Source organism: Gopherus evgoodei, chromosome 9 (assembly GCF_007399415.2).
Source record: "Gopherus evgoodei ecotype Sinaloan lineage chromosome 9, rGopEvg1_v1.p, whole genome shotgun sequence".
Classification (NCBI taxonomy): Eukaryota; Metazoa; Chordata; order Testudines; family Testudinidae; genus Gopherus; species Gopherus evgoodei.
Window position 1 is genome coordinate 3,400,943 of NC_044330.1, and position 143,202 is coordinate 3,544,144.

General features: G+C 48.2%; 3 protein-coding genes across 4 annotated transcripts; 1 reads left to right on the plus strand and 2 right to left on the minus strand.

Moving 5' to 3' along the window:
• Positions 1–31,412: 31,412 nt before the first annotated feature.
• CCDC50 (coiled-coil domain containing 50) lies at positions 31,413–88,746 on the minus strand. Of its 2 annotated transcripts, XM_030575053.1 has the most exons (11): positions 88,433–88,728; positions 64,716–64,778; positions 63,550–63,679; positions 58,773–58,863; positions 52,539–52,656; positions 43,994–44,109; positions 42,636–42,680; positions 41,668–41,772; positions 39,727–39,806; positions 38,332–38,441; positions 31,413–37,202 (listed from the first exon to the last, which is right to left on the minus strand). In XM_030575053.1, the coding sequence occupies exons 1-11, from the start codon at positions 88,479–88,481 to the stop codon at positions 37,183–37,185; spliced, it is 927 nt and encodes a 308-aa protein (XP_030430913.1). In that variant the 5' UTR covers positions 88,482–88,728; the 3' UTR covers positions 31,413–37,182. The 2 variants fall into 2 exon arrangements, with proteins under 2 accessions (XP_030430913.1, XP_030430912.1); XM_030575052.1 differs by lacking the exons at positions 31,413–37,202; positions 38,332–38,441; positions 39,727–39,806; ... (1 more) ...; positions 42,636–42,680; positions 43,994–44,109 and adding an exon at positions 45,405–47,676 and having other exon boundaries at positions 88,433–88,746.
• An 11,028-nt stretch (positions 88,747–99,774) lies between these two features.
• On the plus strand, positions 99,775–111,118 carry UTS2B (urotensin 2B). Its single transcript, XM_030575629.1, has 5 exons — positions 99,775–99,877; positions 102,159–102,260; positions 106,017–106,054; positions 109,816–109,909; positions 110,756–111,118. The coding sequence occupies exons 1-5, from the start codon at positions 99,775–99,777 to the stop codon at positions 110,779–110,781; spliced, it is 363 nt and encodes a 120-aa protein (XP_030431489.1). The 3' UTR covers positions 110,782–111,118.
• Positions 111,119–114,368: 3,250 nt separating this feature from the next.
• Positions 114,369–138,384, minus strand: OSTN (osteocrin). Its single transcript, XM_030575553.1, has 5 exons — positions 138,338–138,384; positions 129,833–129,931; positions 124,802–125,019; positions 117,440–117,536; positions 114,369–116,766 (listed from the first exon to the last, which is right to left on the minus strand). Exons 2-4 carry the CDS (start codon positions 129,929–129,931, stop codon positions 117,452–117,454), a joined length of 402 nt encoding a protein of 133 aa, XP_030431413.1. The 5' UTR covers positions 138,338–138,384; the 3' UTR covers positions 114,369–116,766; positions 117,440–117,451.
• Positions 138,385–143,202: the final 4,818 nt, after the last annotated feature.

Here is a 143,202-nt window from a genome sequence, read left to right on the forward strand (position 1 = left end):
ATGGAGCTTCGCGACAGGTCTCGTGGGTAGAAACACGAGCCAGCAAGGCGGCGGATGAAGCCTGAGCCCTGGTAGAATGCACGGTGATGTGGCTTGGGGAAATATGAGCCAAATCATAACAAGTGGGGATGTCCGCCATCACCCAAGATGAGATCCTCTGAGAGGAAAACAAGCAAGCCCTCCCTTTGGCCCGCTACCGGGGCAGAGCTGGGGCACCTTAGGAAATGATTCTGTCAGCACAATATAATTCAGCACTCCACAGATGTCCAAGGAGTGCAACGGTTATGCCCATTGCGTTGAGCTGTGGGTAACATGAAAGGCCAAAACACCTTAGGGAGGAAAGCCGGGTGCGGTCATAACTGCACCTTGTCTTTGTGGAACCTTCGTAAGAGCTCTGATCTCAGAGACCCGTCTGGCCAAGACTAGGTTGAGGTCCCAGGGCGGGGCTGGGCGGCGCACCCGAGGGTGCAAGCGCTCCAAGCCCTTGAGGGACCTCGAACCCATAGAGCGTGGGAAACTGAACGTCCATCTTAGCCTGCTGGAAGGTAGGGATGGCCACTGAGAGTATCCTCAGCGATGATACCGCCAGATCCTGCCGCTGAAGGCCAGAGGCAGGCCAAATAGAGGGGATCGAGACCTCAGCAGGAGCAAGATCGAGCGTACTGCAGCTGTAAAGGAAACGCTTCCACCTGGCTCGGTACGTTGACCAGGTGGAAGGCTGCCTGTCACCCCGACTCAGGTACGCAGGAGCCACCGTGAGGCGAAGAGGCTGCAGGTCCGAGTGACGAAGCCTGTCATTGCCCTGAGTGATGAGGTCTGGGCTGACAGGCCGAGCAACGTGGTATGTCAGTGCTGCCTGGACCACTCTGAAGTGATCATGATGATGCACGCTCTGCCCCTGCGGAGTTTGAGCAGGACGTAACGAACCAGTGGGAACAGTGGGGAGGCATAATGCAGTTGGCCGTTCCACGGCATCAGGAATGCGTCCAAGATCGATTCCGAGGAGAGACCTTGGAAGGAGCAGAACACCTGGCATTTCCTGCTCTCGCGGTGAGCGAACAGGTCTGTGTGAGGAAACATCTCCACTTCCGGAAAGCGGGACGCCTCACATGGGGCAGAGTGATCACTCGTAAGACAGGAAAAACCTGCTGAGTCAAAGAGTTAAGACGTTCCGAACGCCTGGGAGAAAGGACGTCGCCAGCTCCATCGAGTGGGCCATGCAAAAGACCCGGAAATGGATGGCCTCCTGACAAAAAAGGGGGGAGGACTATGTCCCCCCGAATACTTATGAAGCACCTGGCCCTTGTGTTGGCTGTAAACACCGAGATACAACGGCCTCGCAGCTGCCGCTGGAACCCCTGGCATGCCAGGCGGACTACTCTCATTTTTGGGGCATTAACGAGGAATGCCAGCTTCTTAGAAGACCAAAGGCCTTAAGCTCGGAGGCGACCATGGGCACTCGAGCAGAGAGATGATGCGTCCGCCGTCAGGGGCAGTGAGGGCTGGGGCGGATGAAACCGCATCCCTGTCCACACCAAGGAGGGAGTTAGCCACCACTCTAGGGAGCCTAAGACGTTCGAGGGAACGGTGACTACCATGACCATTGGCTCCCTATCCAAGCGGTACGCCGAGGTGGGCCGGACTTGGAGAGGACGGAGGCGGAGCTTGGCGTGTTTGGTTACAAACTTGCGGGCAACCATGGACCCAGGAGACTGAGACAAGAGCGAGCTGAGGTCGTTGGGAAAGCCTTCAGACCTCAGATGATTGTTGCCCTCGCCTAAAACCGCAGTTGTGATAAGCAGGCTCCGGCTAGGTAGGAGACCAGGATAGCCCCTAGGAAGCCCAACCTCTGCGTGGGAACCAGAGTGGATTGCTCTATAGTAATCATCAGGCCTTGATCTGTGAATAAGACCGTGACGATGCCCACGGCTGAGCGGTTTGTGTCTCAGAGTCTCCTCGGATAAGCGAATCGTCCAGATACGGAAAAAACGCATATCCGACATCAGCGACGGAAGGCGGCGACTATGGCCGTAAACCGGGAGTATTCACCGCTGGCTATAAAGCGGAGGCATCTCCCGTGTGGAGGGAAGATGGCACTGCGAAAGTACGCGTCCTTCATATCCAGGGCGGCATAGTAGCCCCCAGGAGGCAAGGATGGAATAATGGTTCCCAGGGATACCATGTAGAACTTCAACCTTATCCTAAACCGGTTGAGTCCATGCAGGACCAGGGAGGTCTGAGACCTGTGTTCGAGTGGGGGACTAGGGCATAACGGGAGTAAAACCCCTTGCCCCTTTCGTCCGCTGAAGGGGGACAGAGCTGGAGCAAATTAAAGGTGGTACCTATGCTCCATCGTGCGCAGGACCCAGCGATCTGAAAGTAACTGGGGCCATGCCAGGAGAAAGCGGGATCGGGATCCCGTCCTGCGACTGGTACACCGCCCTCCGGCGAACCTTGGAAGGTCCGTCTTTGGTCCCAGTGGTAATTGCGAGGGACCTTGACTTTGGCTTTTTAGGGGGCCTGACGTTTGTCTGCAACCACCTTGGCCTTGCCGTTTTCCAGAGTTCTGCCTCTGGCTAGGCACAGAGTATGGCGGCTGGGGCCCTAAAGGCCTGCGTTTGGTCGCTGGCGTATACATGCTGAGACGCATTAGGACCCTATTGTCCAGCAGGCTTCGCAGTCTGGGGCTGTCTCTGCCGCGAAGATGCCTTTTCCAACAAAGGGTAAATTCTTTCCCCCGTCCTCCAAGACGGCAGCGAACTCCAGGTGGGAGGTTCGAGGGAGAAACTCCTCCACCCAGGTGCTATAATTATCGCAGCTAAGCAAGGCTTGTTGCTTTGCTACCCAGAGGTGCAGGGCCCCTGCAGAGTACACCTTGCATTCGCCAAGGCTCTTTCTGCTTCGGGGCTGGCGCCCGCTGGCCATCATATCAGGATCGTGGTCCTGAGCATAAAATCTGCGCATATGGGCTGACACGAATGCGTGTCCGGACGGCCATGGAGGTACTAAAAGAAGGCATGGGCCGAGTCTCTGACTCACTCGGACCTTGCCCAACTCGGCACCGGGGACCGGCATCGGGAGGCGTATCGGTACCTGGAACGAGATCCAGACCCGCAACCAGAACGGTGTTGGGAGGTCGACCGAGATCTCGAAGCTCGGAGAAGAGCTACAGGAGTCAAGGTACCTGCCCCGGTGCCAGATGTCGGAACGGTGCCGATAGCGGGTCGGCGAACGGGATACCGACCGGTGCAGCGAGTGTGACCAGTACCGAGGAAAACAGCACCGGGACTGCCAGTGGTGTCCGGCGTGCTGACAGGATTTGGAGTGTCTGCGGGACCGTGATCATGAACGGTGCCGCTCTGCTGTACTGACAGGGGACAGTCCCTTGAAGAGACTGTATTACCCGTACCGGCGGTGCCCGGGACAGGCAGCACTGACTCTGTCATGGCACTGAGAGCCCTCGCCGTTGGTAACATCTCCGGCGTGCAGGGAACAGCAGGCTCAACCACAGTGCGTACTGGGGAGCTGTCAGGCACCGGATTCGATGGCCCTCGTGGGGCCGGGATCCACGGTACCGAGGTCATCAGAGCTTCGGTAGGAGCCGGTGCCGGGCGAACCGAGTTAGATAAGCTGTCTGGCTGCGGTGCCGTCAGCACTGAAGCAGCGGGAGTAATACGCTCAACCACGGCGCGTGCCGGGGAGCCGTCGGGCACCGGATTCGATAGCCCTTGTGGGACTGGAATCGACGGTGCCGATGTTGTCGGTGCCTCAGAGGCTTCGGTTGGCATGGAAGCAGCCGGAGCAGGAGCTCAACCACGGCGCGTGCCGGGGAGCCGTCAGGCACCGGATTCTACGGCCCTTGCGGGACCGGGATCGACGGTGCCGACGTCATCGGTGCCGCAGCAGGTGTCGGTGCCGGGCGATCCGACTTAGACTAGCCCTCTGGCCGCGGTGCCGTTGGCACGGAAGCAGCCGGAGCATTAGCTCGACCACGGCGCGTGCCGGGGAGCCGTCAGGCACCGGATACTACGGCCCTTGCGGGACCGGGATCGACGGTGCCGACGTCATCGGTGCCGCAGCAGGTGTCGGTGCCGGGCGATCCGACGTAGACGAGCTCTCTGGCTGCGGTGCCGCTGGCACGGAAGCAGCAGGAGCAATACGCTCAACCACGGCGCGTGCCGGGGAGCCGTCAGGCACCGGATTCTACGGCCCTTGTGGGACCGGGATCGACGGTGCCGACGCCATCGGTGCCGCAGCAGGTGTCGGTGCCGGGCGATCCGAGGTAGACGAGCCCTCTGGCTGCGGTGCCGCTGGCACGGAAGCAGCAGGAGCAATACGCTCAACCACGGCGCGTGCCGGGGAGCCGTCAGGCACCGGATTCTACGGCCCTTGTGGGACCGGGATCGACGGTGTCGACGCCATCGGTGCCGCAGCAGGTGTCGGTGCCGGGCGATCCGAGGTAGACGAGCCCTCTGGCTGCGGTGCCGCTGGCACGGAAGCAGCAGGAGCAATACGCTCAACCACGGCGCGTGCCGGGGAGCCGTTAGGCACCGGATTCTACGGCCCTTGTGGGACCGGGATCGACGGTGACGACGTCATCGGTGTCGGCTCCGGGCGATCCGACTTAGACGAGCTCTCTGGCTGCGGTGCCGCTGGCACGGAAGCAGCAGGAGCAATACGCTCAACCACGGCGCGTGCCGGGGAGCCGTCAGGCACCGGATTCTACGGCCCTCGTGGGACCGGGATCGACGGTGTCGACGTCGGCGGTGCCGGGCGAGCCATCTTAGACGAGCTGTCTAGCTGTGGTGTAGCTGGCACAGAAGCAGCAGGAGCAGTAAGCTCTACCACGGCGCGAGCCGGGGAGCTGCCAGGCACCGGATTCCATGGTCCTGGGGGACTGGAATCGACGGAGCCGAAGTCATCGGTGCCTCTGCAGGTGACGGTGCCGGATAACGCAACTTAGGCGAGCTCTCTGGCTGCGATGCAGGTGGCACGGAAGTAGCGGGAGCAGGGGGCTCAACCACGGCGCGTGCCGGGGAGCCGCCAGGCACCAGCAGGAATCGTAGACTCTCTCGACCTCAGAAGAAGGGAGCGGTGCCGAGTCGACATCGGTGCCGGCGACGGTCGGTGCCGAAAGGCCTTGGTGGTACCGGCGGGGTCCGGTGCCGAGGAGGCGCTTCTGCCCGCCGCTTGAACATCGCTCGGCGCCCAAGGTGGAGGGATAAGTGAAAGTCCCGCACCTTTTTGTTCTCGGCTTAAAAGCCTTGCAAATGGGGCACTTATCTGTCAAGTGTGATTCCCTGAGGCACTTCAAACAGGAGTCATGTAGATCTCTCTTCGGCCGCGGCTTCTGGCAAGCCGGGCCCCTTTAAAAACCCCGTGAGCCATGCATGGCTCCGGCACTGGGCTCATGGAAGGGGCTACTTCCTGAACCCCGCTAACTAAACTAACCATGTTAGCAAAGAAAACACGTATAACCATACAAATATATATATAAAAGTGTTATAACTGCATAATTATATACGAGAAAACGAGTAGCTAGGGAAGTGGAGGTCAGCTAAGCCGCGCTCCACTGTTCCAACGACCGACACGGGCGGTAAGAAGGAACTGAGGAGCGGGTGGGCCGGCAGGAGTATATATGGAGCGCCATGGTGGCGCCACTCTAGGGGGCGACCTGCCGGCCCACTGAGTTGCTAGGGTAAAAGTTTTCCGACGAATGTGCACGCGCGGCGCGTACACCTAACTGGAATGGATATGAGCAATCACTCGAAGAAGAATGATTGTTATTAGGTGGGTCAGACAGCTACAGTTTAAGACTATGTAGTCCTAAGAATAACGTGTCTGCAGTTTGTGTGGCTACTATCTGCTGTAAAAGCAAAACAAGGTATTTTATTCTTTTGTAACTAGGCTGGGCCCGAGGCCCTATTTACTCTCAACAGCAGGCAGGCCAGTGCAGGCTAATAGATGCTAGGATGGTATTTCAGTCCATCTGCACACTGAGTGGCAGCAGTGCTGTTGCATCTGGCGAAAGAGAGAAGCAGTCATGGGGCAGTGAGCCACGGTCTTCAGGGGCCCGATCCGGCTCCACTAGTGCCTGGTTTTCAGAAAGGCAAGCAATACCGTGGAACACCTCACTTGTATGTGCATTTACTCTGATTGTGCATGTAACTTCGGCAACTGTGTTTGCAAACAGATTTCATGGGTTCTCTCAGGGATCACGACCTGCCTGCACACGAGTTGCACCCTGAACGTGGCTGACTCTGAAGCCCAGAGTTTCTGAAGAGAAAACTCAACCCCCCCCCCACAAAGCAACTCCCCTGGACACTGCTGGTTTGCAGCCGGCAAGAGGTGCACATCTCATCTGACGTTCCCCAGGTGCCCAATACATTAGACAGGATCCCACTTTGTAAAGGATCGCTCGATGTTTTACTAAGCAACTGCACCTTTCCGCTGAGTGTCTTCCTGCCCCCGCCGAGATACCCAATGAGTCGCAATGGAGGGCAACGTTCTCTTTGCTGATTAGAAAATGCTCATTTAGAGATGGGTGCTCCATCAATTCAGGCCTTTTGAACACATCACGCCAACGGGCACTATAAATACAGATATGGGGTATATTTTTCCTTGTGTGACAAACAAATTGGAGTGAACCAGTCTTGGCCAGTGGCCTGTGGGGATGAGGAGCAGTGGTGGTGTTTACTACTTCCCCTGGTTTCAGCTCAATGGACCAGCACGAGCAGCATATTCGGAATTTGCACAGGTCAGGCTGCTGGTCTGGGCTGTCAGTGTGTGATTTTATTGAACACAAATAAAAGCTGGATCCCTGTTCTGTTACCTGGCATCAGATGGCTAATAGTGATCACCACTGACAAAACATGGGCTAGATTGGTACCTTAAATGGCATCTTACTATTAAAGAGCTCAAACCACTTTACGCCCAATTAAAGCCTTACCACGAACCTGTAAGGGTCCATAGGTGAAAGCGCTGTAGTTCCCAACAGGGAAAGTGAGACACGACAATTCACTCTGCCGGATTTCTCAAATACGCTTCCTCCTCGGAGTCTGAGCGCATCGGCAGGTTGGCAAGAATTCAGTGCAAAAGAAATTCACCAACGAGGAAACTCAGCTTGCTGGGGCAGTTTAACTGGAAAGTCTGACAAAGCGCCTCTACCAGAGTCCTAGCCAAGGTCCCACAGCAGCCAGAGGCAGGAATAGGACCCAGGAGTCCTGTGCCCAAGACCCTTTCCTCCAGGGTCTGATCCAAAGCACAGTCACTTCAATGGGCTTTAAATCAGGCTCTTCCCCACCAGACCACACTCCCGATCGAGATAACAGTGAGTGCCGCACGCAGATTGCATTCCGTAAGATATTGTTATGAATGATTGCTCACTGCTCGCTCTGTAAGATTCCCAGCAAGACACTGTAGGTATCGTAACACAGGTCAGTCACACGGCACATCAGCTCTAAAGAGCAGGACCAAACTCCATAGAAATCTTTTATCTGTTCATTTCCTTGGAAATTATATTCCCTCCAAATGACGCAGATCATTTAGGTTGCTAAACCGAACAGCTTTTCTGACCCTCTGGGTTGGCCGATGTGACAAAGTGGGGATTTTCTGTAATACTTTGACCATTCCTGTGTGCGCTTCAGTTTTCCTCTTGCTTTGCATTGCTGCTCTGTCATAACATAATTCCAAGAATTGGACCTTAGCGTCCAAAATATGGGTGTTAGCATGAAAATCTCCAAGCTTAGTTACCAGCTTGGACCTGGTAAAGCTGCTGCCACCCAAAATATTAGAGTGTTTTGGGGCACTCTGGTCCCCCCAAAAACCTTCCCTGGGGACCCCAAGACCCAAATTCTTGAGTCTCACAACAAAGGGGAATAAACCATTTCCCTTCCCCCCTCCAGGTGTTCCCTCCCTGGGTTCCTGGAGAGATACACAGAAGCAAGCTCCGTGAATCTAAACAGAGGGACTCCACCCTCTCTATTTCCAGTCCTGGAAACACAAGGAGAAAGGGCCAATCTCTCCCCCACCCCCCACTTCACCCAGAGGGAATGCAAAGTCAGGCTAGTAAATCTAACACACACAGATTTCCTCCTGACTTCTTCCTCCCACCAATTCCCTGGTGAGCACAGACTCAGTTCCCTGGAGTTCCCCACTAAAGAAAAACTCCAACAGGTCTTAAAAAGAAAGCTTTATGTAAAAAGAAAGAAAAATACATAAAAATGATCTCTCTGTATTAAGGTGACAAATACAAGGTCAATTGCTTAAAAGAAATATGAATAAACAGCCTTATTCAAAAAGAATACAGTTCAAACACTCCAGCAACTACACACATGTAAATACAAAAGAAAAACACAATAACCCCTATTGTTTTATGATCTCTGTACTCACAACTTGGAAACAGAAGATTAGAAAGCAGGAAACAGAAAAATCCTTCCCATAGCCGAGAGGGACAGATTCAAGACCAGAACAAAGGACTCACACACAAACTTCCCTCCACCCAGATTTGAAAAAGTCTTGTTTCCTGATTGGTCCTCTGGTCAGGTGTTTCAGGTTACTCCTTTCCAGGTAAAAGAACATTAACCCTTAGCTATCTGTTTATGACATGCTCATGGAGTGTAAAGGGTTTAGAGTCGGTTCTTGAGGCAGAGACGGAGACAGGAGATGTTGGTCACAAAACTGTCTGGGGGGTGCTACGAATAGGTTGGTAAACCACCCCTATCCATGGCGGATCCAGAAAGGCAGGCAGAACATATGAACTCAGCATAACTCTGCAGAAGGAAGACAATGGATCAAGAGGTGACAGGAGGGTAGGATAAGCAGCTTGGCTGGGTGGAGCCTGACACTGGCTAGCTGTCTGAACCTTTGCTCCTCTCCACTAACCTGAAGGCTGTGGACGCTGGGTTCCCCTGAACTAATAGACCCTACTCACTATGGAAAGGCTGCCTGGTGTCCCAGCAAATACTCGCCAAGGTGCATTGATCCCTGAAGAGGGCAAAAAGTCTCTGACCAAGAGTCTGTCTCAGGTGGACTCACCAGCCAGAGCTCGAGCTTAGAAACAGGAAGACTGGAGCCTAGAGGTTGAGTCTTGGAGGCGTTGGGGCCTCATGATCTACCATTAAAGAAATGTGGGACTGCTTGGGGGTCTGACACACTGAAGGGGCTCCTCCCCGGGGCTGTTTAAAAGCTGGGACCTAACACCGATCTTGGGGATCTGTGATAGCTTCCATTCGCTGAGATCAGCCTCTTTGTATCAGACAGATCCCTTCATCGGAAATTGTTTCATGTGAGATGGGTATTGTTCAGGTCTGCAGGTGCTTTAAGAGGACAATAGCTGGCTTGGCTTTGAAAAGAGGCCACAAAGGTCAGAAGCACAGGCACAGTCTTGGAGGGAACTGCTATGTCCCAAGCCAGAGCGGAGATAATTTTCACAACAGATAATGTATTGAACTCATCCCACTGCTTTCTCTTGGAGAATTCTCCATGGATGGAGCATGATTCTCTCACACACATTTGTTATTCAGAATTATTTGCCAGATCATTTCTTCATGTAGTCCTTGGCCCCCTGGGCTCCTTTGCAAGCATTTCACGGCATACCTGAAAGGTTAGCAGGTTTGAGAAGATGCAGAGGTCACCTGGTATGGCTTCCATGTTCCTCGGCCGGTGTCAATCAGCATTGCTCTGTTGAAGTCAATGGAATTCCACCAATTTACACCATTGAGGATATAGCACCAGAGGTTTAGATGTAGGATTTTGCTCCAAGCCAATTACTACTTTCTGTCTGTGATGGGCTCCAAATGACTTGGAGGACGGGACAGGAGATATCTTTATCTTTAATAGAGTTTATTGGCTCCTCTGGGGAAATTGCAGGTACCCGGAAAGCTCAGCGTGAGCCTTTTGTCACAACAGCTCTTGCTCAAGTCGCCCTGGGGCTGTGCAGCACCTGTTCAATGGAACCGTTTTATTGCAGCCTCTGGCTTCCTGATTCACTGCATTCCTCGTTCCTGACTCATTCTCAGAGTTTCCGAGGCACTTGAATATTACACACGCTACAACCTTTAAAATATACATGCGTTAGAGGATCCAGATGGAAAGCCAATAACGAGGTAAGACAAACAGACTGCCTCCGATAAAATAAGAACCAAGAACCTGAGCCAAGACAGAACCTTTTATGAAATTAGAAAAAGGTTGCTCACTTGTTTTAAGAATTATTTTTCACTTCCAGGTGCCTCTGTGCGTTTTGACTAGGACACTAATAGATTTGCTGATGCACCACGATAAAGCCTTTTGCCTTGGTAACTGAGGCCCTGGAAGAAGCAAGATTTTAAGCTTTTCAGGACAGGGTCAGTCTTTTGTGTTCACCATGCCTAGCATGGTTAGTGGGGGTGTCTACGCACAACCGCAATACAGGCAGTAATAATGAGACTGGAAATTGCCTTTCCTGAGACATTTGCAGCCTGGTTTTGAAGACCCAGATGGCACCACTTCCATCTTATCTGGAATGAGCCACATTCGACCCAATCTATTTTCCAGCCCCTGCCAGGCACAGGGAGAGCACAGAAACACAGCATGTGGCTTCAGCAAAGAGGAGATGTGGAGCTGAATGTTATTGGCATATGGAACCCCTGTGGGAGAGGGCACAGCCCCTGCGGAGTCTCAGTGAGGGCATCTTTCTCCATCTACTCCCACCAGATCCTCAGGTGAGTCAACAAAGCCTTACAGCCAGTGGTATTGAAGATGGCTGACTGATGTAACCAGATGTTCAGGAGTAAATTATTAATCACACTCCATTTATGCCAGCACCAACTCTGTCCTCAACTCATGCCCCAAACCAAACCAGTAGGCAGAAGACACACATGTGCATAAGATGCGACTGGAGTTGTTTCAATAGCTCCTTCTTAATAACGTCCCCCTAAAATGATGTCACAGACTGGGAGGTAACCAACAAAGCTGTTCATATCAAGACTTTGGGTAACGTTGGTTTTGTGGCACCAGGACAATTGGTGGCTGGTGCCTCACTTACCTTCGGATACCCCTTCAGGAATACTAAGGGCACAGAAGTAGGCACTCTAGATCCCGCACGTTTCTAACAAAAATAACTTTGCATATTTTGCCTGTGCAATATTGTATGTGCATTTTTTTGGGGGACAACTGAAACCTTTCACAAATTTTTATAGAATTTACTGAATTGTTTTGGAGGGGAGAGGGGAATCACCAAAATATCAAAACATTTCATTTCATAATTTTCAAAACAAAATATTTCAATTTTTCAGTTTAAAATGACTTTTCCTTTCAAAACGTACTTCCATTTTATTTTAAAAAATTTAAAATCTTTCTAAAAGCTCAAAAGCAAAATAATACATGTTGTTTGGGGTTCAACACAAACAAACTCCATGGTTTTTTTTGTTTTTGTTTTTAACATTTTGATTCACTGAAAAATTCAAAAAAAATTATTGAGGGTCAACCAGAAACAATTTTTTCTCAGTATTGCCAACGAACCAAATAATCCGATATTCACATAGCTCAGAGGAGTTCCGATGACTTTACACTCCTGCTGTGAAAAGAGCGAGGGCTTTCCACACACACTGGCCTTGATCCTTCAATTGAGTCCATTACAACAAGCTTCTGCATCTTCTTGGGGCTCTGCACTAGTGCCATGACTACCTGCATGGATCCATTTGCAGGACCCAGGCTGTCGTATGGTTCATTCAAGGAAGATCTTACTTACCTAAAGAACTGACTGTATGACTTTGTTCCCTTGAATCTGTCCTCTTCTCTCCCTGCTCCTCCCTCCCCTAGGAAGTAAACCGGTTTTTCCTGAGCTCTTGCTACACTGTTATCAGTAACACAAAACAAATCAGAAGCAAACCCTAGAAAATATGAAAGTCATTTGCTATTGTTGCGATCTTGGGAAGAAGCCTCTTTTTCTTCTGGAAGTCTGAAGGCCTTTCTCAGCAAAGCTCTCGTCAGCAACTGCCCCTTCATGAGCTTCCAACTTCTAGCCATAGAGAAGTTCAGCTACAGACTTCAGAGGAAAAGCCATGGGATCAGTAGATGCTGGTAGGTCTGAACTCCGGTAGCCTGTGTGCTGAATGTGAGATCCTGGCAAGCAATGTACCGGTTGTGGGAGCCTCATATAGCTCTGTTGGACTCAGCTTACTAGAGCAAAACCTTGTATCTAATGAGCTGGCCCAGTGGGATTTTCAGCTTCACTGCGTAAAGCAAGGTTAGGATGTATGAGGCAATTGGCATGTGTGTGTGCAGAGCCTGGGGGTCAGGGCTAGGGCTTTTAAACTGTCTGACTCCAGCAGGTTCCATTTAATTCAATTAATGACGTTAAAATTAAAATATTGAACGTCTTGTCAGATTAAATATTAGAAGGAAGAAACACCAGGGCTCTGGCACATCTGTTTTCCAGACCTTAACGCCCTGGTGACTCTGGAATATTACTGTTATTGGATATTATTAATATAGCCCCCATGGTGCACCAGGCGCTTTACAGGCGGGTAGGAAGACCCGGTCCCTGGCCTGAAGAGCTAATTCTCTGAGCAGACATTGTGCCAATGGAGGCTAGGAAAAGGGATGAACCAAAACCAGCCTGAGCCAAATCTTCTTGGACTCTATTTCTTACTTGGCCATAATGGGTGAGATGTTCCCCGGCAAGCTACTGGGGCCAAGGGAGGGAGGTTTGGGCCTGCACTGCAGCTGGAGCGCCTGGGAGGATGTCCGCCACGTGTGGGGCACACACGTCCGAGCTGTCCTCTCCCACCCGAGAGGTGCAGTGTCTAGACAGCAATGTGGGCTGCCGCAAAAGGGTGGCGCTCGTGGCCCTGCTCTCCTGTCTGCTGCCCCCTTCTGGGCAGCTAGTGCTATGGGGGGCAGGGGGAGCGGGGACTGGGCTCTTGCAGGATTCTGACCCACCCAGGCCAAAGGAATGAGCAGACACGCCCCTCCTGTGTCCTGTACCCTTCGCACAGCTGCTGGCCAGAATCCGGCCCCATAGCTGCTACGTTTGATCAGTACCAAGTGAATTCAAAAGCAGCTTTCCCCTCTAACCCTAAAGAGGCAGAAGCCCAGAGTAATCGGACAGCAGGTAAGGCTTCCTCATGCCTGTGTGCCATGCAGAGGGTTGCCGTGTTCTGGGAAACGGTTTCCAAAGGAAAGGAAGGGACGTTAGAGAGCAAACAAAGCACCCGAACTGCAGGCTGACGACACCCATGTTAAAGGCAGAACTCGATGGCTCTGGATTTAGCTGCCTTCGCATGATCTGAGAAGTGCAGCGAAGGGGAAAAAGGGAGATTAACATCTTGAAATCTGATATGTCCCTAGGCGTTAGTTGCACACAGCTTCCTAGGGAGCGCAGCACTCAGAGCCCCACATGCATGGGGACCGGTGTCCCCTCTTAACCCCGACTGTCTCAAAAGAACAACCAGTGAGACAACAGAGCAGGGGCCCAAGACGGGCAGCCAGTGACTCTGACTGTACCGCAGAAGAAGGGGCATCAGAAGGGAGCTTGGGCCTGTGAAGGAGACAGCAGGGCAGGAATCAGGTCACCCGAGTTCTGTTCTCTGAACTCTCCTTTGCATCATTGGGTAAGTCATTTTAACCACTCCGAGCCTCGGTTTCCCCATGTGGAAAATGGGGATAATAATACTTGTACACCCTTCTGAAACACTGTACAAAGTATCTAGCTAACTATCTCGTACCTAACTATCTCAGCTTAGTTGGCTAATGAATTTATAAATCACTTTGCTCACCACTGATATGCAGCCACCTCTGAGGTGGAATATGGCAGCTGTAACAGCAACACTCCACAACAGGCTGCGGGTAGGGAGAAAGCTGAGATATGCCCCATCCAGCAGGACACAACACACTTCATGCAATCCACTCTGATGAAAACGAACATTGGCTCAGTCTATTCCCACTAGATCAATTAACCCAAGGAGCTCTTCTGAGGGTGAAGCCTGCACTCCCAGGGCTTGGCTGGTTCTGCAGCACCATCCGTCCCTCTTCGGGGCCCACAGAAAATGCCTGGTAGAGATAAATTCAGCTCAGAGTCTTCTCCCAAGGGCCCTATGGCAAACAGCTGACAAAACCTGGCAGACGCAGGGAGCAGCTTTCCCTTTGTGAGACAGTCCCATTAAACTCAAAGGGAAATTATGTATTTCCACTTGGAATAAAACTAAGTTATTGGGGACAATTAATCTTCAGGATCAATTTATTGTCATGAGGCTAAATTTCAGTTGTGTCAGAAATGATGGTGCTGTGCTGTTAAGTGTTGTCCGGCTAGGTGACCTCTGAATATGCCGCACCTGCTGTATTTTATGTTCACAGTTTTTGCTACTAACCGTGTGTCTTTTTATGTCTCATGTACCAATGGATCCAGCGTATTTACTGTGTCACATCCAAAATGCCCTTAATTAAGCCAAAGCCTCACTGAAGTCATTTGACAGGACAAGTATCATTGTCCCCAGTGTGTTGCTTGAAAGCAGAGGCAGGTGCACTAAGTGACTTGGTCAAGGTCACCCAGGAAGTCTGTGGCACAGCTGGGAGTTGAACCTGGTATATCTGAATCCCCAACCTAGGCACTGAACCACTGGACCATCCTGTCACTCTGCTGGTGCTATTTCCAGCAAGCTAAAGGAATCTCCTGAGCTGGACAGCTGTAAAGTCCCTGTAGGCTATTTATCTTCCAGTCAACCCAACTGATGCTCATCTGATTTCCACATAATCCAGTAAAACTAGGTTAATAAATTCCTCTTTGCATGGAATGGATTTTCCTTACTGCCTGGCACACTATAGACACCCAAGGTTCAAGCAGATGCTGAGACTTTTTAAAAACAGTTATAAGTAAGGGGATAAGTCTGTGAGCCAGCAGCTACTGATCTCAGTTACCCACTGCAACTCCACTGGGTTCCCTGGAGTTCTTCTGGATTAAGAGTCTGGCCCCAAACTCCTCATTTAAACAGGAAATCCCTGCGTGTGTTATTGTCCAACCCGAGGGTTTCACTAAGTGAGGTTATTTTGTATGTTAAAACACCATTGCAGTCATTGCTTTGAGAAGCAAATCCTCAGAATACTGTGGTTTCCCCTGTTCTCTAAATATCTTCAAGAACAGTCATTTCTTTTTTGTCCTGCTGGAATGAATTCTGAGCTGAATTGTGGTGTTGCAGCTTCAGGAAAAAGCTCTTACAAAAATTATGTTTTTGGTGGATGTTCCTTTTTCCTTCCTTCAACAAAAAGTGAAGAATAAACTTTTCCTGCATCTGAATAACTTTTCTTCTAATGACAGTGGCCGTAGCTATGGCCTCAGAAGAACGTGGGTGGCAATGCAGGCAGAACCAATGGACCCATTAAGTTCTCTCTCATTTAGTCACACTGGGTGAAATTCCTATGCAGCAGGCTAGACTGAGAATGTCTGTGTATCACTGAGTCTCTCTTACCTCCTCAAAGTAGGACTTACATGGGACTTAGGCAGTGCACGGGCCTTGTACTGACCTGCACTTGGGTGAATTTCATCCACTCTGAAAGAGTGTAGGGTCTGCTGGAAAAAAAAATCGGAACAATTATAAAATGTGTTTGAAAATCAGGGTATTAATGTCTGACATGCCCAATCTAGTTTTGTGGTTTTGCAATGTTTATGCCTTTATGTCACCACCCAGTGATTGTCCTGTGTAACTACACATACTATAGAGTAGCAAACAATTAAAGTTAGTTGACTAAAGTGCTCTGGCGCAGCAGCCAAATTTCTTCTATTACGTATTTCACCAAACGGATGCCAATGGTTTTAAGCTCTTTAGAGCTTCAACCACACGAGCAGCCCTTTACCCTATTCTGGTATATTTTACAGACATGGTGCGTATTTTACATGGACAAATGGAAACGAAGCAGATCTCGCGTGGGCTGGGAAGGTGTCTTGTGCATTGTGTTTAGTTCCCTGCACTGAGATGAAAATGTGACCCCAGTTATGTTCTCATGCACCTCAAGTTACACATAAGAAATATAAGTAGTAATCTGATGCATAATCAGTTTTGTTACAAGGAAATCCCTTTAGGCACATATGTTTGGGCTGCTATAAGCCACAGTGGGGTCCATGAAAAATTAAGGCTAACACAGACCACAAATGTGTCATGTGCTGAGAGACCTATTAGGTTGATGCATGTTTTATGTGCATTTAGGACATAATTCAATGCTCATTCATTTTAGATCACTGCCTCGGTGAAGTAACGGCACTGGACATAAATATTTCAACGAGACACTCCTCTGACCTTCTAAGCAGCAGGCAGCCTTCAGTAATACGATGCCCACATAATCCATACCAGGTAAATACACGTGCAAGAGGGAGAACTGGAAGTTCTGGTGCTCAGCAGCCCCGCAGTTCACAAAGAGCAGGGTAATTCTGAACCCTCACAGCAGCCTGCTCCTCCACCCATGGTGCATAGACAGGAGCAGAGCCCACTGGCCCCCCAGCTCTGTAACAGTCACTTACATATGCCTGGGTCTTGCCAGCTGTTAAGCAGAGAAACATGCAGCTCCAGTAGAAGTTCAGAAACGTGTGTTCTCTCTGATCTCGGACCAACTCAGCTCCCCACCCGGCTGTCTCATCTTAAATGGTTAAAAATTTGGGCCCATGAGCATTTTTCTGTCCTGTGTTTGTCCAGCACCTAGCACCTGAGCCGGGACTGGGGTGGCAAGGCACTACAGCAATGCAAGTAAACAATAAATAGCAAGAATGCTGCAGTCTGTCTTTAAAATAGTGAGAGTCGTTCCCAGGAGAAAGTTTAGTGGAAGGCTCATTTTAGAAATGCTGCCCATTTCTCATCGCCCTACAGCAGCAGGTTGTAGCTTTGCCATGGGACGTAGCCCGGGGAGGGTAAGAGGTAGGCTGTAGCTCACCAGGAGTGTTTGAGATGGTGATCTGCAATGCTCAGCAGCTGGAGGGCAGGGAGCGATCTCGGGAATGGTCCTTACTTCAGGCTGGATTAAGGGGGAAAGGGTGGAACTTAGTCTCAAAGCAACCACCGGCTGATCCCAGCACAGGGGCTGCCCTACAACCAGTGTAAACCAAAGCCAAATCGCTGGATACGGGGAAAGAGATGCGGCCCTTTGATAACAAGGCGGGGATGATTCTGAAATCCCCACCCAGGGCCCATTCTCCCAGTGTGGGAAGGAAACCCCGTCTGGAGGGGACAGCCAACCCGCTTCAGGCTTGTAGGAGCTGTGGGACCCTCCAGAGCAGATATGGGGCCAGGTGAGATGCAAGATCCTGTCACTGCCTGTTCCAGCCAGGCAGGCTCCTCCCCGGGCTCACCTGTGCAGGGGAGAACGGATCCCTGGGTTGAGTGGACATGGGGGCTGAATTCCCTTCCTCTCCCTCCAGGTCAGGAGTGAGGCATGCTCGGGTCGGGGCAGGGGGAAGGTTGCACTATCACTGCTCATGCTTTACCTGCTCTGTGGATCCACAGGGGACTTCACTCCCCAGGGTGGTAAGTCAGCACCTTTTCCCAGCTGCTTAATTATCATGGCGATAATTGGTTAAAGTGCATGTGCCACGCTGCCCTCTCCTGGGTGGAATGAGAACGGCTCAACTGTGCCCTGCTAAGCCCCATGCTGCTGACAGCATCTCCCTCAGCTCATCCGGGAACGGCGTGTGCATCTGGAGTAGGCGTGGCCGCGTTCTCTACCCAGCTGTCTCCGGGAGGTTCCAAGCGACCATGGCATGCAGCACATTCCCAGCCAGGCAGGACAGCAGTGCACTGCAGGAATCCATCAGGAGCCCTTATCTGCAACACTTCCAGCATGATTTTAACAGCGCTTTGTATTCTCAACACACTGTTCCTTTTGTGGGTGTAGCGTGTTTGCTGCACAGCACCCAAAGTGTCTGGAGACGAAACAGCAATGATGAGCCAAGATACAGACCCTGCCTCTTGGTGTGATAGACGCTACACGATTCTCTCTCTGGGATCTGAGGTTGTGCATCCACCTCACCTGAAACCGTGCCTGGAATGACATCAACCAATTTCAGTCACTGTTTTTGGTGGAGTGGGTAGTCCACTGCATCACCTACAACTTGCTGTGCCTGATGGCTCTCGTAACACATCCAAAGTGCACTCCTGCTCAGGAAACCTGCTTTCTTACCAGGTTACGAAGGACCAAGCCAATCATTAGAGTGTGAGCCAAACTATGCTGGCTTGAGATACTGCATGCTGCACTCCCCGAATTGCATAGTGAGTACTGGAGGCAGCCCACTGGAATGCGGCCCGGGTCAGAGGAATCTAAACACTATCAGCTGATGACTGGCTGGTGGTCCCTATGCAATATGTCTGGTGGACTCTGCCCATTTCCGGGTGGGTAAATATCCACACAACAAAACCCACCCTCACAACTGTCAGTGTCAGTTGTGGGGCCAAGAACTGAATGGTCACGGTAGCCAAGAGGTCGTTCTAAGTGAGGGTAGAGGCATATTGGCAGAGAACGCTGTGGAGGAAGCTTCTATTGCTGCACCTATTCCATGGTTAGAGGGCTTGAGTTTCCAGCACCATGAGGAGACTAAAGCAAATTGCCATGTCCCTGTCCAGCTGATTTTTCCTGTTCTCCACAGATTGCAAGCTCAGCAAGGGGACTCATTCCAGAACAGCTGAGCGAGGCTGCAGGACTGGCAGGTCGAGAGCAGGGACTGGGCCCTAACTCTGCTCTCAGGAGTAATTCAGGAAAGTCAATGGAGGGGCCTGGGTGTGAAGCTGGTGCCAGGGGAAACCAGGCCCATTAGGCCTGTAACTTGCTGGAAAGGTGGAAGGCAGAGAAAGAAGCAGTATGTGTAATGAGGCAGCAGCTTGATTGTTCCCTGACTGCACCGGATACCCAGAGAGAGGGAAATGCGACTATGTGAGCACTTGCAATTACTTCATAAATAACAATGCAAAGTGACAGACACGGGGAGAGCCAGCCCCATGGTTTTGGCTTGGCGTCCAACCTTGCAGCTGCCCCAGCTCAGGTAAATCTCTCATGGACTAGTGTTTTACTCAGGGCAAAGGTGCTGTGCCAGGCACTCTCCCACCATTCGGCAGCTGTTCATTTCCCTGATGTCTGTAGGTCCATGAGAGTTCTGAATAGGAAGCAATGGGCAGGAACAGGTGCTACTCAGGGTAGCCCATTCTTGGTGGGCCTTCAGGCATTACCATAATGAACATGTTGCATAATAATCCTGGATTCTCCACAGTCTTGCACCTTCTGTAGCCAGAGGGGCGTGCAGCATGGCTGTGAACTCCTCCCATTCCCATTCAGTGTCGGGCGTGGTCTACACTTCACAAGTCTTACTGCCATAAGTCTATCAGTAAAGGGGGTGGTTTCTTACCCACCCAGCTGTGCTGGGAAAAGTCCTGGGGTAGGCGCATTATACTGGGAGAAGATTCTTTAAACTGGTATCGCTTATTCTGCTTCAAAGTAGAGTGAACGATAGCAGCATAAGCATTTTTGTACTAGTACAGCTGCATCTACACTGGGAAAGTTTTGTTGTTCTAACTAAGCCAGCACCATGAAAGCAGCAACTCTTTTAAATGTAGACAAGACCTTGGTAGAGTTTTGCAGGCTTTTATATTCACTCTGCAAGGATGGGAATGGCTATGGAAGGGGCACAGAGTCCTTAATAGTCTCGGTAGGAATCTGGAGTGACAGTTCTCATCTTTCTAGGTACTGAGGTAGCTCCAGTTCCCTGAACACACCAGCACAAAACCCAGTTGAGAGAAAGCAGACAGTACAACTAGTACCGGATACGGTCATACACACTAATAATAAAGGTTAGAAATAATATAATAGTGAGCAGTTAATGCCAAATGTGGTGGACATCTTAGTGTAGAAAACAGCTGGAACAGACCAGCTCTCTGTATGAGACCGCTTGGGGCAGGAAGTTTGCCCATTCCATGCTCGGCGTGCCCTGAGCCCGCTTCCCCACTCATCAGCTAAAATACTCTTGCTCTAGTAATGTATCTGTCTCCACAGCCTGGGACAGAGCTTTTCCCTACAGGATATTCTCTAGCGCTTTTGAACGACAGGGCATCCGTCATCTCTCAAGCAGTGGTGACAAGACCAGACCGTTCCCCGGCTGAGTCAAACAAGGAACAAAGCACACCTTGCAATACAATGACTTGGTTTTACTGCTTCACGTGTAACAAACCCAACCAGATGAGAGCTGCAAACAGGTCCTCATGAGCACCCTCTCCCACTGCAAACCTATTTCGCTCCAGCAGAAGACGTTCCCCTTCTGTGACCATTTGGACCAGCACATTGTTCTCCTGGGAATATTCCCAGAGAGCAAAGTTGCCAAGTTTGCAGACTGTAAGTGGTACATTGTATCTAGGACAGGACATTGCTTGAGACTGCAGCAGAGCAGGCCAGGCCTCCCCGGAGCCCAGCCACGAAATAAGCCAGAGAAGCCCTTGGTCGCTCCCTTCCCAAGGTCGCAGCACCACAGGCAGATGCTCTGCATTAATGACTGTGGGGTTGATGACAGGCAATAACAGACTAGGAGATGTTCTGATGCTCTTGGCATCCACAAGCGTGTCACCTCCTAGGGAAAAGAGAAAAACTGAGCAACATACAAGAAGCAAAATACTCACATACTAGCTGAGAGAGAGGGAGTTGCAGCCTGTAGTAATCAGAGACCCAGCAGCCATCCTAGGGCTGGAGCCAGCCCACTCCCCCAGATTTAAAGGGCCAGCTGCCAGGAGAGCATGCTGGGAAGGCTCTTATAAGCCAGAAACCCAAAGTGTGGGACTCAGAAAGCAGGAAGCTCTTAGTGAAAGCGGCTGAGTTCCTGCCTGTGTGTTTTCAAGTACATAAAAGGTTGTTACAAGGAGGAGGAAGAAAAATTGTTCTTCTTAACGGCTGAGCATCAGACAAGAAGCAATGGGCTTAAATTGCAGCAAGGAAGGTTTAGGTTGGACATTAGAAAAACTTCCTAACTGTCAGGGTGATTAAGCACTGGAATAAATTGCCCAGGGAGGTTGTGGAATCTCCATCATTGGAGGGTTTTAAGAGCAGGTTGGACAAACACCTGTCAGGGATGGTCTAGGACTTTTTGGCCTGAGGACCACATCTGGAAATAGAAATGGTGTGGTGGACCATGAATGCTCACAAAATTGGGATTGGGGTGTGTGGGGGGGTGAGGGCTCCAGCTGGAGGTGCGGGCTCTGGGGTGGGGTTGGGGATGAGGGGTGCAGGAGGGTGCTCCAGGCTGGGATCGAGGGGTTCAGAAAGTGGGAGGGGGATCCGGGCTGGGGTAAGGGGTTGTGATGTGGAAGGGACTCAGGGGCGCAGACAAGATGTCACTTACCTCAAGCAGCTCCTGGAAACAGTGGCATGTCCCCCTCTTTAGCTCCTGTGCAGAGGCGTGGCCAGGCATCTCTACGCACTGCCCCGTCCAAAGGCATCACCCCTGCAGCTCCCATTGGCTGTGATTCCTGGCCAATTGGTATTGCGCGGGTGGCGCTTGGGGCCACTGGCTGCCCCTACATGTAGGAGCCAGAGAGGGGCCCATGCTGCTGCTTCCGGGAGCCACATGGTGCATCCCCCAACCCTGCATCCCAGCTGGAGCGCTGGAGAGGGTCAAGCCTCAGGCCCCACTTCCCTGTGGGAGCTCAAGGGCCAGATTAAAATGGCTGGTGGGCCAGATCCAGCCTGCAGGCTGTAGTTTGCCCACTCCTGGGCTAGATAATACTTAGTCCTGCTATGAGTGTGGAGGACTGGACTAGATGTCATCTCAAGGTCCCTTCCAGGTCTATGGTTCTATGATAGAGTATCTAGCATAGATTACTCTTGTTCAGTGGACAGAGGACTTTAGCTGTCAATCTAGCAACTTTCAATAGAACAAAAACTCTTTTCAAAGGAAAGATAAGAGTTGATTTTTCCATCTCACAGGGTTTGTTTTGAGTCAGTGATAGCCAATGCTGGTGAGTGTTTCTTGCATCTCAAAATCAGAGGTTTGGAAAAAGCTTCTGATTGAATCAGTCGCTAGTGGAATGATTTCCTCCTCGAGTGAGAAAGACGACGACGTACTGCAGGAGGCCCAGGCACAGCGAGTGAAATACTGTGATGCACATGCACACAGGTGCTGTGGAAGGGTAGGTAGTGAATAATCAATTGAACAGATTCAGGGCAAAGTTTTCAAAAGCACTTAAGTAACTTGACAGCCTAAATCCTTTTTTCAAAAGTGACTTAGGAACTTAGGCCCAGAGCCTCAATGGCAGGAAATTAAACACCTAATGACTTTGAGGCTCTGGACCTTTGGAGCTGGAGGCCACTGAAAATACGAGTTTATTACTCTCTTCATAAACAGCTCCCTAACAAATTTCTGCAAAAACTTCCTGTGCTGTGGCTTGTTTGTGCGCAGTTTTGTTGCTAGTATTCAGAGTTCCAGCTGTTTTGACTGGCTAGGTAGGTCACATTGGATTCCCTTCCCTGACTAGGTAAGGTAACTCTTCAACTCAGCTTTCTGGTGTCAATACTTGGGGGTTTTTTAATTTGAAATTCACTTCCTGTGGGTATTTGCAGTGTCTGGGAATGCAGCGAATTGCCAGAATGTTTACAAAGGGCAAAGGGGGTGAGCACAGCAAAAAAGCATCTTTCTTTTTAACCCTTTGCTGGGCTAGCCATTCAGAAAAAGCCCCAATGCACTCGCTTGCCCTGCTAAAATCCAGCTGAAGGGGCCAACACTGCATCTACACTGCTGCCAAACTGGATTTTCAACTGACTTATGCTACCTAGCTCCATTGATCTAAACTGAATTTAAAAAGTACCTTAGCGTGACTGATCTAAGTGTAATGAACAGAACAAGGAGCAATGGTCTCCAGTTGCACTGGGGGAGGTTTAGGTTGGATATTAGGAAAAACTTTTTCACTAGGAGAGTGGTGAAGCACTGGAATGGGTTACCTAGGGAGGTGGTGGAATCTCCTTCCTTAGAGGTTTTTAAGGTCAGGTTTGACAAAGCCCTGGCTGAGATGATTTAAAGTTGGGGTTGGTCCTGCTTTGAGCAGGGGGTTGGACTAGATCAGTGGTTCTGAACCACGGGTCTGGGGCCCACAGGGGAGCCGTGAACAGGTTTCAGGGGGTGCACCAAGCAGGGCCAGCACTAGACTCACTGGGGCTCAGGGCAGAAACCCACCGCTTCGGGCTGAAGCCAAAGCCGAAGCAGTGTAGCTTTGCGGGGGAGCCTGTGGCCTCAGGCAATTACCCGGCTTACTACCTCCTAATACTGGCTCTGGCTTTTATATGCAGAAAAGCACAGTTGTTGTGACGGGGGGAGAGGGGTGTAGAGTTTTTATGGCATATTGGAGGGGGCCTCAGAGAGAAAAAGGTTGAGAACCCTTGGACTAGATGACCTCCTAACCTCTCCTCCACCCCGATCTTCTGTGATTCTATGAGGCAAACCAAAGCGAAGAAAACATTTGCTTCATTTCTCTGTGTGTTGTCGATGGGAACAGTATTGTTTTCACCTGGAACTATTTGAATGCTGCTGCCTCCATCATTTAAAAGCCCAGCAGATGTTGCAGGGAGCTGCGTAAGGACAGGTCACCTTCCATCTGCTGCTTTTGTGCCTGTTCCTCTTGAATGCATTGAGCTGGATTCTGCACCGCATTGTAGAGCAATTCCACTGACGCCAGTGGAGTTAGTCCAGTTTTCTAGGGGTGTAAACGTCCTCAGAGTCTGGCCTCTAGCTTGCCAGGTGCATCACTATTGCCTTTGTCTGTCTGCTGGGTCCAGCTCACCCCCGGGACATTGCTGCCCTCTGACCCCCAGTCCCTGCCTCCCTCCCAGAGACCACCACCAGTCACTCTTCTGCCCTGTGCCCCAGGTGCTGTAATTATTCACCCTCTTCCCCCAGAGACACTTTCCCCTACCCCTGCCCCCATGGCACGAAGAGCAGTCTTGGTTCCTGGCCAGCACTCCTGTGCGTCAGACCCTTTCCGCAGGGCTGGTCCGACAGCTGTTGTGGCTGGTGCGAGCTTAGCAAGGAGATTTCTCCGAGTTACCTTTATCCACACAGCTCCTTCTCTTGGGCTTGGGAGAGGAAAAAGCAAGGTCCTTGCCAGGCCCCAGCCCAAACTAGAACATGCTGCGCGATTCTCCCCAGCCTGGGTTATCACTGACCTCTGTGCTAAGCAGGAGTTAGATGCTGCCAGATCAGAACTCTGCTCAGAACACTTGCTGCCTCCTAACTCGTGTGTAAAGGGCTATGCAGGGTGCAAGGCACGAGAGAATCAGGTCCTGTGAACTCCTCTAGCCAATGCACAATTTTCAAGACACACTTCAGCTGCCCCCTGTGTTTACACCTGAGCTGTGATGGAAGCAGTTTGTATTGTGCAGGTCTCGTGTTCCTCACTTGAGTGCCTCACATACAGTGAACCTGCCTGTTCTCCTCCCTGGAAAGATCTGCACGTCCCCCCACCACTGAGAACTGCTTGTCAACAACAACAAAATTCTCCCTCTGCATCCCTTTGAGGCTACCCCATCTTCTGGGCAGCCGCTGAACTGCCTGGCTAATGTAGAGTAGACACTGTGTGGCGCTCTCTGTGGTTGGGACAGCACTGAGCACATGGCTGGTTCTTGTACTCGAAGTGCCTTCCTTGAGGGGAACCGCCCTTGTGATGCACCACCTATGGGTCCAGCGATGGACATACCTTAACACTTCCCTCCCCGGAAAGCTATTCAGCATCTCTCCGCGATCTAGAAATCAGGCAGGAGTTTTCAGATGTTATGAGAGCCAGAGTCATGTCTCCCAAGCACCGTGGTGGGAGAGGATCTGAGCAGCTGGGGAGAAAATGTACAGGAGGCCTGGTGCAGGTAGAACACATCCATTGGCAACCTTCATGGATGAGGTCCACACCCAATACAAACTGCTGGCCACTTTCTTTCACAGAGCAATGCAACAGTCTTCATTCCTCGGCCTCCCCCACGCTGCCAGCACTCCCTTGTCAGCAGCCCGGCTCTCCTTCTCATGCCGATGGCCCAGCTGCTTTGTAAAGCTCAGAGTCTCACTAGCTGCAGTTGCCACTCAGGTAGGCCCGTAGCTAGGACTGTGTAGGGTAAGTGGGTCTCTTTTGGAAGAAGGTTGGGGTCTGACTGGGGTGGGAGTGTCTCTCTCTCTCAGGCGGGGGGTTTGGGAGCCTGCCTAGTCAGCTCCTGGGGGGAGCCTGGGGCTTTTCCTGAGCTCCATCAGCTTCTGTTCTCCGTAGCCATCTGGCCACCTACTTCCCACACCTCCTCAGCCTCTGGCTACCACTGCTGTGGCCATCACCCCTCAGATCCAACAGAGGAGCAGCCAGACGACTGTCAGACAGGCTGCCTGAAACCAGGATCTATCAAGCAGCCATGGGAGGAATGGCAGCTCCGCTTGTAGGCCAGCTAAATGCATGAGGATTGTGCAGGAATACGTTGCAGGGCAGCCAAATGCACGGCTGTCACGTGAGAGGGGGGACACCTGGCATCCCTAGGTGAGTGCCCTGCAGGAGTAGAGATGGATTGCAGATCTCTCGAACTCTCTTTTCAGCCGATTTCTCCAGCAAGCAGCTGCCATCTGCACTGGGTGTCTTCTGCCGCGGTGGTTCAGAAGGGGGGTGGGTAGGGACAGACAGGTGTCTGGCTGGGCTCCACCCAGGCATTGAGATTTGGGCTCAGTCTAATTGCAGTGGTCTGTACCTGGAGGCCATCGCTGATGATGCCCTGCCTCCAGCCGCCACTAAGAGAAACCTGGCTTCTGGCAGCTGCAACATCCCTTGCTGAATGTAGCAGATACAGTGCACGCAACATGGTCGCCTTCTGCTGCTCTGGCCATCCTAGCCGAGCTCTTGTCTGGCCTGGGGAGAGACTGTCCTGCTCAGACGCTGCCTCAGTAGCTGCTTGTAGTTGCTGGAGGAGCCGAACTTGCTTTTCATGTCACTTTACGAGCAATACAGGCCTGGCCTTGCCGTTAAAGTCAGAGGTTGGCTGGAAGGAAGCCATGGTCAAAGAGTCCCTCCGCTCACACTCAACATCTGCCCGGCCCTGCTTTCATCTGCTCTTTTCTTGGTTTGCAGACAAGATACCAAAAAAATTCTGCCCTCGTGTACTGCCACTGAAATCAGCTGAGCGACACCAGCAATTCAATTGGCCCAGTCTCCCTCAACAAGAAGCCCAGCTGAATCCAACGGTACTGCAGATCCGTGGGGTTTTTCTTCCTGCTTCTATTATTGCTTGGCATGGGGATGACGAAGCTTGGGCTGTGGTTAAATTTTTAAACCTCATCTTCTAATCTCTAATTATTTCAGAGCCGTAGGAAGCTTTCAGTTCCTATCTCATCCTGTCTAAGGGCTGGTCTACACTACGGGGGAAAATCGATCTTAGATACGCAACTTCAGCTACGTGAATAATGTAGCTGAAGTCGAATATCTAAGATCGGATTACTCACCGTCCTCACGGCGCGGGATCGATGTCCGCGGCTCCCCTGTTGATTCTGGAACTCCGTTCGGGTTGGTGGAGTTACGGAATCGATATAAACGCGTTCGGGGATCGATATATCGCGTCTAGATGAGACGCGATATATCGATCCCCGAGCAATCGATTGCTACCCGCCGATACGGCGGGTAATGAAGACGTACCCCAGATACTGTCCTCAAACAGGGTGGGGAAGAGGTAGCTGGCACTTGGTCTCTCTGTATATTGCAGTGACCTCTAGTGGCAGCAGAAGATCTAACCCTGGCAATCTTTGTTATCGTTGTCAGAGCAGAAAATAAGCAGCACTTTACACTCCACTTTACAACCACTTCAGCATGGCTGCAGTTACACAGTATAAAGTGGCTTACACTGGTATAGCTTATAGCTGCACAGGAGTAGGACTGAGCTATTCCGCCACATGGCATCTTTATACCAGCGTGGCTGCATCCAGACAAGGGGTTGGACGGGTACCAGCCATACAGGTTTGTTTTAAAAATCACAATTCTACACCTCCTAGTGATACCAGCTCATTCACTGGGTGGAAGCCAGGCCTCAGTAAAAACCAAAACTAAACCCAAACTATGCAGGAAAAATTGTCCAATGGGCGATCATCCTCCCCTCCCCTTTTCGGTTAGCTTCATTTCTTACTCTAGCGTTTCAGTCTTCACGGGCACGCTAGGAGGCAGGGAAGTATTCCCGAGCAGAGAATGGATACTGAAGTGTTATCGTGCTGATAGAGAAAATGAGACTGTTTTTCTGGGATGATTTGAACATAAACAATTTTAAGTTTATTCTAAACTTCACAGATTTTTCCAGTTTCTCAACAAAACAATTTGCATAGAGCCTTTTTCAGTGTAAAAAAGCCCCCAAAACACTGAAATATTTTCATTTAGGCTCCATTCAATAAAAAATATGAAAGTTTCATCACAAAAATTGTATTGCAAATCATTTCATCAAAAAAAAAAAAAAACCTGGAAAATTTCAACCAATAAGAATTTTTTTCCCCACAAAATGCTGGTACAGTTTAAAAATCCCTTTTTAAAATCAAATAATCTTTTCAGCCCTCGCTAGTACTATTTGTTTCTTTTTTTAAAGCTGAGAAATTTCACACTTTGGAGGAGAAAGAGCAGACATTTCTCAGACAGGTTAATAAAAAAAAAAAGTAAATAGCAGCTCTCTGACATCGTTCTAACATTCCAACAAATGGGCTGGTGGTCAAATAGGAGAGATTCATTTATTTATTACAGCTGTTGTGTTTTCTCATGTGGATCTCTCTCCTCCATAGTGCATTGAGCTGGAAGCCCATGCTGGTCCGCAGATATAGTTCATAAAGTCATGTGTGTGTAAAAGCCAAAATCAGGTGCTTGTTTCCATGCACTGCAGCGAGCAATGATGCGGTTTGAACATGTTCCCCAAAGTTTGTACACAAAGCTGACCCCTGGCTGGAGACAGAGACACCTCTTTGTTTCCACAGAGCTGTGACTCCATCCTTCTCTGAGCAGCTGTCACATTCCCACCACCTTTGGACTCCATCATCCCGTTTGGTTCTCATAAAGCCTGGAGATGTCTGAACCTGGGGATATTCTGAACCAAAGGAGCTCTCAGCTACACCTGTAGCTGTTTCCAGTGGTGAGCTGTAGCCAGTTCCCACTGGTTCGCGGGAACCAATTGTTAAATTTAGAAACCCTTTTAGAACTGGTTGTAAAGGGCTTTTAAATTTAACAAAAGCTCCAGCAGCTCCCTGCCCTGCCCTGCCCCCAGCCCCAGCTCACCTGGCTCCAGCTCTGCCTCTGCCTCCTCCTCTGAAGGTTCCCCCTTCCGGCTTCCTGCCAATCAGCTGTTAGCGCGGGAAGCCTGGGAGGGCTGAGAAGGAAGCAGCAGCTTCCTGCAGGTGAGCTGGGGTGGGCGGCATGAGGAGGGCTCTAGGCACCGCGCGTCTCCGGCCCTGGCCCCAACTCTGGCCGGGCGGTGTGGCTCCAGGCAGCGCGGTAAGGGGGGCAGGAAGGAAGGACCAGGGGTTGGATGGGGCGGTGGGAGGCAGTCAGGGGCAGGAGTTCCAGGGGCAGTCGGGACAGAGAGAAGGGCTGATTGGATGGGACAAGGGTCCTGGGGGGCCATCAGGAATAAGAGGAGGGGTTGGATGGGGTGACAGGGGGCAGTTAGGGAATAGGGAAGGGGGGTGGATGGGGCAGTGATTGTGTGCTGTGGTTGTGGTGTGGATTTTTAAAGAACTGTAGCAATTTAGCCAAGTAATCCAACATCTGTGCAGTCTCCCTCCTACAACCAATTCACTGCATCCAAATTAGCTGCAAAGCCAGGGTGGTGATCAGTTGAGTTACTTCTGGTATCCTAAAGATCTAGGACTCTTGACATAGCATAGATACATCCATGAAATGGCACAGCACGGCATGGCACTCGTGAAGTCAAAATGGCCAAGAATTTAAAAATTAGATGGTAACAGACCACGAATCTCAGTGATGACTCAACCTGCGGATATTCTGTGCAGAAAAAGCTCTCAGCCATGCTGGTAGCTGCCTCACACTGACAGTACGATGTGGAATCTTATTCTGTAGGAAATACAGCTGGGGAATTCTGCACACGTGTGTACAGCGAGAGACATGCCCCAGCTCTAACTGAGAGGGACTTCTAAAGCACAGAATGTGTTTGGCAAGATGGAAATTTGAAAAACTGGACATTTTCTACTAGAAGCCCATTACCAAACCAGTAGGAGACGTGGGTCTGAAAGGTTGCTAATACGACACAAACATAGCTCTGGGGACTGGGGAGTTATTTCCTCCTGTTTTTTTGCTTTCCATTGTAGCCCCTGCATCCCCCAGTGGCAGCTACCATCTCTCTCCCGTTTTCCTTCCACTCTCTCTTTATGATGTCCCAGAAGACCTTCCTGCTTCCCATACCTGATCTCAAGACAAGGCATGTGGCAGAATGCCTGATTGGAGCTGGTGGGACAAGCCAATTTTAAGATGTCTCATCCACTCAGTCTGGCCCACCTATACCTCCCCCACCACTTTTACATCTTTAGGGCTTTATCTTGCAAACGAGCATCATAATATCCGAGCACCTTCCACAGAAAAGTGGTAGCAATTGTGGAGGCCCAACTAGCCTCTCTCCCTTGGTTTCCATGTATAATCCTGTGGCATTACACCCCATATTCATATTAGTAAAATTATGATGTGAGTATGGCATAAATATGATGTATTTTGTGCATGAGAAGGCATGTCAGATGTCACTGGAAAGGATATGAGTTACTGAATGATTATCATATTTGTGTGCATGTATTATTTTTGTATCTGAAGTTCAGAAGACTGCCTATGCATCTATTACAAATGTGTTTACCCCTGGGGAACACTCACTAGACAGCATGCAATCAGTCTAGATGGCTGGCTGGAAAGGGCCATTAGGAAGAACAATAGGTCTTAGAAGATGCTAATCTCTCATTGGGGATCCTTCCTCGTAAAGCCTTCCTGGGGACAGTGCAAACAGCCTTGGAGGTATAGCTGCAGGGTCAGGTGATCAAGTCACCTGATACTGGCTCCATGCTATTCGTTTTTTCCACTGACTGGGGGTGGGAATCACACTGGAAGACAAAAGTTTTCCTGCCATATGTAAACCCTATTTAAGGCACAGGAGGGACATAATCATGGTTAGTTCTTCACTGAATCCCCACCCAAGGTAACTGCTGTAAACATCTAAGGGTATGGCTACATTTGGAATTTCAAAGCACTTGTAGTCAGAGCGGCAGCGCTGGGAGAGAGCTCTCCCAGCGCTGCATGTAAACCACATCCCTTACGGGTGTAGCATGCAGCGCTGGAAGCCGCGCTCCCAGCGCTGCTGCCCTGATTACACTGACGCTTTACAGCGCTGTATCTTGCAGCGCTCAGGGGGGTGTTTTTTCACACCCCTGTTGCAGTGCTGTAAAGTGTGAGTGTAGCCAAGCCCTAAGAAACAAAGACTGAAGGAGGGGAAGAGGACAGAGCCCAGCCTGGAAGGTTGTCTAGCCTGTGAATGAAGTATCTGAAGTTTTAAGCTGCAGGCAAGTACAGCTGGCCTTCAAAAATCTCTACAATCTGCCTAAAAACATTTAGGGTGAGAAATTACTACTTGTAACCAGATTCTTTAGTATTTTAAGCTTAGATTGCATGTTTGTTTCATTTGCTGAGTAGTCTGCTTTGATCCGTTTGCTATCCCTCATAATCACTTAAAATCCATCTTTTGTCGTTAATAAACTTGTCTTGTTTTGTCTAAAACCAGTGTGTGGGCAAATTATGACTTAGCACAGTTTGGACTCCAAATCTTGATGCTTTCTTTAGGAACCTCACATTATTTTAGTATCAGAGGAGTAGCCGTGTTAGTCTGGATCTGTAAAAGCAGCAAAGAATCCTGTGGCACCTTATAGACTAACAGACGTTTTGGAGCATGAGCTTTCGTGGGTGAATACCCACTTCCTCAGATGCATGTAGTGGAAATTTCCAGGGGCAGGTATATATATACTAGCAAGCAAGCTAGAGATAACAATTGATTGAACTGACCTCGTTATCTCTAGCTTGCTTGCTAGCATATATATACCTGCCCCTGGAAATGTCCACTACATGCATCTGAGGAAGTGGGTATTCACCCACGAAAGCTCATGCTCCAAAACGTCTGTTAGTCTATAAGGTGCCACAGGATTCTTTGCTGCTTTTACATTATTTTAGCTTGTTCAGCTACAAATCAAGTTGTGCCTCGGGAACAGCTTCGTGTCCAATTGTGTGTTTCAGTTGCACACATTTGGAATGTGGTCTTTGGTGCCTCTAAGGTGGTTGATCGAATGGCATGTCAGGTTTCCTCCTCTTTTCTGCTTCCCTAATCCCATTTTAGTCTTATTAGGTAGACTCGGGAAGTTTCAAATGGACTATTTGCAAATTATAAAACACACTTAAAAAAACCCCTTGCAAATAAATCCACTGCTTTATTTTTCTAGTATCACAGTCTCAATAAACGAAACAGACCAGATTCCTTCCAAGACATTACCCACCCCTTCTCAATCTCTCTGGACACAATACAATCGTATTAAAATATAAAGCAATATTTTGCTACTTCTATTAAGTTGGAAGAACATAATCATTGGTATTATAAGCGAAGCACCAAAAGAAGCCAAGGATGAAATGAACTGGAACGTGAAATCTCACACCTTCCAGCTCTTACAGAAGCAACAAAAAAGGGACACTAGACAAGGAAAATGTACTTCACAAGCCTTTTGACTCGCATCAAGAAAACTAAATTAAGTTCAATAGCCTTCTGAATCCATGGAGAAGAACACAGATGGATGCAGGTGGATAACAAGACTATGGTTTATTGAACAAGAAGGACAAGGTGATATTCTCTTTACATTCAATGAGTTCAGGAAAAAAAGAAGCAAAAAACATGCTAGACACACAAAGATGATACTTTGGTTAAATATCATTCAGAAGTTCTATGTTAAACCTGATAAAACCATAGGACGAACAGTCAAAAAATAACAGGGTTGCATAGATGGATTATTGTCAGTGTACAATTTACATTTACGGGTTAGCTGTTGGAACACAGAGTGCATCTGCAGCTCTGAGGGAGTTAGCCACTTGACTAATTAATTTTACTCTCTGGCTAATATTTCCTTGCCCCAGGCTGAACATTTACCCTGAAGAGCTACATTAGTTACTTCTGAGGTGGTTAGCTGTATTGCAGTGCATAAACACAGGTGGAGACACAGCAGAATCTACTTACAGAGAATACTGATACAGTGAAACTGTTTATTGGGACAAAGACAGTACTGTAGTTAAGGGGGCAGTGTGTGTCTCCACCACTGCCCTTTGCTGGATAGAGTCTGAACTCCGTCTCATTATAGGCCCTGTGCTGCTAGTTGGCAATGGAGAGACATGTCCAGCTCAAGAGGCAGGACCCTGTGCTTTCAGCACAGGAGGTGCTGAGTTCTAGGCCTGCTGTAGCCATTGTATGCAGCATAGTGAAATTATTAGAACCACAAAGTTTGTTACAGCAAACTGTGCAACTGCTACTGATAGTGATTAAAAATATCTTCTCAACAGAAGCAACCAGCTGTTGAGGGATATATACAGCTCCAAGCTGCACTGCTGAACCTCCCATCATAAATCAGTGCTGCCCCATAAATGTCTCCCAAACCAACAAAAGGAGGGGAAGTCAAGAGAGCTTTGGAACTTGGGAGATGAGGGGCCAAGGACTGTCCCCTGCACTAGTAGATGGGCAAAATTCAACTGCAGAATCTGGAAAATGATGGGGCAAATGCAAATTCAGATGTTGTTCCCTGGTGCTGCAGGATCCCTTCCCTAACAACTCTGCTTGGATTGAGCTTCCCAGGGGGCAAGGCCCGTGGGACAACCCAGATCCCACTTCCACCTACGCATAAGTATTGTGCCCATCCCAGTCGTATCTCAGCACAGCCACTCTTGCTCTGCAAGGCTCCCAGCACTGAGAACCTGCTTAGGGCGGCAGATGCCGAGAGGATATGCTGCACAAGAAGGCCACTTTTGATTATTGTACTGATTGGCCATGCTGGGTTACAAGAGCACAAGGTAGGCTGGGGATTCTGCAGCCTTAAAATAAAAGCATTGTATCTGCACTGCCTCCAAAATGTTCCCACTTGCAGAAATCATCAATCTGCAATCCACAGTTAGCTTGCACACAGGCTAATATTAATCAAAAATTAAATCCCGAATAAAAAACACATACGTACATACATCAATCCAGTGTGGTAAGTTGAATGAATACCCTATGCTGGAACAGCTGGCCTGATTTGGCACAAAATAAAAATCACAAAAGTTGACTATAAAACAATCCATTTTTTCCTGTATTAAAGATGAATTGTCTCAATTCCCATCTTTAAAGGCCTGCCTTGCTGCAATATAAAAATACTGTACATACAAGATCCCTTTGTAGATCTAAGCACATTTCAGCTGTTGTAGATTCTACCCTCCCTCCCCATGAGGGAAGTCAAATGATAAAAAATAACCTACCAGTTAAAAAACTTTTTTTCACAACAGTAACCAGAAAGTCCTTTAAAAGCCATGAGGTTAACTTGCTGCCTCTGTCTCCCATTGGCATCCTCCATTCTCCTCATTGTACGGTATATGTCTTAAAATGGCAGGCTGGATTTATTTTATAGCACACAGCCTCTGATCAGAATGGCTACGGTGTTGAGTACCCTGGGTTTAAGGCACGATCACTCAGCTGGCCTAATCTTGCTCCTCAAAGATCGCCACAACTCTTGTGCTTTGGACGGAAGACCAGATGGTGGCGAGAACATCAACCAAGACCAGGTATGGAAAATCCGTTTGCTTCCTGCTCTAATTGCACGAAGTGAGCTGCACACATCAAAGCTTCAGGCGGCATTAGTGATGTGTGCCTGCCAGCTAAGGAGACTCGGGAAGCAACTGCCATGGACCTTCTGTTGCTGGTCATAAAGCACACAGGCAGAAATGCAGCAGAGGTGGGAATGACACTGGCAGGTTTTTCCGGCCTTTTGCTGTATATGTTTTAATTTAGAGCAAGGTAATAGGCCAAGCTACTTAAACGGGGGCAACAGAAAGGTTGGTTCCCTGGCTTTCCATCAGGGAAAGAGCACATAGCCCTGGTTGGGTCTTATTAGAATCATCACTGACACCAACCAACCAGCCGGAGCTTTTGCTCTAAGGGCCAATGTTATGTCTGGCAAAAGCAGCGGCCACTCAGCTGATAGCAGCAGAGTCATTCATGGCTGCTTAGGCCTGTGCTGAATCAGGTCCTCGATCTTCCACCTACTGACGACCTGATCCTTGCTCAACAGATGCCTAGTGACTTCAACAGGAGCAGGGCTGGGTCCTTAGGGCCTGGTCCAGTTCTCAGTCAAGTCAACAGGAGCTTTGCCACCTAAGCATGTTACATCCCATTGAATTCAATGGGACCTGAGCACCCTTCTTGAATAGGGATGCTTTCCAGAATCAGGCCCAAAAACAGGAGCAGGATCAGGCCCTTAAAGACTTTCCTAATGGGGATAAGATGGAAATTGCAGCCTCCAGTTGGGGCCCAGGAGGGGAAAATCATAATTAGCTGCCAAACCCCAATAGTAGCTGAGCTCCAGGGGTCGGATTCTCCCCACCTTGTGACATCACTTATACTTGCACAAAGCCACTGTAAAATGCAACCATATTCTGACTTGGCAACTTTTTATACCTCCTGGATGACCCGAGGGGCAGGACATGGTCTTGGACCATTCGAGAATTGTCAGTACAGAAACCACCTCCAGCCCCTGTTCCATTTCACAATACATACAGGTTGGGGGAATGCAGGGAAAGACAGAAAAGAAGTGGCATTCTCGGCAGTAGAAACTTTGACTGTTCCATGAAATATAAAAATAAACATTTATAACAAAAACCTTGCAAATGGCACCAGTACATTTGCCAAAATTGTCAAATAAAAAATACACTGTGCATCTTGGGATTGTTTCCTTTAAAACTCTGTTAACACTTCTGACAAGATGGATGTGGGGCAACTGAAAGAGCAGGAGACAAGGGCAGTCAAATCTAGCCACAGGCTAGGCACTTTCCTGAGAAGAGGTAGAGAGAGCTTCCAAGACCCCTGGAGAGAGGCAAAGGGGAAAGCAGGCACACTCCTGTGCAGTCTGGAGACATCGCCCTGAGTCCATTCAACAGCAGGGGATACCAGCAATGCAGAAAACCCTCAAGTTACTTCTAACTCACCTAAGCCTTCTTTTCATTCAGAACACAAGGAGTGTGGCCTGATACATAGAGCACTGGACTGGGACTCAGGAGACTGGGTTCTAGTTCCCGCTCAGCCACAGGTTGATGGGTGACCTTAGGCAAGTCACCTCGCCTCTATTTGCCTCAGTTTTCCCATCTGTAAAATGATTTGTAAACTGCTTTGAGATCTACTGATGAAAGGTGCTGCATGGTGGCTATGGTTATAACACAGGGTAACTAATCGGAGGTAAAATTATCGTGAAGACCAGGCAATTTGTAGTTTGCACGTGAGTTAGAAGGTCAGGCTAAACTCGACCTGCTAGCTCATGGACAGCTACCAACTGCCCTGTCTTCGCTAGGACTTCCCTTAGCTGGAGTTAAAAACACACCTTTTTTCCCCTAGGAAAGACATGGCCTTGGGACCGGATTGGGGCCCATCCTGCAGACAGCTACAAAGGAGCAGAAGGGGCAGAAGCATTCCTTACTCCCTTGTACCAGCACAGCGCACCATCACTTCATGCAAGCAGGCTCTGGAGAGCCATTGTGTTCCCTACCTTTCCGTGCACCCAGCAGCACTGGGACCCTGGGAGGTCAGGGAACCAGGCGATGCACCCAGGACAGACTCGGTGCAGTTTATTGCCTTTCTGGAGTAGCAGCCATTCAGAGGATTTCCGCCCAGGCTGCTCATCAATGCACTGCCACTGACTTGTGGACTGGCCACCTAGCCCTTATTGGCTGGAGAGGCTAAAGAACTTACTGTATATCTATGGTCACCTTTGCAATTCAAATGTATTTGCACAGAGATTGACAAAAATGCTGAGGTTGAAAGAACTGGGAGGCAGCTTGGGAGGTCCTTGTCTCTCATGGGGTGGGGGCAGGGACAGGGACACAAGGATCAGTACAGGAGAGACTCTAGGCGGGTATCTTCGAGTGAGAGAGGATTCCTGCACTCTGGGAAGTGATTAAGTCATCCTCACATGGCATCTTAAACAAACAGAGACTGGGTGCTCTTCTAGAAAATACACTCTGGTTCAGCCACAAGTTATTGGGCTCAATGGAGAAAGAATACTAATGTCCTCCATTTTTACTGGGTGAGGTTCTCTGACCCGTGCCGTGCACAAAGTCACCCCAGATAATCATAATGGTCCCTTTTGGTCCTATGGTCCATGGATTTATATTCCCCTCCAGCTGCACCAAGAAATTGAAAACTTCTTTAAAACAATGCATACGAGATGTACAGCAAGAGCTGACGTTTTAGGCCTCTGAATAAGGGGTTATGACTCGGACATAGAAGCATGTTATGTGCATCACCCAAAGGGTGTTTCCTAAGAAGTGACCGCACAACAGAGACTTTGTAGACAGAACAGTTTTTTCTCCAAAGGGCGTGAAGTCCGAGCAGCCTGCTGGTAGATGGCATGAAGGTGAACCCGTCTTCATACAACTACTATGGAAAATCTCAGTTGCTCTGTGTTGATTTAGCTCCGTTTCCTCACTCAGGACTCGGGAAGATGTGCATTCCTGGTTACAACAGAAAGCTGTGTGTCATCTTAGTCACATGTTAATCTCCATCCTATTGCTTGATTTCTGCATTGCCATAATCCACCTCACATCTTGGACTTCCCCCCCAATTGTCTGTCTCTCTCTCTCTCTGAAAAAAGATCAAGCCACTAATTGTCAAAGATGCAGCTGTAGCTAAAAGGGATTCCGAGAGCTGTAAAGGTGTTGCCAGATCAGCTAGCTGGGTACAGCTGGCCAGCTACACCATGGCTAGATTTTACTGCACTACTAAAGTGATCACAACCAACCGGGAAACCAGGATGAACAGACACTACTTATTGACATGACATTGAAAGAGGAAGAAGTCCTGAGGATGGAACTCGAGTTGGGTAAAGGAAATGAGACGCTCTCCTGGGAATTCCAGTAACGTTTGCTACAGAAGAGAGTCAGTATCAATGCAAAGTCTAGCTTTTTACTGCTTGTAATGGAAACCTATAAAACAAAAAGGGAAAAATCAGTTAGCACAGCGCAGTTCTCAAACTGGGGCAGCCATGACCCCTCAGGGGGTCACAAATTATAACGTGAGGCTATCAGCCTCCACCCCCAAGCCCCGCTTCACCTCCAGCATTTATAATAGTGTTAAATATGAAAAAAAAAATTCACACTCCGAGGCTTGCTGTGTGAAAGGGGTCAGCAACAGAAACATTTGAAAACCACTGGCATATAGCACAGTGAGGATGACTGGATCTAAAGCTTTCTTCTAGTTCTTAGCAGCCCTGAGGCTGATTTAACTGTCTGAGTGTAGGTGCATTCAAAAAAAAAAAAAAAAATCGGACGTGGGGAAGGTGTACTATTAGAGCCAGTAAAGGTTCAGGAAACACCTGGATAGGTCCACGGAAAAGACAAACCCTTCAATTGCTCTCATTCTGTGAATGGCCCCTTATGGCCCACCAGTGAGACTGGCACTAGGGGCTGATTCAGCATCTAATAACCTATACAAAGTGCTCCCAACATCTCCCCTCCCTTCCACGTAAGCTAGCTCTACCCCTTCCTCTCCAGCTATGAAAGCTGGAGAATGAAGGGATCCCAGCCTGAAGTGACTGCAGAAAGCACCGTGCTTAGATGCGCTAGTGAGGAGGGCTATGGACAAACCACAGACAGGCCGATGCACGCAGCAAGTCTAGTGCTCTGCAGGAAAGCCTCAGCCTTGTCATCCATCAGCCAGACAGCTCTTTGAAGGTTTCCTAGCGTGTCGGACTGTTCTGTGTAGCAGGATGAGTCAACTGAAGCTCATTGCTTTGCTGCCTTCACACCATTCCTACTCATCCTGCGCCTTGAGCTAGTCACGCGTGAAAATGAAACTGTCAAACCCTCCTATTCTTATTCTTTTTTGTGTGTTCTCAAGAGGCATAATTTAGCTCTTAGACGTAAGCTCTTTGGGGCAGGGACTCAAGAACAGACAGTTTATGAGCAGGATCATGTGTCTGTAGGGTGTCATGTGATATCCTCTCTCTATCCACACACAGCAGTCACCAGAAAGTACTGTTTTTCAGGCTGATTATTTGAACTGAGTCACCGATGTGAACGAAGTGCTGAAGCCGTTATGCACCGCTCTTCTTACCTTTTGGAGAAGACTCAGGTTTAGAAAACTGACGCACGGTGCTAGGCTGGCTTGTAATACCACGACTGTGATAAAAGTCGTCCAGGTCTGTGACTGGAGGTGGCGGTGGCCTGCCAAGAACAGAAAGGAAACAAAGTCAGGAAAAGAATTACAATAACAATGAAGCACCCAAAATAATCCCCTGCAGCACATCCTGCATGTGGCAGCAAAGGTGTCTGTGCTGTTTGCTCTCCTGGGCTGAGCTTCTATTCACAGATTCCAAGGCCAGAAAGGACCATTGTGATCATCCAGTCTGAGCTTCTGCACAGTCCAAGCCAGAGACCTGCCCCAAGGCTTTTAGAAAAGCATCCAGTCCTGAGTAAAAAATTGCCAGTGATGGAGAATCCACCACAACCCTTGGTAACTTGTTTCCAATGGTTTATTACTCCAATTGTTAAGTTATGCATTATTTCCAGCCTTTAAGGCTTTTAAATAGTCTCCTTTTAATAGATGTGGTCAATTTATTGAATGAAAAATTGTGCCATCTTAAAAATAGGCCTTCTCACAAACATTTCTCAGTGTTCTCCAAATATGTTGCATTTATTTACTGAAAATTTTCACTGGATAATGGTTTTAATGTGTTTTCAGTAAGCAAAAAACATTTCAACTGGGAAATCTTGATAAAAACATACAGTGATAAATTCTGTAGTGAAAATAGGTACATTTTGAACCTTGCAAAGTGAGAACAGTTCTGAAATTCTAATATTTGTATTGATTCCTCCCCCCTAACCAGCTCTATCTTTTATTCATTAAAAAAAAAAAAAGATTTATTAGTCTCATCCCAGTAACTTGGCTTAAACCAAGTTTGACACCAATGTTTGGCCCCGCCTTGCAGGCGCTGTATCAGGGTGTGAGAAGGTTGTAATCTGGCCCCCAACCACTCAAGCGCAATGTGGCGAATCAGTAAGATTCACCCAGTTGCAGTGGATTCCCATACTCAGGTAGCTATCTGACTTCCGTGTGTCTGAGTGAGTAAGAGAGAGATGGGGGCAGTGCATGTGTCTCCATTTATTGACATTGCATAGAGACAACCATGGTGTCCATTTGATTTCAGACATTGAAAAGCAGCTGCTCAAACTCCTGGAGATATTTAACCCATTAAGTGCCGCTGCCCAAGCTCAGCTCTCTTTGCCACTGTAGGATGGGGACCCTTCAGTGGCTAAACGCCATGGAGCCATAACACCAAACCTCAAGGAGCACCTCACAGGCCCCTGCACCTTCCACCCCTGTTCAGTGTTCAAGCCCCTGCACTCCCCTGCCTCCAGTCATCTCCCAGAACTTGCTCATGGAGATTCAACCCTTTGCTTGTTTCCTCGGCCGATTTGCCTAGTTTTACAGAGTGGGCGTGCAGCTCACCGGGCAGGTTTGTCACTCTTGAGCCTCTGAGGTTCAAGCCTCTCTCTTGACCTTGGACGCGCGGATTCACTTGTGTCACGCTGAGGGGAGAAGAGAAGTAGGCAGGTCACTGGGGAGCCATACACTTTCCTTACAAAACATGGGCCAGATTGTCCAAAGTAGGCACCTGCGACTGCACAAAAGAAGCAGTGACCACATACACCCATTCAGCAGGGAGCAAGCCTGGGAACTCCCAAACCCGAACCACCGGCTTCTTGCGCCAAGCTCCTTTTGCTGTAAATACAAGGCAGGTTGTTACGTTGTTGGGGCCTGTTACTAGCAGTGGACACAACTATATGCATTAAGCCAGAGTATGACACACACTGATCCATTGTGCACAGTGGGCCAGAGATCCAGCTGACAGTTTGCATGTGTAAATACATGTCATTTGCACAGGCACATTGGGTCAGGCATATGCAAATGAGTGTCTGCAACAGTGCAAACCTAACTCTGGAAATCTGGCCAGACAGCTGACAGGCTGACCTAGCTCAGTGGCAGATGTGGGCAGAGGTAAACGCACCTAAGACTCACGCTACGCTATCTTTAGTCTCTACCGAACCTGGAGCTACACTACTTCCTATTACCTCCCAGCCTGCCCTTTCCAGAGGTACTTCAAAAGAGGGGTCAGTCCCCTGGTTATGCGACTGTTTCTTTAGAATGGAGACGCAGTTTTCTTCCCTCAGAATGGCTAAAAATGGAACAGGTCTATGTTGTGTCTCATCTCCTGTATCTGGCAGTGGCCAGGACTGACTGTTGCAGAAGGAGATGTCAAATGCCTGTGACTTTTCGAAGTGCAGGCCACATTTACAGCAACAGTTTCACAGCCACCTCCCCTCCACGTGAGTCATATTACCCATCCCCGTGGCAACTACAGCAAAGCATAGGTGGAGAAACAACACTAGGAAAAGTGCTTAATGACTTTTCCACTGTCTTTGAAAGCAATTTGGCAGCTGGAAATAAAGAGAAGCCAGCACCATGCAACTAGTTACCTCTCCACGAACTGCTGGTGGTTCACAGATCAGTGAGGAACCTCTGCCATAACACACACCTTGTCCAGTACTTGCACCAAAGGGGGAACTTCCCTTGGACTTCAGCAAAAGATCAGTTTTTGCCAGATAGCTTGGGAATTCACCAGTTATAATTCCTCTCCTGCCTAGTCTAACTGCAAATCCCCCTCCTGTTCATTGAAATGACCTCTTCTGAAACGCACGCAGGGAACATCTACGCTGCACTTTCAGACCCAAAGCAGCAAGTCTCAGAGCCCAGGTCTAGACTTGGGCTTGCGCTAAAAGCAGCAGTGTAGACGTTACAGCTCAGGTGCTGAAGCGTGGACCTACCCTAAGCTGTTTGTTCTTAAAGGGCTGCGCATGCTGGATGCCCGGCACTGCTACCGCATCTCCCCACCCAAAACCGAATCACAAATCTGAGCCAGCTGAACTCCATGTTGGGCATGCAATCGGCAGAGCATAAGGCCACGTAACTCCACTCTACTGCCAGCTTCCAGGAGGTTCACCGCAGGAGAGGACGGACTAATTCACGGACAGCAGTGCTTTGTTGCCCCTGTACATGCTAGTGGAAATCTGCAGGTTTCAGACACAATCTGCAGAATTTCTTCAGGGGCTTGGGTCCAAGATGAGATGCCGAAAACCCACAACGTGAGAGGGCTTAAACAGGTGCAGCGGGTCATGGTGTTCAGCACCTTTCAGGATCAAGCCCTTTAACATTTTCCACTGTAGTTACTCTCTTGTTTTAACCCTCCAAGTGCTGGCATCTACAGCCCCTCCTGCACTCTGGATTAACACCACTTCTATCTACCCTACTTCACCTATGCCTCAGCTACCCCATCTGGAAAATGGGAACAAAACCACTGGCTTTGTAGGGGTGTTCTGAGGCCAAGCGTACCTTCCAGTCCTGGTCCTGCCTTTTCTTTTCCAGAGAGGACTTCTCTCGGTCCTTCGTTTTCTTATAAGCCTTCTTTTCCTCCACCATCAACAGGCGAGCTATCTCCTAACAGAACAAATACAAGCCCCATGTAAGAGAGCTCTGGCTTTATTTTGATTTCAAGCAAACTGAATGCTTTCCCATTGCGTTTTACAATTACCGCTGCTATCAGAGGAGCTAGGGATGGTGCTTTTACCCCACTTGCCATCACAGGTGCTTTGATCCCCCATCTGGCTCACTGCAGAATGAGATAGCTGCAAAGCCCCTGGGTTTGCAATTCACCGTACATCTTACTAGCTGACCTCACCATGGCCGGATTGAGCAGGAAGCTGGACCAAACGGCCAAACCTGCTCTTTGATTCCATTGGCTTTATGGGCAAGCCAAGGTGCAAAGCGTCGGCAAAGTTAACAACAAGTTAAGGGTGAAATCCTGACCCCACTGATGTCAATGGCAAAGGTTCCACAGACTTCGAGGGGAGCCGGGACTTCACCCGAAGCCCTGGCCCAGAGAAGAGGTGACACTGTGATGATGGGGCAGATTATATACTGCATGCATCACCTGTCGCTATTTGCTTCTGATTTGGTGGCAGGCCAGTCTGGATCAGGACACCCCCTTCCTTCCCTTCCCCTCCCCAAAGGTGGGGCTTCTCTGACCGTCCCCCTCAGGGCTACTAGAGTCACTCGTATGCGGCCACCATCAGGAGCTGGCAATGGAAGAAAAGGCTGGGCTGCAATCAGGAAATGCAATTTACTGCCCTGAAATCTCAGGAAAGTGAAAGAAGTGACAGGCAGACAGAGCCCTGAAAGGATGGAGGACAGGGGGCAAGTGCCAGAGGGGAGACCTGAGGCACAGATAGACATTTCTCATGAACCACGATTCGCAGCCGTTTGGTTCAAATGATTAAACTCTTAAAGGGACAGGGGCTCACCTCATCCTGGGCTACTTGCGCTGCCCTCTTATCAACCTGGTTGGCCTAGAAAAAGAAAAAGCAGGACCTTTGAGACATTGAAACAATCTAACAATAACAAAAACATGCTGCTCGGGGCCTGCCCAGAGTCACACAGTTCTCTGCTCCCTAAGCAAGTCAACCCTCTCCGCGTTTGTCTCGCTAGCCAGGTTAAAGTAACAAGCTTGGTTTTTAAAATCCTCCAGAGGTTTTGCTCTAGTCCCCCCCTCAGTCACAACTCATCCTGCTCCCCGCCCCGTCCAATCCCAGTCCCCTGCACAGCTTTTCCCAGCATCAGCGAGAGAGACTCCTCCTCTGCACCTTCCATCTTTCCATGCTGCCCTTCTTGCATCTGTCTGTCTACCTCCTCAGCCCTGTTGCTGATCACCCCCTGGCAAGGCCAGTGCCAGGATGTTTCGCACGCTAGGTGAAAACTTCCACCTTGCGCCCTCCTCCCTGAGCCCCCCCCCAACGGCAGCTCCCCCCCCCCCGCCCTGAGGTGCCCCCCCGTGGCAGTTCCCCCCTTCACCCTGAGGCGCCACCTTTGTGGGCACCTCCTCACACCCCATCCTGAGGCGCCCCCCCCGACCAAGCTCACCCCTTCTCCGCACACAAACACAAGCATCCCGAGCACACCGTGGCTGCTTCTCTTCTGCCTCCCAGGCTTGCGGCACCTAAGCTGATGGACGCTGCAAGCCTGGGAGGCGGGAGAAGTGAAGCAGCCACGGCGTGCTCGGGAAGGAGGCGAGGCAGGGCAGGGGTGAGCTGGGGTGCGGAGTTCCCCTGTGTGCCGCTCCCCCTCCCTTACTTGCGGCAGGCAGCCCTCCCCGCACCCCCGTGCCCCAGCTCCCTTCGCCTAAGTGCCTGCGGCGACCGGGGCGGTCGAAGATCTGGCCACTGCGGTCGCTGCAGAAGAAAATGGCACCCCTCAAATGCTAGCGCCCTGGGTGACTGCCTAGGTTGCCTAAACGGTTGCACTGGCCCTGCCCCTTGGCTCTCCGCCCCGCCTGTGCCATCTAAGGTGTCTGCCTTGGTCATTCACAGACTCTGCCCAGTGCTCTGGGAAAGACTGAGGGTACGTGAAAGAAATGATACAAAGTCAAATTGCATTTACTGAAAACTGCATGAGGTCACTGTTCCAATGCATGGAACAGGACCCAAAGCATTTAGGGACAGGTTTTTAAAGGTATTTAAACACCTAACTCCCATCGCTCCTAAATACCTTTAAAAGTCTGGCCCCTTACATGACAGCTGCACATTAGCTCTCAACAGTGGCTGACACTGGCCAAGGGGTTAATTCCCCAGTCACTCGTTAGCTAATTGTTGCCATCTCTGCTCACCAGAAGCTCCTCCTCTTGCAGTTTCCTAGCGATCTCTGCATCATACAGCTCCAGGTCCCTACGGGCCACTCGGGGTTTGGCATAAACAGCTTCTTTTGTCCCCCTCGACTTCAATCCTGCAAAACCAGGAGGGAAATCAAATCCCTCAGCTCCCATGCAGCTCTGAATGGGACCAGCCCCACCCCCTCACCCACCCAACTGCAACAGGCTACTTTCCCAGCAGCCCAAATGGACTCTGCTCAGGAGGTCCAGAGATCCACTACTGGAGACAGTGATGTAGGAAAAGCCTCTCTGAAATGCTGGGCTCTCCAAAACCAGCCTGGGACAGGTTCTCGTGAGATTTCTGGCCATTACTGTCCCTCATTGGTTCACAAATGCAGCAAGGACAGCCCTTCTTTTGGAGAGAGAATAATTAAAGACTTCTGAAGCTCACACAAGGTTCAGTTCTTGTTCTGCACAGAAAGGGGGGTCAAACCACCCCTATTTTAGATGGTTTCCACAATGGGACATTTTTAGAGCCAGTCCAGACTCCCTTTGCACCAGGAGTTGGAGAGAGAGTCAGAGGAAGCTCAGGGACTCTCCTCATTCCTTTCGGACCGGATACAAGGATGCTGCACTTAATCAATGAGAGCCCTATCTAGCCTGCATCTTCAGACACTCAGCTACAATACTCTGATCTCAGGATCATCCAGCGAGTGCCTCTCTCTGCATCGGAGATCATCTCTCTACCCTCAATTCAGCAATTACGGTCTGCTCCAAAATTAATCATCTCTACCTACCACCATAGTGCAGGCTCTTCCTACAGGCTCTTTCTACATGGACGGAAGGGATTTTCCTTCCATGTAGGTAATCCACCTCTCCAGGTGACAGTAGCTAGGTCAATGGAAGGATTCTTACATTAACCCAGCCACATCTACCCCAGGCGTTAGGTCAGTGTAGTTACAGCACTCAGGGGTGTGAATTGTACAAACCCCTGAGCAATGGTGACCAATCAATCCAACTGTTAAACGCAGACCAGGGCTTAGCCAGTCTTCCCCCTCCTCAGAGTACAAAAAGAAATGTTTATTTCATGGCTTCCAAGGCCAGAAGCGACCACTGTGATCATCTAGTCTGATCTCCTCGATAACACCGATCAGAGACCTGCCCCACAATAATTTGTAGAGCAGAGCTTTTGGAAAAAACACCCAATCTTGATTTAAAAAATGGTCAATGATGGAGAATCTGCCACAACCCTTGTTAAGTTATTCAGCTGTTAATTACTTTGACTGTTAAAAATGTACACCTTGTTTTCAGTCTGAGGTTGTCTAGCTTTAACTTCTAGCCATTGGATGATGTTACCCCTCTCTCTGCTGGACTGAAGAGCTCATCATCAAATATTTGTTCCCCATGTAGATACTTACAGACTGTTACCAAGTTGCCCCTTAACCTTCTCTTTGTTAAGCTAAACAGACCGAATATAGCCAGACAGTAGTAATTTCCATATTACTCCTGCCCACATGAAGTAGGAACCTCCGGCACAAAGTGCCAGCTATAATTTGGGCCCACAGGAAGAGGAGATGAGCTGCTACTTGTATTGCTTGGCTATTTTAATCATTGTGCAGTCACTATACATCCAGTGGGATGCTTTGCCATGGTCTCCCAGAGGAATGACTGTGACCCTTATTGATACACACACCTTACTGCATTTCCAAAAACAAACTTCTGCAGGAGCTTCGCACAAGACTCACAACCCCCTGCAAGGTGGATACAGTGGATCATCTCCACCTTACGGAGAGGGAAGCTGTGGTGCAGATCAGTTAGGTGACTAGTGCAAGTGCCTATTAAGTCTGAAGCTAGACCTCAAGTCTCCAAACTCCTGGCTTTTTTCTTCAGCAACGAGACCATATAATGGCACATTTGGATTTTTAAAGTGCACTTAATTTGTGTGCTCTACATGCATGTACAGCAGCACACCACAAAAATGAACCAGGAAACACTTCTCTAGAAAAACAAACAGAGATTCTCTCTTTTTGGCAAAAAGCTAAGAGCTTACACAACAACGTCGTACCCCGTGGCTCCCATTCCAAAAGCAAGAGCTCTAACGGAGGTGGCCAGTAGCCACTGAGGACAGCGGTCACTGCTAGGTGTTGAGCGCTTTTGAAAAGCTGTCCCCAAAGAGAGAGTGCACCCCTCACTTGAGGGGGGCAGATTCTTCCCTCATTTACAACCCCAGTGAACGGAATAGGATGGCAAGTGTGGCTGAGGGCAGAATCTGGCTCATTCAGCTTAGAGTTTGCGCCCCTGGCCTCCACTGTTTTTGTTCTGGTGCCAGGAGACCGCGGAGCTGGTAATTATCATTATTAGTATAAGGCTGTTTGCACCAGACAGCGGGAGTTGAGTTCATAGCAATTCTGTTTCACCCACCCACTAGAGTATACCAGAAAGAGTTCGATATGAATAAGGAGGGTCTTATTAAGGAAGCGGGCCGTCCTGGTACAGAGAACAAGAGTCAAGACCATTTTCTGTCTCTCTAGGTATTTGGGCAGCTCCGATCACCGTTGTGCCCAGAGTCGACGCAGAACTCTCTTTATCACACTGGAGCAGTGGAGACCTGGAAACTTTCCATTGGCATTTCTAACACAAGCCTAGGAAACAAACTGGCCATCTAGACAGATGGGCCCAGACTCATATCCTAGACAGAGACCTTGAGAAGAACCAGGACAACCTGATAAATCAGATTCACACCCCGCATCCTTTGCCCAACCCCCTTTCTCGGTTACCTGGGTCTCGATGGCGGTCTCTGTCCTTTTCCCAGTTCTCAGCGTGGGGGGAGGGAGACGTTCTTGTCCTGGGTCCTGCTCTTTTATAATCGCTCTCCTCACCCCTCCTATCATACTGCCTGTGCAATTCCTCTGTGTCACGGAGCCTCACTTCACAAGACCCCTTGGGGGTCAGGCCGTCTTGGCGGTGGGACTTGTGGTTTTCCAGGTTTGATAACCAGCTGCTGCTGCTGTGGTCCTGAGCTGCCTCCAGATCAAGACTGGGAGATCGCCTCGCTCTCTCCTTGCTCAGTGGCTTCCTGTCTCTTTGCTGCTGGCTTCTGCTGTGGTCCCAGGCTGCCTGGTCAGTCTCCAGGTCCAGTTTAAGAGCAGGAGGCCTCCGAGGCCTTTCCTTGCTCAATGGCCTTCTTTCTTTTTGCTCCCAGGTGGCACGTCCTACCTCTGTGCCCAGATCAAGGCTGGGAGGCCTCAGAGGCCTCTCCCAGCTAGCTGGTTTCCTTTCCCGCCGCTCCCAGCTGCTGCTGTGGTCCCAGGCCTTGTATTCAACTGGTCTGTCCAGATCAAGGCTGGGAGCTCTGGAATTCTCACGGCTCAGTGGTTTCCTTTCCAAGCTGCTGCTGCGGTCCCAGGGTTCATAGTCAGCTGTCCTGTCCAGGTCAAGGCTGGGAGGTCTTGGAGGCCTCTCCCGGCTGGCTGGTTTCCGCCGCTCCCTGCTGCGTTGGTGGCCATCCCTGGTCTTGCTCAGCGGAGGAGAGCACCGAGACTCCTCGGCGGCGAGGTGCTCGCGTTCAGTGCCATTATCAGACAGAGCCAGGGAGGCTCTTTGGGGTTCTCTCCGCTCACGTACATGCCTGTCACCACTCTGGGCTCTGCGGGGCCTCGAGTACTCACAAACCTGCTCCCTGGAGCTACCTCTCAGGTGGTCTGAGCGATGAGGGATGGGACAAACAACGAAGCAGGTTAGTGACACACAAGTTAATGCCAGCGAATAGGGGCGAGCTCACGCAGCATGCAATGGCACAAGCATGACACGGGATTAGCAAAAAAGGCAGCTCCATATGGAAACAGGTAAGCTGGGCAGCGCAAACATGCAGGGTCAGAACAGGAGCCTAAGGTACAGGTGGGCAGCTGAGAGTTACACAACACAGTGGGGACCTAATTAAGCAGCTAAACCTGGAGGCGTAAGTGGTGGATGAGGGACTGATGTGTTGCAGGTTTTGTTTGCTAAGCACCCAGCTATCTGGATCCTTATCTAAAGCCTGAGTGCCTGAAAAACAAGGCTGGGTAACTCCAGAGATGGGGGGCAGGGGCTCTCGCTGCCACCTGGGCTCACAAAGAGCATGGGGCCAGTCCATTTCATCGTGTTTCCTCACTTCCGATTACTCCTGGACCCAACCAGAACCAGGTTCGCAAAGGGGAGCTTAATGGAGAGGGGTGGAAGGGTGCGGAAGAGGAGAAACTTACTCAGGCCTCCTGAAATGTTTTGGTGTCAGGTCTGACGAGAGGCTCAGATTGGGTCTCAGCTCTTTCAAAACCTGTTTGCCCAGCCCTAGTTTTAGCCATAAGATTTCAGTAAAGGGTGGGGGGAGGGGGAAGACCCCCACCATGTATTTTCCTGGGGGGAGGAAAAACGCTCCATGCTGTGAAATTAACGCAGCTTGGAGACAGGCCAATTTTATAAGCTCACCCATTTCCATGGTATCTGAGCACCCTGCTCGAAAAGTAAACCGAGGCGAACAACCCTCCCTTCGGTGAATCAGAAGGAAGGAGCTCTGAGGGCGTTTAGTTTCCTCATTAGAGAACTCAAGTCTAGACTAAGTGTCACTGTGGAAATTTAAGGGCCAGATGGTACTTGACAAAACTTACACACAGAGTTCAGAAAATGGTTTCTGACAGCAGTGTCGTTTAAAAAAACAAAACAAAACAAAACAAAACACATTCCCCTTGGCCGTTTAGCAGATTTCCTTCATCTGAGCTTTCCACGAAGCAGGTGGAAATCCTCTTTGGTTTTGCTTTCAAAGTGATAACTAGATACCAACGTTTAAGGGTGGGGGAGTTAGACGTGTGCCTGCCCACAATCTTTTGTTCGATTTAGTTTCTAAGAAAAGTAATGGGGCAGAGTGAAATGCTCCATGCAGCAGAACAGTGAAGCACTCAGAGTACACCCATGAAAATAATTCACACTAAGCTGAGATGACTGTAAGCGGGATTGCAGCACAATGAAACAGCGAGGGACTTTCCTTCTCCATTGTGGACACAGTTTCATAATAGCTAAGAGACAAGGTGGGTGAGGTAATCTCTTTTGATGGGCCAACTTCTGTTGGTGAGAGAGAGAAGCTAAGCAGAGCTCTTCTTCAGGTCTAGGAAATGTACTCAGAGGGTGTGTCTACACTGCAATGAAACACCTGTGGCTGGGCTGGGTCAGCTGACTTGGGCTCCCAGGGCTTGGGCTGTAGGGTGGTAAAATGGCTGTGTAGATGTTCGGGCTTGGCTCTGGGACCTGAAGCCTGGGTTCCGGCCACCTGCGCTGAATATCTACAAAGCAACTTTTAGCCCCACAGCCCAAACCACACTTGGACCAGCCATGGCCATGCCCTGGGTCTTTTATTCCAGTATAGACGTAACCAGTGTCTCACAGGTAAATACAAAGCCCAGGCTTGCCAGGGCTGACTAAGTCTGCTGTGAAAAGCGACGGCTGCATGTTTGTTAATATCACTTTTCACAACAGATGTGCTAACAAGCAATATATAAACTACAATGATTTGGATGTGTATATGTGCATATTTATTTGGTTTTCCTAAGGCTAAATTAAGTATTTCAGGAAAAAGCGTGAGAGGGGCCACCAGCAAGAGTTGGTGGTCGCACTCTGAGGCCATCAATTTTTTTTTTTTCCTGAGAACCCCTGCTTTAAGCCAATGGGAGAGCGCTCTCTTGGCTTAATAACTCCACCTCTGTGACAGGTAGTGCCTATGTCGGCAGCAGCAGCTCTACGGCTGACATAGCGCTGTCCATGCTGGTGATTAGGTCGTGTAACTCATGTCACTCAGGGGTGTGGATTATTCACACCCCTGAGTGTTGTAAACTATACCAAAGTAATCTGTAGTATAAACATAGCCTGAGTACCTTTCCCAGACCTGGCTGGAGCAGAGCTCAGTGTAAGCTAAAAAGCTCGTCTCTCTCATCAACAGCAGTTGGTCCAATAAAAAAAATACCACTTCATCCACCTTTTCTCTCTAATATCCTGCAGTCAACATAGCTACAACATTGCATACGATAGCAAAGCTCATTTTAAGGTGGTTCTATTGCACATTTTTTGTGTTCTGTCTTAAGGAAAGCACAATTAAAAATTGTTACTATTCTTTGAAACAAGCAGCCAGTCTTGGGGATCAAAACAACCGAGTCTCTTTAAATCATACTGCTTAGAGAAATCTCTTCCAAGCTGTAAGAAATGCAGCCTACTGCAAACCAATCTGGAAAGCAAATGTGTGTGTGTGCCTGCCCCTTCTTCCCCCCATATTTTTATTATATTATACATACACACACACACACTTTTGAAAACAACCACCAAAAAAAAACAACCAAGAGCTCAAAGGATAAATATGGCAGTGTCTGTTAAATGGTGGGTTTTCCTGGACAATTTCAAATGGCAAGTGTTATCTGCAGATGATGGATAGCGGTTTAAAATAAAATGATCTGAATGATTTACTGAACAGTGACTAGAAACGAAAGGGAAGTCAGAAAGCCAGGAGTCAGTTTCTGCATAACACTGACAAATGCCTACAACCCAGCATCACCTATGATTAGTTTCATCTTGTCTGCACAGCTCAGGAAAAGAGCAAAAAACAAGCCAACCAGCCATCTCTGAGAGGGAGAAGAAAGGGAAGGACAGCATGAAATGCTGAAGCTCGGTTGGAAAAGGATTGTTCCTGAGTGGGTAACTCCACCATGCCAGACAACCTGAGCAGGAGATTTGGTGTCCGTGAATCTCAGGACAGTCAGCTTCCATCCAAACTGCTGTTACTGTGGTGCCCTGCAGTAGATGCAACATAAGCACTCTTGGGGTTGGTGCCTCTTTATTAAAGAATAAGAGACAGGGTGAATAGGACAATATTTTCCAAGGCACAGAATCTCTCTTCTTTTGTATTTATTTTTCCTTTTAAAAATAGGGATGGTTCTGAACTAGACTCTCCGATCCACACCCACTCTGAACATGGGGGAAGCTTGGATCCAGATCACAACACTTTGCAGATAAAACCCACATCAAGTGAGGATAATACAAACCAGTAACACTGGGTCCTTATCACCTTGCGCTCAGGTACTTCACAGGTGCCAGAGCAACATGCTAGATGCTCTTGGTGCTTCTAGAGAATCCACTATGGTTAACTATCTAGTTGCTAAATGCAAGGAGAAAAAAGGCCACTACTACTGGCTGATTAAGGACCTTCGATCCTGCTCCTCCCATGGTTGGATCCTGTTTCCAGACTGTAGATCATGACAGGTGGAAGAAACTGGTGGGAGGGAAATGTCACCATGCTATTTTTCAGCCTCCCTTATGATATCCTGCTCTCCGGGTGCATCACGCATGGTGCTGTGTATCTTAGCATACAGGTTCAGAGAATCAGATATTTCCATCTCTAACTTCTGCTGTGAAATCTAGCCAATCATCCTACCCCAGCAAGAGCAAGATGATTCCCCTACAGCATGTCCCTCACTGACTTGACAAGTCGAATTCTAAAAGATTCCAGCAGATCTGTCACCACTTTCATTGGGAGAATATTCTGTGTATGGAGATCTCATCATTCTGATGTTTCCATCTAGTTGCTGCTACACAGTTTGTGGTATGAACTTTCTGGCCATTCTAAAGCTTATTTCTGACTGAACTTTAGTTGAACATTTTACTTGTGAGGGCAGATGAAATATTTAATAATCGGACACAGATCTTAAGGTCATAAATCAGACATCTGCTCTTCAACTATGCAATTCCTGAACCAAAAAATGGCAAATCCTTTCCCAACACACATTTTCAGGAGGAAGAACATCAGAAAGAACCGCCACCAGCAAATAGAGCAATTTTCACACTGTTCAATAATTAAACACCCCGATTCTCTCCTGACCTGGAGGGAGGTTGTGTTTGATCATAAAAGCAGGTCCCCAAGGAAAAACAGCCCTGCAGATTACATTCTTTCCATGATTAACAGACCAGAGTGATAATCTTGGTGAAGATGTTCTTTGGAGACCCTCCTGTCTTTCAGTGAGTCATATCAGCTGAATATACTGGTTCTAATGCTGGATACATACCTGATAGGAATTCTGTTGGAAAGGCCACTCCATAGACCAGTTCATTACACACTTTCACCACTGCGGGTATTTCAGATGACCACACAAATCAAATATGGAAACACTGTCCTTAAAATCATAGTGTCTAAATTACCTTAAGCTTTCTTGTTAGTACACTCCATGTTAATAAATTAGACACACACACTGTCTGCCACGTATCATCTTTAACCACAAGCGGATTTTACACACATACCGTTCCCACCCTACAACCCATTTTAATGGATCATTAAAGTAAAAATGGGGACAAGAGCTTTACCTAATCGCCTGGTTCTAGCCTAGGGCCCAATAAGTCAATGACAAAACCCCAACAGAGGTCACTGGGTTGTTAAGCAGAGCAGAAGAAATGAACTTAACCCAAAATCCCAGCTCTCTCAGCAGGTCAAACTGTCTAGCTCAGGATCACTGGTACTACAGAGCATGTGATCCTTGCGCTAGGCAGGAAAGGTTACCTCCGTTCTCTGGGTAGTAACTGTCCGCATGAGCGGCGTGTCCCTGGGGTTCTGAGTAGTGCTTTTTACTCTTCTTTTCTTCTTGCAGTTCCTTCTGCTGTAGGATGCGGGCAATGTCCTAGAGGTGGAGGAGAGACACAGTCAGGACACTTCCCGAGAGCACTGAGAATTCTCTCTCTTCTTCATTATCGCCAAGGAGATGCTAAGTTGTACCTGTACCAGCTGTGGACACTTCTCCTGCTATTAGGATGAACAGAATGCTGTAAGTAACAATCCTTCCCATTTCTGAAGGCCCCCATGTAAAGATCCCAATGAGTATCACAGACTTAATTCACCCTCGCAACATCCCAGGGATTTAGTTCATTACCCTCAGGTTTACACAAGGGAAGATGAAGGCATGAGATCAAGCGACAACCTGACCCACATGCTGGCTGGTACACCCACAGCTCTCTCTTACCAAAGGGAATGAGGGGACTACATGGCTTTGTCTTCCTGTCCTTTGCTTTGAGGATGAGGGATCCTGCAGGACACCCTCTTCTCCATCGTCCCCCCCCCCAATACACAAATATGCATGCAAGGAGCGAATCAGCATTGACCATGCTATGGTGTTCTACTCCCCGCTGTAGTGTGACTATCTGAATGGGTTAATTTTAGCGACTGCCAGCAGTAAGTATTGATTTTATTTTAAGTGAGGTCAGTTGTAGGTGCACTGGTGGAGTGGTGAAGGCATTCAGGTACAATCCTGGAGGCCGTGGCCCTGAGTCTCGCTCGTTCTGATACTGAAAGGCCACCTCCCATTACAAAATGGGCACCGGCTCCATGGGGTTAGGGCAAAGGCAGTTGGACATGACACTGGCCATGTCGCTCCCTTGTGGACAGTCAGCTGTGAAACTGATGTGCCTTAACCGGTCAGCCTGATGAGCCATTGGCCCAGGGAGCTTTGACTGTTGTAGCACTGGGCTGGCACCAGGAGCTCTCGAGTCCTATTTCCAGCTCTGATGCAAACTGCCTTGGTAGAGTCAGACAAGTCACTCGATTCTCACTTCTCCCATCCGTAAAAGGTAATCCCACCTCCCTCACATTCAAATCAGCAAGTCTCCAGCCGTAGTCACATACATATCTTGCAACTGCTCCTCAAATAGCCAATGGAAGCAGAGCTTGAAATGTCTATAGGTGGATTGGAACTGCCACACTGGACCAGAGCTGCGGTCCAGCAATTCCATTATGCTGCTTCAACAGTGGCCACTGCCTGATGCTTCAGGGGCAGGTGCAAGAAACTCTGAAATAGTCAATCGTGGAGTAACCAGCCCAGAGGTGAAGTTTCTTCCTAATCTGTTAGTTAGTGGATGCCTTATGCCTTGAAGCGGGAGGGTTTACAGATCCAATCAAAACACTTGTTTTTAAATCCTCATATCAAATGTCTGGAGATCTTCTCAAAAGCTTCTGAATGAACAATCCTTTTTTGAATCCTACACTAAGCTCTCGGCTCAATACCTTCTTGTGGCAGTGAGTTCCACAGGTAAATTACGAATCGTGTAAACTACTATTTCTTATATTGGGTTTAAATTTGGTGCCTTTCCTTTTCACTGAATCCCCTTTATTTTATATTATAAGAATGGCTCATTAGGAGCACCGGATTCACTTTCTCCATCTACTTTGGGTTGTATATATCTCCACCCATCGCCATGGTATCTGAGTGCCTTCCACCAAACAAACAACTATCAAGAGCAATACCAAAATTCCTATCTGACCCTTCCCCCTTTTCAGGGTCAAAACTCTGCTTGGGTAGCTAGTTGGGTTCCCCCCCCCCTTTTCTTTTTTTTCTTTTGTTTTTGTTTTTAGGAGGGGGGGTAGGGAATAGAAGGGGGAATATTCCCATCCCTACAGCCATCATCATTTTATAGCCATTTGTCATGCCCCCATCACTTTGGTTATGACCATGGCACCTCCCTCACTGGAGGTTTTTAAGAACAGCTTAGACAAACTCCTGTCAGGGATGGTTTAGATAATACTTAGTCCTGCCTCAGGGCAGGGACTGGACTAGATGAGCTACTGAGGTCTCTTCCAGTCCCACATTTCTATGATTGTATGCAGAAGGTGTGAGGTGCCCGTTCTGACATCTGAAGGTGATCACATGCATCGTCCAGCCCTGAAAGCCAGAATCTCCAAAGCAAGGAAGGCGAGACTGAATTTTCAAGCTTCAGGCTTTCTGGATCCAGAGCGAGGCTATTAAAAACAAAACCCTCTCTCATACCCACCCACACGGCAGTGCAAAGCACCTTCCTCTTTACCTCATTGCTTTTCCTCCCACTAGCATAGTTCTGGGTTGCGTCACTGCCAAATGCGAATTGTTTATTAGCACCGGGGTTTCCAGTTCCAGGTACGAACTTGCTTCAAACTGGGTGTTAAATACAGGGACTGCTGTACGTCAAGCACAGAAATGCATCAATAGAACGGCCAAAGGCTGGCGAGAAAGAAACAGGAAAGGGATCTTTATAAGAAAGGAACAGTGCCTGGTGCAGAAGTGTTGCAGCCAGCGCTGTCAATGAAGCTCAGTGGACAGGCATGAAGACAGCAGGGTTTGACATTTGCCTCATCAGTTTTCCTTCATGATTATTGGAAGGGCGAGCCTGTAGTGCTGCCAAGCAACCGGCTGCTTGGGGGCCTGTACTTTGGGGGACCCCATGTTCTGCAATTCCCAGGGCAGCCTGATTTGCGGCAGAGTGATTAGGGCTGGGAGAGGAAAAGGACAGAGGAACTCAACACTAGATTCTGGCAGCAGGACTGGTGGGAGAAGACGCTGTCTTGGGGCACTGTAAATTGAAGGCCAGGACATGGTGTGCCAAGGCTGATACAAAAAGAGAGGGAACAAACTCAGCTGTCACCAGCTAAACCATGCCTAGAGACAGAGAAAGCTAAAGAAAAACAACGTAAGGAATACGTCACAAGGTCCCACTAGAATCCAGAAAGGCTGAGAGTGACCATGGCCAGACAGGCAGTCCTTATGATGGGATCCAATGGGATCCCCCATTTTGGAACTGCACAGAGACATCCCAAAATCCCTGGCATGTGGGCCAAGGCTGCAGACAGTGAGCGGCCATTTGGGCTCCGTATCCCCAGGGTTTGAAGCCATGTTTAATGTGATTTGAAGACAGCTTCAGGTGAGTCTGCTTTGAACACAGCCACCCAACGGCACCTGGGACACACCATGATTTAGAGCCAGTGCAGACAAGAAGGGTTTCTCAGGAGAAAAGCACCAAGGTCCTACTCTCTCTCCATTCCACGTCCATGGGCAAAGACGTTGATACAGCACCGCAGACCACGGTCTCCCTTGCCTCGTCTCTAAATACCTTGCCCTCGTTAGGAGACACTCCCCCACCTGGAGTGAACCCGATGAGAGAGCTGAGGAGAGAATGTCAACCTATGGGCTTCTCTGCACGGCGGTCAGTCCACACCAGCGTATCATGCGCCAACTGGTCTGTGGACCCTGCTGGTGTGCAATAAAAGTTCCCTCGTACAAGTGAGCACAGGAGCTACATTAGCACTAAGTTAATCTAAACTCCCTAGGTTTTCTCCATGCACTAGACTGGAGCCATGAAGCAGCTGAAGGATTTTAGAAATGCCGGTCAGGGAGAGGCAATATGGATTGGTGGCTGAAGCAGACACGGTGAGTCAGAGGACCTGGCTGCTATTGACTCATTGAGACACCATGGCAAATCCCTTCTCTCTGTCCCCATTTTGCAGATGAAGAAACTGAGGACAACACTTTCTTCCCAAAGGTGCTGTGAAGATTTTGAAGTGCTAGCAGAAAAAGTGCTACAGAAATGCAAGAGTGCTGTTATGGTAAACATGCTGGAAACACTTCTATTTCTGCTGTGGCATTGAAGGACTTACTGCTGGGATTTAAATTCACACTTGGGATTTCCATTATTTCAGGGTTTAAATCAGCCCTTTACGGTAATCTGCACTGTAGGGAAGGTGGGGGCACCAAGTGGCATTTACAAAAACATCCTTTTGCCTGGTTGAGTTAACCACCGCCCCTCCTCTATTGAGTACAGCAAGTCTATAAACAGATCAATTTAAGCATACTACCTATTGGGCTGGGACAGTCCTGGACTTGTAAATCCATATAAGCTGGTTCTTAGAAAGTGGATTTTTGACCAGGCAGGTCAAGCGCTTCATTGCAAAACGCTGTGGGACAGACAGCGGCAATGCCCACAGCACAGAGCCACTGTGATCTGCAGTCACAGGATGCTATCAGTGTGACAGGAGTTACCAGATATACTCAGTCAACAACACACCCTTGTGTACAGTACGAGCACAAATAGTCTGGCACGGCTCCAGTGACTTTATACACGAAGTCATAGTACAGGCTGCAACAGAACGACTAACTAAAGCCCCATCCTGCAAGCTGATCTCCAGGAATGGATCCCTTTTACTTAGGGACATAGGTCACAGGATTTTAAAGGATCTCCTGGGTAACTGAGTCCTGTCTCTTGCTAATATGGGCAGCCCCATCATATAATCCTGTTCGTAAACATCACTGGGGTTCTACCCATGAAGGTCAGCTTTCAGGATCAGGACCCAGATCTGCACAGGCTAAAGAACTCCATTACGTGGTCTGTCTGTTCTTCCTCTGCACACGGGGTTATGCAGTCCAATCACAGAGGACCCAATTCTGCCACCTTGACTCCTGCCGAGAAGCACCTTTCTCCCCTGTGACCCCGATGGGATTCCAGCGGAGCCAAAATCCAGAGTGTGGAATTCTGAACTCCGCCCAATCCATGCCACGGGGACGTGTACCATAAATACACCAATACAAATACAAGCAAGGGCACAGCTTATCCAGAGCATCCAAGTAGGGCTTGGGTGTCTCTCAGTCCCTTTACCCGGAAGAAAGGCAAGAAACCCAGGCTCAAGGATAGGAGCGATCGACAGCCATACGTACAGGCTAATCCAGTGTTTAGTTAATTTCACTAACATTCAAGTACCTCCCCTGTGCCAGGAAGAGAGGTAGAGGGAAAAACGCCAGAATAGAATAAGACAATAATACTACCACCACCTAGTTCTCATCGAGCACTTTTCATCCATAAGACTTCAATATGCTGTACAAAGGAGGCCAATATTATTCTTCCACTTACGATCATTTCATAAGGTTGTTAACTGCTGCCCCGACTATGGCCCAGGAAGCACCTGCTGCTTTTAGCTTAGTTCTATTTGTAAAGCCGCTAGGAAGGATGTGGTCTCAGAGAGAGCAGACTACACTGCCCTGGCAAAGCAAAGTGAAGGCTCTGCAGTGCTCCACCCATTGTCCAGCTAGGTGAGTTTACGGCACAAACCCTTTGGTTTGTTAATAACACTTGCTTATTTCCTGAGGACATGTTCACACCCTCTTAGCTTTTAAGTGCGTGTCTGGTCAACTGCTGGTCACCCTGTTTAGTGTCCTGAGCAGAGATGATGCTTTGGAGTCCAATAAGGCAACAAAATCAGATTCCCAGCAAGCTGATAGTCTATGTAAAGGGAGAAATTCTGATCTCTGACGTTCTCCTAGAAACCATGCAGTGGTCAATGCCCTGTGCTTTATAACAACCCCTCAAAGAGCAAAAGCCGCTAGCTATCACTCGGCCTCTCATTAGAGTCTTAATTCCTATTTCCATTTCCCCGAGTTAGAGGAGAGACCACACACCTGTTACTCTGCAGAGGAGAAGTTGTGCCTCACAGAATCCTTCTAATAAATAAGGGCACTGCTCCCTGGTTGGCAAGGCAGCTTTTCCCTCACTCTCTGGCTTCCCTGGATATATGGCCTGGAAGTTGGGCTCAGCAAAACGATTTCAGTCCAAACCCTTTGGAGTACATGGACCCTTATGACCAGACTGTGTTCTCATCCATTGGCTGCACTGGAAGCAGTGCGTGGACACCACCCCAGCAGGGGCTCCTGAAGGGATTATGTATCAGGCAGGCACAGCACTTCCTAGAGTGCAAGGCGACTGACACGGCTCTTGCATGCCTTGAGCACAAAGACTGATTATGCCCCATTCTTGCACAGGGGCATAAGGAGCTGCATGAATTCCCCTTGCACGGCATCTCCCCTTCTGCACATCCACAAGTAGCTGGGCATAATCCAACCCCCACTGGGCCAACACGTGCTTCAGCATTCGTTTGGCCAATGGCTGGAATATGCCTGCACTGCTTTAATAAAAACAGCCCTGCTTCCCCCGCATCTTGAATGGTTACCTCATCTTTTTCCTCTTGTCTGCGCCGCTGCTCTGCTTCAATCACCAATTTCACCTGAATTTCCTGAGCTATCTCGCAGTCCTGCCGTTCTCTAGAAGGCAGAAGGAGGAAGAGGTTACATGCAACAAACACCATGGACATCAGCCAGACTGCAGAGCCAGAGGAGGAGAAAGGTACAGCGGACTCCAGGACCAGCATTATTACTATTTATTCTTTGTACTGGGGCTCCTATTGTGCAAGGAAACACAGAACAAAGATATAGGATGTTGGCTTTTTGGGCCAGGGACTAGGTACAAGACACAAGAAAGAGCCAGGGGAGTGCCAGGGAACAAGGGACAGCATTGGTCGGCATGAGAGGCAGTGGTTCCCAGCACACCAACCATCGTCAAGTTTTTTTGCAGGCATCATGGCGAAGGAGAGTTTTATGGGAGGAGGATGAAGCTGCTTTGTGCATGTTTTTTGGGGGGGCTCCTCCCAAGCAGGAGGGGCTGCACGGAAGAAAGCATGAAGGCATTTGAAAATGTAACAGGTGGTCAGTAGATTCAGGCAGCACAGGGCGCTCATGGGAAAGCATCGACTGCAAAAGAGAGAGGATAGGCAGGGCAGAGCCTTGAAAGTGACAAGCAGATTGTTTGCTGCCACACAGAATGGGGAACCAGCAGAGGGGTGACGACTGAGAGGTGCAGGTTAGGAAAACGAGCTTTGCAGCAGCAGCATTCTGAATGGATGCAAGCGAGACTAGAGTGCAATTGTCAAGGCCAGAGAAGGATCTTGCAGTAGCAGAGGTGTGAGATGACGAGAGCCTAGACAAGAGTTTTAGCTGAACAGATGGTTAGAAAAGGTCACATCTTAGAGACGTTCGTGCCGATTCTTTCTGTAGGATTTGGACAGAGCGAGGACGCGAGGACCTAGAGAGAGATCCGAATCGAAGAGGACATTGTGGGGTGGTGGTGCTGGCCATTGTGATGGAGAAAGGAGGCAGCAGAAAGGGTTTGGCAGAGGGGCACAGAGATTGGGGCTCGGTTTTAGCCATGTTCGACTTGAGCTGGCAGCTAGACATCCCCAAAAAGTCAGAGAAACAGGCTGAGATTTCAGTTTGCACTGAAGGAGACAAGTCTGCAGTAGACAGGTAGATCTGCAAGTTATCCGCTCAGAGATGGTAGTTGAGTTTGTGTTTGCAGATGAGGTCATCCAAAGATCTGGTGCAGAGGGAGAAGAGAAGAAGATGAAAGACATAACCTAAATCACTCACTAAGAAAGAATTTTAAAACCACTTGTCGATTTTCCATTGTTACTGAGGTTTGCATCTCTCTGCATTTCACACAGCTCAGGCAGTGATTTTGAAATGTCCATGCAAGAACATACTTTAAAATGTTCCCCCTTCTGAGGAAATCGGAGGGAATTCAGCATCTTTATTAGAATTTTGAACATGCACCTATTTTCTCCTAGCTTCCCTCCCCTTCCCTGCCTCTCGTGGTTGAAGCCAAGATCCTTCTAGCTAAAAGGATTGGGCAGGACTATCTCCAGGTCCCAACAATTCCACTTGCTAACTGGAGGTGCTGCTTCTTATACAATGTGAAGTCTTTAAATCATGATTTGAGGCCTTCAATACCTCGGCCAGAGGTTATGGGTCTATTGTAGGAGTGGGTAGGTACGATTCTGTGAGCTGCATTGGGCAGGAGGTCAGACTAGATGATCAGGGGCGGCTCTAGGTGTTTTGCCACCCCAAGCACGGCAGGCAGGCTGCCTTTGGCGGCTTGCCTGTGGGAGGTCGCCGGTCCCACAGATTCGGTGGTGTGCCTGCAGGAGGTCCGCCGAAGCCACAGGACCAGTGGACCCTCCGCAGGCATGCCACCAAAGGCAACCTGCCTGCTGCCCTCGCGGCGACTGGCAGAGCGCCCCCCGTGGCTTGCCACCCCAAGCACACGCTTGGCATGCTGGTGCCTGGAGCTGCCCCTGATCATGATGGTCCCTTCTGGCCTTAAAGTCTATGAGTGAGACTAGCCTGATACAATGCACTTGTGTGTCTGGTCACCTTCACTTTCCAGTTCTCCTGCACTAGCAACATCTGAATTCACAACTGAGTGGGTGTGAGACTTTCCTTCCGGAGCCCTCAAATGCAGGTGAACTCACCCTGCTCCAAGCATGGACCATGGTTTGGTCTAGGGCAAATCTGATCTAAGCAGGAATTTGCAGTGTCAAGTGAATCCCATGCAAATCTGCTGCCCAACAGACTACAACTGTAGTTAGGGGGTGGGTAGGTGAGGGGGGCGGAAGAGGAGAGTCAGTCTCACACACACACACACACACACACACACACACTCTGGGTCCTTTTGGACCAGAAACTCTGTGAAACCTCAGAAAAAACATGGCACAGATCCAGGAAGAGCAAATCTAAAGGGTCAGATCCTGAGAGGTACCAAGCGCCTGCAATCCCCCTTGACATCTGTGAGCAGAACTGAGGGGCTCTATTCACCAATGCCAGGCAATCTGTTAAATGTGAAAAACGCTCCTTCCCGCAGATGGCTAAGAGACTGCAGCACAGCTAATCTTTTCCCCCCCAAGCATGGGAGGCAAAGTCACTGCCTCTCTACTCACAGCACTGTCTAGTGTGCCTGGCTGTGTGGGAATGAAAAAAAAAAAATTACACAAAAGCCAGAATGTTTTCATGCTCCTGTTGAGAGTCTCTTGGAATGCAATAGACTAAGCTGTTTAACCACTCAATTGCACGGATGGGTTATACTTTCTCTTTCACAGTTTGGCTGGTAATAACTGGGAACTTGGTTTAATTGCTTAACGGAGGCATGTCTGTTAAAACTTTTAATGTAGTGAAGAGGTTTCTATTTTAATGTAAGTTAACTTCAGCCCCCTACAAGTCAAATGGAAGCAGCAGGTGCCAGCACCTCCAGACATCACTGTCCTTCATCCCCAGATAGCCAGACCCACTGGGCTTTGTTCTCAAAAATGCTTCATGGGTCTATGCTCCACTTTCACTGCATTACTTTTAAAAATCTGTTTAATGAAAATACTTTTGTTCATATTAGCTCTGGCAAATAACTGGAGCAGGGTAGTGTGGCACAAAGAGAAAGGGTAGGAAGAGATAATTAAATTTAAAATGGTCCCTTTAACAGATGCTTTGTGGGATTGGGAGCAATCCCATGAAAAGCAAAATTACATGCCAGCGCAGGTTGTTCACACACACGCATGCACGCCTATTAGTTTTGGTGCTATTAGGACAGGCAGGATGTGCAGGTTACTCAACCACATTTAGGAAGAGCTCTTAGAACTAATGTAGAAGACCTGATTCCTCATTAAAAACTCAAAAAAAAAAATCTATTTCCAAGTGTTTCCGTCCTTGCATTTATCTTGCCAAGTTCTTCCTAACTTTGGAAATCTAGGATTTGAAAAAGCCTCAGAAAAATAGGATATTAAGATATTAATTTCTTAAGAGACTGTCCGCTCCTGCTTCCTTACTCTCCAATCCCCTTTCAATAGGAAATCCTCCTGGTTTAGCTGTGGTGGTGAAGTCATTCTCTAGACAGGGCTTCATGCTCACAGGCAGGAAAGAGGCAGCAGGAGCTGACAGAGGATTAAGAACGTGAGATCCAGTTGCACATCCATAACATCCCCAGCCTTACACATCTCTTCTTGCAGAGAGGCTAGAGTACACAGGAGCGGAACTGCTGCTAATATGATGCTTTTCCAACCTTTAGCAGGAAGCTGCAGCCATTCTGCCAGCAGAGCAGCTTGCTGGGTTAGCAATTCCCATTGTTCAGGGTCCCAACAGCATCAAAAGCTGCTGAAAAGTGAGGCTAGTCGGCAAATAATGATATTCGCTGTAGACTGTAATGTGAACCTTGTGCACACACGCTCATGCAATTTACATGGTCAGAGTAGATAGCTGCTAGAAAAATAAGCATGTCTTTTATACACCTACATTCACTCTTCCTTCTCTATTCAGCCAAAGTGATTTAGGGACATCAAAACCGACAGGGTGAACAGGGAGTTAAACAATTAGGTCAGAGAGTGATTTATGTTTGTCCAGGCACAAAGTGAAACTCTTACTTTCCTCTAAGAGATTTTTATCTAAGATTAAGGAAAACAAGAGAAAAAAAATCAAGTCTCCATGGGAGAGGGCGAGTCTCCTCTGAAACATGCTGCATCACAAACGGTGTCTGCCTCCACAAACTCCTAAAAACCTGAAGGCATAGTACAGAGGGAGCAAAGTCAGAAGATACACAGCTACCTACACTACTCAGTAGCACAGACACTCACAATGGAAACAAGCTGATAGCTGCAAATCTTATAACAGGGGGATTCATCACAATACATGGCATTTTTGTAGCCCTTTATATGCTCGAAGCTATGCCAAACATTCACCAGCAGTGATGGGGGTGACTAAGCTTTCCCCACTTCACAGACAGGCCAAATGAGACAAAGGAAGATGACCTGCCCGAGACCAGGGGATGAATCAGTTGGCAGAGCCAAGATTAGAACCCACAACCAGAGCTGGGTGACATTTTTTAGCCGGAAAATGTTTTTCGACCATAAAAAGCAGATCCGAGTCGACTTCCCATGTTGCCTGCCGTAAGCTATGGATCCAGTTAGCGTTTACAGACATTGATTTGTATTCCGTACAGGGGAGAGAGAAACAGGAGCACAAGAAGAGCCCCTGGCATGGACTCTGTTTGCTAGCGATCAGCTGAAAGCACAGCAGCAGCTCGAAGGGCAGCGACCCAGTGAAACAAGCGCTCACGCGACTCCACCCCACACTCACATGTCTTTGTAACGCTTCTGGATTTGGGCTCGTGCTTTCAGATCCTCCTCCTCCTGCAGCTGCTTGGCCACCTGCAGGTCATGTTGCACCAGGCGGTTGCGCTGAACATTTGTTGCCAAGTGATGTTCAACTGGAAAGAAATGGAAGAGGAACGTCAGTATCAACGTCGGTATGTAAATAGGCCGGTGAGCTTCAAAGACGGTGCGCTTTGCATCAGGGAAATGCATCAGGCAGCACCTGTGGGCATAGCTTATTCACTCCTCAAGAGGTTGTAGCTAGGTCAACAGAAGAATCCCATCCGTCTATACCGAGGGTTCAGTTGGCTTAACTATGTCGCTCAGGTGTGTGGGTTGATGTAACTTGTTAGCATAGATCCAGCCTAAGTAAAGGGAAGCAGGTTTTGAACTGGGACAGTCTCAATTAGTTACAGTGACTTTTTACCATATTGAAGCTCAACACAATGCTTATTAGATTAACCTCTTCATTTTCACTACAGAAGAAATTGTAAATAGCCATAAAGTGATTGGATCTCTCAAGTCATTCCTGCCCCAAAGTCAGAGCTGCAGCGAGCGACTAAGTAACAGATACAGCAACTGGACAGTGTCAAAGTAAAAATAATGACCAAGGTTTTCACGCCCCAACCTGAGACATCTTAAAAAGGCCTGATTTTCAAAGGACAGGTGCTCAACACTTCTGAAAATCAGACTCCTTTAAGGTGCCTCAGGCTGGGCACCTACAACTTGAGGTTTCTGAAATTTTTAGGCACTTTTGAAAATCTGGGCCAATATTTTAAAAACAGAAACACACCACTGGCGTAAAGTTTTACCAGAACCACCTTAAAGAGATTTAGGCCCAAAGAGATCACTTCATCCACCACTCAAATGCAGCCATCGCTGGGGATTAGCATGCCAATTGTTTAACAGTGCGCAGCAACTGTTAAAGGTAGGAAGAATAATCTGATTCCAATTCACAGTAGAGTTTGTGTTAGCAACACTGCTATTGTAAGGGGATAGAACACCCAATAGCGAAAAATTTCAGTCCCTTATAGAAAACCCACCGTTGCTCCAGTGACTCTTCTGCCCTCTTTGCTTCCCTGTCTCTGCACTTCGGACCCTACTGGGACAGAGTCAATGCAAATCAAGCGCAAGCGACAGACAGACACTTACTCTCCTGCTCCTGCAGGCTGTGAGCGAGGGTGTGATCCTCCAGCACGGCGAAGTCTCGGCACACTGCATGGGGGAAGGAGAGTGGCAGAGGGTCAATGCCAGGAACACAAAAAGGTCCAGGAGCATGGGGAAGACAAACAGCTGCGCATCAGACAGAATCTACTCCCCGCCTTCTGCTGGGCTCTGGGGTGAGCTTTCCTTTCCCACTCAATGAGTAGTTCTAGCATGAACTTCCTTCTCTTGTCCTCACCTTCAGCCCCTACCAATTCCACTGCCTGCACCTCTGCTCACGTTTCTTAGGACGTCCTGCCCTGCCCATGCTTTCAACACAGCCAGCTCCAAGCATTCGAGAACCACGAGACAGATGCGAAAAAAGGGGAGATTCATCATGCTCTTTGTATTGGTCTTTTGGGGGTCATGTGCAAACTTGTTCTCTGCAACCATGGGCTAAAAACAGATTCTGTTGTGTTCACCTAACTTCAGCGCCCAAAGGTTTACGACAAACGAACACGCGAGACTCACCATAAAATCACGAGAGCTTTTGTTATGAGTCTCATGATAATTAGTGTTTTCTTTAAAGCCCCAACTCCTGGAGTCAAGTGGATAGGTCAGAGGTGGGCAAACCATGGCCCGGGATCATCTTGCCCGGCCCTTGGGCTTCCGGCCAGGGAAATTAGCCCCCAGCCTCTCCCCTGCTGTCCCTCCCCCTCGCAGCCTCAGCTTGCCGTGCCCAGCACTCTGGGTGACGGGGCAGCAAGCTCCTGCTGGGCAGCGCAGCTGCCAGTCCTGCTTCTCTGAGCAGGATGGTAAGGGGGTGGTGGGGCTGGATAAGGGATAGGGGGTCCCAGGGGACAGGGAACGGGAGGGTGGATAGGGAGTGGAGTCCCAGGGGGCGGTTAGCAGCAGGGGTGCCAGGAGGGGCGGTCAGGGGACAGGGGGATAGGATGGGTTAGGGGTTCTGAGGGGAGCAGTCAGGGGACAGGAAGTGGGAGGGGGCGGGGCCAGCCTGTTTGGGGAGGCACAGCCTTCCCTACCCAGCCCTCCATACAGTTTTGGAAGCCCAATGTGGCCCTCGGGCCAAAAAGTTTGCCCACTCCCGAGATAGGCGGAGAGTTCAGCCTTGTTTTTTTAAAGAAAAAGCAAGCTCCACAGCCACAAAGGCTAGAAAAAAAAGCTTCAGAATGTGCCCCCTGTGCACCCTAAAGGCTCAAAAAGCAGAAGGCAAATAAACATCAAATCTATTATTTTTACAGGATCTTGTGATTTTTAAAGCCAATCTCATGATTTTTGTGAGCCTCAGTTATAGTTTTTGAACATTTGGGGTTGGCACTATGGTCTCAGGCCCCTCCCTGCTTTGCCACCCTGGGCACCCTGAACTGGGGAGTCAGACCAAGCTGAGTAGGGTGGGACTTGATCAAGGGTTTGAATTTTTTCTCAATTCCCACCCAAACCAAGTTCTTGGGACTTTTTTTTTTTTGGGGGGGGGGGGAGGGGGGATAGCTTCAATCGATTTGATCTGAAAACTAAAAGGAAATTACTAGTACATTTTACTTTTTGTTTATGTCTCTCTCGGACAGGCTGATTTCAGCTCTCCTGTGTGTGGCATGTGCCTGATTTACTTTGAAATGTACAAGGAGTTAGGTCAGGCTACTGTCCACTGGTGGTGACTCCTTGGAACTGACTGGGTGGGGTCCAACCATGTGGCATTAATCGATTATTTTCGCTCAGTGCCCCAGAAGAGGGCAGTAAACAGTAATAATGAACAGCCCTCTCAAAGTCAATGAGAATATGCTCCTCATACACTCTCCGTGTCAACAGATATTTTCTATTGTAGCACGCAGTTGATCCCTCTGCCTGTGAGCAAGAATCTCCATAATTGGAGTATCTAATCCCCTTTGCACAGACATCTCAGACCACACCTGCACCTACGTGGTATGGCGGATTTATACTGAAAGTGTTGAAGCCAGGCAGTGCCGGCCTTGGGGTGTGTCACCTGGGTAACTGCCCGGGGCGCGGTGCGGCAGTGCAGAGGTGCACACTGCCAGTGCGGAATCAGAAATGGCTCCCGGCTGGCAGCAGAGTGCCGTGTGTGTGTGTGGGGGGGGGTCAGATTTCTCCCTGCTCCCTCCCAGCCGAGGAACATGGGGGGGTCGAGGGGGGAGTGATGCACAGATACTGCTCAACCCCCCCTCCGAGTTTCTCCATGTCTCCCAGGGGTTAGGGATGAAGGCTCGAGGACGCAGGGAACCAGGGGAGCCCACACGGGCTAGGAGCGCTAAAATACAAGTTCACCCAGGGTACCATTTTCCCCAAGGCCGGCCCTGCCTGGCTCCAACCCTCCAACCCTGTGAGGAGGTTTATTTACAAAATCTCAACATTTTCTGTGGAAAAAAACTGACAGAAAACGAGGGGGCAGGAGGAGAAGAGAGAATGAAGGGGTTGTGGGGGGGCTTTATAAGATTTCAGCAGGAAAAAAACCACAATCCATTTTACAACCAGCTGTACTCAGCACCTGAAAGATCAGGCCTAGGAGTGCAGGCTCCCATGGAAAACAGCAGCAAAAAACTTTCAGTAAGTGCAGGATCAGGTCCTTAGCACAAGAATAAGGGAGCTCTCAGTATAAAATTCTTAAAAAAGGAACTGAGAATGGCCCGGAGACAAACTAAACAGGAAGAGGTTCACCCTGCCTCCCTCCGGCTCCAGTCTGGGAGGAACATATTTTGCATGTCACAGTTTTGGAAATGCCTGACACTTTCACACTTCTAATTTCAAAAGGATGCTATTTCCACACCATGGGAAAACACTAGGGTTTATTTTTAACTTGTTATGCTAGCCAGCAGTAGTAACACACTCTCTCTCTCATACACACACACTTCAGTCTCTCCACAGTATGTATGTGCCAACATCTGTATGAACTGAAAATAAACTGTGACTTGTGCCCCAACCAGGCAAAACATGGGACCAATCCTGCAGCTCTTCCATGCACTGGGTTTCTATCCAGCCTAGTGGGAGTTACATGCAGGACATCTTGCAAAAATCAAGATTTAGAGAATTCTAGTACTTTGATTTTTCTGACAGGCCAATGCGATGGACAGTAAGACGCAGAAGAGGAATCTCTTGTATTTATATAATGTTACCATTCCAAAGAATCATAACTATAGCTGAGTAAAACATTTTCAGTGAAGACACATTTTTTCAGGCCACCGAAACTACACATGCATCTCACGAAGTGGGTATTCATCCACGAAAGCTCATGCTTCGAAACTACACAGACTTCTATCCAAATGTATGAGAAAGTTTCAGATGAAAAAAAACAGAAAAATATTTAAATAGTATGTTTCAGCCATTTAGATAGGAAACGTTTTGATTTTCATCTATTTTGAAACTTAGCTCAATTTAAAGGATGCAAAAACACCCAAACACAAAATGTAAGACTGAAAAGCAGTGTGTCATTTGGGATTGAACAAAAACATTGTTAGAACAAAAGGGTGAGGCACCCCCCCCAGAAAAAACAGTTTTGGTTTTAACCAAACTTTTTCATTTCATCCTCTGAACTGAAAAAATCAATTATTCACACAGCAATAAGCACAGTAAACTTTCTGAACTTTTATGTCTGAACTGCTTCACCTGACACTGAAATGCTGTCACTTCCCGGGTGGAAGTGGCCACTGCTTTACGGAGGATAGCAACAGTTCAGAATAGTTTTGAAGAGGAATTGGTACACACCTAATACCACAAGGGCACAGGAATAGCTTGGCTGGATGTTTCATCTGCAAGACAAATCCAGTCAGTGGTGCTAGAACTAAGGGTGCTTCTGCACCCCTGGTTTGAAGTAGTAACAACAAACATCAAATACAGAGTGGGCTTTGGATCCGGCCCTGAATGAGAGAGAGAGAGTCAGGTGGCGAGGACAAGAGTTACAGCAGTAAGATCCCACTGACTCACTTTAAATGTATTTCACTCTGGATGACTCAATTATGAATTTTTGTTACTGCTATAAAAAAGTCAAGGAAGATGATACAAAACACTGGCTAATGGTAACTGCCCACAGGAAACAAGGTCATGCCTAAACAAAAAATCTTTCTCTAGCTTCCCAGTTGGCCAGCTGACTACAAAAAGCACAGTACAATCTCGACTGGCAACGGATGTACAGGGGAGGCCCAGGACTGGAATATAGGCTGTGTGTGTAGGAGGAAGCGAACACAGCAGAAATCTGTCAGCTCAGTCCCTCATTTTCATATGCACTAAATATACATTAAATTCACAAACATCTGCAAAGCAGCGATCCTGCCCTGCATTTACTGCAGCACGGAACCATCTATCAGAGGATTTCCCAGCACTTCACAAACACTAGAGAAATGAGCCACGTCGCTCTAGTCTACTCATTACACAATTGGAGTAAATTATTTGGTCTGCAGAAGAGAAGAGTGGGGTGGGGGGGCGGAATTTGATAGTTGTACCTGAAGGGGGTTCCAAAGAGGATGGAGCTCGGCTGTTCTCAGTGGTGGCAGATGACAGAACAAGGAGCAATGGTCTCAAGTTGCAGTGGGTGAGGTCTAGGTTGGATATTAGGAAAAACAATTTCACTAGGCAGGTGGTGAAGCACTGGAATGGGTTACCTAGGGAGGTGGTGGAATCTCCTTCCCTAGAGGTTTTTAAGGTCAGTCTTGACAAAGCCCTGGCTGGGATGATTTAGTTGGGGATTGGTCCTGCTTTGAGCAGGGGGTGGGAGTAGATGACCTCCTGAGGTCCCTTCCAACCAAGATTCTATGAAATCAAGAGACAGAATAAACAACAGGCCTAAGTCTTTAGTCCTATGCTCTATAGATCCTTATACCACACTCCTCGCAATAAGCAGTGCTGCCAACTCTCATGATAATTAGTGTTTTCCTTAAAGCCCCAGCTCCTGGAGTCAAGTAGATATGTGATGATTTCAGCACTGTTTCTTACTTTTTCTGTAAGTTTCTTGCCCTCGTGGTTGTGGAGAAAGCTTCACAATGTGACCCTACTGCACCCTAAAGGATCAAAAAGCAGAAGGCAAATAACGAGAACACCAGATCTATTATTACATAATCTCACGATTTTAGGTGAGCCTGACTCCTGATTTTGGAACATTTGGGGCTTGCAACCCTGCCGTAGTAATGGAGTGTTTTCCCATAGCACAGCGAGCAATGCAACTCTCATCTATAATATGTTGTCTCAGCCTCTCCCCAGGGGAGTCTTTTGTTTTGGATTTTATTTTAAATCAATCTCTCATTCACACCACTATGTGCTTCTGTTAGAGAAGGTACGTTGAAGAAATGCACCTTGCACTGGGAGCTGAGGGTGGTGGGATTTGCGGGATGGCCGCTTTTTTTTGTTTGTTTGTTTTTTGGAGGGGGAGTTGGTCCACAGGCCAGGAGTGGCTCCTGAGAAATAACTCCCCCCTGCAAGGATGACTTTTATTCTTACTGTAGAACAAGGGTCGGCAATCTTTCAGACGTGATGTGCCGAGTCTTCATTTATTTACTCTGATTTAAGGTTTTGCGTGCCAGTGATACATTGTAATGTTTTTAAAAAGGTCTCTTTCTCTAGTTTAGTTATATAGTATAGACTTATTGTTGTATGTAAAGTAAATAAGGTTTTAAAAATGTTTAAGAAGCTTCATTTAAAAATTAAATTAAATTGCAGAGCCCCCCAGACCGGTGGTCAGGACCTGGGCAGTGTGAGTGCCACTGAAAATCAGCTGGTGTGCCACATTCAGCACATGTGCCATAGGTTGCTTACCCCTGCTGCAGAAAGTTTCATTGTGCTAGAGGAATGAAATTGTTGACCACGGCTTTAGTTGATCTTTTGTACACTCTGGGCCTAGGCCAGGGGCAACAGATTCTTCTTAAAAGTGGGGGGACCACAAGGCCCCATACCCTCTATGGCCCTGTCCCACCCTTCCTCTTCCCCCTACATGCCCTGACCTCAGCCAAGCCAGAAGCTGTAGCCCGGCCTGGGGAGGAGGGGCCTGAGAGCAGCCCCTGGCCCATGTCCCCAGACCCCCCACCCATTGCAGGCGGACGAGCCACAGCTCCCCATGCTGCTCTTACTCCAACCGGGTTCTGGTTCCGGCCTGGCGGTGAGGCCTCAGGAGCCAACAAGCCAGAGTTGGGTTGGGGTAAGAGCCACCCAGGGCAGCTGTGGGGAGACACGGACCCTTCACCTGCCCTGGGCAGGGACAAAGGCCAGGGACTGTTCTCAGACCCCCCCACCTTGGGCAGGTGTGGGGTTTGCGGCTCCCCACAGCTGTCTGGGCTCCCTGGCCAAGCTCCAGCTTCCAGCCTGGCTGGGGGGCAGGGCCGAGGGGGGCTGAGGAAAGGAAGAGGGCCAGCCCATTGCCTTTCACAAGACAGAGCGCCATGGCCCCCCGACCTAGGCCATGGAGTACTTTGAAGATAAAGACAAAGACCCTGAACTTGACTCGGTATTCTTGGAGAAGCCAGTGTGAAGAGCAGAAGTCAGGTGTGATGTGCTCATGGTAGCTTGTGTTGCTAGGGAGAAGCACTGCAGCCTTCTGTACCTCTTGGAGTACCTCCCAAGTGTTAATAGCCAGTCATTAAGTACAGCTTTCTGAAGTAAGCCATGCATGCCAGGAGGAGAGCGACAGACAGCCTTGTACAATAGCCTTGTATTTGCTCAAGCAAGCATTTGGACTCATTCTTGCAGCACTGAAGAATCCACTTGGCCATAGACGCAACGCGCTTATTTGCTCTGACCGCTCGAGTACAGCTCTCCCTGTAGGCAGCCAAAGCTGCTGGCTGCACCTGAGGAAGCCTTTTGCCATCATCAGACACCAGCCTGGGTTGGAGGCTGTTGTAACTTTATTGCCAAGGTCCCGTCGTTCTGAGAACGACGTTGAAAGTAAGACGGAAGGACGAGTACTACTGACGAGCCAGACACTGAACAGCTGCGACTCCCACTGAAGCTAGGAAGAATTGTGGGTGCACAGCACCCATCAGGATTTGGACCTGTGTTACAGGAAAGAAGTCAATATGACAGCAACGGTCAATAGGCTCAAGAAAACCCGCACAGCCTTCGCTATGGGAATGTGTCATGTTTTGGGGCAAATACAAGTGACTAGTTCCCTGCACTGTTCTCAGCCCACACCCGGCCCTTTGAAAGTAAGCCCCTCAACCTGTGCAACTAAATCTATATGCAAGATCCTCATGGCTACATTCGATTTGTGCTGCAACTGGGCACAGAGTTCTAGCTGAAATGGAGTGACCCAAAAGGGGAATGGAGAAGCTCACTCCTCCATCTCCGCAAACAAACCTAAATCAAAGAAATTCCACATCCTTAAGTTACATGCATTAAAAAAGAAAACAGATTAATGCATAGTCCATATCATGAATTAACTGGACTTCACCTCTTGAGGCCCACACTGGGGGCTATCAGACAGTCGTAGAAGCAGCAGGGACACAAGCAGAAATGCTCCAACTGGCAAGTTTGTGTTATGCTTTGTCAGACAACAGGTTTACTCTCCTGCAAATAAGCTGGCTTTGCCACGGCAGGGGGCTAGGCCATGCCAAACACTTCCCACCCAGCTGGGAGAGACAGAGATGCCAGTGTGGGACTCTCAGATGCTCCTTTTAGCTCCCGCAGCAGCAGGAAGTGTCTTCATGGGAAAGACCTCCAGAGGCGCTGCTGGAACAGGCAGCAGGATGCCACCACCACAAAGGAGGAAGCAAAGGTGTGAGGATGAATCCACCCTGCTGCAGGGGTCACACAATGGACTGATCGCCACCTAGGGCCAAGGACAGGTCTTCTGTAGCAGGGTGAATGAAACCCTAAATGCTGAGACCCTCCTGAAAATGGACAGCATTGCATAGCACCTGTGGTTTATTACCGTGTCCCTGGAGTCACTGCTGAGATCCCAACCTGCCAAAGGGCAGAGACAAACCAAAGGCATGAAACACATACCAATGTAAAGGACACTTCAGCATTTGTAGCTTTCCCCTATTGCCTCATCTTCTTAAGTCAGCATATCCAATGCCAATTGGCAGCAGAGAAAGAGAGAGAACCACAGAGTCAGCAGGGGCACCAGCAAATTGAGGTCTACCTATTATTTATTTGTACAAACAAAACAAAGAAAGAGCAAAAGTGAAGTGCAGGGGAGAGCACACTGTATTTGTCCCCACTGTACCATGCTGCACCAAACGGCAGCTGCCTTAATACACTGACAACAAGAGCAGCTCCCTGTTACACAGCTTCACATGCCACACACATGCCCTGAAGTCTCAAACCCTACAGCTACGTCCATCTGACAAAGTCCAGTAGCTTATGCGGCCTCTCTGCTGTGTTCCGAGTTATCGCCCATTTCTATAGCCAAGGGGCTGGTCAGCCTCCCCGGAGACGTTTCTTTTTGCATGTACCAAAATCTAGCTTTTTCCTACCATTTTCCCTCAGCTGTTCCATTCACAAAACAAACTCTGTTTACGAAACACGGGAGCTGCTAGCAAATCAGAGTTACAGTTGGTGTGGAACCTCTGCATTTCTACACTCTCAAAGCCTGAGCAGGGGTAGAGAAGAGACAAGGTAAAGCAGTTTAGTCAGCTAAAAACCCCAAAGAACTGTCGAATCGTTGACAAGTTAGGCTGAGAGCGGCAGGTGCACTCAGCTCCAGCCCAACGGGTTTGGAAGGATGCTGAGTTATTCAAAAACTCTCCTGAACATCTCTTTTCCAATTTAGGTAACTTCTCCGAAGGCTGCAAATTGCTTCCTTGAATCACGGAGTTAAATGTGACTCAGACGACACTGATCGGAGATAACTGAGAAAGAGCCAGAAGGCAGTTTCCAGAGGAAACATGCGACTCACTGACATTCACCCCCAAACAATGAGTGAAACTGCTCTGCAAGGCACTTGCACTGGTCTCACATCCTCCCTCCCTCCCCGTTGCACAGCTAAGGTCCTAGGGCTGGCATGCTAATGTATGGTACGAACAAGCACCTCTTTAGGTTTCCCATAACAACCCTAGACAGCTTGAACTTGGGTTCTACAGATGACGTTAAGACCTTTTTTGTTTCTTGCAGGCCACGCAGGGGCATGAAATCAGGAAACTGCTGCAGAGAGAAGAATTTGACTTTGGGAGGAGGCAGATACAGTGCGGAAAGCAGGGTTGTGCATGAGACCTTAATACTTTTCCTTCTTTGTCTTCCAGCCCAGGGTCATGGCATTTAAAGCCCTAGCTGCTCAGGTTTTCGAAAGTGACGAGTGATTTGGCGTACTTCTGGCTTGGGATGCCCAATCTGAGGCACCTTAAAAGGAGCCAGATTTTCAGCAAGCTCTTAGCACCCAGCCCTGGAGAATCTGTCCCCCATTAAGGACAGTCCAATTGGGCTGCCAAAGGCACTGGACTCTCTTGAAAATCCTGAATAGCGTCTTAGCGCTGAAGTGGGAAATGGTTCCAACCCCCAAGAGCTTACAACTTAACTTCACCCAAGATGCAATGGGGGGGGGGTACAAGAACACAGATGTGTAGGGGAGGAGGATATAGGAACAAGATTATAATTACTCAGGAAACACTGGTACGTCCTGCATGATGAGGTGGGAGACCTCAGCCAGCCCACCCACCCAAGAGAAAGTTTTTGAGGAGACATTTTGGATTATACCGGAAGAAAGCTGCCTCTGTCACTAACTGCAGCAGGCCTTTTGGATTTTTGGTATTATATTCTCACTAGGGCCTGATTCAGCCCACACAGAACTCAATGCCCAAACTCCCATTCACATCAGCAACTCAGGATCTGGCCCCCAATGCGTTATACTAAACCAATCAGTGATGCACAGACACGTTCTCCGAGGAGACCAGGTTATTGTTGCCTTGCGCTCCAGGGCACATCAAAATTGGTAACGTTTTACATCCCCTCTGCACTGCGCGAGGAGCAGGGAGGGGTGAATTGGGCACCCTGTGTGCTGATCCCAGCCCTAGGAAACTCAAGAGCCATGCAGTTCCTACGGAGAGCAACAGGGGCTCAGGATGCTGAACACCAAATAGCCTGTGGCTCATTACATGTACAAAACGGTCCTTCAAAACCATCACATGGAAAGGATTAAGCAGCCTTCTTTTCTTCAGTGGATTAGCTCTGCACTATTTGGTGCCCACTGCCCACCTTTCGACTTTCATTTAAACCGAGTGCAGAATCAGTCCCTTCACAAAGAATTCAGGCACTTCTGTATGCACCCCAGGCTACATTACACACAGCACTAGGAACAGCTGCACGCCCTGAAGATTTGACAGCCACAGAGCGAATATCTCACTAAATATTTGCACTCTTTGGGGGCATTTCTTTCCTGTTGTATTCTGGTGCATTTGCTTTCCTACATTAACTCACTTTCTCTTCAGCATTTCGAGTGACGTTGTGCCATGCTAGGGACATGCTGGATTTCCCTGACAGGCTGCGCGTCTCATTTCTGCTAAATCCAAAAATAAATTCCTCTTCAAATCTGCCAGTTTCCCGCAGTGGCTCCAGTGCAATGCTCAGCAGTGCTCTGAAGAGACAGGATCGTGCATCTTGGATGCTTCACTGGCATTTTTAAGCCCTCGACCGTTCCGCATGGTGAAGGGGCTCATATGGTCGCTCAGGAGATGCACGGACAGATGTAAAGGGGGCTGGTAAAGAGTTCACTGGATAATGTGAAATGTCACCACTGGCTCAATCCTTAGAGATAAGACTTAGAAAAAAATATAAGGAGGACAGCACTAAATGAATGAGATAGCTCTCTATGCTCCTCTGGGAAAGATTATGGACTCCATGCTGAGCACGTCACTGACTTCAGTAACGTCATTACAGATTATACAGACCCTGCTGTTGTGAGTACGGACGAGAGTTTTAGCTGTGTGGATGGATACGAAAGCCCATATGTTAGAGACATTATGCAGCCAGAATTGGCAAGATTTAGACATATCCTGGAGTGAGGGCCTAGCGTGAGCCCAGAGTCGAAGATGAAACCCAGGTTCTGGGACAGAGTGACAGGCAGAATGGTGTGACTGTCTACAGCAGAGGGGGGAAAACTATGGCCCACAAGACCATCCTGCCAGGCCCTTGAGCTCTCGGCTGGGGAGGCTAGCCCCTGGCCTCTCCCCTGCTGTCTCCCCTCCCCTGCAGCCTCAGCTTGCTATGCTGCCAGCACTCTGAGTGGCAGGGCAGTGAGATCCTGCTAGGCAGCACGGCAGCATGGCTGGCTCCGGCTGGGCAGCACAGAGTTGTGGCAGGCTCTGGCCAGGCAGTGCGGTTGCCGGCCCTGGTGCTCTGAGAGGCATGGTAAGGGGACAGGGAGCAGGGTGGGAGGTGGATACGGGGCAGGAGATCCCAGGGGGCAGTCAGGGGAAGGGGAATGGGGAGGGGTTGGATAGGCGTGGGAGTCCAGGTGGGCCCCATCAGGGGGCGGGGTGTGGATAGGGTCATGGCAGTCAGGGGACAGGGTGGCTGAATGGGGGGGGTAGGGTCCCAGGGGGGCAGTTAGGGTGGGTGTTCTGGGAGAGGGCGGTCGGGGACAAGGAGCAGGGGGATTGGATGGGTCGGGGGTTTTAAGGGGGGCAGTCAGGAGGCGGGAAGTGGAAGGAGGTGAATGAGGGCAGGGCCAGGCTGTTTCAGGAGGCACAACCTTCCCCATCCAGCCCTCCAGACAGTTTCGGAACTCCAATGTGGCCCTCAGACCAAAAATTTTGCCCACCCCCGGTCTATAGAGGTGGAGAAAGAACGTAGGAGGCAGGATTTGGGGCAAAGGGAGAATTAGGCGCTCGGGTTTAGCCACGCCGAGGTTGAGCTGACAGCTGGACAGTCACAAGAAAGAGGTGGCAGGGATGCAAGCAAAGATTTTACTTTGTAGAGAAGGAGACGGGTCTGGAGTAGAGAGGTAGAGACAGTAGCTGAATGTGTGTTTGCAGATGAGATGACCCAGAGATAAGATGTAGCAAGAGAGAAGAAGGGGACCAAGGACAGAGCACTAAGGAGCCCACACAGAAATCTGGAGGGGGAATGGTGAGATCTCCAGAGGACATGCCACAGGAGCAAAGAGAGAGGTAGGAAGAGAACCAGGAGAGGAGAGTGTCACAGAAGCCCAGACATGGTTACAGGAAGAAGAGCTCAGCTGATGACGTTGAAGGCAGCCGACAGGCCCAGGAGGACGAGGATGGAGTGCTGGTCCTGAGATCGGGCCAGGAAGAAGTCACTTGAGGCTTTGGCAAGAGCGGTTTCAGCTGAGTGCAAGGGGCAGCAGTCAGACCGCAGAGGGTCTAGGATGGGACTGGAGGAGAGAAACGCCAGACAATGACTAACCGGCATGTCCAATCAGCTCCGAGATAAAAGGGAGATGAGACAATAGGCAGAGAGCAAGCGGGGTCAAGGGTGCATGGGCTTTCTATGATGAGAGAGGCTATAGCATTCTTGTATTGTGAGGGGAAAGAGCCACAGTCTAGTGAAAGGGGTGGCCAACCTGTGGCTCCAGAACCACATACGGCTCCTCAGAAGTTAATATGCGGCTCCTTGTACAGGAACCGACTCCGGGGCTGGAGCTACAGGCATCAACTTTCCAGTGTGTGCGGTGGGGGGGAGGGCCCTCACTGCTCAACCCCTGGCTCTGCCACAGGCCCTGCCCCCCCTTCCCCTTCCCACTCCATCCCCGGAGCCTACCGTGCCCTCACTCCTCTCCCTCCCACCCAGAGCCTCCTGCAGGACACAAAACAGCTGACTGGGAGGGAGGGGGAGGCACTGATTGGAGGGATTGCCAGTGGGCAGGAGGCGCTGGGAGTGGGAGGTGGGGGGGGGGGCCTGCTGATGCATAACTGTGGCTCTTTGGCAATGTACATTGGTAAATTCTGGCTCCTCCTCAGGCTCAGGTTGGCCACCCCTGGGTTAATGGGAAATGGAGGAGCGTAGAAGAGGTTTCCATTCAAAGCAGTGGGAGAGGCTGCCGCAGAAGCATGGAGTGCTTCACAGAAGTCAGACGTCACCATCCCAGCCCATCTCTCTAGGAGCATTTCTGTCAGGGACATGCTCTGGTGTCTTGTCCAATCTAGCTGTGAAAGCAACATCTGCTGCGTCCTTTAGGAGCGGATTCTGCAGGAGACCACGTCTCACCATCAAGAAACTTCTTAATATTCAGTCCAAATGCTGCTTTTCTCAATTGTATCTCGTCAACGCTTGTTCTGGTCCCTTGAACACACTGAGTAATTCCCATCTCTCATCGGTGTGAATATGCCTCAAATATCTGCAGACTTATGTCCCCTTCCCCCTTAGTCATCGCTCAGCTGAACTCCACAAATTATCTCACAACAGTGTCTCATAAGCCAATCCCTCCCCCGACAGCATCAGTCCTGGTTCAAAGAGGTTGGTTAGTGGGGGGAAGAAGGAAATAAACACTCACCCACATACATGTGGGCTCCACACTTTACCACACGTTTTTGAAACAGACTTTAAAACGGAAGTTAATGGAAAGTGACTCACTCCTACCACACAGGAGCTTTGTCCCACACAGCGGCGACCACAGGGAAAGCTGTCAGCAGTGCACAGACTAAATCCACCACCAGCACCAGCTCAAGCCAAAAAAGTTCAAGTTCGACTATTTTATTTGGCCAGCAAAGAGTTATTGGGTTAATTGGTTGCATCGTGGGTTAGCGCACAAATAAAATAATCGTCAGGGCCTAATGCAAAGTCCACTGAGGTCAGTGGAACACCGCTGTGGGTCTTTGGATCAGGCTCCTTCGATACCTGCCTTCGGAGGATCTCAAAGCTCATTACAAACACTAACTAGTTAATCCCCATAATACTGCCTGAGGCATGGTGCATTTAAAAGGCAGAGTAACTGATTCACAGAGAGATCTGTGAGGTCAGACTCTGTGTGTGTGTGTGTGTGTGTGTGTGTGTGTGTGTGTGTGCGCGCGCGCGCGCGGTGGGTGGGAAACACAGATGCTGAGATCAGAATGTAAGTTATTACAACCATGATAACAGTACTGAGGACCCACTGTGACGCTCTATTGTGATCTAAACAGGCACACCAGATAAAAGGGATGACAGACATGGAGCTGACACAAAGAGATGAGCGATCAACCCAAGGGCACACAGGGAGTCTCTGAACCCCCATCTCCTAGATCCTAGTTCAGTGTTTTAAGCATAAGAGCTGCCTCCCTTCCCCCAGAGACTTTCATGTTTTGAGCTTAAGCTAAATGTAGATGAGGAAGCCAGTAGGCTGGTGTGACACTGGCCAGCTGCCTGGCACACAAATTGTCAAGTTCATGGGCTCGGGAGCACTGTGGGGAAGATGCAGCGTGAAGCTGTTCATCTGAGCATTGCTAGCCTCAGTGGGAGTGTCATGTGAGCTTCGCCGAGGATTTGACTTGGGCTAGAAACACCTGGTTCCTTACTCCAAATACTTTTCTCTGAACAAACAGGTTCAATTTGGAAGCCTCTGAGAAAACATGAGGCAAATCCTTGCAAAACAGGGCCATTTCCTCCAAAACTGAAAATATCACCATCGCCCGCCTCCACATAGGTCCCATGGGCCCCTGCTTTTCCTTAAGCAGCCTATTACTGTCCAGGAGGTGGAGGGCACCTGAGTTTTCCCTGCTCTCATTCAGGATCAGGGCAGGAGAGAGACTGCTTCCCTGAAGCCGAGGCCCCATGTACCTCATACTTAGGGCCCTTCGGTTTTGATTATTTTATTTTTCCCAGGAATTTACCAGTGTTCATTCCTGCAACAACAAAAATAGATGAAAATCGGTGGCAAAAAGCTATTGATAATTTGTCTAGGTAAATATCTGGGTTATTTTGGTGGAGGGAAGGATGGGGGGGGAAGTATTGATTAGATTAATGCTTTGATGAATGGAATTCAATGTGGCTTGCTGCAGAACTAAAACAGAACTCAAAACCACAATGCCACCTCTGAGTTTAAGAAAACAATATATTCCCAAATGAAAAGTTTTTTCAAAAAACAGTTTACTGTTGTAGACGTAGAACTATTAGGCTATAAATATTAACATTTGATAATTGGGCCATACCATTTGCAGCGCATACACTCAACTTCATCCTTTTCTCCCATTTGTTATTTTTAATTTTCTTCCCATTTTAGTATGTCAGATCTTTAAATCATTATCTGCTAACAGCTTGAAATGTGTATGTGGTGGGCGTGAGATTCATCAGTAGCTTCAGATGCTCACACACTTCAGAGCTTGAGCGCGTCCCTGTTTGTTTATTATGCATATCCCGAGTCTAGACTAATACATGGCATTATTCAACAGGCAGCTCTGCATATACACACACAGACTAACATGTTTTCATAATACAGCTCTCATGCAGTTTATTGTATTTTCATAATAAAACAAGTTATTTTTATATATTTGAATAATACAAAAGTAGGGTGAAAATTAGAAAAAAAAAAGAGTAATACTTTTTGTAAAACCCAGGATTTTTGGGGTAGAAATCAGTTTAAATGGAAAACGATGGGGCCTACCCCAACTCTACTATGCAGAAGCAAAGGAATCAACTGGCTGCCTGCAGAAAGCATTGGAGCCGGGGGGAGCATACGGACAGCCCTCAGCCAAACACTGTTCTTCCTAGGGCAACTCCCTGGCTAGCTACAGACACAATCCCTAGCAGTGTCAGGTTTGAAAAGGGGAATGGGAGAAGGCACTCAAGCCTGTTTGTTCAGGGGAAAGTTTTTGGAGTAAGGAACCAGGTGTTTCTAGCCCAGACCACTCTCTTTAAAAGGCTCACGTGAATCTCACACCAGGTCAGCAATGCTCAGATGAACAGCTTCACATGGCAACTTGCCCACAGCTCTAGTCACAAGCATGATGAGTCCCAGCCAAGCTCCTACTGAATTTGTGCACTTCAGAAAACCAATTACTGTTCACCAGGGCCGATTGTGAAACAGTGACCCAGATATAGAAGGCCCTATGTAACCCAGGACACATTCCCCCCCCCCCCCCCAAGACATCCAGTCCCCACACGCCGGCCTAGAGTGATTTCCAAGAAGCCACGAAGCAGAAAACCAGGACCCTGCACAGCACAAGGCTAGCAGTCAGTCACCCAGGCCCGAGCAGCACAGTGCCGGCGCTTTAGCAATGACCTCGCCGATCTTCAACCACTTGAACAACTGCTGTCCTGATGACACAAACTGACAGGCCAAAGCCTGCTTGCTCTGACCGACACCTTAACGAGCAAGGCGAGCCCTGTCTCCGCTTCCATACGCACCTCTGAGAAGTTCTAAGGCAATTCCCTGCTCCCCATACCAATGATCTACAATTTTGAACCTATTTCCAATCCGGAAAGACACCAAGTTGTTTTTCCTCTACCCTCACTTACTTGCACACACACAACACAGGCCAGAGGTAGTCACTGGAAAGCCTGACATAAACCAATAGCATCAGAAAATCTGGGCAGATTCCAAGAGAAATTGAGACACAGAACAGTGACCCAGCCATCTGCCCACTTCAGAGTCAGCAGCCACGTGGCTCTACTAGCGAGGGTCTCAGTGAGGGTCAGGGGAAGCTGCAGCGGTCAGACGGCAGGTAGAGGGGGAGGAGAAAGGGGAAGACAGAGGCTGATGCTTAGAACAAAGTTGTATTCAATCATATAAAAGAGCTGTACACAGGGAGCCAGGCAGCCTGCCTGCCCCGAGAAAACCCTTGCCAAGACAGAACATATCCATACAAGCCTTTCCTGTTCCCCCAAGGCAGCAGCTGTGCCTGCCACGGGCACGTGCAGAGAAGCCAGTCAAGCTGGCATCGGCACAAAGAGCGGCTTTTGAAACTACAGCTCAGTATTTGTAAAAAAGTCAAATTAGAGACTTCAATGAGAGTGGAATTCCTAAGGCAGCCATTGTCACAGCCACCCACCCACAGGGCCACACTGAAACAGTCAGGCCTTGTCTACACTGGGACTTCGCGACAGAGCACGATGTGCTACACTGGTGTGAAATGTCACGTGACCCAGTGAAGCTTAACCCAGCTCCAAACTGGGGGACACAGCTGGCAGCAAGCCCAGGGTCCGGAGAGGGTGGTTTGTGTCCACCCTTGTTGGAAACAGGAAGGGGAAACAAATGACCAGATCTGGTACAGGGGGCTGGAAATACGCGGCTACAGAGCTGTTCACCAGTTCAGATCCACTTGGCATCACAGACAGTGAATGAACATTTTAAACCAAGCTGGGAAGTTCTTCTAAAAGATCTGCTCTAGGCATTATTCCAGGGGAGTTCTGTGGCCTGTGTTGTACAGGGGGCCAGACCAGAGGATCACAGTAGTGCCTTCTGGCCTTTGAATCCATGCTATGTTCTCGTTGTGTCTCTGTCCCAGACGGCAGGTGTCTGCGTCACAAAGCAAGAGGTATAACTCTCAGCCTGGCAGAGGCAGCAGCAACCAAATGGACCATGGGGCCTCAACTATCCTGGAAAGAAAGGTGGGATCTGTGCTGGTCTGGGGGATCCCTGTGGGTCTGTCTACACTGTAAGGTAAGCCCAGGGTTACTAGAACTCAAGTTAGCAGACCCTGGATTTGTTAGCCTAGGGCTTGAGTGTCTATAGTCATCTGTAACCCCAGGTTAGGAATTGCCGAACCCTGGGTCCCAACCTGGGGCGCCAGCATCTGCACTGCATTATGCAGGCCTACGTCCAACCGCCCATACCCCCAGACTTTCTAGCGCCCTCCCAAAATGTGGTCATTCTAGCCCCGTGTTCGTGGTCAACCACCATGCTTGGCTGTTGAGAGGACAAAGAAAGTCAGCCCGTGGGATACTTTTGGCAGACTCCTAGAGCACAAGTCCAACAGAGCTGTGTCTACACTGCTTGAACTGTGTATCCCAGACTGACTCAGGGTCAGAGTCTCCATTCCCATAGGGTCCTGGGGCCCTTGGTCCAATCCCTGACCTAACTGGATTTGTGTGTAGACAGAAGGAAGGTTATGCTTGAGCCTGAGCTCAACCCTGGAGCTTACACTACAATGTAGATGTGCCCTAGAGATATTCGTTTGGATCCCCCAGTGACACCCTGACTAAAGCCCACCTGCCTCCCTTCGGATACACATGTGTGTACTGCATCCATGAGGTGATATGCAGTGGTAAAAGCAGATTGGAACAGGGCTGGGAGCTGTGGAGAAGGACTGGTTACTTAAGCCAGGGAGAAGAGGGAGAGCTGAGTTTTTCCCTCCACACAATTCCCTTGCTTTAACCTCTGGTGTTGTGCCAGGGGATGGGGATCAGCCTGGCATGCAACTACTTGCATCACAAGTCAGTTTCATAAGTAACTGATTAGGAATAATTGTCTATCGCCAGCATGTTTTTGTCCCAAAGGCTCTCCAAAAGGCCTCATGAAATAGGCATACGGATCTTTTCACTGCCCCCGTGCAGCCACCTCTGAGATGGAACACGACAGCAGTCAAACAGCACACAGTAACATTGCCCAGCAGCTCAGGGCTGGGAAGGAAAAAGACTGTTTCCTCTTAAAACTGCAAATATGAACCCAAGCAGGAAACAGCTCAAGACGAAACTTGGCCAGGCACCATATCTAACATGGCTACTTCTGATAAATATTAGTATGGTTTCCTTATTGACTACAATGGTCAGAAACTTCACTTTACATCTCGTCTCAAAGATGGCAATTCCAACAGCAAAGTGGCTTCTAATACTGGGCTGAAGCACTGCAGCCTAGGCTACACTGGAAAACGTTTGCCTAGATAGAGGCAGCTTCTACCGCCAAAGAGTTCTGGTGGAGCCTATACCAGCTCCCCAAAAGAAGTAAGTTATACTGCTACAAAAGTGCTTTTGCTGGTATTGCTGCATTTAGGGCTTTTACAGATATAAAAATATCAATTAAAAAAACAACCTTTAACTGATATTACTATTGATTCACAGATTCTAAGACCAGAAGGGACCATAGTCATCTAGCCCAGAAATCAGCAAACTATGGCCTGCGGGACCATCCTGCCCAGCTCTTGAGCTCCCGGCCAGGTAGGCTAGCCCCTAGCCCCTCCCCTGCTGTCCCCCCTGCCCCACAGCCTCAGCTCACTGTGCCGCCAGCGCTCTGGGCGGTGGGGCAGTGCACTCCTGACAGGCAGCGCGGCGGTGTGGCTGGCTCCAGCTGGGCAGCGCGTCTGCCAGTTCTGGTGCTCTGAGTGGCATGGTAAGGGGTCAAGGAGCAGGGGGCGGAGAGGGTGGATAAGGGGCAGGGAGTCCCAGGGGGCTGTCAGGGGACAGGGGGTAGTTGGATAGAGGGTGGGGTCTTGGGGGGAGCTGTCGGGGACAGGGGTGTGGATAGGGGTCAGGGCAGTCAGGGGATGGGGGGGCTGGATAGAGGGTGGGGTCTTGGGGGGGCAGTTAGGGGCAGGGGACCTCAGGAAGTGGTGGTCAGGGGACAAGGAGCCGAGGAGTTGAATGGGTCAGGGGTTCGGGGGGGGCAGTCAGGGGGTGCTAAGTGGGAGGGGTTGGATAGGGGCAGGGGCCAGGCTGTTAGGGGAGGCACAGCTTTCCCAACCTGGCACTCCATACAGTTTTGGAACCCTGATGTGGCCCTTAGGCCAAAAAGTTTGCCCACTCCTGATCTAGTCTGACCTCCTGCAGAGCACAGGCCAGATGGAACCCGCAACATTATTCCCAGAGTGGGGTCTTGTAGAAAAAACATTAAATCTTGATTTTAAAATTGCTAGTGATGGAGAATCCACCATGACCCTTGAACTGTTCCAGTGGTTAGTTACCATCACTGTTCAAAACGTACTCCTCATATCCTACCTTCAACTTCCAGCCATTGGATCTTGTTACACCTCTGTCTGCTAGACCAAAGAGCATGTTACTAAATACTCGTTCCCCATCTAGGTACTGCTAGACACAAGGAGCTCTATCTATTTAGCTTAACAAGGAGAAGGTTAAGGGTGCCTTGATCGCAGTCTGTCACTACAAGGCAGGTTCTCATTTCTTAATCATTCTCACGGCTTTTCTCTGAACTCTCTCTGATTTCGAGCATCCTTCTTGAACTGTGGGCACCAGAACTGGACACATGATTCCAGGGACAGGCTCACCAGTGCCATCTACTCCTACTCCAGATTCCCCAGTTTACATATCCCCAAGTTCACATTAGCCCTTTTGGCCACAACATCACACTGGGAGCTCACGTTCAGCTGATTATCCAGAACTCCCAAATCTTTTTCAGAGTTTCTGCTTCCCAGGAGAGCACCACCCATCCTGTAAGCATGGCCTACATTCTTTGTTCCCAGATGTACACATTTACTTTAAACTGTGTTAAAATGCATATTGTTTACTTGCTCCCAGCTTAAGGAGCAATCCAGATCACTCTGTATCAGCAACTTGTCCTCTTTGTTATTTGCCACTCATCCAATTTGTGTATCATTTGCAAACGTTATCAGTGATGATTTTGTTTTCTTTCAGGTCACTGATAAGCACCATGAACAGATCCTTGCGGGACCCCACTAGAAACACACCCACTCAATGATAATTCCCCATTTACAATTGCATTTTGACAGCGTTTTAATTCATTTAATTTGTGCCATATAGGTTTTATAAATCAAAATGTTGTGGCGTACCAAGTCAAAATGCCTTGCAGAAGTCCAAGGATATTGTACCAAGACTGTTACCTTCATCAACCAAATCTGTAGCTTCATTTAAAAAAAGAAAAGAAAAAAAAAGGGGGGGGCAGGGGGGATTCTGTCAAACTAGCTTCTTATTTTCCATCAACCAATGTTAACTGGTATTAATTATATTACCTTCCTTTATTCTGCCCTATCTTGCTCAGAATTGATGTCAGACAGACAAGCCTCTAATTACCCAGATCATCTCATTTACTCTAAGTGTCAGCAAAATACTGACAAAAGATTAAGTGTAGACCTGGCTTTAATAAGAAGTCATCTGTGGATCTGAATAACCAGCACCACTTCCTGCAGAATCTAGCTACACTCCTTAGATTATCCATCCAAGGACAGAATCAGCTTAACATTTCTTAGTTGAGATGAGATTTTATATGACCGCAGCACTAAAACAGCAACAAGAACCTTATTCTTCCAAGTAGTACCATGGCATCTTATTGTCACAAGGACTAGACCCTCAGCGATAGTTCTCATCCGAGGGAGAGTTAATAAGAAATAAAGAAACGGAAGCAAAGAGAGTAGTAAAATGATCTTCCAACCCATTAATGAATCACCAAACTGACCTTTGTCCCAAACAAACAGAGTGGACATTTCTCCAAAAGGACGGACAGTGATTTTCTGCATCTGGAACAAATATTTCCCTGGTTATGGGAGCTGCTCTGTTTCTTCCCTTTGTGTGGTGTCACAAGCAGATGCTAGAAACAGGGAGGTCAGTAATGAAGCGATCTATTCTAAACAAAGCACAATTGGGGTTCAACGCTTTCCATCAGAATAAAACCTGATGAATTATGTTCCCAGTAAATTAAAGGTACTGGACTGAGACTTTACAGAACACAAAGGGTCCACTTACCCTGCATGTTTTAGTCACATTGTAACACTCCTCTAGTCAAACTGTTATTTGGCACTAAGGGTGAAATCTTGGCTCCACTGAAATCAATGGGAGTTTTGCCATTAACTTAAGTGGACCAAGGTTTCACCCTAAATCCTCCGCACCTGAATGCTACCATTCTCCATTAGCAACAAACAGGAGCATTAACACAAAATTCTTAGGGTTTGGCCTGTTTCCCCTCTATCTACTCAAGTTTTTAAGACTAAACTGGATCTTCAAGTGTATGCTTGCTACTTCGTATTCACTATGAACAAAATACTATTGGCTACAGACTTGGAAACACGTCTAAGATGTTCTGAATGGATGTCCACAGTAATTCTAACATCCACCACTCTCAGTAACACTGGTGTAAATCCAGAGTAACTCCTTTGGCTGGTGAAGTTACAAAAGATTTACTCTGTTTAAGCAAGAATGGAATCTGTCCCCTAAATAATACTTTTCACCGGAAGACCTGAGAGCACTTTTCATACCCAACAGCACCCTTCTGAAGTAGGCAGGTATCGTTATCCCTGCTTTCCAGATGGAGAAATTGAGACACTGACAGGTTGAGCTGGGGACTGAACCCAGAACTCCCAGTTCCCAGGCCTCTGCTACAGTTACTAGATCACACCCGCTCTGAGTAGAAGTTAAACTGTAATTCAACAAGAAGAACCAAAAAAACATGGTTGTTTTCCTTCTAGAACAATGCAAACCCAAGAGAGCCCAGAGAGGTAAAATCCCAGCTACACTGCAGTCTAATTAGATATTTATCCTGCACTCATAACCATGACATCTGAGCACAGATAAGATCAGTGATGCTGAGGGACTAGGTTACCACATAGCTAGTCCAGACACAGTCAAAAACACATTTACAGGACTGACCCATGTTTCACCCATGTCTTTGAACTGTGACACATGGGACACCATTAAAGCGTGGTTAAATCTTACAGCATGTATGGGACCACAGTGTGGTTTAACCCAATCCTGGGCACCATTCATCTGACAACAGACATTGGCCCAAAAGATGAATTAACCTCTTCACCCTCCACAGTTCTGCCCTTCCCCTCTGTTCCCAAGGCTCAGCCCCTAACCTGCTAGGGGCAAGGGCTGTGAAGAGCAGATTTGCATATCAATGGCATGAATAGGCTCCTAGCTATTGCATAGCAAGGCGTATTGTCTGCCCTGCTTACAGATGTGCTGGAGCACACACACACACACACCCCGGACAATAATAAATCCTGAGCCACTCCACGGGATCGATACAAAGGCTCCAGCCCTCCCTCCCCAGCTCTGCGGCTGCTTTTGTCTCCAGCCAGGCAGTGGCCCTGGGGGCACATCCAGGACGGTGAAATTGCAAGTGACATGCGGCTCTCCAGGAAGCTGAAAGCGTCGCCTGATTTGCCTTTGCCGAATCCCAGGCCCCTTCCTCTCCAGTTGTAGGACCGGTAAAAAAACACCCGACATAAGTTTAAACCAATCCAGACTGAACAAAAAGCCGGATCGCCACACGGTCCCTCAATCTCCGGAGCGTCTAATCTGCCCCAGCCTGCAGCCCCCCACGTTACTGTCAGGTCAAAGCGGTTCCGCAAACCACATTGTAGCCCAGCCAGAGCTGGGGCTGGATTTCTGCCCCGAGCCAGAGACACGCCGGGCTTAGGGGAGAGGCGCTAACGGCCAGTGCCCCAGCAGGATCGGCGCCACAAGCTCGGGGAAGTGGTTCCCATCCCAGGCAGGGGTCACCGTGGGGTTCAGTGGCTCTCAGCATCCCGCACTGTAGGGAACGTCCCAGCCCCCCTGCAACAGCTCAGAAATCAGATCCCGTCCGTGGGGCCCAAGGGTCAGGGCCCCTCTGCCCAGCGCCTGGCCAGGTCTCAATGCTGGACGCCTGCCCTGGATGTGGCGGAGCTGGGGTTTTCCTCCTGACCAGCAGGCAGCTCCCAGGCCTGCCTGCCAACCCCCAGGAGGGACAGAGTCACACTTCACAACACAGACAGCACAAGACACACACTCTCCATTCATCCCTGACCACCACTCCTCTATTAGCATGCAGAAATATTAACACCCCTCCCCCCCGATCCTGTGTGTGTGTGTGTACACACAACTAGAGAGAAACTCCACCGCTTCCCAGGGACGTCCGACTCCCGGCACAGGGGGTGGGGGAAGCAAACCTCCCGCTGACCCCTAGGCGGGGAGCACCCAGCTGGCTCGGGGCGGGGGGCAGCGCCCCAGACGCGCCTTACCTTCCTTCACGCCAGGTAGCTTGGACTGATCGATGCTGATTTCAGCCATGTTGGGATCTTGCGCTTCCTCCTGCTCCAGCTGCGGCGGGCTGCGGGCCTGGGGGGCTCCGCCCCTGCACACGGGGGGGGGGGGGGTCCGATCCGGGGGCTCTCGCTGGGGCTGAGCGTTGGCTGCAGCGACTGGAGCCGGAGTGGGGGGGAGGCAGGGGAAACAATCACAGCCGCTGACCTGTCCCCCCCCCAGAGTGCCCAGCCACCGCCTCCTTCGCGCCCCCGCTATCAACACCTCCTGCTGGAAGCGATACAATGTAACTGGAGGCAGGAAACGGACACTGGGCTCTGTACGGAGCGCGAGACGGGACAGAAAGCAGCGGGGGCGGGGTGGGGGGAGCGGCAGGTTCCTAACCGCAGCGGCGCGGAGCTCGCACGCTGCCAGCCGGGCGCCCGGGGCCGTGTCCCTTCCCAGTTAAATCCCCTAGGAGCGCGGCACGTGCTTCCCGCCCCAGCCCGCTGCCCAGTGGAGCACAAGCCAAAGCGATCAGGAACCAGGGGCTGGGAATAGGGTGACCAGATGTCCCGATGTTATAGGGACAGCCCCGATTTGGGGGTCTTTTGCTGATATAGGCTCCTATTTCCCCGCCCCCCCCCCCACACACACTGTCCCGATTTTTCACATTTGCTGTCTCAGTCTGGTCACCCTATCTGTGAATGACCTGGAGTTTTGATCCTATAAATGCGCATTTGGGTACAGAGGTGGCTGGTAATGACAGCACAATTATTTCTGGTTTGCAGTCATTAGAATGGGCTGGTTTTCTGGGTTTGGGGTTTAGATTAGGTGTTTGTTTTTGTTTTTTTGAACACGGCTAGGAAGAAAGACAGGAGGGGCACGCAACCAGAAAGATAAATCAGAAACAAAGATCTGATCCAAACTCTCCCAAAGTTTGAGTGTGTTTTTGTTCCCAACTTGTCTAAATATAATGTAGTTAATTCAGAATCACAGCACAATTACAAAGTTGAAGGTTTTAGCATTTGTATAGCAGCTTTCAGGCGAAGAACCTGAAGTTTATATTTAAGCTTGGAAGGATTAGATTTTTATCAGTAAACGTCGGTAATCATCAGTTTCACCGTACACACACACACACACACACACACACACACAAAATGATGACAAAACATTTCCATTCTGATAAGAATCAAAATGTACAGATAAGCAAAGGAAGCAAAATGCTGCTTGAGAACTTATTAGAATCAAAATCCAGTGACTTAGACTTCTGAAATAATGCTTGTTACAAATGGACTAGTGAATGAATAGTGAAAACAGGCGTCATTTGTTGGGTAAAGATAGTTACCTTGTGTATTTTGACATTGTGATGTTGCCAATTTGTTTTGAGCAGTTTATAAAGCTTTTGACTTTTCAAATCTCAGCATCTTTTGACATTAAATAACTGTCTGACCCCTTTGCATAATTTTCCACAACTGAAAATTTAAATTGAAAAGATCAGAAAAACTGTTACAAATAAACACTGATAGTATCCATCAAATTGATCAATACAATCAAGTTCTACCAAGACTATTTATATTTAATGACACCAGCAAACATGGTGCTTAGGTTGTTGCTATTGTTATGAGCTTGTTATGGGGTGAGTTAAAACCCCATTGAGACTGAAAGGTGTGAACTCACCCTTCAGTTAACATAACTGTGAGCATAAGCTCCTATCTAAGACAATGGGCATGTGAACCCAGAGGCCACTCAAGATAACCTGCCGTGCTAGGCAATACTTCCGTGGGTTGTCACGCCACTCGGGTTTGGGTCAACCGCCCACCCGCCATGACAGACAGGGAACCAGGCCAAAGTTGAGTGAGTGGAGTTGTCACCTGGCGCACGGGTGTTGTCACAATGCCACTCAAATCTGTGGCCTTAACCAGCTGCCCTGAAATCTGTAGCCCTAGGCAGCTTCCTAGCTTGCATATAGCTAGAGCAGCCTCTGTGTGAGCCCATCCAGGAGCTTTTGCCTACCCATTGGTTTGGGTAGGTGTATGTGAGAGGAGAGATCCCACAAGAACCAAGAGCTTGTCTACACTTAAAAGGTGGCAGTGGTACAGCAGCGCTACCTACGCTGATGGGAGAGCTTCTGTCGACGTCGGTAATCCATCGCCCTGAGAGGCAGTGGCAATGTCCGGCAAGAGTGCCGACATACTGCATTAGTCATAGTGCTGTCTACACTGGGAGTTATTTTCCACATGCCTGAATGACAGAGTTATACCGACATAAGTTGCTAGTGCAGACCAAGCCTAAGATCAGACCAGACAAGAACAGAGGGACAGGGAGAGGCAAGACAACCAAGCAGGAGCCTGCAAGCCAGGGCCTCCCAGAGGATTCAGGGGGCCTGGGACTTGGCAGGGGATCTGTGGCGCTTGTACTCACCCAGTGGCGGTCGGAGTCTTCGGCAGCAGGGGGCCCTTTAGTTGCTCTGCATCTTCGGCAGCACTGAAGGGTCCCCCGCTGCTGAAATGCCACCGAAGACCCAGACCCCTGCCGGGTCAGGGTTTGCAGGGCCCCTGTGGGGCCCGAGATCTGCGGCAAATTGCCTCACTTGCCCCCACTTTGGGCGGCCCTGCTGTAAGCACAGTGTGACCCTCGAAGAAGCTAGAGAGCACACTTTGGGGTGTGATGTTAGCTAAAGAAACTTGTGGGTTGTAAGCGAAGAAACTGCTCTGGTGGTTCTTGGTTCCTTCTGTGTTCAGAGAAGCAGAATTCAGTACACATCTTGTCAATAGCAAGATTGCATCAAAAAGCATGCCAGACACCATCAGCTCCTGCAGCCATCTGGAACACCCGCAGGCCCTGAACTTTGACAGCACTGTTTTAAGTCCACAATTCTGACACGTGTTCCACGGAGACACTCTCCTGCTGTGGTCTGCTCTGATTTCTCTAGGGCCACGTGAGGCCAAGGGGCCAGCCAGTTGCTGGATTAGGGCCCAAAATTCCAACATAAATGAATCAAACATAAAAGAATCAAAAGCTAATTTACCTGTGTCAACAGCTGCCATATTGGTGTCACTGGGCCTTGAAGTGACAGGCCTGTTACAAGAGTGCTCTGTGCCTGTATATATGTAAATAAGTAATAGATAAAGTGCCAGCAGATGGAGCTATGTAGCATAGTTCTGGTGTGGGCAGAACCCATATAATCTATTGTGACAGACTCAGACCAGTGGGGTGCAGGAGTCTGGCAGAGGGCAAATATACTGGTCACTGGATGAGTAGTTTTCTGTTCCCTGAGTGACCAGAGCAGGGGCTGCACTAGTAATCAGGAACTTGCTAGAACCAATTAAGGCAGACAGGCTGATTAGAACACCTGCAGCCAATCAAGGCAAGCGAATCAGGGCACCTGGGTTTTAAAAGGAGCTCACTCCAGTCAGGGAGGGAGGAGCTGGAGGAGAAGGAGTGCATGTGAGGAGCTGGAAGCAAGAGGCACAAGGAGCTGAGAGGGAGAGGGAGAGGGAGAGGGAGAGGCTGTGCTGTGCTGTGCTGTGCTGTGCTGTGCTGCTGGAGGACTAAGGAGTCCCAGCGTTATCAGACACCAGGAGGAAGGTCCTGTGGTGAGGATAAAGAAGGTGTTTGGAGGAGGCCATGGGGAAGCAGCCCAGGGAGTTGTAGCTGCCATGCAGCTGTTACAGGAGGCACTATAGACAGCTGCAATCCACAGGGCCCTGGGCAAAAACTCGGAGTAGAGGGGCGGGCCCGAGTTCCCCCCAAACCTCCCAACTCCTGATCAGACACAGGAGGAGTTGACCCAGACTGTGGGGAAGATCACTGAGGTGAGTAAATCTGCCAAATAAGCGCAGGACCTACCAAGGTAGAGGAGGAACTTTGTCACACTATGCACTAGGCCTAGCTTCCTGGTGCAGCTCTTTACATCCACTCTCAACAGTTTTGATCCCACAAGTCTTGCTCTAGCAAGGATAGAATATCTGCAGAGACCCCCAGAGACCTGCTGTGGTGACACAAGGCACCGCAAAGGACAGCGGTAAATAATACGCTCTTAGGCTGCATCCGGCAGGCAAAATAAAACATTTCCTTTGCAGCTGCTCCATCAGTGTCCTGCCTCTTTCTGACCTGTGGGCAGCCATATGTGCTGGATGCTGAAATTTATATTTAGATAAGACCTTTGAGAAAGGAAGAGGGAACTAATCATCTGGAAGGCACAGGAAATCTAAGAGATAATGAAGAGAACATGACCCCAGAGGACCTGCAGGTGGGGATGAATTAAATAGTACCAAGGAAATAGGTTGCTGTTCAGTTTCCTACAGACTGCCAGCAGCATTGTAAGAACAACTTACAGCTCTGTAGTGCTTTTCATTTTGCAGGATCCCAAAGCACCTTACAAGCGAAATATTGGAACCACTGGTCCCCTGTTCAATCTTAGGGTTTGTCTTCATGGACAGCATTACTGTCATGCTTTAGCAAAGACACTCCTATGCTGACAGGAGAGCTTCTCCCGCCGGCGTAGTTAATCCACCTCCCCGAGCGATGGTAGCTGTGTCGATGGCAGGAGACCTCCCACCAACATAGCACTGTCTACACGGGGGGTTAAGTCGGTATAACTACATCACTCAGGAGTAGGGTGACCAGATGGGATGAAGAAAATATTGGGACACATGTGGGGGGAGAGTTCTGCCTGCACAGCAAAATTAAAAAAAAAAAAAAAAAGGCACGGAATCCCGGAGTCCCACCGGCAGAGGAAAAAAAAAGAAATAAAAAAACCCAGAGTCCTGCCGGCAGAGAGGGAGAGGGGGAAAAAAATAGAGTCCTGCCAGCAAAACAAAACAAAACAAAAAACAGGGGTGTGAAATATCAGGACAAATTGCATCCCGACCAAACATCGATCAGGATGCGGGACAAACACCTAAAAATCGGGATGTCTGGTCACCCTACTCAGGAGTGTGGGAAATCCAGACCCGAGTGATGTGGTTCTACCCATAGGTCTGTCGTGTAGACCTGGCCTAAGTTGTGTTTGGGTAAAGTGCTGCAGTTACTCTCCAGAGGGATGGAAGCAAATGGTAACAATACAAAATGGAACCATAAAATGCGAACTAGGGCCCACACTTATCAGTAGTGACCTTTCCTATCTCATAAAGCAGATCTTCCCCCCATACACATGTCCTCTGAGTTCAATCTGTTACAGAGCTGGCTGGCTTCCCAGGAATCTGGATCAGTCTTTCACGAAACATCCCCACAGAACAAAATGTCTCCTCAGTGAATGGGTGCAGAGAGTCTTTCTCCACCTGCGACATACTGAACCCATCTTTTGTCTTTTCCACTCATGGGGGGATCCCATCTCCTGTAATGCTCCGTTTTACCTCCAAGTGGTTTTGATTTGTTTGCAACTGTTTTTGACAGTTTTCCATTGTCTGTTCTGGGATGGGGCAAGGCAACTGAACCTTGCACTACATCACCGGCTGACCAGGGAGGGGTGACAACTCCTTCCCACTTGGATGGTTCATCACGAGACATATGCTTCCCTGGTAACTTACTCCAAGGCCATAAGGCATAATTTGTGACTGTACTGAAAACGTTACCTGCACATATATCTCACAATGATTATGAGTACTGGTAAGTTACAAGCTTCCAGTATAGGCCTCACATGCTACCCTTCATAGATAAATACCATGAAAGTGGTATTTTAGGTGTATTGAGTTTGCCCGGTCTCAAACAAAACTTGCTTGTTAAGAACAATAAACCCAGTTTTCCCATCAGCACCAATGGGCCTCTGTGTCACAGACGGATGTTAGCGCATCAAACCCTGCTCTGCAATAGGATGACTAACTTGGCTTTTCTATGGTGCTCACTGCTATAGGAACTGAGCGCTTCACAAACATTAATTCATTATCTCATAACACCTTGAGATAAATGGGTGCTTTATTCCCACTTTACAGGGGCAGAATTGAGGCTCAAAGAGATAAAGGTTAAGCATGTCTGCTAATCTCACTAATGTGAGATGCCTAGGAGCTGATTTTTCAGAGTCCTTACCTTGATCTAGCACTTCATAAGTTCGGAGCACAGCTCCCAGCTCCCATTGACGTCAGTTGCAGCTGTGAGTGCTCAGCACTTCTGCAAATCAGAACCTAGGATCTAAAGTCAGGAGCCCAGAAACTGAGGAACACATCTTCCTGCTCCTGGCCCTGGCCCTGGCCCCTTCAGTTTGTTCCTGTCCCAGACCTCTCCCTTCCCCCAATCACAGCTCCTCCTCCACCCAGGACCAGGCTGCTTACTCCACCAGACCCAGTCTCTTCCTCCAGGATCCCCACAAGAGTGCCAGTATTCTCCCCATCCTGACTCCCAGTCTCCCTCCTCAGGTTCCTCACCCCAGTCTCCTCCCCGGGCTCTTAGAGTCAATCTGCTCCTTCCGCCCCCTAGCTCTTGTTCCCATTGCAATCCAGTCATGCTTCCCTCTCAAAAGGAGCCTTGAGGGCACGAGAGAGAATCTCCCAGCTCTCAGTCCTGGTGCCTGGCACCAGAATGACCCACAGCACATGGGGGGAACAACTGCAGCTTCTGCTCAGCTCCTGCAGCCCATGTTCAGTGCATGAAATCCGGGGATAATTCAGCCTCCCCCTTCTAGTAAGTCTCGACTGAGCATGTGCGCACTGAGATTTTTTGGAGGCTTTTTCCGACAGCTTGCTCAAATGTGGGTTTTTTTCACAGGAACAGGAAAAGGCCCATCCCTGACACCAGCACCATCTATCCCAGCTTGTAACGTGCTGTGAACTCGGCTTGAGAAATGCTATTTCAGCAGATGGGTTATTTCCAAGTACAGACCCAGCTTCAGCTAGGAGACTGGTTGATCCCATTATGGAAGCAGTGGCCCTTTGTCACATTCGGCATTGGATTCAGAGCCACATTTCCAAAGTTCAGTGTGCTCGGATCTGGGTTTTGGTCTGAGCCTCTCTCTGTTCATTGATCTCATCATTAACCCAGTTATACAGCATGAGACTTCACTCAGGTTTGCATTTCACCTGCAGCTGCTTCTTTTCTGCTCTTTCAGCCTGGCCTGTCTCCACAGTGACGCCAGCCGACCACTGTCATTAGCTACGGCCTGGGGGATGCAGTGGTGGCATGTCCCTGACGAGAAGACTCTTTTGGGAAGTGCAGTGGGTGTTTTCACCGGGATCCAGCATGTGGCGGCTCAGTGGAGAACACAGGAGCCAGGGCAAACCCAGAGCACACTGCTCCAGCTCACATGGAATGCACGCGGAGTGGGAAGCTTTTCAGAGCCTCCCGAGTGCCAGTGAAAAGACTAGATTTCTCTTTCCAAACCCCCTATGTGCTGTGTGAAGCAGCCCCTCTCCATCTCATCAAGCCAAGGCTGGTGGCAAGCCTTAACAGTTATCTGAGGAATATATTGAATTCTCTTTGACGGATGTTTGTCCCAGAGGTGTGAATGCTGCTTTGCGATGAATCAGAGGTTAAGCTACTTGGAGAATCAATCTTTCATCCGGTAGCTACTGGGTGAAATTTTGGCTCCTTTGAAGATAATGGCAAACCTCCATTGATGACCCTTATCATGATTGAATGGTTTTATCACACAAGAACCAAGAGGGTCTTCGCAAGGGGCAAAGAGAGACGAGCGGAATGCAGAAAGACATGGAGGTGGGATTACATTGAAGAGCTTAACCTCATTTGTCCATACACAGAGCTGGTGCACGTTCAGGCAGCTCCTCTGAGTTTAGTGGAATCCAGCCAGTGTGTCCCTGGTCTGCATATTCCCAACAATATGGACTGGTGGGTTTTGTCCATTGTTGCTCATTTCCCTTTTGGCACCAGATACATTATGCTATGCCAGCACAGCTTCACGAGCTTGTGCCCGTGAGAAGCGGCCATGACAGATTAGGACCGTGAAGATTAAAGCTGGAGAACTCTTAAGTTAAACATCAGCTGCCTGCAAGTACAGGAGGCAGTCGTTCAACAGATGACATGCAAGACATTATTGATGATTGGAGCTGATTTTAAAAACAAGAAAAATATTGCAAATATTTCATCCAAATTTGTCTCCATTTAATTGAAATGTCAGTGACATTTTTTTTGTCAGCATTTTGCAACTTGACAAAGCTTCTCTCAGATGGATTAATGGGCCAAACACAGAGCCCCTTTCATTCAGGGAAACTTCTCATTAAGGCCGGTCACTGCCATCCAGTAATCCCACAGCAGCAATGAACCCAATAGGACCTTTGGCAACAGGCAGGCATGTACAGTTCCCCCCCAACTCCTCTAGATACCACCTCATTCCATACTTGCCAGTCTCACATCTGTCTCATCAGGCAGAATGGCTGCCCATTCGCCTTCATTCAGGTCCTTCATTTGGCCAGACACCAGGAAAAGTGACACTGGAGGCTCTGAGCCCAGCAGAAAGGAGACGGAGAGATGAGCATGGTCTGCACTGTGATCACACTACAGCACCAGACCTCATGTGCCCATCATGTTGGAGAGGTAACACAATAGATGTGAGGACACTTCGGGTGGCTGAACAGTCACATCAGCCCAGTGCTACCCCCCCTGGAATTTCTCTGCAATCTTAGAGCAAACCCCAGTGAGGAGCTTTTCCGGTGTCCCTCTACAAGATATTACAAGACATCAACAAAGCCTCATTGGTACCAAGGGCTGCTGACAGCTGGATTCAGCAGTGACACCTTACTCAGATCTATCACCAGGAGAGCAGCATCCACCATCGATACCAGTACAAGACTCAGTTCTACACCAGGTCTGGAGAGAAGCGGAGAGGGAGCCAGAAAACCAGCTACTGGTTACAGAACCACCAACTTCTTTAGCTGACCCTTCCCTCTGAAAGGGTGGTTTGAGTGTGAACTATAATTGATAAGGTTGCTAACATCCACAGCGAGTTCCTGCTTAAGGTGGTACTACCTCAGACTGAGAACTGCTTGTTATGTATTAAATTGATCTTAGTCAAACTGGTGACATATGCTAACTTGTGTGTTATCAGGAGGTACCTGCTCCAGGAGAATGTGGGAGTTCTCATGTCTGAATGGAATAATAGTTTCAGAGGCACTGAGGGAATAGACATCACAGTTAGCTGATGCACTAACTTCTGATGAAGGAGAAAGTCCTGGTTTGTTTGGTCTCTGAAAGATCTGATTTAGAGGTAGTGGGAAAATACCAATATTTTGCAGGAAGTTTTGAAACCTTTTGAAAAATTTTCTTGCAGGAACTTTTCAGATTTGTGCTGGTTGTTTTTCTTTGTTTGTTTGTTATTGAAAACTCCAAATTGAAAACCTACATTTTTTCAGTTTTTGGTAATTTTCACTGAAATTTCATCAACTATGAAATATCTCCATTTTAACCTCATGTCATTTTCATTTAAATTACTTTTTGACAGAAAGAAAGAAAGAAAGAAAGAAAGAAAGAAAGAAAGAAAGAAAGAAAGAAAGAAATTCAACCAACTGTAATTGGCATTGTCCTTGTTTGAATTCTAGATCTCCAGGTGTCCAGTTAATAAGATGCTAAACACACTCATAACATTATTGAGTTGCAGGATAACTTTCAGCTTCTCTGGGCTTGGAAATCACCCTAGTCATCACTACCTTATGTCAGCACCCCCAAAAGACAAATTGATTTCTCCTCTTGCTTTATAGTACCGCCAAAGCCAGAGTGTCATGTCACACCTCATTTGGCTAGAGGATAATTGTTTGCACATGCCCTAGAAGGCTGATTGCATCGAGATAGGACACAGCTGAAAATAAATATGCTATCTTCCCAGCTATCATCATGCCCTTCCCATCACAGAACTTCAGTGCAATCCAGCACGATTGCCCATGTCTGCTCAGGTTAGCCTGGGCAATGGTTTAGTGAGCAGGGGTGCAGCAAATCAAGATCAAGAGGGAAATGGGCACTACACCGCCTTGGTGGGCTATTGTCCCAATTCTGCAAGGTTGCATTGAACAATGTCAATACAACTTCCATTGACTTCAGTGGGAGCTGAGGCCCATTGGCACCTTGCAGAAGAGCATCTTATGGGGTCAGACCTATTGTCTCTCATTTTCATGAGCAATCACTGTCATTTTCTGCACTTAAATAGCACCGTTCACCCAAAGATCTCAAAGGGCTTCACCAGCATTAATTTATTTAGTCCCCGTTGTATAGCTGAGTAAGCTGGAGCATCAAAAGTGACTTGTTCAAGGTCACACCACAAGTCGTTGGCAGAGCTGGAAAACAAACCCCAGAAATCCCAACTCCAAGTCAATATTGCCTTCCTGTTAATGCTAATTGCAGGTAGCACCAGGCGGAGTGAGATCGGCAGTTCGGGACAGCGTTGCGGCAGCCAAGAATATCAGGTGAGTCAGTGGCACTGTGCGTACAGATCAGCTTGTTGCTAGTGCAGGCTGTGAGTGACTCAGTTCTGCAGCTCATCTTTGCAGCGTCACTCGTGGAAAGTAGCAGGAGCTGAGAACAGAGTTTACCAAGACACTCGTTATAGCAGCATCTCTCTTGGTATCATAAAGTTGTAATTGAAAATTCCTAACAGATCATTGAGATAGATGGGAAGGCAATAAATACAAGCTTAAAAGATGAAGCCAGACCCCTAAAACAGACACCGAAAGGTTTTACAGTGCATCTTGCCACATTTTATCTTAATAAAACATGGGCTTTTGCCAATAAAATAGATCATCCAAACACCCTTCCTTCTCCCAAATGGGCAAAACTGAAGGGATCTGGCTCCTCTTTGATGACTTTCGTATCTGATGTCAAATTTAACCCCCAGCGCATACTCTACCCTGAAATCAAATGCAGCCTTTTGCCTGTTGATGATAAAACCAATGCTCAACAAAGTCATTGTGATGGAGCAATGCACCTGAGTGCCAACAATCAGTTAAATTAAATGAACAGCCCTGTCTTCCTCTCCACCATTCTGGCACTTTCTACATCTCAGGTTAATTAGCACAAGCACTGGAGAGGGCAATAATAAATTGCAGAGCTCCCTGTGAGCCAGCTCACGGAATACATTTCTATAATAGAGCCACAGAACCTGTATATGGATGCGCGCGTGTGTGTGTGAGAGCGGGAACATTCATGGGATTGGTCAGATAAGAGACATATTGACCGGGTTCCTTATGACGTCTGTTCCTGGGTTAATCTGTCCATTATCCAAGGAGTGAATCATATTGACAGGTTGAATTATATTTCAGAAGATTTTTTTCTCCCTCTCCTCCCAAGACCATTTGTAATCATTGCACATTCGCTGGCTTTTAAAAGTGAGCTCCTCTGGAGCCGGGTTGCATTGAAGTCCTCCATCGAGCGTGAAGGAAGAGTTCTTTTGGGTGGCGGGAACATGGACAAAATCTGTTCGGTCCAGCTCTGCCTTGGGCTCCTAACTGTTTTCTCCATAATGCTGTTGATACCGTCTGCACATGGAAAACCTCTTGCACTACAAGGTAAGCTGAAACTCAGCCTAGATGACACAGGTAGGTACTTCTCTCTGCTGGTTGGTTGGTTGGGGGATTTTCCTTTCTGCTTGGCCCAACCCTTCAGCACTGATTTTCACATGGGAAGGAAATAAGGTTACCCATTACTACCTTGCTATACTAAACATTTGACCAACCAGTAAGCTACTGAGAGGCCTCATGATATTAGTGTGACCTACAACCATCCCTATGTCCATTTCTGGTTGTATAATACATCACATTTAACAGTGACTGTGTCACATCAGAAGGAATGTGTCTCATGAGAATCTCTCTTGCTATTCATAAAGAAAATCTCTTAGGAAAAAAGAATGCCCTGGTATTATCCAGTGATGGTCCTGGCACAGAGTGTATGAGATCTGATAGCTTTTAGGTGTCAATAAGAGACATTTTATCCAAGGAGGCTTCTTTTTTACATATTCTTCTTTAAGTAACTTGAGTGCGTCTTGGCTCACACTTATTCTGCCGGGAAATGGTGTCGTTAATCTTTGTTACAGAGCCTTTGAGCGGGAAACAGGAGCAGCCAAATATAAGCTAGAAAATAACATTGCTTTTAAATTGATTTTTCCTCCTCTATTGCCTGGTTGGTTTAATAATAATGCCTTTTATTCTGATTGTGCATTCATATTTTTTTTTCTAAAGCAAACTCCAACATGCCTAACCACCAACATTTCAAAACCAACATAACCCAAATCATCTTTAAACTCACCATGATAAACGCACCCCTCTTGTGATGCCACTAAATTCCAGGGGTTTAATTCTGGCTTGTAACTGAGATCAGGATCAGGCCCAGTGATTCCAGTCAAGGTACCACACCAGGGATGAATTTGATCAGCATTTATGACCATCAGAGTAAGCACAGCGCTGCAACTCCTCAGCTCCCCCAGATTTATGCCGCTGTCTAAACAGACGTCCTGCACCCCCTAAGCTTCCACTAGGTTCCATGAGATCAGCCATAATAATAACGTGTTGCCCCCTGTGTGCGCATGTTTTGCTTTAAACCCATCAAGGTTAGATAAGGGTGAAGCCACTTTCGTGAAATGATTGCCCCTCACCTCCATGTGCGGAGGGAACGGAAGCCTGGAGGATGAGGAAGAGAAGAGTCCTGTTCCTCGGGCACCATTCTTGCCTGTCTATGGTCTCTACAGGAGCTTTGGGATCTGAAATGGGATGGGAGCCTGGGTACTCTCCATGCATTTCCCCCACTGCTTGCCTCACAAAAGTTAACGCTGACTGTGTGCCCTACCTTGCACTTCAGGCTATATAAGAGACCGGCTGGGGGAAGCTGGGAGCTCCTGGTCTCTGCAACACAACAGAGTCTCGGTGCATATGGCCTTGGACTATGGTGACTGTCTGTTGATCAGATACTGGTGAATCCATGGGGTTTGGGGAGCGATCTTTCCAGGGAGCAGACATTCCTCACTCTCCCTAAGGGAACGATACAGAGAACGCTCTGTCTGGGGGTTTCATTGAAGGCCCTGTCCCCTTCTGGCAGCAGACAGTTGATTTAACAGGTTCTGGGAGGATTCCCCTTGTGCACAGGGAATCCTCGGGTGGCCTAGAGTCAGCACAGGGGGCTTTCCCAGGGAAATGAAGGTATCTCTTGGACATCCATAGAGGGTGGCCCTGCCTGGTGCTGGACCAGTCCATGGCCCCATGGGCAGACAGGCATGACTTAGAGTAGCTCTGAGGCCAGCTTGCCCCTGGCTGGCTCTCACCTGGGTGAACACAAAGGCTTTTTATCACCTGTGCCGGGTTTATCTCAAGCACAGCAGGGGAGTTAGCCCAGAGGTGGGGGCTCTTACCTCTAGGCTGGTGGGAACTCCAGTAAGTGTGCACCAGGGATTGGTCTCGGGAAGACCAGCTGCACGGACTCCCAGCTCCTCCCCAGCTCCAGTGCAATTCTGTGGGGGCAGCTGGGGGAGGGCGGGGGCGAAGAGGGAGTCCCCAGTGGATTGATGATGGACTAGGCAATGCAACTGTCTGACTCCCCTCTACGTAACGGAGGGACCACGTTGACCAGGACCTGTTATAAGAAGGAGCAGCCACAAAGCAGCTCTGTTAGGGCTGAGGGTGAGGATTGCAACCTCACTGACCCATGGGAGACCCCCCCCAGTACATCTCCCTCTCCCACCCCACATCCCTCCCAACCTCCCATTATGCAGCAGTGAGATATTTCCCTCCTCCGTTCTTGTGCTGGGGAACCCATTCATCCCGATATCACAGCTTGAGAGAGGTGTTTTATGTGCTGCAGAAATCCAAGGGTTTCCGGAGAGAGGAGACACCAATCACCAAGATGTGCTGCTGACGCTGCTGCTTAACAAAAACCTCGGCTGGAGGCAACCAGCGGATAGCAGTAAGTGAAGGAGCGGGTAACACGCTCATCAATCCTGGCATCAGCTTCCCATCCCAGATCCCTGGAGGCAGCTTTGTATATTTGAATATTAAGGGCCTGATGCTTAAGGGCTGAGCCCCCCGAATTACCACAGATTGCTATGGGAGTGGAGACCGCTCAGCACCTTGTAGGATTGGGACCCACACCCAGTGGATCAGATCATCTGGTACACTGGGGTTGCTTGATGCTGCTTTTCCATTGCAAGTCTGACCTAAGGCCATCTTAGCTGGCCCCTGGAGGCTCCCACAGCACAGGGGAATTTGCAGGTGGCACTGAATTATCACGGAAGCTTCTCCAGTCCCCACATCCCCGTAGCAGACACAAGTGGCATGGCTAGTGACAAGGAAGACTGAGGGAAGCGTCTCTGCACCCCAGTAATCCCTGGCTGCTGGAAAGAGTTCTATACTGTTCCAGCAGATGGGTGCAGCTCAGAGCAAGCCCAGGGTCGGGGGGGAGGGAAGCCACTTCTCTCTCTCTCACACACACACACACACACTCTCTCTCTCTCTGCAGCTAGGGGCCCTCAGAGGCAGCTCAGGGTCTGATTGGAATGTTAAAACTTATGCAATGTCTTCAATAGGAGCAACTACAAATAGCTGATCACCATTTATACCCGGGGTAATTGCTTTACAGAGAGCAAAGAGGTGATCAGACTCAGCCGGGTTCTCTGGATGAGCTAAGAACCAGGGGGAACGCCCATCAGAACCTGACATTGTTAAAGCTGGGAAAAGTTCAGCCAATGGGATTTTTCTTGCTGCTCCAGCCCTTTGCAGCTCTGGTTTGGCGGGGACTGGAGGTACTGTGCTATCACGTGGGAGGTTATCCCAGCCGCGAGATCGGACGTGACCAAAAACCAGAGAGTGAAATTCTAAGGGCTCCAGGCCTTCCCGTCGATTTCAGCAGGATCCCAAGCCCAGAATGTGGCAGGGTATCGTGAGACTTCTCTTGGCACAAAAGGAGGGAGCGTCATTCAAATCCATGAGATAACACTTGCTTGCTGAGGGCCCAGCCCAAAGCCCACTGAAGTCAATGGATGGGTTCTCACTGGCAGCGTAGGTCTTCAGAGCAGGACTGTGCTGTGTTCCCTTCACAGTGACAATCCTGATGAAAACAGGAGAACACAGGGACAAGCAGTGACAAAATGCCCCAAGGACTGTGACGGTCTCCACCCTTCCCTCTGGTAAACTCAGGGAGGCAGCCTAGTTCTGAATGGCTGGATAATCCTGCAAAGCAAATCAATCTAGTTCTGCTAATGAAGGAATTCAGCTTACAAATAGGATGCATTCAAGAAAGAACAGGCTTATGGGTTAATGTACTTATTACTCCAAGAGGCAGGCTTCATTTTATGCCGGGAAACTGCCAACAATTAATCTCCAAGGGAAGCATAGGCAGAGGGTTTACACCAAGGCACAGTGTCGTCAGTAAATCAGCCCTTTTTATTCTCCCCTGAGACCATCTGTTCCAGTGTCAGCTGCTGTTCGCTTTTGGGATGCCGCAGTCCTTGGGCAGCCCGCTGGCTTGTGGGACTGTAGCCAAAGCAGACGCCAGAAATGCCGCAAGAAGTGGATGTGTCTGCAGTAACAATTGCAAGCGCTTAGGTAGCAGTTTTCATCCCTAGATCCCAAGTGCTTTTGCAATCTCTGTTTTGCTGCTGTGAAAAGCGGGTCACAGAACCTTGAAGGGATTTGTCCAAATGTCACAGGAGGCAGAGCCAGGAACAGAAGCCAGCTCTCTTGCTTCCCAGCCTGTCCACTGGACCATGCTGTCTTTTAAATCAAGACCGATATAATGTATTGGGTTTATGCATATTGGTGCCCCTTTTGGCCCAATCAGTTAACCAATATTCTGAGTCTTGCAGGTTGTCTCCATTGGGGGAGAAATTGATGGTGGAAACAGGTGTTTCTTTGGTGCAATCCTGTTTATTTACAAAGACTGTACACAGACCTGTTTCCCTGAATGCAGCAAGAACAAACAGCAGCAGATAGTTTCTAGGTTCACGGTTCCATGCATCTTTCCAGCCAGCACTCTGCCCAAAAGAAGCTCTGTCTCTTGGCTTCCTCTCAAGGCCACGTTACCAGTGCTTCTCTGGATGTCTCCTGGCTTTTTGGACACTTTTCTGCTTCTCGCAGTTCTGCTGACATTGCCAGGTCATTTAGAAGTGTGAAAAACCCCTTAGTGTAGATTCAGCTGTACCAAGAGAAGAGTGATTTTGGCAGCATATCTAATGTCATTTGGGGAGGTGGGAGAGCTAGGCCTGCAGAACTCTTTTCATTGGCACAAGCTGCGTCTTCTGTAGGGGGCTTTGCTGGTGTAGCTGTACTGGCAAAGGCTCTGTAGATGGGCCCCACAGAGCTGCCGGGTTTGCACTAAATACCCCAGAAACCACCTCTGCCCACATAGCTCAGCTTCTGCCTGGCCTTGCATGTAGCCTCACCCCCTGGGCAGTGTTTTCTATTGTGTTAGCTATGTTGCTCCATCCAGGCACTTAATTGCTTCTTACTGTCCTGGGGCGCACCACTCACCGCTTGTCTGGCGCCTCCTCTTGGTCACTCTGGGGGTTAGCTCTCAAGGTCGACTACCCTTCCGGGGTCACATGCCATCACACCAGGCACCGCAGCATCCTCTCTTGTCCCAGGCACCACAGCATCCGCTTGGTGACTCAGCCCTCCAGCCAGGGCACTCAGCATTCCCCCTTCTGGGGTACAGCCCTTCAATTCTCTGCCCCTCCCACAGTGACTCAGGCAGTCTTCCCATTCACTGCCCCTGCCTGGTGTATGCCACACCCATGATGGCTGATAGGGGAACCTGGGCTCACCCACTGCTCTGGATTCCAGTCCAGTAATCCTGGACTTTCCTCTCCCAGCCCTCACTGCTTCTTTCCTGGACTGCATCCAACAACTCCTGGTTCCCCTCCTTGCTCAAACGCTCCTCTCTCTTCCCAAGGAGCGACTGAGCCTTTCCCAGCAGTGGCCCCTGGCTATTGCCAGCCTCTTGGCTTGATAGGCTCCGCCAGTTCCTGCCCAGCTGAACCTGCCTGCAATCAACTCGCTGCTCCCTGGCTCTCCCTCCATGTGCAGCCTATGGAGTTAACAGGCCTACCTGGGCACCTTAACTTCTTCCAGTCCACCCCCTCACACTTATACTGATCCTGAGTGAAGGGTGGTTAGATGTGGATCAGCCACAGCAAGGTCTGTGATTGCCAATAGTCAAAGACATGCCTGCTGGGAGCCACCAACACTTTCCAGCATAACTGTAACGGCGACGGCATAGGTTCTCTCCTGCTCTCTCACTTAACCATAGATGCATAATTCCCCTGTTGCTTTAGTCTGACAAAGCCTGAGTTACCAGCCTTCAGGGCATGGGGCTAGGCCCATTTGTTCTGGCTTTTGCCCAGCCCAGGTGATGGGGAGCTGCTGAGTTGGTATTGGTCAGTACATGCCCTTATTTTAGCTGCTATATTTGTACCCATCAGGTATGTTGTATAAGTTACAAAACAAACACGACAATATTATTTAGCATTAAGGGAAAGTCCTACAGAACTTGTAGGAAATGCCAGCTCTTCTGCTGGGTTTTCAACTAACCTATATTTTCAGGGCTAAGTAGGAATTCAATGATAAAGAGGCCTTGCACTCATAAAGGGTGAATGAGGACATTCCTTCTCCTGGGGGTTTCAGGAAGCAGCACCAATATTTACACTACCTGTGTTCTTTCTTCTAGACTTGGAGCTGGCAAAGAAATTTGAAGAACTTGAACAGGTGAGAGGCGCACGCATTGATGCAGAGTGAATCAGACAAAAGCCGGTAGTGGGTCAATAATACCCACACTGAACTAGTGGGTATGTTGCATTCCCGGCCTGTTTTTCATCAATTTCAGTGCCCCAGTGTGAGAATGGGCCATCTCCTCGGGAGGAGGAAGAGGAAAGCACAGCAGGGGTTTAAAATACTCATCAGATGGAAGAAAAATGTTCATAGATTGCCAAGCCAGAAGGGACCCTTGTGATCCACTTGCATAGCACAGGCCCTAGGACTTCCCACAAGTAACTCCTAGAGCAGATATTTTAGAAAAACATCCAGTCGTGATACAAAAGTGGCCAGTGATGGAGAATCCAGCATCAGCTTTGCACTGGGAGCGATAGGAAATAACATTGGTTAGGTTGCAGCAGTGACCTAGCTCTGCCATATTTACAGGGCCAGCATCCGGAAAGGCACGCTGGGGAAAAAAGTTCCCGTAAGCAGGAAACCCTTCCCCGGGAAGAGGCAGAAGGGGCTAGCTACAGAGGCAGGTGTTTCTGTTTTGTCGTGTTTAATCCCGTCACTGGGTCACACGAAGGAGCTGAGAGGGGGCGGGGGGAACTGGTTCAGATTAGAGACAGGACCACAGCAGAGAGTCCTACTCCCAAGATGAATTTCCCCAGGTCCTTTATTATGCTGGTTTGTGTCACAGTAGCACTTAGAGGCCGACTCCAGGCGCATGTCTCCATTTTGCTGGGAATCCACCACCCCGTGGGGACAGTCCCTGCACCAGACAGCGGAAGGTCTAAGCAGACAAGGCCAGTGTGAGCGTGTGCTCTCACCTCTAGGCAGTGATGAGCTGCTAAAATCTGAACAACCGGTTCCCTATAAAGAGTCCTGATTTAAGAGATGTGCCACAGTATGTATTTTTTGTACCAATCGGATTACCATACGTCCTTATTTTCCTGGGAGAAATTTTTAAATTTTAAAAATTCCACCCAGACAGCGATTTAAGACCTAAAAGCCCGACATCTCTGGGAAAATACAGAGGTATGTTAACCCTACCTAAAGTTCCTTTTTAAAAAGATGGGCCTGAACTAGAAATGAGCTCTGCTTCACGTATGGGTCCCCGCCACTCCCTTGGGGTGTGCTAGGGTGACCAAATGTCCCGATTTTATAGGGACAGTCCCAATTTTTGGGTCTTTTTGTTATAGAGGCTCCTATTGCACCTCACCCCCGTCCCGATTTTTCACACTTGCTGTCTGGTCACCCTAGGGTGTGCACATGTGTGGGTCCCCGCTGCTCCCTGCCACCCCCCTTGAAGCAGGTTACTGCCCTGGGAACTGCAGGGCACCAGTGGACCTGGGGCAGGGCTAGCTGGAGGCAGGGAGTGCGACGGGGGCTGGCTGCGGGCGGGGGGTGGGGTGCGCCCGGGGGCTCTGGGCTGTGGCTGTGGCTCGGGCAGGCGGGGGGGGGGGGCGGCACTCAGACGGGGAGAGCGGCTGGGAGCAGCAGGGAACCCCCCAGGCAGCAGCAGCAGCAGGGCCGGGAGGCAGCCGACATGGCTCCTGCAGCGCAGCACCCCCCGGCGGCCGGGAGGACGAATTACAGGCTTTGGGCGGGAGCCCATCAAAGCTTCTCTCCACCGGTTCTAAAACCGCTTCTAAATTTAACAGCCGGTTCGTGGGAACCGGTGCGAACCGGCTCCAGCTCCCGCCTGCCCCTAGGGACACAGCAGTGCAGGGAACTTGGTCTCTTGCCCCTCAGTGGCCGGTCCCGTGGCCGCGATGCCTAGTCCCAGCCGCTGTCTTCTCCTCCCTCTCTGTTTTCCGTGGCTCGGTGGCCGGTGCCGTGGCCGTGATGCCTAATCCCAGCCGCTGTCTTCTCCTCTCTCCCTCTCTGTTTTCCGTGGCTCGGTGGCCGGTCCCGTGGCCGCGATGCCTAGTCCCAGCCGCTGTCTTCTCCTCTCTCCCTCTCTGTTTTCCGTGGCTCGGTGGCCGGTTCCGTGGCCACGATGCCTAGTCCCAGCCGCTGTCTTCTCCTCTCTCCCTCTCTGTTTTCCGTGGCTCGGTGGCCGGTTCCGTGGCCGCGATGCCTAGTCCCAGCCGCTGTCTTCTCCTCTCTCCCTCTCTGTTTTCTGTGGCTCAGTGGCCGGTCCCGTGGCCGCGATGCCTATTCCCAGCCGCTGTCTTCTCCTCTCTCCCTCTCTGTTTTCTGTGGCTCAGTGGCCGGTTCCATGGCCGTGATGCCTAGTCCCAGCCGCTGTCTTCTCCTCTCTCCCTCTCTGTTTTCCATGGCTCGGTGGCCGGTTCCGTGGCCGCGATGCCTAGTCCCAGCCGCTGTCTTCTCCTCTCTCTCTGTTTTCCGTGGCTCGGTGGCCGGTTCCATGGCCGTGATGCCTAGTCCCAGCCGCTGTCTTCTCCTCTCTCCCTCTCTGTTTTCCGTGGCTCGGTGGCCGGTCCTGTGGCCGTGATGCCTAGTCCCAGCCACTGTCTTCTTCTCTCTCCCTCTCTGTTTTCCGTGGCTCGGTGGCCAGTCCCGTGGCCATGATGCCTAGTCCCAGCCGCTGTCTTCTCCTCTCTCCCTCTCTGTTTTCCGTGGCTCGGTGGCCGGTCCCGTGGCCGCGATGCCTAGTCCCAGCCGCTGTCTTCTCCTCTCTCCCTCTCTGTTTTCTGTGGCTCGGCCCTCTGGCCAGGTCACACAACAGTTCGCTCCCCTTCCAGGGTAACAAAAGATCCATCTAACTTCAAGTCCAAATCAAATGCCCGAACTAGCAGCTCTTCCAGCCCTCTCGGGACCCACGGAAGTTCTCTGCATCTCCTGATCCCTGCAGAGCTTCTCTTCTCTTGCTTCTTGCCCAGCAGGACTGTCCCGCTGCTCCCCTTCACCAGCATGTTTACCTCTGAGGGTCTCCCTGCTCCTTTTAGGCCGCATCTCAGGGATCCCCCACAGGAACCTACCCTGCTCCATGGGGAAACTCAGCCTGATTTCCTCAGGCTCTCCCGTTTGTTCCTCCCTCCTGGGTCTTCTTCCCTCTGCTGAGTTCCCAGCTTTGTTTAACTAGCCATCTCCTGGCTTCACCTCTACAGCTAATTAAGCCCATTGCAACCAGCTGCGGTCACAGAGCCACCCTTATGTTGCAAGCTCATTGGTGAGGCTTAGGGATAGCTGCTAAGTCATGGGAAAGACTGAGCCCAGCTTGCCTCAAAGAGCCAGCCAGCCCACAACAGGATAGAAAGCATGTGAAGGGAAACTGAGGCCTGGGGAGTGGAAGTGAATCACCCATGATCACATGGCAGTCATGGGAGAGCTGGGACTAGAACCCAGGTCTCCTGACTCTCGGTCCAACCAGCCTTTGCAATGTGTCACTATATCACACCTAGCTGCGCTGCGATCAAGATGGGCCCCAGCATAGTGCCCTAATTCCGATGGGATCTTCCCAAGAGATCTGGGCTATTAGGATCTGGCTTCCTGGGAGCTACATTGCCAGAGCAGAAGCACAGAGTCTCCTTGCCACAGATGGCCCTCGCCTCTAGAAGCGGGAAACAATGGCCGTGAACATGGAAGCCCTGTTGCAGAGAAACCAGTGCTACAGGTTCACTGCTGCCTGAAAGGAAAGTGAATGGGAGACAAGCGTGGAAAGTGAGAGGAGGACATCAAAGCCACAGTGGCAAGAGGAATAAGGCCGTGGCACTCTATGCAGTGACAGGTGGGGGGTGACTTGTGGAATAAGGCTGGGGGTGGGGCAAGAGAGGTTAATCTAACCTTGTGCTTGTTCCAAACAGCTGGCGAAGTTAAAGGAGCAGCTTTTGGCTGGGGAAGGCTCTGAGGAGGCCTATGCTGAGGCGGGTCTGCTGCCATCACACCCTGACAAACGCGGTGGGTTTTGGTTTTAGAGCAGCCTCTGGGATCGATCTGCCTGCAGCCCGCCTGCCCCTTTAGGGCGTTCTCTCTACAGGCTATAGCAGATCTACTGAGAGCCCCAAGGTCAGCAGAGCTCAGCCATCCATTGTGACCAGCCGTTGCCTGCTAGTTAATCAGCCTCGTTGACTGCATTAGCAGCAGGATCTCCCTCTAGCCTGAGCTGACTGGCTGCTTTCTGTCCACATTGCCCTTTGCTTCTGATACTCTAAGGGGCTTTGGCAGCACCTTGAAATGTTCCTATTTTGGTTCCTTTTGGTGGGAAATCAGAAGCTTTTAAGAGCTTGTTGGTTCATAAAGGAACTGAGGACCCCAGGCTGTAAGGAATAGTGCTCTTAAAGGTCCTCACGTGTAAGGGAATTTTAGCAACTGGAACCACTGCAGGGATCCTTTAAGTGCTTCTAAAATCCATTTGGAAAATTCAAGCAGCAGTCGTCCCTTTTCATTCCGGAGGGGGTGTGGGGTAATTTGGTACAACTTGGCTCTCCGTTCTGCAGAAACCCCTTTGTCTGTGGAGTGAGTCCGCTCACATTACACAAGCTGAGTGTGAAAACATGTCCCCTTTGCCGAAGTCATTGCTCTCTTGCGTATGAGCAAAACAAGGGGTAATTGTTTGTGTGGCTGAGAGACAGTGAGGAAGGACGTGGAAATTAACCAAGACTACAGTGAATTAGAGGTGGTCAAGATGGAAGATGTCATTCCATCCATTCCCCCTGCCAAGAATGCAGGACTGCCGCCTACTGCCAGTTGAGTTTTACATGAGCTTGCACCTAACATCTCTCTTTCTCTCCTGGCCCTCCCTAGCCTGCTTTTGGAAATATTGTGTGTGAAGCCCCACTGGGTCTGGAAGAGAGAGAGAAGGATGGCCCTGAATTGCCTCGCTGTGGTGTCCCTGTGTTAACGTATCTTCTGAACCTTCATCATGCTGCTCCCTTGGGTACTTTTCCCAGCGAGGAGCTAGGCAGGGCCGCAGCCAGGATCGACGGGAATTCGGACAAGACCAGGAAATACCCATGTTTCACCTCTTCTTCCCTCATACTTCCCTCCCCCTCCATTTGTTATAGCATCTGCCTGCCCTGTCTCCTTTCAGTCTATCACCTGTTTAGTCTTATCCCTCAACTTTTCCTCACCTCCTCTTTTCTCCTGGTCCTCCTAGTGCCTCCCCTTCGCCTAGTCCCCCTGAGTGTGGGAGGGGAATGCCCTGTAGGCACCACTCTTTGCAGCTGCTATGCATTGTGGTGTCAGTGATCCCATTCCCCTTCTAAACCTGGACCCAGGACAACGGCACCACCCATCTCCTGTAGTGGTGACAGGCTGGGAGCCAGGAGGGGATGTGTTTGCCCTTTAACTGACAAAGTGAGTAATAGCGGGCCGAGTGCAGTGTGTGGATTTGGTTGGCTTGCTGCCACAGCTTTGCAGTGTTGTCGCTATTTGTGTCCTGTCCGTGTGCACAGTGTGTATCCTCCAGTCTTTACTTCAGAGGAGAAAAGGGCCAGAATACTGGCTTCTTTAGGATATAAGTCAAATAAAGGTAAAATGCTGATTTATATTTCACAGAGTCCCCTGATGTTTTCTGTCTCCTTCATTAGCATGGTCCGGGTCTGTTCTTCCCTCCAGACTCGCACAGAACTCACTGATTTAAATTTAGCATAGAAACGGCCACAATGGAGTAGACCAAAGGTTTATCTAGCCTGGTATTCAACAGTGACAAAAGTAGCAGCTGCTTCCTTTGACCAGTTTTGGGAACCAGGGCTTCATCTCCAACACGGAAGTGCACTAGTGCTAAGCCACTGGTCCAACCTCTTTGAGTTCCAACCCACCTAGGGTTCTGACTCCCAAGGGTGGACTTCTCCCGTGCTTTGCCCATTCCTGGCTTCACCCTCTCTAATGGTGTATGACTCACTGCTGCGGCGCCTCCTGCTGGTTTTCTCTGCGAATTAGCATCTCAAGCCTCCGGAGCTCCCTCTGCAGGCCGGTGTCCCACTGCTGCTGACCCCCCATATTCCTCCCAGGACCAGCTGCCTCTTGTCTTTGGGATGCTGCCCCCTGGCAATACCCCCGCAGTCTCAGGGTCTCCCCACCCAGGGAAACACCCAACCCTCTATCCCAACCTTGCCTCAGTTGTGGGCTACTGCCAGTCACCATCTAGCCTCCGCTCACTGGGGCAGGCTGCAGTGTAAAAGCCACTCATCATAGGCAAGGGGGGTTTGGACCTGCTGCCTCTGCCTGCCTGTGGGCTGCCCCCTGCAACCCCCAGTACCTAATTGGCCTTCCACTAGGCCACAGCCTGGGGAGTTTCCAGGCCAGAGCTCCCCAGCTCCCTTGGCCTTCCCCCAGCCCTGCTCCATACCAGGTACCTTCTCTCAGCTCCCTGCAGCCAAGACCCTCCCTCTCAAAGCTAAAGGGAGTCTGTCTCTGGTTTCTGGCCCCAGCCCTCTTACAAGGGCCAGCTGGGCCCTCATTACACCAGCCTCGGCCTGATTGGGACATGGCCCCCAGCCGAGGCTGCTTTCCCCAATCAGCCCCACTTTTCCTTCCCTGCCATAGCCTTGTCCCCAGGCTGATTTAAGCCTTTTTAAGGCAGGAGTGGGTGACCATCCCGGCTACATCCTCTACCCCATAACTAAACCCACATGCATAGAATTCACACAATGTCATACTGCTGCCTGGGGGTTCTGCGGGCATTCATCAGAAAGGGGCACTTGTTCAACTAACCAAGGAAGAAAATACTTTTTAAAAATTATTTGCAAATGAAATAAAGCCAGTTCCTGGGCCATATTCCCAAGTGTAAGTCCAGGATCACTCTGCTGAAGCCAACAGAGGTAACGTTGGATATAAGAATAGAATTTGGCTTTGCAGTGTGGATGAGTGAAATAATTTGGGCTATAATTGGACATGTGCCTCCAGGCCTGTCTAGCCGTAGTATTTCACTGCAGGTTGCCTGGTACACCTTCTTCAAAAATACCACTTCCCCACAAAGCACCAATTATTATCCTACATCAGATGCCTGGGATCTGGCAGAAAGTGCATATTTACACCAATAGCTTGGATGTTCTTCAAGAACAGGCGAACTACACAGCTTGTTATGATGCCAAACCTGGCACACATCAAATGTAGGCCATTGTCATATATTAGCACTTTGCATACATTAGCTCAGTTTGATCACCCCCAACGTAAATTGTGCCGCTAAAGTCAACTCTTTGGGACTTGGACTCTCCTGCAGATTATGGATACTTATTCAGTGCCTCTGTGTAAATGTGCCTTCATGTGTTGTTCTCTACTATCACAAAAGCCAGAGAGACAGGAATAACTACAGCCCATTCTGGAGAGCAATAGCTCTCTTAAAAGAGTAGTGTAGTCACAATAGTTTGGGGACCTGTTCAGGGCTCTATACTTATGCCTCTCACTGGCTTTCAGATCAAGTGAGTGCAGTTTCACCGGTGACGAGCCAGGTTTTCTAATGGCCAGGGTAGCAAACGCCAGCTGGGCTCTGCAGCTTGGCCGTGTCCATAGCAGCATGAGGAATAGAGAGTCTGCACAGGGAATCAGATGCTTGTAGCTATTACACAGTTGGTGGGTACCCACATGGCAGCATCTGAGGTACTGCAGTACTTCCCTCTGCTCAGGTAGCTGCAGTGATCAATATGAGATACCGTGGTGTGATAAATGTTACTGAATTCATAGATTTTTAAGGCCAGAAGGACCCGTTAGGATCATCTACTCTGATTTCCTGCATTGCACAGGCCAGAGAACCCCACCCAGTGATTCTTGCATCGAGTTCATTGTTGACCCTTTAATGGCAGCCTCTCAAGTTCACATGGGGCAGGCTATGGGGCTTGGGTTCCAGCATTCATGGCAGCTGGCCAAGAAGGCCGAGGGGCTTGACGTGTGTCTTAGTCATCAGATTGAGGCTGTGGTATATAGGAGGCAGCTTGTCCCCCTTCCAACTTCTCTCGAATGACAGGTTGTGGTCCTGCCATCCCCTTTGCAGCTCCATGCCTTGCTGCTGTCAGGCTGCCAGGACAGCGTCCTGCCACAAGGAACAGTGAGACTGAGTAGGAAAGTATAAACCAACCACCAAGAGCCTTGGGTTAAGTAGAAACATCCTCTGGGGCAAATTAGTCCCTAAATGAAGTTTCTTGCACTTTCCTCTGCAACTTGGAGAAGAGAAATCTTTACCCCCCTCAGGCGCCACTTGGACAGCCATTTTTTCCCCACCAAAACCACACTTTGTCCGTGGCAATAATATGAGCTGATTTGCTGCTCTGAGAATCCTGATACTCAGGGACCACACATAAGACAATGTAAACATAATTTCACAAGATGTTCACTTGTGTTGTGTTTATTAGCAGACACCCCATAAAGGCCTCTGAATGGTTTTGTGAACAGAGGAAAACAGGTAAAGTTGCTACACAGTACATGTCACAGTATCATCACCTCATGTTTGCTAACCTCCATGCTATGTACAAAAACCTTGGCCAGTGTGATTCGGCTGTGAGAACTGCAGTGGTGCCCAGGCTTACTCTTTTCTCTCCAGTTTTAACACAGATCTTTCACAGACCTCCTAATGCTTCCTATTTAAATAGGACTTTTCATCCATTGATTTAAAAAGTGCTTTGCAAACAAATTTAAGCCTCAGAACACCCTTTCGAGTTAAGCACTGGTAGATGAACTGAGACAAAGAGAGGCTACATGATTTGGCCATAGTAAAACAAGCAATCCAGTGGCAGTTTGGAAGAGAACCCAGGAGCCTGACTCCCAGTTCCCTGCTATTACCAACATCCAGGAGTCCTTCCCCAAGTTTAATGTTCTCCTGCACGGTGGAGAAATTTCTGTACATGCCTGTAGACTGCAATATTCATCTGTGGTTAGAACAGAGAAAAGGGCTAACGCTGGCCAATAGTTATGCAGTACATTTTATTGTAACGTAGTTTTAGCATCCCAACATAATGCATTAGCTCTGGATTTCTCCAGTCTGAGCCTCCCCATGTGTGTAACCGGGAGAGAGTCCCCCTCAGACTGCACGTTTAAAGAAATAAGCAGAATTCAACACAAATTTCGGCAGACCCCAGAAAAATGGGAGTAAATGAATGAGGCGACTCGTCATGTCTCAGGCACAGCCCTTCTTTCTTTCTGTAACATTGGAGATTCAGTCTGGGACTGTGATCGTTTGTGACTATGCTACAACATCAGTGGTTAAAAGATAATAGCTATATATATATATATTTTAAAAAAAAGGCAGAGAACTGACAACAAAACCCATCTTTTCCTATCTGACAGAGAAAATTGGTGTGTGCCATCCCACGGTCCATTCAAAGGCAGATACAACAAACAGCAGAGCTATGCGGCTGTGAAGGCCAAAGTGCCTTGGAGTATAGATTTGTGACAGGCTACAGCTATGAAATCCTATGAGGCCACAGCTTTGTAAGAATCGAGAAGTTTTCTAAACTAGAAATGTTGACAAAAATAAAGCTTTATGTGAAAATTCCTTGTTTACAACCAGCTTCAGTTCCAGTCACGGGGAGCGGAGTGGGGAGGGAGGGTAGGAACTGTCAGGAAACATTAGTTCCTCTTGGGGAGTTGTCTGGATTCCTCCTTACTCAGCCATCTTTCCACTGGAGGCCAGTCTCCCTCCTCTGCCTAGTACATGAGATCAGAGGGTGGATGCTTAATTCACTGCTCCATATAGGCCAAGCCCACCTGCTAAAACTGGGTTTTGTGGCACATTGCTGCTTGCTGCCTTGCTTCAGTAACACCTAAAAGAAAGAACCTGGTATGGCCCAGCCTCCTATGGTCCCATCCTGACATAGTTCCTTTCCTAGAGACACTATATGATTATTCCTGATGACAGATTGGTACAAATCACCCTTGGAGTTTGGATCCTGATCTGAGTTATCCAGCTGACTCCCCTTTCTTTGTAATGGACTGGACCCAAATTCCAGCACTGAACACCCCCAGCTCCAGGAAAAATCAGATCTGGATGCAAATCCAAACACTGGAATTGACCCACATCTCTGTCCCTGGTCATGTTTTGCAGTGAGAGAAGGAAGAGAGGGTGAAATCTCCTTGTCCTAACACTTCAGGGAGCTAAAGCCAGGTGCTCTATGAAGATGGCTCAGAGGCTGTGTCACCTCCTACTTGGAGGGCACCTCCAGTTCATCCCATGTATGTACAAGAAGGAGTGAAAGGAACTAATCAGCTCAGAGGTGTAAGGGAAGTAACAGCCTCACCAAGTTTCAGCATCTGTCAGATGAAAAGATTCATGACATAGATACAGGAGAGAAAGATTGTTACAAGTATCAGGCTAAATCCTAAGGTATTTACACAGGCTTTATTCAGTAAACTCCTGCTGACATCAGTAAAAGTTTTGCTTGAATAAGGACTGAATAAAAGCTGGATTTGTCCCCTTAAGCCACATGAAACGAAAAGCCAACCCTCTTGAGTGAAATTTACAAAGCAATTCTGCCTTCCGTGGAGTGCTGTTGGCATCTCTAAAAGTTTTATTTTTCTTCAAAAATTCTAATAGTCCTTGCTAGGAAACTTGTATGAGTTTAAAAAAAAATAGTCATGCAGTGAAATTATATACACTCATTTTCTGTTCCCTTTTATTGTCAGACCAAAACGTCGCTGTGAGAATGTTCTGATCTGATGGATTGAATCTGTTACTGTTTGTAAAATACAATGTGAAATAGATTTTGCAGCAGGTCAATTCCTTAAATGTTGAATCATTAATCAATGACGAGACACACGGTGAAGCATCTTCCGTATCTCTGTGACATTCCGAATACAGCATCAATCATCCAGCATAGATGCACCTGCAGAAAAAAAAAGGAGTGAAAGTTACATTGTCCTAGTCAGAAACTCAAGGCCCCAGACAAAGATACTCTAAAAAGGTCTATGAAAGACAAGCAAAGTTAGGTATATTGGATTTGTTGTGGGAGTTATAAATTCCTAACTTCTTTTGGCATCAAAGCTAAATACACAGAGCTAAAGCAATGTTATATAGAATCATAGGAATGTCAGGCTGGAAGGGACCTCAAGAAGACATCTAACCCAGCCCTCTGCGCTGAGGCAGGACCAAGTAAACCTCGATCACCCCTGACAGGTGTTTGTTCAACCTGTTCTTAAAAACCTCCAATGACAGGGATTAAACAACCTCCCTTGGGAGCCTGTTCCAGAGCTTAACTACCCTTAGAGTTAGAAAGTTTTTCCTAATATCCAACCTACATTTCCCTTGCTACTGATTAAGTCCATTACTTCTTGTCCTATCTCCAGTGGACATGGAGAACAATTGATCACAGTCCCCTTTATAACAGTCCTTAACATATTTGAAGACTGTTACCAGGTCCCCCCTCCTGATGACATGAAGTCATCTTTCCAAAGATTTGACCTCCAAATCCACTGACATCACATGAGCTTGCAGGTCTGTAACCGAGAGCAGCACTGGATCCCAGGAGCCTGAACATTGCTTTGGTGAACCTGACTTACTTGCACCATCTGCTAACCTCTGGTGCTGGTGAGACGATTCGTTCCGATTCGGTCGAGAGGAATTCCAAATCGTCGCTTGGGCAACTCCACCACTTTCCTGCACAAAAGAACAGGGCAAAAACTGGTAAGGATACTTCACAGGAGTAACCTAAAAATGTTTGCATCTTTGCTTCCTCCGTTTCACACCTGTCTTGGCAATGGGGTTTGGTCAGGGCAGCTCTCTTGTTAAAGATGGAGGTTCTGGACAGTTACTCAAAATAAGTTGTTTTGCATTTCATAAACTGCTGCCTCTATAAGAAAACTACCACTGCTGGGAGCATAGAGTTACAGCTGTTTACAGAAAGGCTGAATTTGGTCCATTATCCCCATTTGGTAGTTGTTCATCTACTATTCAAAGAAGAGGAAAAAGATTTTTAAAATGTAAACAGGAACAGTATTTACGCAAAGTTTCATTAACCCATGGAACTGATTGCTGCAGGATATTATTAAGGCAAATATCAAATATTAAGTTACAAAGGCTGGGAAACCTTATTTTCAGGCCTGTCCTCCTCCAAAGTACAACGGTGCACAGTCAGGTATTTTGTGGGGCTTTATACCTTCCTCTGAAGCACTCAGCATTGTCCACTGTCAGAGATAAAAACACCAAAGGCAATGAACCATCAGTCTGAGTCACTGCAGCAAATCCGACCTTGCCAATGTGTCACAGCAAAACTGAATAGTTCTTCCAAATGTTGTAACCAGCAGGAAAATATTGAGAAGGATGGACTCGTCTTCTAGTGCCAAAGAAGCAACAGATGTTGTGTTGACACAACTGATGTTCCATCCTACATGACCTGGGGTAAGTACACTCCCATTACGCCTTCTTCTCCTCTTCCTCCTCCCACTCCTGATCTGCCCCCTTCCTCCTCTGCTCCCAGTGTCCCTTGCACCAGGGGCTGCAGCAAAGATGCTGGAGAGGGGTCTCTGTATCTGCTGTAGTAGGCCCACAGGCTGGGGTCATTCTGTGGGGATGGAGGCCTCCCATATGGCCCCTTTGCACCAGCCCAAGTGGCGCAGAGGGCCACATGGCAGCGCTGAACCGATCCTCCTCTTTTTATGTTGCTCATGAAACAAGACTGTAAAATGAAACCAATTTCGCTTCCTGTACCCAGCCCTGCCCCTGGCTTCCCCCAGGCCCTCTCCCTGTCTCCTCTGACCTCACTCTCCCTTCCCCGCTTCCTCTTGCCTCTCTCACACCACCAGTGAACAGTTGCAACTTTGTCAGCCTTTCCTGCTGACCCTGACGGGCCTCTCCTCCCACTGGTAGGCTGCTGGCTGCACACCCGTGCCAGCGCCGTTAGCAAGGAGTAGCACTTGCTGGCATGCACTGCGTGTTGCTCCAACCATCTTTGGCAGCCCTGGGGAATCCACAGGCGTGTTCCCTTGGCCTGCAGGCGAGGCGGAGAACGTTACAGGGCCAGTGTTAGTAAAAACCGAGGCCTTTCGAGGAAAGAGGGTTGGATCCGCGGTCACGTTTCAAACCCACAGAGTTCCAGGCCCTTTGAAATCTCCTCAGACCTGTTCCTCCATCCTCAACTCAAACAGCAGCAGCTCGGCTCTGCGGTCAGCCAGTAGCTTACTAAGTATAACTCCAGGGGGGCCTTCTCACTGAAAGCACCTCCTCTCCGCATCAATTTAATTCATTCGAAACGAAGGGCAGGATCTGAGCCAAGCTCTGCTCCATTTGACTGTCTAGAAGCCCCTTACATTCGGGGCTCCCATGAAGACCACTTGCCCTTTCCCTAAACTCTGCAGATGCCCAGCTCTTCCACCACGTTCCCTCCCCCTACCCCGTACGGGGTGACCAAGCCCAGAAAGGTTATGGGGCAGGACGGTAGATGAAGGTGGAGCCAAGTCCCTAAAGGGTTTGAAAATCAAGGCCAGAGAGGAATTACTGAGGGAGGCCATAGGGAAGAGAGGGAGGGGATGTGACTAAAAGGAATGGGATGGGAAATAGAGGGTGAATCCCAGGAAATCAGCCTGACTGCAAGCCACGGCTATGTGCCAGGGTGAACAAAGGGTTAACTCAAACTCAGCTCCTCACTCCCCTAGAAGACGGGCTCCAGGGGAGGGCTGGAAGGAGGGGCAGATGCCTTAGGCAAGGTCCGACTCCAAGCTCTGGGGGCCCAGGTCCGGGCTGAGCCCCAGGGTGGGCAGGGCTCTAGGTGCCGAGTATTGTGTGTTACTTTCTTGTGATAAACACTAAGGGGCTGATCCTGTCCTCCCAGATAACACCGTGGCGGCACATGGGGCAGGACATGCGCCTCGACAGGCCGCGGGTGAATTCCCCCGGTGCAGAAGGAGCGTTGGGTTAATGCCAGGGGCAGGAGGAGAGTAGCCATAGAGCTTTGAGCTGCAGTCAAATCCATAGGCAGCTCTGGGGGCTGCTCTAACTTACGTCAGAGGCCATTTCAGCAGCCCAGAAGCTGGGTGGTTCAGCAGTAGTCTAAGGTCACTTCTCCCCTTGCCCTGCCTGTCCTGGGGCAAAGGCTTTCCTGGCTGTGACTTGGGTTTTTTTTAAATCATTCTGCGTAGTCACTTCACTAGCTTTCAACCATTAGCTTGCAGGATGCTCTCTGAAATGAAGTGCACGTGGTGAAGGTGATCCATTGTTCTGGACATTTCAAATAGAGTCCGCAAATCATGGGGAGGGTGAGAAGGTAAGGTACAGGGGGGAAGCATCCTGCAGGGGTAGAAGGGATGAAATAGAGGAGACCTAATAGCTGTATTCCAGTTTCCTTTCTAAAAATGGTTGTTTGCAATGCAACGTTTAGACAACTCAATAGCCGCAAACATGAGCATGAGATTTCAATTGTTGGTTTAAATGAACAGAACCAAAAGGTGAGATATTCCTAGCTAAACCTTCCCTTGTGTCTTTCACCCTGACCAATATGGCCATGCAGGCAGGAAAAACAAAACGTTTCATGAAAAACTGAGCATTATTTTTGAGAGTGGAGGAACTTGCATTTCACCCATAAAAGCACCGCCACTTTGCAATAAAAACCATGGTGTTTCTGCAAACACCTAGTGAATTCCCACCTGGGGACTAATCCTAATTTTTGTCCTTGGAGAAACTTTACAAAGAGTTGGAGGACTGGAAAATGAACTCTCTTCACTCTCTTGGGCCTTGTCTTCACTAGGAAACACGACATGTCCTTAATTCCAGGTAGCTACAGTGTAAAAGTGAAGATCGGGCAGTTTGAAGTTTTCACAAGAGTCAGTGGATCAAGGTAAACCATAGGATCCCCCAAAGTCTTTAACTGGTCCTGCTAAAACGTGTGAAAACTGCCAGTTGCCCTGGTCTTCACCAGTGTTTTACTTTGTATTAGGTAACTTGTGTTAAGAACACACCTTTTTTCCCTGCGAGAGAATCAGAGGCATCAGGCAGCGTGCAGTTCTGCTCTCTGTCTGTGTTTGGTTGGATATAAGGAGGACTTAATTTTCCAGAGCTGTCAATCTGCTGCCTTTCAGCATTGCTAAATTCACTGTAAAACTGGAACTCAAAACCCAAACTGTCACATAGCTCCCCGGCCCGGACTAACCAAGGTGCACTCACTGCACTTGCAGAGGGACCCATCTCCGAGGAGCCTTCAGCCACCAAAAACCCCCCCAAACCAAGTAGTGCTCTGACGCTGTGCCCCAGCTCACAATGGCACTCACTCAGATTTGGCCCAGCTGCCCCTCCATCACGTCAGAGGAGTGGCCAGGCCACGCCTGGGAGTGTAGAGGTTGGTGATGGGAGCCAGCAGACCTGGGTGGCTGGGATAAGGGGGAGCCACTGTCGCCCAGAGTGGAGTGCTGAGTTGTGGGGATGTGCCGGTGAGTGGCCAGGAGGGTCCTGGGGGCAGTGGGTGTGAGGGATATGGGGCAAGTGCTGGGGGGCAGTGGGGTTGGGGAATGGGACGTTGGTGGGGAAGGGGGGATGCTAGGGGCTGTGGCTGGTGGGGCTGCAGTGTTGGGGGCTGCAGTCAGCAGGATGTAAGTCAGGGCTGCTGGGATGTGCGTGGGGGAGCTCTCGGGATCAATGGGGGCTGATGGAGGGTTGTTGGGATAGATGTGAGGCGGGGGGCATTTAGGGGGTCTGTGTGGGGCTGGGTACGTAAGGAATCTGGGGAGCCCCCCAATTTCCATAGTGGTCAGGGTCCCAGAATTCTTTAATTTGGGCCTGATGTTTCCCATCAAAAGCAGGTTCAGAGAAGGGCTACTAGGATGATCCGAGGAAGGGAAAACCTATCTTATGAGAGGTTTGTTTAGCCTAACCAAAAGAAGGCTAGGGGAGATCTGATTGTGCTCGATAAATACATCAGAGGGATAAATACCAGGGAGGGAGAGGGATTATTTAAGCTAAGTACCAATGTGGACACAAGAACAAATGGATATAAACTGACCATCAGGAAGTTTAAACTTGAAATTAGACCAAGGTTTCTAACTATTAGAGGAGTGAAGTTCTGGAACAGCCTCCCAAGGGGAGTAGTGGGGGCAAAAGACATATCTGGCTTCAAGACTAACCTTGATAAGTTTATGGAGGGGATAGTATGATGAGATAGCCTAATTCTGGCAATTAATTGATCTTTGACTATTAGTGGTAAATAGCCCACTGGCCTGTGGTTGGATGTTAGATGGGGTGGGATCTGAGTTACTACAGAGAATTCTTTCCTGGGTGTTGGCTGGTGAGTCTTTCCCACATGCTCAGGGTTTAGCTGATCGCCATATTTGGGGTCAGGAAGGAATTTTCTTCCAGGGCAGATTGGGGGAGGCCCTAAAGGTTTTTCGCCTTCCTCTGCAGCGTGGGGCACGGGTCACTTGCTGGAGGATTCTCTGCAGCTTGACGTCTTTAAACCATGATTTGAGGACTTCAGTAGCTCGGTCATAGGTTAGGGGTTTGTTACAGGAGTGGGTGGTTGAGATTCTGTGGCCTGCATTGTGCAGGAGGTCAGATTAAACGATCATAATGGTCCCTTCTGACCTGAAAGTTTATGAATCTGTGATTCATTGGAACAAAGTTAAGGCCTTTTATGGTTGAGCTGATCCCTCTTGTGGCCATCTGCAGCAATGACAGGGACTTTCAGCCCATCCTGCAGAGCATCTGTCTGCAGAGCTTCTGTGCATCTATCTTCACCTGTCGGCCAAGCAGGCCTTGATACTGGGCAGGAAAATCAAAAGGAATTTTGTTTAAAAACATTATTTGTGCCTTTGTGACGCTTACTGGAGTCTCCATCACTTCAATCTCATCTAAAAGCTCGTCTTCTCTTGCTTTTGTCTATGCTTTCCAAAGCTTCTTAATGTTAACAAAGAATAGGTGAAATCCGGGACAAAGTGAATGGCCACTTTGCCATTGACTTCAGTTGGGCTAGGATTTCACCCAATCTCTGCTGTAATTTTCTTCTGTGTGAGCGTATATCACGGCACTGTATTAATGCAGGCCGTAAAGTCTTTTTCAGCGTCTGAGAGCTTTTCAAGCCATTACATTCAGGATCTGTAAACACCCTTGAGCTAAAGGTGTTACAGTAGCAGGCTGTCATCCCATGGAGAAGGCAGAGACTCTGGCATTGTTTTACACGTGCCCTAGTATATACACTAAGAAACATTTGTATTTGGTCTACATGACCAAACAGCATTCTCTTGGTCTATACACTAGTGTGGTCATTGTATAGGGTGATCCGAGGATGCTGGGTAGAACAGTAGCTGTGTAAAACGTAGTGATCAGAGAAATTCAAATGGCTTCAACATTTGGTTCATCCAGGAGCCAAAAGCTTGTCTGCTTCTCCGAGCAATGAAACCCTCGAGGGTGAAACCGGGGCTGGAAATGTCATGAAAAGAGATATTTGGTGATACTCTGGCACTTCTGAGTTTAGCTAGACTTGGATGAAACTGGTTTTGATTTGACAGATGTCATGAGAAATATTGGCCCATTTCTCAAACTTCCTTCTCCCCTTCTTCAGATATTTTGCTTTCTCTGTAATTTAGATCAAATTGATATTTTTATATCTAAAATATGAATTTCCACAGCTTCTTTTGAAAAAAAGGTTCATTTTTGCTCCCCAAAACAGCCAAATTTTGCTTAAAAACCCCACGCATTTACTGCAGTTATTTTTTTTCACAGAAATGGGCGCATTTTGATATCATAGTGAGCTGTAAGAGCAAAAAACCCTGCCTGAGGTTAAATCATTTCACCTTTCACCCCCTACTGGCCAGAGCCTGTAAGTGCAGAGCTAGTATTAAAGCTGGTTAATTGCAAAAATGTCTTTGGAAAAACCAATTTTGGACAATGTTGGCTAGCTCTAGTGAATATTTTTCACTTCCAAATTAAACATAGTCAGCCAAACTTTTACAGAACTCAGTAAAAATTCTAGTTCCAGGTTTGTGGTGAGTTTTGGGTGAAGGCTTGGATCAGGTTTTATTTGATCTTAACTTTGTTCACCCATCCATACGACGGTCCCTCTCCAGCAAATCACTTAAGCGAATGCCTAACTTTAAGCACGTCACTAATTGCTTTGCTGGTTTGGGGCTGAAAGGTGAGGAAAGATGGTCACCAGCAGCAAATATCAGGGGAGGCGAAAGAGAGCGATCTCAGTGAGCACTTTCCGTTCCGATGAACATCAGACATCCTGCAAGTCTTGCCCAGCAGCCACACGCATCTCCTTTGCCTTCTTAGTTCTCATCTCCTTGCCTCATTCTGACATAAAGCCCCTTCTCCTCTTAGGTGAACAGTCAAGATATCAGGCCTGAATATTACCAGGTGCATTGTAGGATAGGTACACTGTACGGGCTTTGCTCAGACCCAGTCTCAGTGAAACCAATAGACCAGGATCTTGAAGACCTTACTCAGGATGCCTTCCTATCATGTACTGTCCATGACTTGTATGCACACTACAGTGTCGGTCAAGATTTGCTGTGTAAGATGCCCTTTCACCAGCCATCTGTTCTTGGAAACTTTTCCCTCCCAACCCCCCTTCACTTTTAAACCCCAGACAGTATATATTCCTGGAAGAGTTTTACTGCCTAAAGAGCCTTTTAAACTGAAGGGCCATTAACATGAATGAAAAAGGATGCGCTGGAGGAATAACTTTTCCTGGATGTCTCTTGTAGGTTGATTAGGGCTACAGGGATAAAGCAGCGGCAGAGTGCATTATTTACCGTCCATCTTGCAGCAACATTGAGAAGATGAGTAGTCTGCAGTGACTTCGATATACTGACAAATGAATTACCCACAGCCGACCACAGAACTAGCTAGCTAATGAAAATGAGTAGCTTGCTTTTATCTGGTCTATCTATCAATATTCTTTAGCGGTCATCACTCTACCATCCGATCACTCAGCTTACCTCTGCTTGCCTTTCAGATCTACCGAACTAGCAGAAAGCCTGTCGAGAGGAGACCCAAACCCTGGGAAACTTCTTTTCTTCTTGGTCTCAATCACGTTATTTTCCAGGGACACTAGCTCATCAAGAAGCAGTAGCTTAGCTGCCAGGTCAGTGGCTGACTTCTCTTCACTGGATGCGGAATGTGCTTCCATGCTTAAGACTATGGAAGAGTCAAAGGGCTGCAAAGGAAGAGGGGGTGGGTTTGCTCAATGTTTCTGTTTTAGGTAAAGAATTTCAATTAGCACAGTGAGCACACTGCTTGGTACAGCCCATAAATACATTAGAACCGACAAATACTAAAGCTGGAGTAAATCATTGGAATGAGATGATTTCTTACTGAAAATTGGCCACTTTTCCAAGAGGAATTTTTTTAATGTCAGGTTGTTGACATGGTTGAAATTCTTCATTTTTCGCAAAAAATTGAGTGACTTTTTAACTGAAATCTTGCTCTAAAATGTTATTCAAAATGGTTATCAACATTTTTTATTTAGTGAAACCTGAGTTTTTGGTAAACAAAAACTTTCCATAATCATTTCAATAACATTTTTAATAATGTATTCAATTTTTTTTGAATTTCAATTAAATAATTCTATGAATTTTGGAGGGAAAATTAAAATTTTATTTTCAAACTCTTTGAAATGAAAACAGCTTCAAAACTCTGATATTTTCAGGAAACTGATTTTTGGTTTATGACAGGGTTTCTCAAACAGGACGTGCCGCTTGTGTAGGAAAAGCCCCTTGCGGGCCGGGCCAGTTTGTTTACCTGCCCCATCCACAGGTCCAGCCGACTGCGGCTCCCACTGGCCACGGATCGCTGCTCAAGGCCAATGGGAGCTGCTGGAAGTGGCACAGGCCAAGGGGCGTACTGGCTGCCGCTTCCAGCAACCCCCATTGGCCCGGAGCAGCAATCCATGGCCACTGAGAGCTGCGATCAGCTGGACCTGTGGACAGGACAGGTAAACAAACCAGCCTGGCCTGCCAGGGGCTTTCCTTACACAAGCAGCGACCCCTGGTTTATGACCAGCTGTAGTACATGCCTATACAGGATTTTTCATTCCAAATCACTTTACAAATTTGACAAATTGTTATGCAAAGAATACATCAAAATCATTTCACCTAGCACTGAAATGCTACCAATTCAGAGGTAGGACATGGCATGGTAGCCTTATGCAAGATTAAGACAGGAAATAAAGAACAGGGTATCCTCTTGAAACTTGCAGGGAATTTGGATAGGCAGGATGTTTTTTGAACTTCATTTAGGACACTTGATGATTGCCCTGTTCTGTTCATTACTTTTGAAACACCTGGCATTGGCCACTATTGGAAGACAAGGTACTGGGCTGGATGACCCATTCGTCTGACCCAATATGGTTGTTCTTATGACATTAAAGTTAACACCCTTACTAGACTATATTTATGCATATTGGTTAGCTGACAAATACTGATTGGCCTGTCAATACCGAAGACATAAAAACAGACAATGAAACAATTTGCTCTGCTTTGTAAGAGGCAAAAACCATTGCTCCACGGTTAGCCTTTTTAAAAACAGATGTAAAGCTGACGCCCTGACCACTTTTGGTCATTAAAGAATCTGTGGCACTTTTTGGCAGATTAAGAATGTTAGCCTCAGTGCCCTTGCTCAATGATAATGTAGGAGATTATTCTCTGCCTACTTCAAATTCCCCATTCACTTTCAGTTGGACACAGTCTTCTTCTTCAGTTCCTGACCTAGACACTGGTTTTATTCTGTTGTGTGAATATGCTCGATTCCAAGGGAGGCAGCATTTCAAAGCCAATACATGTCTCCTTCTCAGAGGACAGCACCTTGACATGGTGGGAAGGCTGATAGATATGCTGGTGGGAACTTTAACTCCTGGTAGGGCCACCCAAGCCATACAGGTCAAAGGATAGGGACCAGAAGAAAGGCTGCCATTGGTCCCCTAGGTCAGGGATTGCGTGATAGGCCAATGACTTGTCCTTGTGAAAGAGTGAAGTTAGAAACACAACAAGGGAGCCATCCCAGCAAACAGCCTGAAAGACGGGGATGAGGCTGTGTCATAAACAGATAGCTAAGGGTTCATGTCTCTTTCACCTATAAAGGGTTAACACACAGTGACCTGTAACATCTGACCAGAGGACCAATCAGGAGACAAGATACTTTCAAATCTGGGTAGAGGGAGTTTTGGGTGTGAGTTCTTTGTTCTTGGTCCGTTCTCTCTCTGGGCTCTGAGAGGCACCACAAGAATCTCCAGGCTCTCTAATCTTCTGTTTCCAATTTGTAAGTACAATGGTAGAAAGACAATAGGCTTTTACATTGTTTTTCTGTATTTGCAAATGTGTAGTCTGCTGGAAATAGTTTAAATTGTATTTTTTCTGAATAAGGATGTTTATCCATTTTCTATAAGCTAAAAGACCATGTACTGGTTACCATCTAAATTGCAGAGATAAACCTTTTATTTTTTCTTTCTTTTTTATTAAAAGTTTTGCTTTTTAAGACCTGTTTGATTTTTTTCTCCTAGTTAAGGTTCAAGGGAATTGTGTCTGTACTCACCAGGAAATTGGTGGGGAGAAGGGAAGAATAACTTTTCTCTTTGTGTTAGATTTACGCAGCTTGAATCTGTATTGCCTCTGGGGGAGGGGGAAAAAGGGAGGGGCAAGGTAACACTCCTCTCGGGGTCGTGATTCAAGAAGTTGAATCAGGTGATCTCCTAGTGTTCCCAGGGCGGGAAGGAGCTGGGAGGAAGAAGGGAGGGGGAAGGGAAAAGGTTTATTTCCCTTTGTTGTGAGACTCAAGGAATTTGGGTCTTGGGACCCCCAGGGAAGGTTTCTGGGGGAGACCAGAGTCTATCAGGCGCTCTACTCTAAGTCCAGATTGGTGGCAGCCTATCAGATCTAAGCTGGTAATTAAGCTTAGGGGAATTCATGCTAGTACCCATATTTTGGACGTTAAGGTCCAGAATTGGGAATTATACTATGACAGGCTGTCTTGTTCATGGTTCCTGGGACATCTTGGTCTGATATCCCAGGAATGATTCAGATTCAGATATAAAGGTAAGATAGTAGCAGAATTTTTTCTGTAGTTACTGTAAGAATATCCACATTCATGCAGCCTATATTTGAAAAATGCAGATGAATTACCTAACCTCCTTCCTTTTGTGCTTCTGCTGTGCGTATTCAGGGAGCCAGTTAGAAATCATTAAAGAAATGGAGTTTACAAATATCTCATTATGCTGGATGATCATGGATTGGATGAGGAAATAGAACCCACTGCTAAGGATAGAAAGGATGCCCCTGAATTGCTGCATTATACTGCAATATTTGTAAAGTGTGTAATCTGGAACGAATGGGCTTCCCTTTATCTTAACAAGCCATCAGGGAAATTCTACAAGTCCATCTACATGTAGAGCTATGTGAACTGTATGCACTCCACATAGATCACAGGTAGGATGCGTTTATTAGCTTGTTTGAGGGTTTAAGAGTAGTTCATTTAGGAAACTCTTTTGCACATGTGAACACTAGTCTGATGAGACTTTAAGGAAGATTAAAAATCTTTCAAGGAAACCTGAAAGCTTTCACCATTTAAAACCCTTCATATATAGCCCATTTTAACAGAAGATCTTGCCAGATATTAAGGAAAAATCCTTGGAAGCTGAGATCTGTTCAAAATTATAAACTCCTCATGGCTTTTAGGGCTGGTTGCAATTTTTCCATCAAAATTGTTTTTTTGACTGAAAAAAATTTGTTATCAAGGGGTCAGCTTTCTGCAGAGAAATTCGACTTTGTCAAAGAAAGGAATACTCCAAAACAGAACATATTGATTTAGAAATGCTGTTTCAGACCCTGATGGGATTTGTTTGGGTGTCTCATGAATCTATTCTCCTCTGTGCTGGTTTTCCGACTATACTGCAGCTCCCATGTTGCATTGCAGTGGCACAGCAAGAGGGCAGATCATGATGCATCATGGGAAATGTAGTCCAACCAGGGAGTCCAGCCTACAGAAGAGACTGATAGCCAGTGGCACTCAAACTACAATTCCCCTGATACACTGGGGTGCCATGTCTGAATCAATATCTGTTGGGTTTTGGCTCTCATTTTTTCAGTTTTTGATTTTTGTACTAAAAATTTGGTTTTCTATGGAAAATAAAAACATTTCCCTTCCAGCCCTAGTGTATTTTAATTTCTCCACTAAAGAGTGCCCAAAGTGTGGCCTCTGGGTCAGATGTGCCCCATTCACGTTTTATGGTGTGGCCCACAGAATCCCACAGCTTTCATGGGCAGGTGAAGCATGGCAGGACGATAGGTCTCCATCCAATGCTCCTTCTTGATCCAGCTGAAGTCCACTCAAATAAATAAGCAGGATGATATGTGGCTCTTTGGCCTGCACAGGCTGCACCTGCTAAAGAACAGCGTGGTGCAATCCTTGGGCTCCTGGAAAGATGTCAGGGAATCCATCATTTGAGCAAGGTATTTGCCCGTTTACTCTACTCAGTCTCCATGGAGCTGGGTAAATTGTCACAACTTTTATTTGATGAATTTCACCTGTTTGTCTCTTGATAAACAGGTCCCCATCTTCCTCAGATCGCCATCCAATACTCCCCACTGTGAATAAGTGGTCACGGATGGTGCCAGGCTTGCATCCTTCCCCCTAATCCCTGGCCAGAATAGCTGGTGCAAAGAGAGGAGGGGGGAAGTTACTCCATGGAGTGGGATGAAGTACCCTACTCTTCCTCCCCATAGTGAGTGAGTGGTGGGGGACACACTGTGACTCTGGTTCACACGTCATCCTCTCTTCTGCTCCTGGGGCAGTGCAGCTCTCTGCCACCCGTTACGCTCTGCACACGGTATCGTCACAGTGTAACTCGAACCCTGCCCTTAGAGCCCGCTGCCCCCTCATCCCCGTCCTAAGGAGATACCTGTCTCTCCAGCTGTCCCTGGCTTCCAGCTCCCTAGGAAGGGAAGGTGCCTGCGGCAGTGTCAGGAATAGTCTCTTACCTGTGGAGCTGCCTCAGCAAGGACAGCAGTGCCGGTGTGCCACCGCAGCAGAGAAAGCGCCAGGACAGAGTGCACCACCCCAAACCGAACCTGCAGCATCTGCAAAGCACAACAACCTATTGAATCACTCCCCACTGACATGCACAGAGGAGGAAGGGCACGTGACAAGGGCAGCAATGAACAGTTACAAGGACAAGGATGAGCCACCCCAAACAGACCAGAGACATGGAGGGGAAATGACTTAGAATCATAGAGTCATAGAATCTCAGGGTTGGAAGGGACCTCAGGAGGTCATCTAGTTCAACTTGCTGCTCAAAGCAGGACCAATCCCCAACTAAATTATCTCAGCCAGGGCTTTGTCAAGCTGGGCCTTAAAAACCTCTATGGATGGAGATTCCATCACCTCCCCAGGGAACCCATTCTAGTGCTTCACCACCCTTCTAGTGAAATAGTTTTTCCTAATATCCAACCTAGACTTCCCCCACTGCAACTTGAGACCATTGCTCCTCATTCTGTCATCTGCCACCACTGAGAACAGTCTAGATCCATCCTCTGTGGAACCCCCTTTCAGGTAGTTGAAGGCTGCTATCAAATCCCCCCTCATTCTTCTCTTCTGCAGACTAAACAATCCCAGTTCCCTCAGTCTCTCCTCATAAGGCATGTGCTTCAGCTTCCTGATCATTTTTTTTGCCCTCCGCCGGATTCTTTCCAATTTTTCCACATCCTTCTTGTAGTGTGGGGCCCAAAACAGAGGAGGCCTCACCAGTGCCAAATAGAGGGGAATGATGACTTGCCCAGGTCACTCAGCAGAGCCAGGAGCAGCCCCTGACTTATAGCTTGGTGCCCAATTCTGCCTTCCTTAGGAGCCGACCCAGCTCACACCATCCTGGCTGGAAATCTTGCCATTGATTTGAATGGGAGTTGGGTTGGGGCCTCCAGCCCCAGAAGAAATCTGCTAATCTGCTTATTAATCTTCTTTCCATGCTCAGCCCCAGAGAGCATAATTCAGCTCGGACTCTGCCACTCTCTGTTGACTCTCCTGCTGGAGCTGGCTGTGTAAATACATTCTGATGATGTACAAGAGTTGTTTTATCCTCACTTTCACAGATCTCTCACGAGATCGGGCAGAATATACCCAGCAGAAATGTTTGACTTTGCTCTTGTTTCCCACACTACAAGAGAGATGAAGCAAAGTACTTGGACTCCTGGTTTCAAAGTCCAGCTATAACACATGTGTTCGTTTCTCTTAGGATGACCAGACAGCAAGTGTGAAAATTCGGGACAGGGGGTGAGGGGTAATAGGAGCCTATAAAAGGAAAAGACCCAAAAATTGGGACTGTGCCTATAAAATCATGACATCTGGTCACCCTAATTTCTTTGCTTCTCACATGGGTTTTTCCTTGAGTGATCAGAATAACAAGCCACCTTGGCTATTATCTTTGTACTGACATTTGCTAGTAGCAGACGCTGTAGAGGAAGGTATAAAAATGGTGTTAATTTTAATTATTTTTACATGTGCTTTTGTTATCTGGTTTCATACCCTTTTCTTTTGCCCATAAGGTTTAGGAAATGACTGATATAAACCAGAATAACTCCAGAGGAGTTAAAGGAGAGAGACAAAGGAATGAATAAGGTGAGTCTGATGTGTCCACTCATTCTGAGCAGTGATCCAGAAGCCAACAGAGCTACACCAATTTACAGCAGTTGAGCATGTGGACCATGGTCCCCGCCTCCCCGTTGTGTGCTTTATAATGTGTATTTTTGTACTTGGCTGTGCAATGAAAGGAAAAGCCGCCATCTATCACCTTGCAGAGAACCACATCCTGATTATTTGGATATGGGGAAGTAAAAATAAATGGTGAGGTTAAATGCACCCGTTTCATATGGTTTAATGTCTGCGCTGGTATTCATTCATCACAGAGACCAAAGAGCTAAAAATGGCATCTGGTGCACTAATAAAAATAAACACTATGGCACCTGCATCACAAAAGACATTTGATTAACCAGCTGGAACTTAACTCTGGCAAAATTAGAAGGAGAGGAAATTGTAGGGACTAAGGTCCTGCTTCTGCTCTCATTGAAATCAGTTGCAAAAATACGGTCTCATTGACTTAAATGGGAGCAAAATCAAGGCCAGCCTGAGACCATCTTAACCCCACCACTCCTCAGCCCTGGCTTCTGAACCCTTCTGTATGAGGACAACGAGTGTGGTGCTCCCCTAAATGCTGTCCTCTCCTGCCGCAGAGAAGGATATTAGTTCCCCTGAATTTTGGGCCCACTGAGGTGGGAGAAGGAAGCAGGATTTTCCCTTCTGTGAGTGATTTTGCCCTAAATCATTTTTGCCACTGAAAGCAAAGTCAAAGCCATTGATGATGGCATCAGCTGAACTTGCCACAGTCAGGGGTGTTACATTTGTGTATGTCAGACATTAATTTGACCCACCACTTTTAACCATATTCCCGGAGTTTAGCTATTTACACTAGTTACTTCGCTTTCTTCTGTTGTTCATCTATTGTATATTCCGATGTTGCCTGAACAATTCCACTCAGTTCCTTTGTCATTTGGATTTTGTAGATGTCTGTCCCCCTTCTACTTGAATCGTGACTCAAACTTAATCTCAGGTAGGGGCTGAAATCTACTGTTCTACCTCCCTACTCCAAAAGAGATGTGAAGTTAGATCTGAACTGCTCTGAGTAAACTTATGACTGCAACACAGCTCCTGGCAGGATTTGTCCTTCTTGTTGTGGGCTAGATTCCAATAGCTTTACTCATGCTGAGTAGCCCTTACTTGACAAATACTCCCACTGAATTCACTGGGTCTACATGAGGAGGTAAGGTGCTACTCCATGTGAATGCATGTCTCAGAATCTGTGCTATCTGAAATAACAGATAAAATTGCATGTTTGAAGTTTTGACCCATATTTTAACTCAAAACGCAGCAAAGCTTAAATTCCTGGTGTAATTCAGCATCTTTGTTGGCGTTCCAATTAAAACAGATAAAAGAAAGAAAATTTTTCTGCCATATCAAGACAGGATAAATGGCAGCAACCTCTGCACATACCATTCGAAGCGCCTTTCCAACAGAAGGCCAAACCAAAGTAGAGCTCTTGACCATCCACAACATGGTAACTCCCTAACATCAGACCCGAGGGCTCTGCAGATATGTTTTTCCTTTTTCTTTTAATAAAAGCGAAATGACATCCCCAAGCCAAGATGGCTGAGCAAAAACCAGACAGTGTAATTCATCGCAGAGTTCAAAACCATTCCCTATCAAAAATGTGAACAGCCATCATTGTTCTTTCCGATTCAAACAATCATATTTCACACCACTCTGAAGACTACTCTGAGCATAAATCACAAGGGGTTTATTTTTCCTGCTTGACAGTTAGCAACAGAACTGAGGCAAGACTTCATACACTGCAGCACAATCTTTCACTCTCCTGCCATTGTGCATTGATTACTCTCTCACGCAAATTTTAATAGCAACATTGTAACAGCTCCGCACTCCTCCAGAAATTTAGACTTTACTCTTGCAGTGAACAGGAGCAGGCAGGCCCCTGAAGTCAATGGGGCTTTGCTGGGATGTGCGTGTATGGTGTTCAAAGGAAGGATCAGGGTCACGGACTGTCACATATTGCGCATCATAGACATTAGGTTCTTCATGGCAACAGCATGAAAACTCAGATCTTCCCGCTCTAGAAGCATAGGCCTCTACTATTAGAGGTAAAGGAGAATCTCCATTACCGTTAGTCACACAGGGCCTCTGACATCATCCTTAGCAATTGTAATTTCATCCTGTAGAGGGCAGTGGTGTGCACGCTCAGCAACCAGCTCATTGGTTCATGGTGGTTAAGTCCATTAATGGCTATTAGCCAGGATGGGTAAGGAATGGTGTCCCTAGCCTCTGTTTGTCAGAGGTGGAGATGGATGGCAGGAGAAAGATCACTTGATCACTGCCTGTTCTGTTCATTCACTCTGGGGCACCTGGCATTGGCCACTGTCGGTAGACAGGATACTGGGCTAGATGGACCTTTGGTCTGACCTGGTACGGCCATTCTTATGTTCTTATGTTATGTTCTTATTGTACTATCTTGCAATTATTTAGGTGCCATCAAAAGTGGTCTGTTACTACCTGTGCTAGTTAAATGTATCATTTTGTGAGTCTCTCCACTGAAGGTCTTACTCATTGTTGTTAAGATGCAGATGGCAGAGTATTTTATCTGAAACAAGGATATGAGCTACTAACAGATGCACTGGAGGACCTGGGAAAAATCCTGCTCCCATTGAGGTCAATAGGCAAACTCACATGGATTTCTGTTGAAGTAGGACTGTGCCCTCAAGTGCATTCATTACCATAAAAGCCAAGATACTCCCATATCAGAAATGTCAGTGATTTCAGAAAGTTCTGGGAAGCCTTGCTTAAATGCAAGTGGAATTCTCAGTAATACCATGAAAATGTATGATGAAGGGGAAAAATACCGCGGCTGAATCCAGCACACAAATAGCTAAGCATTGCTCTTCTGTTCTCATCCCACAGATGAGATACGACACACTGCAGAAAGCAATCCATTATAAAAAGACATTGAAGTATGGGACTCACTGGAAAATGCATTCCATAAATTATAAACAGTTAAAGCCAGATACTCTCTGTTGTTAATAATGCATTTGCTGAAGTAAGTTTTGATCTTTAAGTTTTGGAAATCCACATCAATTCTTTTATTATATATATGATGCAGTCAGAATTAGCTTTCTCTATGATCATTCCAAATTCCCTTTTACTATTAATCTGGTTAGTGCAATGACTGTTCAGACTCCTGAGAATGTAGAGAAATAGCTCATGGCAGGCTTCATCTACTTAAATCTACTAGGATTTTCCAAATCTCATATTTAAAGTGGATGAACTTTGGCCAAGAATCCAAAAGTGATGAGTGATGTTGGGGGTCCATCTGGGGGGCTTCATTTTCAGAGGGCGAGTACTCAGCAATTTCTGAAAATCAGGCTCCTTCAAGGTGTCTGAAGATGAGCACCCAAAATCATTAATCACTTTTGAAAATCTTGACTTTGATGTATATCTTCACTCTAACCACACAGTTTTGCCAATGCTTTATCCTTATCGCCTGTGTTATCTTGCCATCTTGGCAATTATTTCCCTGCTATTTTGATCTATGTTAAATTGTGCTTAAACATTTTCTTGCTTTTAAACTTTGGAAAGAAGGAGATGTGGTGAGAACACGTACATGTAGATGGTTGCTCTGGCTGGTTGCTCATAGACTTCAACTGGAAGTTTATCATCACACTAGAAATAGCAGCCTGGATTTTGTGGCACCAGCTATCCACCTGAATACAAGCCCTGTTATTTTTAGTGCACTAGCTTAAGTGGAGCTCGAAAGTGTCAGTCTCCCTGGGCTGGAAGGCTCAGTTCCCGCTTTCCTATAATAGCAACAGGCATTCTCTTTGCTTCTCTTCTCTAGGGGACTTGCCTGTGTAAAGAGCCTGATCCTCCAGTTATTCAAATGGGAGAAGCCGCTTTACTTCGGTAGGGCTACTCATGTGAGTAAGGGCTAAATCTCAGAATGTCAAATTCTCATCACTGCTACAGGATGTATTTTTAAGAGGAGTTTTTAAGAGGAGACTAGACCCTCTCACCCCCGTGTGAACATCTGCACTCGCACCGGCATAAATCAGTAGTCACTCAGCTGCAGTCCATGGAGTTACACAGATGCAAAAGCAGTAGGAAGAGGATAATCAGGGATGGTCACTGTTTGCTCATTTGAATATTTTGTACAGCCCAAATAGTCCATGCGGGATATTCTAGGAACGTTTTCCTGGGAATTAGCAGGAGTTACACAATTTGGACAGCTTGCAAAGCTAAGAACAATCTGTACCTGACTATCACCCACCACAAACAAACATTTAATAACAGCAAATGAAAAGCACTTTGTCTGAATGCAATCATGCTTGGACACCAAATGTATCAGCCACAAATGACTGACAAAATCCACCTAGGAAAAAGTGCTAAATAAGCAGATTTTTTACAACACACAAGAAAAGAGCCATTAATGAGAAGCACCGATTTCCACCTTTGCTAAGCAAGATAATTGAAATAACTTTATAGCATTCTTGGTATGCACTATGGAAAACAAAACTTTATTAGACTGTTATCCATGCCAACAAAAGCTCAGCTCCTAAATCATTTATATATTTACCAAATAAGCAGGCCAACTTTTCTAAACGTATCTAATCACAGTTACATTGACATTTTAAGACTTCTTTTTAAAAAAGTTTTGTTTGCTCTTCAGGATAAGAACTAACAGCTCTTCAGTGTCACAGGCTTGCATGCCTTCAGCATTTAAAAATAAAGAAAACAAACCTTTAAAACAACCAGAAAGAGGAAATATACACAGAGGTGAAATGTACAGGGATATAGACTAGGTTTTTATTCACAGGTGCAGAGGAAATTTCTCTTTTCTTAACAATGGAGGGACATAAGTGGAAGTTCTGTGTACAGATAAGTGCAGACTATGTTATTTGAGCAGAGTCTAGTGCCCATTACAACCAGTTAAAATATACTTCCATAATTATACAGATAAAGCTCTCAAGATCAGCTCTGAAAAAGAGAAGAATGTCATTACAGTGGTAAGATAAATGGCTCAAATATTAGCTGTGATGTAATGGATGATAGATATATATTACCCTTTTGAACAAAGATCGAAACTGATTATCGGTGAAGAAAAAATTGATATCTGGGTGAAGATGTACTGTAGGTTGAAATTGTAGGTGATCTATTTCTTTGGGCAAACTCAGAAGAATATAAAGGTGATTTACAACCATATTACAAGCAATCTGTAGACAGTTGATGCATGTTTTGAACTTGCTCAGTAAAATAACAGTCCTAGAACTCAGAGATACACTTAGCAGTTAGACGAAGTTCGAGTTTTACAAATCCAGATCCATCTGAAATCAGCAGGGCAGGATTTTACTGGGAGTATTGATAAGCACCATTGCTCCAAACAGTAAAACTTTGCACTTATATAATCTTGATAATTTATTTCACAGTGTTTTTTTTTTAATCCATAGACTTCAAAGTGTTCTACAAAGAAAGGGCAGCAGGGTCATCTCCATCATATAGATGGGAAATTGAGGTCCTGAGATGTTGTTAACTCACACCAGTGTCATGAACAATCTCAAAGAATCCTGTGGCACCTTATAGACTAACAGACGTTTTGCTAGCATATATATACCTGCTCCTGGAAATTTCCACTACATGCATCTGAGGAAGTGGGTATTCACCCACGAAAGCTCATGATCCAAAACGTCTGTTAGTCTATAAGGTGCCACAGGATTCTTTGCTGCTTTTACAGATCCAGACTAACACGGCTACCCCTCTGATACATGAATAATCTCCTGATTCTCAGCCCTATGTTCTACCCATTAGAGACGATGCTGCTTCTAAAGTGAACAGCCAAATAAGCCAGTAGTGCATGCTCCCGTGTTTTAAGAACTGCAGAGATTTGAACCCCAATGAACAAAGCCCATGTTGGCTCCCCAAGAAAACTCCCCCTGTTCCCTCAACTGCCTCCAGAGTGCAGACTTGAAAGTTCTTTACATTTACACACTAAGTGACCCCAGTTATGGAGGCAGAAAGAGAGAGAGAGAGTGAGATTTTGAGCCCAGTACAAAGAAAGCGCAATTACAATCACTGGGCCAGACTATGTTTTCAGTTACAACAGTGCAAACCTGAGTTACTCCAAATCTGGCCCATCATTGATATTAGGATTTCCCTTGATCCTTAATGCTCTTCTGTAGATTTAGGAGCTTTACAAAAGGAGAAGAATAAAGAACTTGCTGGCTAAGAGGTTTCCCTGATCTAATTTCTTCATCTTGTGCCTTAAAACATGTTACAGGTAACATCCATGTAAACATGTCACTAAGAATCCATTATTTATTAAAGCAAAGCAATCAATCAAGCTATTTAACTAGATTGGCTCTTTAATTCCTTTAGAGCCGTAAAATGCATTTGATTTATTCTGAGTAGAACATAACATTCAAATGGGAAAAATCAAGGAAAAACAAGTAAAATACCACTATTATCTAGCATCTAGAGAGCACCTTACATCTTCTAAGCACTGCACAAGCATAAAAGCAAAAAACCTCTTTAATAGGGATGCACTGTTTGACACTTCTTATTTACATGCTAACTCCTTAGCTAATGGAACTATGTTTCTGTCTTCTATTATTAGTTCATTTCCAGTACCCAAATTACCAGGAGATGTGCTTCTTACTGTTGTACCCCAAAATGCCAGGAGGAATTGCACTTTTCCCATCAGACATGTGCATGTGTGTATTTTGTGCTTGCTTGTTAATTTCAAAATGTTCAGTGTTCATATGCTTAACAAAGAAAGCAAATATTGAAAGAGTTTCTGTAAACAAAGCAGCAGACACACACAAAAATCCCAGACACCCGTCGCCCACCACACACACAGCCCAGTTCCTCGCTTATCTTACCTTGCCTTGGATACAAGCAACCCCAACTTTGATGGATCTTGCTAGGATCTCCCACCCTAACTTATCCCTAATGCTCAGCTTTCTTTCAGAGTTTTTATAGTCTCTGCTGTAGGCTCCAAACTCCAATCCCTGCCTTTGCTTTCACTTACATCATTTCTAAAGATTTTCCACTGATCCTTGCCCTAAACCTTTCTCTCCCTCTCACTCACACACACACACTCTTGCCTCACATTTGTTATATTTATTGCTTGGATCGAGCTGATTAGGTTGTAATTAAAGGTCTAGGTTTTAAAAAAAAAGAATCAGAGACATTCCTGGGAGAGGAATAATCTTTGGTATCATTACCTTTCCTCTGAGCTCTTAGTATTGCAACCAATAATAGAGAAAACATGATGTCCTGGAAAGTCTCTAAACAACAGTAATTCATGGGACTACAGGAATGAATGTAGAAGGGCAATATGTACTTTAGAGAGAAAAAATACAAATAGTGCATTTTTATTAGCTGGTTATTGCTGTTGTAAATGAAATTAGGTGTCTATAGAAAGGCAGGCTGTTTTGTACATCCGTCATAGGGACTTAGGTCTTTCAGTGGTATGAACTGTTATCTTCATTATCGTAACAGCAGCAGAGACCGGCTGTGAAAGCAGAGGGCCATTTTTTATAGGCAAAGCCATGGTGCCCATTTAGTTGCCTGAAATACCAGGCAAATATGAGTCTGTCATCTTCTTTATTGCCTGTCCTCCTTCTTCCATTTGCAGAATGCTTCATACAATGCAAAGTACTCTTTGTTCCAATCTTTAAAAAGCATAAAATTCCTGCTTGTGGAGAAGCCATTGTATGAACATTTGCAGACCCCTTGTTTATTTGACAAAAGAAGCTGACCAATAGAGAATCTTTTTGTCACTGTTGTTGCTTTGATTTTGCAATAACCCTACCAAAATGCAGTAGGTAACAAGACAAAATTTTATAAGTAGTTCTTCTTATGTGTTTGGTTTGCAAAAGTGTTCTGAAAACTTGGTAGCCCCAGAACTAAAACTACTGGCTCACTATCTGCCCATATGAGGATGATTATAAAAGAAGAAATGGACAATATTTTCACCAGCTGTGAAAAAAAGTATAACTCCCTCTCCAGGCAAGGAGGACAGCAAAATGTGGCAGAACTGATATAAACCACACAACTGAAAATGACTGTTGCAAAATAACTTTCTTCCCAGCCACGTCTGGTTCCAAAGCTGTAGCCTTTCTTTCGGATGTGGAGTGTACCATTGTTATCACTGCTTTTGTGACCTTACGATTAGCTGATGCAATGTGCTCTACATGGGGCTGCTACATCTTAAAGCCATTCAGAGAGTGAAGCTGGCACAGGACACAGAAACTTGCTTATGGAGCAGAGCATCTTGCTGGGAGCACGTGACACCTGTGCTCTGGGGTTGGCATTGGTTTCCGGGTGGAATTTAAAGTTTATAAAGCCCTAAGTGCTCTGGCACCAGCCTATCTAGGGACCACCTCTCTTGCCAGGTCACCTTACCACAGCCCCAGTCAGCCAGGCAGCTTAAGCTAGATCCCCATGTTATGAAAGAGTGGGAACAGCTGGCAGAGTCTTCACCCAGTAGGCTCCAAAACCTCCCCCCCCACACCCACAGATCCAACATAAAATCATAGAATCATAGACTATCAGGGTTGGAAGGGACCTCAGGAGGTCATCCAGTCCAACCCCCTGCTCAAAGCAGGACCAATCCCAACTAAATCAACCAATCACCAACTAAATCATAGCCCAAATCTGGTGACTTTCTGGGCATGCTGCAAAAGACCCCTATTTGACAGGGCTGCTGGAGAAGGCTGAGGGCACTCTGCCTAGATGATGAAGAGAGTAGGTGACTGGCTGACTGAGCTCCTGTGGAGCTGCTGATTTTAATGCTGGTGACCTTTCATCTCATTGTATTTCTGTATAATTATGTTGGAGCACCTAGAGCCATAGACCGGCCTCTTTTATCTTAAATGCAAATAAAATAAATAATTCAGTTGAATGTAGCGTTTCTCAACTCAGGGGCAATGGGGAAGAGGAAGTCATGAGATCTTGAAAATTCCATGGTAATCTGAGGCGAAGAAAATCTGGCTCCCCCACTCTCCTGATGCCCTGACCCTTCAGGATCAAGTATTTTCTGTCAAACTTTCCAAACCCACAAAATAAGTTAGTCAGGCTTGCCATTGTCGTGGATGCATGTTTTTTACTCTTTTATAGGAAATGTAAAGGAGATGCAGAGCTTTTTGACATTGAATAAGAGGCTGCCAACTTGAAATGATTGAGAGACACTGGTCTGACCCATTCTATGTTTTTCTAATACTTGACAGCAACCAAAAAATTAAGCCCTGGAGGTGACTTTTCACCAAGGTGTGTCAGGAATTAATGTTAATAGGGGCCCAAGGGTCCAATCAAAGTTCATTGAAGTCAGAGGGTGTTGGACTTGGCCCTAAATATCACAAACAACAATGCACTGCAAAGTTACCCCATAGTGCAAGCATTTATATTCAACATTGTCCACCATGTGCTGCCATTGGAGGGTTGGCCCTCTCTTCGGGTGTGTCACTCAGCATCCCACAAACCTCTTTTCCATTTACTAAAAAAGCAGGTGCATCCTGGGTATTTAAGCTTCATCAGCTGAAGTCAATGATTAAATCTGCTTAAAGATGACTAGTCTTCTCCAGCCTTCTCCAGACTAGTCTTCTCCAGGGCTGCGGGAGAATTTTGTACCGAGGGACACTTGCTCAGATTGGTGAGAGTTTACTCAACATGGGACTATGCTAGGGATCGTCTGCCTGAGGTGGTGCAGTCTAGTCCTTCATCAGCCTGACTTGTGGATTCGTTTGGGGTGTTTCAGAGTGGTACCGTTCATGAACATCATGGATGTTGTATGGTGCTGAAGGGAGATAATGGTTGTAGTTATTTATGGAGCCCGGTGGGGACTTGCACTTGAGGCATGATGCAGCAGCTACCCAGATGATCATGCCACCCCCCTTCCAACTGACCCATCATCTTCGTCTTGTGCTCCGCCAGCCCCTAGCGCTGGTGGCTCACGGGGATGCCTTAGCCCACCTGAGAAGACACAAGAGCCTGCCCCTTCCATACTTAACAAATCAAACCAAATGGAAACAGCTCCTATACCTCCTTAGACTACATGGCTCTTCCCCTGCTTGCCCCAGCTACACCCTCCCAGGGTCACACAATGTATTCTCCATCACTGGACTGCAGTTTCTCTTCTAGCTCCATCCTGGGCTCAGCAGCTCATTTGCCCTGTGGGTGCAGGGCCACAGAAGGAAGACTCGATTCTACCCTGCCTGCAAGTCCCCACCGGGCTCCATAAATAAGTACAAGCATTATCTCCCTTCAACACCATACAACTCCCTTCTGATCCCTCCTTGGGGTCTTTCTCTGTCCAGACCCTAGAGCCCTTCTCGTTCCTGCTCTGTTCCACCAGCTGTCTTCCCAAGCCTGCTACCATGAGCAGACCATCTTGAGATCAGCACCTCCACTCCCCCACCCGCTCCCCTGAACAGCAGGCTGCTAGTTATATAATCATCTTGGCCAATGAACTAACCCCTCCCCCAGTCATATGACCACCAACAATCTCTCCTGGAGACTACATTTCCCAGTGCGCCCCACTCTTAAAGGGCCAATTCTCCAATTATGCCGGGGCTCACAGGACCTGCTCTTAAAGGGGCTGCCTGATTGTGTTACGGGTACGTTATTATTACTTCAGTGTTACTGTGGAAAGAACAATACTAACTAGAATTCTGCTCATTTGTCTGGAACAAACATGAGCATGTCAAAGTTTAAGAAGAATTCTAGTCTCTACACACAAAGCACTGGGCCATGATTGCTAAGCAGATTTACTCACTGATTTTAACTGGCTTCAGTGGGGCTACTCCTGTGAGTAAGTGCTCACCAGGTGAGTAAGTGTTGCAGAATCAGAATGAGCAGTTGCATGGAAAAAATGGAGCTCTCCACTATGATGCATTTGCAGCATTGCTGGCACTCCAGAACAGGCAACTTCATTCAAGCAGCTTTCCTGCTATCACCAGCGTGTGACGTGACGACAGGGTACATCGGTGTGGTTCAGTCCATCACAGGGCAAATTCCAATGATGTATTCTCCCGAGGATCCATTCATGTTGATTTATTGTTTGCAGTTTAGTAGCAGGCAGAGGCTCCAGTCAGGAGTGGAGTCCCAGGTGTGGCACAATCTCAGAGGAAGACACTCTCCTTACAACAAGGAGCTTCACCCATCATCCCACAGATTAAACTCCACCAAAGTCAATGGGCATTTTGCATAAATCACCATGGAATGACATGGCTCCAAAGCTGTAAAAATCTGCAGTTTATAACTCAGTCTGTGTAGTGCCTGCTTTTCATAGATTCATAGATTGCAAGATCAGAAGGGACCAATGTGATTATCTAGTCTGACCCCATGTAGAGCACAGGCCATAGACCTTCCCCAACATAATTCCTAGAGCAGATCATTTAGAAAAAACATCCAATCTAGATTTTCAGATGATCAGTGATGGAGAATCCACCACAACTCATGGTAAATTGTTCCAAGGGTTAATTATGCTCACCATTTAAAATTTACACCTTATTTGCAGTCTGAATGTGTCTAGCTTCAACTTCCAGCCACTGAACTGGCTTAGACCTGTCTCTGCTGGACTGATGAGCCCATTATTAAATATTTGCTCCCCATGTAGATACTTATAGACTGTAATCAAGTCACCCCTTAACCTTCTCTTTTTTAAGCTTAATCTATTGAGCTCCTTGAGTTTCTCACTCTAAAGCAGGTTTTCTAATCCTTTAATCATTCTCGTGGTTCTTCT

Coding starts and splice junctions, on each gene's coding strand:
- CCDC50 (XM_030575052.1), bottom strand. CDS start 88,481: ATGGCTGAAATCAGCATCGATCAGTCCAAGCTACCTGGCGTGAAGGAA. Junction 63,680..64,715: donor CAGCCTGCAGGAGCAGGAGA/GTAAGTGTCTGT, acceptor ATTTCTTTCCAG/TTGAACATCACTTGGCAACA. Junction 58,864..63,549: donor CAGAAGCGTTACAAAGACAT/GTGAGTGTGGGG, acceptor TCTGCCTTCTAG/AGAACGGCAGGACTGCGAGA.
- UTS2B (XM_030575629.1), top strand. CDS start 99,775: ATGGACAAAATCTGTTCGGTCCAGCTCTGCCTTGGGCTCCTAACTGTT. Junction 99,878..102,158: donor AAAACCTCTTGCACTACAAG/GTAAGCTGAAAC, acceptor TATGTGCTGCAG/AAATCCAAGGGTTTCCGGAG. Junction 106,055..109,815: donor AATTTGAAGAACTTGAACAG/GTGAGAGGCGCA, acceptor TGTTCCAAACAG/CTGGCGAAGTTAAAGGAGCA.
- OSTN (XM_030575553.1), bottom strand. CDS start 129,931: ATGCTGCAGGTTCGGTTTGGGGTGGTGCACTCTGTCCTGGCGCTTTCT. Junction 125,020..129,832: donor TTGCTGAGGCAGCTCCACAG/GTAAGAGACTAT, acceptor CTTCCTTTGCAG/CCCTTTGACTCTTCCATAGT. Junction 117,537..124,801: donor GATCTGAAAGGCAAGCAGAG/GTAAGCTGAGTG, acceptor TCTTTTGTGCAG/GAAAGTGGTGGAGTTGCCCA.